Genomic DNA, 144,179 nt, shown 5'->3' with positions numbered 1-144,179 from the left:
TCCCAACCCATGACACTCTCATGGACCACAGGTGACCTTTCCACACTTCAAGGAAGCAATTAACTTTCTACATTGGTCAAAACTCACATGTGTTGTAATACCTGCTGGGCTGTGGCTCTCCAGGACTAAGGCTGGCCATGTGTTGCTGTGTGATTAGTACAGGGAAAGCAAATGCAACTGTTCCGCGGGGTCATTTTTAGAAACACTTTGCAAATCAATGTAACATTCGTCTGCATGCACCATTTATATCCCTACCAAAATGAAACAAACGCTAGGGCAAACGTCAGAGCAGAGATGCTGTTGTGTTATGCCTTTTGAAACACATCTATTTATTCCTTTTTCTCAATTTGCCTGTCCAGCAGTGTCTGCTTGCTGGTCTGTATATCTACCTAAGGGATCGATTGAGGTGTGTGAATCTGTAAAGTTAATACTCCCAGTCACGCTGCTTTTTAACCTTTCAAACAGACCCTTTGCAGTGTAGGCCAGTACTTAAGGTCTCCCAAGATCTTCACCCTGACCCGAGGACATCTGTGAAGTCTCGTTAATGCAGAATTAAATTCAGGGGGTGGAAACCTGTATTACCTGGATTCATTAAGGGATAAGATTATGCGGAATATACAATAATGTGTATGGTAAGTGATATTTTGATATGGTAAGTGATAGCCAGCAGCCATATCACTCTGCAACTCACAACTGGCACAACCCACTGAAGCTAAGCGGGTGTGAGCCTGGTCAGTACCTGGATGGGAGACCTCCTGGGAAAAACCAAGGTTTCTGCTGGAAGAGGTGTTAGTGGGGCCAGCAGGGTGGTGTGGTGAGTGTTCTGGCGCACTCTGGCTGCCGTCACATCATCCAGGTGGGGCTGCACACTGGAGGCGGTGGAGGGGATCCCCATTACCTGTAAAGCGCTTTGAGTGGAGTATCCAGAAAAGCGCTATATAAGTGTAAGCAAATAATAATAATAATAATAATAATAATAATAATAATGATAATAATATTTAACTGTTAAGACATTTCCTGTGTAAGCTTTCAGAAATTTCTGGGGAATACAGCATGTACGTATTTAAGTCCCATCAGGACTGAAGAAACGAGCTTGAGCTGAATTTCAGTGGCACACGTCCAGCCGCAGAATGATACAAGCATTCTTCCTGAAAGGAGGAACATCAGTAGCGTGTGGGCCATGAAACTCCAGAAGATGTGTGCTTGAGAGCACGAGGGAAAACAAAGCAGAGGAATCACTGGTGTGCAGTCATGGCAGGAATGTAACGAACAGTTCTTTCGGGCCCTATGCGCACGACACAATCCGGAGAAGTGAGGAAACACTGGGGAAAAAAGTCGTGCAGGAATACGGGGATGAAAAGAGGGTGGCATGTCCATGCAGTGCTGGTGATCCGGGGAGGAGCAGGAGCAGGAAGCTAAAAGCATAACGGAGCCAGGTGCAACCAGGTCCCGGGCTCTGGCTTTTAAAGGGAAACAGGAAGGAGACTGGAACAAGGGGCAGGTGCGGGGAATAGGGCAAACAAGGAAGAGCTGGAGCGCCCTTAAGGAGGAGGGACTACAATCGTGACAAGGAATACCACTCCAGAAAACACCAACCAGGAAAGCGAAGCCTTAATAAAAATGGGTGTTGTCTCAGTCTTACAAATGTAATTGCTTCTGAAACGCCAGTAAATTGGGTGTAGAGAACTCGGTAAGTGACTGAAAAACAATCTCCCTGTGGCGTATTAATAGCAAAAGCCTCAGAGAAAAAAAGATTTTTAGGTGGCTAAATTTAAGATATCTGAAAGATTCAAGGAAGCAAGTGGTGTCGCTTTAAAACAGAGATGTGCAGGGGGAAGTATCGTTGAAGTAATCCGTTCCTCAGGGGAAACATTGATTGGCTTCCAATTGACCGATGAACACATTCCCAACAATAACTGCTGGTGTCAGTTCGGGGATTAAGGAAGATTAATGCCTCTCTCAGCACAAAGGCACTACCTGGACTCTGAAAGAGATCCAAGTTAAAGCCAACCTTGGCTTCAGGCTCTTGCACTGATAACAGCAGCAGAGAGCTGGCAAAGAAGTGGACACAAACTCCAACAGAAATGCACACGTTTTGGACACTACCAGGCTAGAGACCTTCAGGAAACAATGTAGTGACTTCAGATGTACGATAGTGAGAGTGACATTGAGTCAACAATAGGGTGAATGGAAAGTGGACGGACAGCCATTGTTGGTGGACTGTTTTCTCTCATGGTACACATCAGCATGGCTTGACGATGGCTGGGTCCACTCCCAGTTCTGTGGCAGTTCTGTGGGATTGACTGAACCAAGAACAGCTTCACTGGTCCAGGTATACAGTTTAGGTGTGAACTTTAGGAGAAACACTGGGACGAAGCTGCTTTCCAGTCCTGGTTCTCAAGTTAGTACTTGAATAAAGTCAGAAACCGAGCGATGTGTCTGGGAGTGACTGGCCTTCGAGCAAGCTGAAGCAACTGCAGCAAGCTGAAGAGGAGCAGGAGGGTATGTACCATGCAGATTGGTTCCTGTTTTGTGTTTTTAATGGAAAGCTTGGATGAAATGTTGTTATACTTGCAAGAAACAAATGCTTTGTGGCCTGCTTACAGATTCTTAAGGGACAGCCATCGGCAAAGTATTGAAATAGAATAAAACATATTGAAGAGTTTCAGATTTGAAATCATTCATGCTTGGTGCTTTACAAGCACAGTACAGCTGATTTTTTTAGGATTACATCTTATTTTTCTGGAATGATTGTTGTAGTATAAAAGAGGAGTGTGTCTCTCAGTCTTGATAATACCTGTTGTAGTGTGCAACTCTGAGGAAGAGTGTGTCTCTCAGTCTTGATAATGCCTGTTGTAGTGTGCAATTCTGAGGAGGAGTGAGTCTCTCAGTCTTGATAATGCCTGTTGTAGGGAGTAATTCTGAGGAGGCGTGTATCTCTCAGTCTTGATAATGCCTGTTGTAGTGTGCAACTCTGAGGAACAGGGCGTCTCTCTGTCTCGGAAGATGCCTGTTGTAGTGTACAGCGCTGAGGAGCAGTGTGCCTCTCAGTAAGTAAGTAACCAATTGTATTAAAAGAAGTTATCTTTAACAAATAGCCAATCTTATAAGTGCAGGGAGGTGTGATAGATAACAGAAAAATTATTTAAGGACAGTCCTAGTTTAATTACTTTGAGAAAAATACACAAGCATCTCCGTGTGTTTCGGTCTCATGCGCATGAAATAAAAACTTCTTTTAACTTCTGAGATGGACTCCTGACTGTCTTTTAAGGTGAAGCGGGAAACATTTCCCCAACATAAGAAGTATCCAATATATGTCTTCTGTAGGAAATGATTTGGCTAGATGTTTAATTGACAGTTCTCCAGGAACTGAATCTGAGACATTTGCATTAAGGAAATAAAACATACAGTACAGCACATTAGGTGCGAGAGTACTGGGAGAACAGGGTTGTGTGCACAAGTGTCTCTATGTCTAGACGAATAGTTCAGAATGACTCCTTGGATTTGACACGAGTTTCATGAGCTTTTACATCTCCAAAGTAGTCCTCCCCTGATGCTCAGTCCATTTTATCTTGAGCTGGAGCTAAAAATCAATCAATAAATTACAGAGCGGGCAATAATGAGGAGAGATGAAATTGGTTTCTGTGGTTGGGAAAGAGGTTGGTGATATATCACGTTCCTTCCAGGCCATTTTCACTGGGGGTAGTTCTCAAACAGTCACTGCTTCTCTAGGATAACAGCCCTCTGACAGCCTTGGAAAATGTTACTTTATGATGTTCAAAGATGAAGTGTTACACTGTCTTGTGGTGAACATGTTCAAAGTTGCTTTTCCAACTCACAAGCTAGTTATAGAAGTTGGCAAAAAAAGGTAACTTTTTACAGGATTTGTTAGTCATTTAAAGTGATTGAGTCCGTACATTTTAATTTCACATGCCTTCTTAGCAACAGGGTTATTGTCTCATGGGCTGGGATGCCAGCAACTCATTGATCCAAGGGTCATATCTATCCATTTCTTGGAGGAAGGCAAGATATTGGCTTCAAGAACAACGTGGTAGGATAGTCTGTTCCAGAAACCACTTTGGACGAAAAAGTGCCTCCTGAAGGGATATCGAGGTGAGTCAGATCTGTGTTGGTCTGTTGAGATTGAGAATACAGGCCTGTTGCCAGCAGTCTTGTTTTCTGCCTCCTCGGGTACAATGCCACCCTGCCCTGACATGTGCCGTGTGTTTAACAAGGCACTTCCTGCCGGATTGCATCAGGTGGTGCTAGAGAAACACCGCTTCTTAAAACCATCTTGAAAAGTTTGTGTGTCTGACACACAGCTTCTTTATACATATGACAAGAGACAGAAATACTGGAGAGCGCCCTGAGGTCCTCTATTGCTTCTAAAGGTATGGCTGTTGTCTCTGTGTCACCACTTCAGGGAAGAGAAACTGGTTACTTTTTCGTTAGTTACTATGGGAAATGCTAAGTGCCGATGTAGCAGATTTGTGCAATGCATAGGTTTCAAAAACGACTAAACTGACAGCACGATATTAAGATGGCAGTATTCTTAAACTGGTCTTGCATCTGTTTTGATGGGATAATTGAGTTAAACAGAAGGGATTCAAAAATGAACATGACAGGAAAACTACCAGGATTTTACAAGTGTGGGTTGAGAATTTTCACTGTTAATGATGAAGGGAAACCGGATCCCAGTACTCCTACGGAAATGCCCAGTGGTGTGGTAAAGTGAGACAGTGTTGTAGACGCCTCAGGAGGATGTCCCCCTCGAACTTCCATTCCGGTTCAGTCACTGCGTCCTTGTTTTCTTTGGGAATCTCTAGCTCACAAGATCATTAAAGGATTTCTTCCCTACAGCTTGATAACATAAGCTGACCGTGGACCCCGACACTTGTTTTCTTTATACCTGTCATGGCTACTGAGCTGAAAAACAGCTTTGCCCCCACCTTGTTCTATTTTCTTTCAAAGCTGTGCCCCACAGCATCATGGGAGAATGAAAGGAGTGGTGTGCTTCTACATCAAGATGAAAATCCCGGAGACTGAGATCAGTGGGTTCAACCTACATCTGAGGAGAAAGCCTGTGATGTTACACACAGGGCTGAATCTGCTGGGCTCCTCTGGATACGATCCAGAACGAAGCAAGAAAAGGAGCATCTCGTCCTTGGTTTTTCTCATTTCATCTTCCAAGGTTATTACACTTAATACTGCTATGAAGTCATTTTACAGGCATTTTTGCAGAGTTGCACCAATATTAAAATGCAGACTCATTTTGTTTTCTAGCTTGCCCTTCCAAAGATTAAGTTGGATGGAAGACCTCCTTGTTATATTTCTTTCCACAGTCTCGGTGGAGGCAGTCTAGCCCCTGCACCCCTCCCCTCCAGAAATCAATATCATGGCACATTATCTCAAGAATCTGTCAAGAGACCCATTAAAATTACTCTGCACATTAAATTAATACTCCTCATCGCTCCTGGTTTAAGAAGATCATTATTTGCCATCACGTGCAACAGATCAAAGTAGGCTGACCCTTCAGTGCCTTTTGCCCAGATGGTGGAGCTGAGAATTAAGTACCGAGGTTAACAGCGATTCCTTCCTAAACCGATGCTAGCAGTTAGATTGGTGCAATAAATTCTTCCAGGGCTTAGCTACGGACTCTCATTACCACAGTAGCAAACGCAGTAGTTTTCTCCTGCGCTCTCAAATGCCATCTAAAAGTCATTTGGCTTTTCATAAATCCTGGTGACAAGTCAGCCTTGGCCACTACAATCACATGCTATCAATCTCTGGGAGTTCAGCTCTTCTCAGGAACCACAGTATGCTTTGAGCAACCATTCTGGACTACAGTGGGGCTCATTTTCACAGGCTGTGTCCTTGTCTGCATTTCTTTTTTGCCCCTGTAGGACCCTGGAAACATAAAATCATGGGTAAATGCATTGTGCTGAGATTATTTTCATGGACATTGTATCTAAAAGGGATGTTTGTCTTGCATCACAGAGAAATTACAGCATGACTGTCATTGAAAATGTTAAAGATTAAGAGCCTAGCAGTGTTGCTGGGAGGGTCTGCAGACTGTTTTGTTAGCTTCTGTTCCTCCTGTAATGTGGATCTGGCAGTCTGGTGTTTGGAGGGACTGTAATGGCAGAGGTTCTGCCACTTGAAACAAAAAAACCCTCTTTTACTTGTACTGTAAATAGGCTCAGTGGGTGTCAGGTAGTTAATTATATTATTGATGAAGGGTGTTGGACTATGCAATTAAGGCCTGCTGCACTGTATGGTGTCATCCTCAGGGGATTTTATAAGATCAATCCTGGCAAGTATTAATTACCCTGAGCAGGAGCAGCTTGAAGATGACCATGAAGCTCTGATGGGGGTCAGAGGGGATTTGCTACCTGGAGTTCACGGTGTACCCCGGAGAAACGCAGAGAAAGGGTAGAGGCACGTCGACCATCCCAGCAGCCGAGAAGTATTGGGAAAGGTCATTGATCATCTCTGCTAACCCAGATGAGGCCTCTCCCCTTCATCAACTACTGGACACCTGTCCGAGAAACTCAGGCAGAGAGCTAGGATGTTGAATGGATGATGATGCCACTTACCCTGCAGTCTCTGTTTCAGAGGGAGGACATCTACAGTGCAAGGGGTCCCTAGTCACAACATCCAAGCAACCTGGAACCTGCTGGAAAACTGGAAGTTCTAACCTCCAGCACGTGCCTGACAAATAGCTTTCAGAGGAGAGTGTTCAATCCGGGGGACCATCACTCTGGCCTTGCCTGGTCTTGTGCCAGGCTGATGCTCCTCCTGGTGCTTTGAGATTAAGGGGTTGAAATGTTGTAGGCTGATCTTGGAGGGGCTGTAATCACTGAGGACATGCTATATTTCAGGGTTTGTCAGAGTGGACTTATCCGCTACACCAGCAAAAGGTGAGACCAAAACTTTCTTATACTCTGGATGAGATCTTAATTCAGTATAAAGAGCAGACACATTCATGCCAAAGACTGGTTTGTACTATCTGTCCTCATACAGGCTGGTAATGGTGTGTTTGTAATCAAAATCAAATTATGATCATGTAATCATGCTCTTCTGCATGCTCTTCTTTTTCCTCCAAGGGGAGGAATTACATTCAGTTGCGGTTGTGTCAACCTCACACATCATGTGCACTGCAGACAACCATTGGATTCCCTGTGTTTTTGACCCATCAGGAGTGCCAAGCATGGGTTTTTTAACACTTCCCTAGAAAGAGCAGTAAGTAACCTGCTGCCGGTGGTCTCCCCCCCCCACCCCCCCTCGGACCACACCTACACCATCACCATCTACCTCTTTATGATTTCTTATCTGTTACACATCTCCAGTCATTGTTTACACGTCTGTATTGTTTACATTCAAACTGCCTACATGTTTACTTGCACATTGTCTGCTGTTTGTTTGTATATTGTCTTGAAGCACTGTTTGCACTTTGTTTTGTTTTTTACACTTGTTTTACAATCGAGAGACTTTCTGTAAGTAAGAATTCCATTGTACCAGTACCAGTTACATATGGCAATAAAGTTCAAGTTCAAGTTCAGTCACATTCCTTTGAATAGATCTTTTTTTTTTTTTTTTGCATAAGGTGTTATGCTGTTGTAACCCTTACAGGATTTTGGAAGAACAAGTGACAAAGATTACACAAGGTTCAGAATAAGCTGACAGGAACCTAAGGTATGAACAACACCAGCACAAGAAACCTGACAAATTTGAAAAGATTATTTGGGCCATCTGGGTTGTTGGGTTGCTTTTGAAATTTTTAATGCAGCGTATTTTTCATTTTTTAATTTGGCATCATAGATTGGTATGGTAGTTTTACAGACACATGATAATTCTGATTTATTGTAGTTTTGGATTCCCAAGCCTCCAGTGTATCTCTCGTTCTGGCACTGTGCCTGTTGCCTGATGCATTATTTAGGTTCCCTAAGAAGGAAAGTCCTTCATGGAACATTTATGGAGGACTTGCAGTCCCGACTTTTTCAATCTGCATCCATATCCGCTTCATGAAATCCACCACCACATTCTTCTCAGTCTCTCTCATCTGTTGCTGTGAAGTGTTTTATTCATAACCCCAGTTTAAAATTCATGTCTGGGAAAGTGTTCCTAACTGTGATAACACATTTGAGCTCTTTCTGCCGTTCACTTGAGTCTCAGCGCAGTGCGGATTGAGAGCACAGGAGGATGTCGGAGTAACAGTGATGAAAATTGGACACTTCACAGATACTTTCGGATGAATGGAAGTGGAGTGAAGGATTTGCTTTTCTGAAATTCCGGAACCTCTCCTGCTTGTTCCTGTACCACCTGGGGAGAATGAAAATCTTCTGCACACTTGTTCCTTTAACACGCCCAACTGGCAAACCTATCCAGCCTTGACAAGTTGTGAGCCCCACAGGGCCTGCCAGGAGAGTTACTGAGGACTGCAGGAGAAGTGTGTCTCCTGCTGCTGTCGCTGTAAGGCTGCAGGTGTCCAGAGTCACCATGGACAACTAGTGACCAGGGTCTGATGGTAACTGTTGGCCACTGAGCTCAGTCTGCTGTACAAGTGAATGTCTGCATTAGTTCTGTGTTGGGGTTCCCTGAGGACCTCCAAGATCTGTATACTTTTTTGTGTGTAGTACTGTAAGCACTACAGTGTGGGGAAGACTACAGAAGTAACTTTATTGTGTAACTCCGCACAAGTATGGTTTACTTAGCAGATCAAATATGCAAAAAAAAAATTATTTGGGAGAAGGCAGCAATTTTGGTTATCATGAGGAATATATTAATTAGTCGATTATCATAAAACAATACCGATAACCTTTATTATAATAGGTTTCCGAAAGTGGAGAGCTGAAAAGCAAAATCTCCTTTGCCATTGTAGAGTGGTGTTTGTGAGAAGTGGCAGGTTTGTGAACTGTCAACCTGACTCGTGATCTAAGGGCTCTCCGAGTGTAGGAATGGTCAGACCACAGCGACCTGACAAGTTCGATCTGTTTGTCCTTGGAAGGTAAAGAAGTTCTAGTTTACAGTATACATTTCTCCTTCTAGACTTAGTGACTGGGAATCAGAATTTCTGCATTGTACGGTATCCTTGGTAAATTACGGATGATGGCTGAAAAATCTGACATTTCGCATGCATTTGCTAATGTTAATTAATTTGGTCTGAATGTAGATTTTAAGTATGTTAATCCCTAGAATTCCCTCTGATACTCCTTTTCCCCTATGTGTTCAGGTTACAGTTATTCCCAGACCCGGCAGGAACTCCTCCTAGTTCCTGTAGCACTTAGTGACCTGAGAGGACAACAAACCCCTCAGATGGGACACTGGCTTTCCAGTCAAGTGCAAGCGGTTTCCCAGAACTGCGGTCATCCATGTTTGATGAGGTAGATCCACCTCTCCATTTCGAGATGTGAAAATAAAATGTTTGCTGAAGCGTTTTCAAAATGCGAGGCTAGGCTTTGAACCTTCCAGTCGGGGGATCTAACAACTTTGTGTGTTTGTTATCTATCTTTTCATTGACAAAAACAGGGTGGAGGTATAAAGACTGAAAGTAGGACAGCTCATCTGAAAGATGTCTATTTTCGTTCTTACAAGGTAACCAGAGATTGTGATTTTGAACTTGAGATGTGCAGAGTGGTACCCTCAGGGTGCTCAGTGTTTTTTTTAGTTTTATTTCAGGCCTGTACCCACGGACCACAGCCTCATTAAGAAACAATCCTAGGTGTTCATTGTGGTCCCCTGGTGAATCACAACGACGGCGAAAGATAGGGAAAGATCCGCAGAGTCCAGGTTGCTATTTTCATTCAGCTGACCCACTTCATTCCAAAGCGATTGGCTGTTGCGTCATTCGGCTGTCTGACCACATTAGAGGTGATGTGAGCAGACAGATGCAACAGGAGAGATGGGTACTGACTGGGCTTTGCTTCAGAAACATTTGATCAAGAAGCCAGATTGTCTACTGACTTGGCTCGCAAAGGCCAGGAGATTCCCTTCCATCACGTATCATCTCCTTTCATGCTGGAAGTTGCAATCCTGAAACATGAATGAGAACAGCTCCAAGAATTATGGATTAGATCAAGGGCATATTGAATTGATTCAAACAACATGCAGATGTCTTGACCAGAAATGTGGTCAATACTGGACAGCAATGTCTAAATACTGCACAGAATAAACTGGAGTTTTGCCTTCTTTAAGTACAATTTCTACATGCTCTTCCATCTGTAAATTGAGTGTTTGAGTCCCTGATCGACCTGTCAGAGAGTTCTTTTTTTCTAATGTCTTCAACCTTAAAAGCCTCACACAAATTCAATGGAAATTATACACCCAAGCATCCTGTAGGTAATGAGAATTCGGAGTGATCCGTCTTAGCAGAAAACAGAAACAACTCCCAGTCACCTCAGTCTGGCTTTGTATGCAGTGTTGTTACTTCGTATGATAAGACGTGAGTTCGTTTTTCGTTTGTACAGTATTACATGTGTTTCCCATTCCCTGTCAGAACAATCAGGGATTTGCAAGTTCACAGCAACTGGAATGTAGAAGTGGAGCCAAGTGTAAAGGGTTAATGTCCTGTTCTCGGAGATACAGAATTTTAATCACCTTCAGATTTTCACCTGTCAGCTCATGCACTTCGGCCAAGACACACTGAGTTGTGGTAGCCTATGGGAATTGAGCAAGCCCTTTTCTCTGTTACTGCAGGAAGGAAAACAATTTCTGAGCGCTGTGCTCCTTTAATATTGCATAGCCCTTAATTTTTCAGGACCGACGGATTAAACAAATGTTGGCAGAACGATGTCTGGTCCTCCTGCTTTCCTGCTGTCTCCCTTCTCGTCTCCTCGTCTTCTCGCTGTGCTGGAGGCTGCTGATGCCTTTGTGAGCTGAGCGCTTGGCTCCTTTCCCCGTCATCTCCTTCTCCAGTGGCCTGGCGCCCCCTTGTCATCGAAAAGGCTTGGTTGTGATGCAGGAAGTGTCTCCCTAGAGGCGGTTGCCTAGCAACCGGCTGCTGCTTGATTACGGGCTAAGTCAGACGCGAGGAGCTCCGGGCGAGGGGGTTGAGGTGTGTGTGTATGTCGGGTGGGTTAGGGGGGGCAGTGGGGTGGGTATATCCCTTAAACGAGAGAGGAGTGCTCCATCGGAATGTTATTGTTGCCTAGAGAAAGAGAAGAAATCAGCAGGGGAAACCAGGCAGCCCTGACGCCCCTCCCCCTCTCCCTGTCAAGACACACATCTCCCATTTAATTTACCCAATTCCCTGTAAACAGGCTAAATGTTTTAATCCACTGCTGCATCATGCAATAACGTGTGAGCTCCGAAATGAGATGGCTCTCTCAAGCGCGACGAGCTCGCCACTTGCATTTACACCAGAAACATTTAATGGCAGCCATTTTCTGTGGAGAGCTGAATGCGGGGGGCGTGGAATGAAAACAGTCATAACGAAAAAGGCAATAGGTGCTTACCTCTCGTTCAGTCCCGCAGGACTTTTTTACTTTAAAGTACCAAGACCAGCCATATGCAGTACTGTATGTTTATGTTCCAAAATTAATATCGTTTATGGGCTTCACATGCGTTACAGTATGCTCCTATTCTATTTATGCTCAGCTACTAAGATTTCCCTTCAGTGGTAAAATTCAATATCTACAACGGGCACAGTAAAGACGTTTACTGTACTGTACAGTAAATCTTTCTACGACAGACCAACGGACCACGAGTGCCCCTGTCGGTCAACCAATCACGTACCGCGGTACCCCGCGTCATCTTGCCTCATGATGCGCGACGCCGCAGCCAATTACCTCCGGTACGTGTCTGTACCGCTCACTTTGAATGGCTGCATCTGTAGCTGCGATCCAGGGAAGCCGACGGAAACAAAAGAAACAACAATAAAATCGATTTTACGGACTGAGCTGTTCACTCTCACGGAGCGGAAGCTTGGGCCAATGTGTTTTTCCCACACTGGGGTGTGTTCAGCAGTGGTGCCTTTCCGGTCCCCGTGGCCGAAAAACGAGAGTGTTCGCGTGGAGGGGGGCCTGTTCTTCTGTGTTGTGTGTGTGGAGGGGGGGGGGAGGTTGATGCGACCCCATGATAAAGTCAGAGTGGGAGAGCTGCGTCAGTGTGCGCAGGCTGCACTTGAACACCTGAAGACCAGCCGAAACATTGACTCCTCTGCCCCCTGTTCAGTGTGAACTGTACTTCTGACAGTGTCAAAGTGTCAAAGCAGGCCCAGTATGACCAGAGAGGAGCAAGCTGGCCCAGTGTGCAGTTTCGCTGACTCTGAATCTTTTCAATCTTGAGAACCCCCCCTAGTAGACTTCCTCCTAATCAACGGAGGACACAGGCACGTATTACGGGGAAATGCATGTAAAAGTGAGAGCCAGAAATATTTCTTTGCACAAATGGTGGTGAGAGTTCGGAATGACCTACTTAGCTAAAGGGTTAGTTTTTCAAGAAACATCAACAGTAGATGAGATCGGTTATTTACCAGCAACCAAATGAGTTTGATGGGCTGAGTACTAATGAAAGGCGGCTAATCTATCTAATGTTCTTACTTCTGAACTGTAGGCCAGAGGTTTATAAAGTCTTTATACTATACATACCATTTTTTTTAAAGTAAGAATTAATGTAAATTTGATTCTTTGTGAGCATGTTTTACATAAGCACAAGTTTATGGAGCCACCATAAGTCAGCAATATATATGATGATGATGATTCTGAAATTGAATCAGTGAGAATTTTGTTAAGCTGATATTTCGGTAACATTTTTCTGTAAACCTGGTGAAGGATGTCCAAATATTTATGCTGATTCATCTGTAAGCTTTTTTTGCATTGTATTTTGTGTATGACTTACCAGGGTCCACACCTATTTATGGTTTAGTTCTAAAATTTGAAGGAAATGTGGGCTTACGGTATCCCTGCCTTTGTTGTGCCTTATGCATGCCTGTCCTGTTTCACACACAACTTCACACATCTTGCTGGAGACCTAAAGAGGGACATCAAGTAGTGAGACTGTGACGTGCTGGATCAAGACCATGAAGTACTGCCTTACGGAAGAACGGGTTTCAGCGTGTTTAATAAATCAATCAATCCAATGTTTTCTAAAGAAACTGATAGAGTAGGATAACAGACTTCCAATGGGACTTGAACCCATTTGTGTCCATTGTCAAGCATATTAATAATACTATTATCTCTTAAACTTAACAAAACACATTTGAAGATGAATGAAATAATGATAAATGAGCTTCTATCAGGATGTTTCTGATGCTATGCCATCTTCAAGGACTATAACTCTTTCAGAAACAGGGTTTTTCTCTATAGGTGCTGTTGAATTATGGCTCCTGACCTGGAATGGAGTCATTTTGGATTAGTTACATGTTTGACAGCAGCACCGAATGTGCCACTGTACCATGTGCATCAGATTGCTTATCTCTTTTGCACCTCAATCTTTTTGGAACACTAGAAATGTAACTGTAACTGCAGGCATCTTATACAACCAGCCACTGACCAGTTTCTACACTTTGATTGTGCCAGCCTCCAAGATATTTGTACCTGGTAACAGAAGCAAGGCCACTACACAAAGGCTTGTGGCCAAGTCCTCTCCCACTCCACGGGTCCCTGATAGCTGAAACACAAGCTCTGTCCCTTCCCATCAGCCACTCTGAAAAAGCAGGGCAAACATGACGAACCTCGAAGTTGTCCCCGCAAAATGCTCATCGGAAGGCCGATAAAGATCCAGAATCTGACTTGTGATTCACGCCTTAATGCATCTGCCAACTGTACCACTAGGTGGTGCCGTTTTCTTTAACCCAGCTGGCCTTGCTCATGCTGGAGGCCGACAGTGTAGCCTGTTTGCCTGGGCCCTCACTTTGATCCGCTAACCTGAGGTTGCTCGGGCAGCTCCAAGCGCCTGACCCACACAGCCCAGACAGACCCACTACTCCAAAAGATCAATCGGTCATTGCAGGGGGTGTTGAATTCCATTATGAGTGCCCAAGAGTGATAGCCAGGCTGTACAGCAATGAGCCTCACTGCCCAACAGGTGCACATCTTTGGTGTTGCTGCCCCCGTCTTGTCATTTCCTGTTCAAATGGAAGCTTGCGCTTAGAGGCAAACCCCCCTCCGCCTGCTTCTACAGCTTGGAATCGACCACCCCTGTGCAGCATGAGTCACTGTGAATCAGACTGGGGAAGCAATTTCTCCATAACAAATTCATCAGATCACTCCTAGGAAAAAAATCACAGGTTGCAGCTGAGGGGCTGGTAAAAAATAAGGACAACGTCTTCTCATTGCCATTATTGTGTTTGTGCCAGTGTGCACGCCTGCATGAAGCAAAGTCAGTTATTTATTAGCCTGGATTATGAATGAATTTGAGCCGGGGAATGCCGGCCAGTGAGTGGCTGGCATTCGAGGAGCTTGGAGGGAGGGAGAGAGAGAGAGAGCGAGAGAGAGAGAGAGAGGAAGGGAGAGGGAGTGAGAGAGACACGCAGAGACACGGGGAGGGAGAGAGAGGAGAAACGATTCTTGAGGAATAAAAACCCAGCCTTGAGCGGACCAAACAATGCCCTGCGAAGATTTGACAATGAAGCCGAGGATCCGCTGATGCTGGAGGCACCGAGTGAGTGAGACACCAGATCGGGAGGACCGGGCACGAGAGAAACAGGTGCACATCCCTGTCCATCCCTGTCTTTGGGCGCCAGGATCGCGGTGCTCCAGCAGCTGTGCAGGGAGAGAGCAGCCGAGAGAGATGGAGAAGCGGGCTGGGGATTTCTGATGCCTTTGCTTTGAAAAGCAGGAGGAGGGACGCAGTCAAAGATGCAGCACCAGCGAACCCGAAGGGGATTCAACTGAGCTCCATGTGTTCTAGGCAGACATTCGTGGACGTTCATGGGAAGTGTTGGGCCACCCAAAACACAACTTGACCCACGGCATAAACACCCCCACGACCCCTCCCTCACCTTTCCTCACACTCCGCCACCCCCCAAAAAAAGGATTTTCATTTCCCAGTTTTTCTCCTGCCTCTTCTCGTTTCTGCTATTTTTACTTAGGTGTTGAATGTTGACCCCAGCCCCGCTTTTTCATGGTGTGGGCAGGTTCCCAGCCATGTAGAGTCTCTCCGTACAATTCCGCCTTTTTTTTTTGTTCTTTTCCATAAGGCTGCATGAACCTTTTTTTTACCAAAAATTGCAGCTGAGAAAAAAAGAAAAGCCCGGTCTTTTGTTTTTGGTGTGGGTTTGCGTGGTGGTGAGGAAAGTGGGGGGGGGCGGTGAGGTGAAATTTTACCCAACACCGAAGGATGTCTCTGAAGTACGTTTTTGGTTTGATTCGGAGGATCCTGGCGTGACTGTAAGACGAGGGGGAAGAAAAATGTGAAGGGACCGACCTGCAGCCAGACAGCAAAACTGCCTTTCAGCTCCAGTTCCTGGATGAGGATGGGATGGCTGTATTGAAAAATGTAATTATTCTGGGCATGACAGAACTCAGGATTCAGGCACCCGGCGTGCTGGGCGTAAAACAAAAAGAAACGACATGCTCTTCATGAAGCAAAGCAGGCTGAGAGGAAACCACAAACTGCTTCCCTGAAACCTGCATCTGAAATCTTGTTTCGCCCCAAAGAAGAGTGGGTGAGCTGTTGGAGTTGGTCTGCTGCTGGGAAACAATGTCGGGATTTAAAACAAAACGACACTAGAACACCTCTCAGAATTCAAGAGTGAGGAGGGGTTGGTGTGCGTGTCCGAGGAAAGATGGATTTTTGTATTATTTTAGCTGCACCCCTGTACTGAAAAGAAAAGATCCCCTGTGCTTTGCTCACCAGACTCATAAAAATCCTTGTAAAGGAATCTGTAGATCGCAGCAGGCAAAGCCGGAGCAAGGGAGAGAGAAGGGGGAGACATCTGCTCAGACATCCAAATTCCCAGCACCCATTTGTTGATTTGCTTCTTGAACGCGGAGAGCTGTAAATCTGGACGGCTGGAAAGGTGGGTTGGGGGGGGAACAGGCGAGGGGGGGGGGGTGGGGGCGTGGGAACAGTCTTGGCAAGGTAAAAAAAATCGAAATGGGGGCCTGTAGAATTTTCTCCACACCACAGATGCGATGCGTGGTAAGTAGCATGCATTTCACCTGCCAAACTGGGATTTATGCATGTGAGTTTGTGTGTATATGTGTGTGTCGGGGTGGATACAGGTTCAAAATGTGGCGCTTTCCCCCATCTCTCCCATTGCTTTTAGATGTGTGCAAAAACAGCTGGGGACTGTGGTGTGGGGAGTTTGTTTGATTTCTGTCATGTGTTAGAGCTAGCATGCCTTAAACACCCCAGTCGGGTGAACCCCTGTTAGACCGGGGGGCTGAGATAAAGAGCTGCAGTGTTTTTTTGAAAATAAATCACCCTGGGAAGAGATTTCGGCAGATGCAATTAAGTGACAACACACACACACACACACACACACACACACACACGCACACACACGCACACACACACACACTGAACTGTACGTACATGTAACAGAAAGGCAGTGTTGCATGCTGTATATATGTGCATGGGCTGCTATATATAGATCAGGAGGCACTGGGGTGTGCAGTGTCTGTGCAGTGTGTACGATATGTATAATAGATGACTGGAGGTAGACGTTCTGTGTGCTATAAAGGCAAGGTGAGCCTCTGTTCAAACGGCGAGGATCGCTGCCCATTTATTTTTATTGTGGATGTTGTGCTGGGTTTGCTCTGCTGAGATCCTCCCTGCAGGGGTGGCAACAGATTTCAATCTGTAAAAAAGAAAAGGGACGTGTTGCACACACCCTGACCAGGTGACCTGCTGATTCAGATCGTATCGCTGACGGCTCTTCACCGGCGGAATTATTACTGCACCCTGGTCTACAGCTTTTCTCCTGCTGCTGCTGCTCACGGTGGTTAGCCTCTGACATGCGGCATCGGTGTCAGTTAACCAGCTCGCCGCCGAAGTTTGAGTGCTGCACTTGTTAGGAGCTCTAGAGCAGGGATGTCACAGCTTCTGGAGGACAGGTGCGTCTGCAGGTTTTAATCCCATTTTAGCTCCTGACGAGCTAAATCCGTTAGTCGCTGGCTGAATTGGAAACGGCTTCTCCCAGGTGAGAAAAAGAACCCTGCAGACACACTGGCCCTACTGCATCAGGATTGGACTCCCGGTCTAGGGCCTAGGTGTATGATGAGCTATTTTTTGGGGAAGGATGGCCTGCTGATCTGGTTTCAGATTGTCCTCGTCCCCTTTTTACCCCCCCTTTGCAGTGCAATAGTGTAGCTAAAGTATCTTGACCGTGATCATTGCGGTATGTGGATATTTTCTAAATGCTGATTTTTTCTAATTTGGTGACGTAATAAGAAATACCTGATGTGACTCTGCAGTTAATGGGCTGCTTACTTTCAGCAGACTATTAAACTGGAATATCTACCATCTAGTTAATTGGTCTAGACAATGTTAAATCACCTGAGATAACTGAACCCCCAAATGGAGTACTTGTGAAAGAGGAAATGCCTATTGTGAAAGCAATAGGTGGCTCTGTTAACTTTATCTCAATTTCCTCTCTTTTTATTTGTATTTCTTGATTTGCCGCAATATTCTTTTTGACTTTACTTGAGGACGGACGGGAACATGTGGGTGAAACAATAGTTTTTTGGCAGTGGCAGAATTTGAATTTTATTTTAGGCTCTGTGATGAACTCAAAAAATTCTGTATGTCAAAAAAGGCCCCAAATTCTATTATATATAATATTCTTAATTCTAAGTGTTGTAAATTCCAAATGTTTTGATAAATGAGACTGATTTATAGATGTCTTGAATATTCCTTTATATATTTTGCAGATGAATGATTTAGAGATAATAAATGAATAAGATATTGTATCAAGTGATCTATAAATCATTTAAGGTATCTTAAAATAATTCATTAGAATCATCGGGTGTTCTCAAATAAAGTGCAGTTCATCAGCTGTTAAGAAGGTGTAGTTGGAACGTAGCTACACCTCTACTAAGATGAATGTTGATGCCTAATTACAGTGACTAATGAGCAAGTCTCTCTGATAAATTGAAATCCCATTCCTTGACAGCCATCAGCTCGCAGGGAAGACAAACTGCTACAGTTATTTTTGAAGACACAAATGTTAGTGTTAGTCACCGTTTGAGTTCTGTGAGATTTTCAGGAAGCATGGCCATTTTCTCTTCCAATCACATCAGAAACACTGACTGTAGAATTTAGTTTCAGAGATTGATTCAGCTCTTTATTTTTTGCGAATAAATTGTTCCTGTCGGTGATAGCAGGTGCTCCACATCTGGTCATATCTGTGACAGCTGATAGCTGGAAAGTACTATGGTGGTTTTGTAAGCTTTGGTCTCTCTTTTTGTACATGGTTACAGCTTTTTGCAACTGATAAAAAACATTTTGCACCTGAAATTTTGAAAATAAAGCTGAACACTTTAAGTTGGGGTCATATGGTTTTGCATGAGCCAAGTGCATTCACACATTGTGATCTGTATCTGTGATTGCTTTGACAGAATTGCCTCTAATCTCTTGCCCGATCTGGGGAAACCCAGATTGCTACTGTAAGCAGTAATAGTGCATCACTAGGTGACACTCTTTTCGCTAGCCAAGGATTTTCAAACCAAATACCCCTGGACGGTGAGATATATAATATGATAATAACTAAGGTCCTGATTATTTGCTCATGAAAGATGATACTTTCAATAAAAGTAGTGGTGTTCACCCCAGTGTTCTGACTAAATATGGGGTCTGAACACTCAAATACGTCATGATATGAGTTGCAAATAGACTGTGCTAATTTGTGGTTTGGTTATGTTAAGAGTACCTTGTTTGCTGAGTTACACATTTGAGATTCTAACAGAAGTGGATTTTGCACTTTTCTTCACAGGCTGTGTGCATACCTTCACATTTACATATGGATGCGTGTGTGTGCTGCATGCATTTATGGAAAAGAAGTCTTTTGCAAAATTTTCATGCTGAATATATTCTTTGCTCTTCATCTGAGCCTGGCCAGAAGGAGTAATGGGGACTGCGAGAGACAGTGAGCCAAGTCAAGCCACAGTTGGTCATCTAAATGATCAGAAAAGAGGTCAGGGTAGAAACGAGAGCAGGAGTTTAAATAGGACAGGCAAGGCTGCCAAAGAATAGGGTACTGCATTAGTACAGCCTCTCTTGTGTTAATGATTGCTCTTGTGAGCTTCTGAGTTGCTCAGGCAGCAACATCCTGGCTGTAAGGATGCTTGGTTGGAGCATAGGTAAAGTTCTGTAGAGAAGGTTCTTGCTGGAGTCTGGCTGAGTCATCAGAGACCTGAGACCAGGATATCCCAATTGGCATACACAGCTGGCTGAGCACGGTTAGGATTAAACAGACTAGAGTCAGTCAGAATGGTCGACACCCGCCATTTAACAGAATTCAGGTATTCCTGAGCCATGCTGAGCACCCGTGAACTTGCAGTGTCATCAATAAAAGCTGCATCACTCTCGCGTTTGATATAACAACACCGTGTTTCCACAAGTCAAGATAAAGAATAAATTGCTTTTTTCTACAACAGGAATGTGTTTTAGGACGAAGATCAACCTTCCAAGCCATGTGGTTTAAGGCAGTTCCCAGTAGACCCTCAAGAAAGAACTGCTTGAGTTTGAGTGAACAAGCACAACTCAGCTGGCCTCCTCTCATTGTTCAATTCAATTCAATCCAACTTTATTTGTCATTATACATTATACTTACACGGGTGCATAGTATAGTGAAAGGTTTCTCATTAGTCACTCAGGTGCAGTATATAAATAGAACAGAAGACAAGACAATAGACATTAACACAATAATAGTGTAATAACAATAACGGTGTCATCAAAAACTGTGCAAATACGCAAACTGAGAAAAGTATACAACAGGACAAAAACAGTGCAAAAATAATTCGGGGAACAGTGCAAAAACAATATGGTGAATACGGTAAATATTCCAACTCGTACAGATTTAAATACAATTTCGGTTTACATTCAGTTGTCGTGTATGTAGTGGCGTTGGAGTACAGTCATTGTGGGTACAGGAAGAAGATTTGTAACCTTTAACATTTACTCTTTTTATATGTTCTCATATTGAGACATGGGCTCAAATGAAAGCAGTTTTATCGAAAGGTGTATTTAAAGAACAGAAACGTATAATGAAAGCTGTGTTAGTTCAAGTGAGGGAGCTGCGTCTGCATGCCTAGGCTGCAAAGGAACAAGTCATAGGTTTATTCCAGGCTGAAAAGAGAAGAAAGAAAACACAACGTTTCGGCCTTGGACCCTTCTTCAGGTTTCACTGAAACACGGTGTGTTTTCTTTCTTCTCCTTTCAGCATGGAAGAAACCTATTGTTTATTCCCATGAAAGCTGTGTGATTGTTTAATTTTAAAGGGGAGCTGCAATGCCACAGTATTTTTATATTTCGGGGTTAGAAAGAATCAGAAATGATGAGGGCATTTCAAACTGCAATGAAAGTAAAATGCACACAGTAACGTGTTAAACCTCCAATTTACATCACCAAAGAGATTACATTTCCTGGTATTGCGGTGCCCTATCCTGTGATTCAGAACAAGGCAATAGTACAGTATGTCTGGGGACGTGAAGAAGCCCTATTACATTGTAAACAAGCTGGCTCCTTCAATCCACAAGAAATATTGCTTTCGATTTCGGGATGGTTGTGTTGACAAATACTTCTTACTTGTTAGCTCTGCATATGGATCACATTGGAACATTTCTGCGGTAAAATGTCTGCTGCACAACCTGTGCTTATGCACTAGGACTTTGCGTTACATTAGTCGTTACAGTGACTAGTGAGGAGGAGCCACCTAACGTCACAGTTCGTGGGAACTGTCACTCTCGCATGTGGCGAGACAAACCGTTTGCAACAAAGCGGAGACCATGTGGCACCTTCACAAAGTTCACTATTTTGTGCTTAATTTGGAATTTGTAAAATATTTGTGTCATTTATTTTATTCCATAGACTTGATAACCGAGAAATGGGAACTAAGAAAATGGGACTGCAGTTAATATCTTGTTTGTCTAAAATGTCTTTTATCCTTTGTCTCATAGCAAGATCAACAGTGTTTTAGAGCAGAATAAGCACAAGCTGGGGGCAAATTTCACCGATGTCACTGCAAGTTCAGAGTATCTCAGGAGTAGCTGTTGTATGATAAGCCAAGGGACCTGGCCAACTAAAGTGTGCCCAACCCTTCAGCTGGCAGTCAGCTGGTTGTGCACGCCCACCCTGTAAATCCTGAAGACAGTCACCTAATGACAGGCTTTAAGCTTGACCAGACAATATTTGGACTATAGGGCTCGACCAGTGGTCCAAGCATGGCCTTTTACAGGCTGTGCTATGTACAGTAGGTGCCCAGATGAGAGAACATTCCCAACTCCACATCCTGGTGCCTTTGCTAGCAGAACATATTGTAGCTATCGGAAACTCCAGCCTTGGTCAGATACTGAACAGGCGTGGAAAACCCACACCGGTAACGCAGAAGAACATGCAGGTGTGGGGATGTGTTCAAGGGAGTGTGTGGTACTGATCTGTGGTGACCTGGATTTCCACAAGTGCCACAGGGAGTCAGGTTTGCCTACTTCTCACGCAGTCTATAAAAAGAAAGGTGTCCTCATCTCAATACTTCTATCTCTGTGCTGAATCCAGAAGTGAAATGTTTTGAAATGTTTCCTTGATTTCAAGGCTTTACATGAGTGAACAAAAATGCTAATTGCCCTCTGTCACCATCATTGTTTTTCGAACCTGTCTTTTGTTATGCTTTTGTATTGTTCCAGAACTTACAGTACTTACTACATCCTAGTGCAGTGCAGAAGGAAAGGATGGGGAATACACGTTAATCCACAGTACCCTGTGTTCCTCATCTTACTATACATATAAATGTTTAGAGGTAATACATAACATCTTTCACATCTGTTAAATTAAACATCTTGTTTAGGTTCTCAGAACTAGGCCAATGTGCTGAGTCAGCTTTAGTAGTTTGTGAGAATTCACACACTGCTAAAGCTGACTCAGCTCATTTAGCGAGAATTCTGGCTTGACAACATGATGCTGTGTCAGATGTCTTGGTGCTGTAAAAGAAAGCACAGTCTGTGCGCTAGCACAAGGGGATGGGGTGCCCGGGGATATCAAATGGACGTTGGGAGGTGAGAAGAGTTTTCTGTCTGCTCAGGAGACACCCTTTCATGTTTCTAAAAACGAAGTCTTGCTAAGGTCCCTGCCCTGCAACAGAGAGGTTAAATAAGATTCTACAGATGTGTTGGTTCTGGCACTCGAATCTGCGCATACAGGCAAGAGCTCGTTCTGCGCCCTTCCTTGCCCTACTGAGAGTATAAGATTTTTCCTTTCTGCCAGTCTCAGTAAAGTCTTTCAGATCCTCTAATGTGTGTCATTGGTAACAGGGTCAGACAACATATTCTGAGCCTGCAGCAGCAAGGGAGGAAATAACATATATGCGCTCTGATATGAAATAAAGAGCCTGCAGGCCCCAAAGTGCCGTGCAACCCTTCTGCATTAATGGCCTGCTCTCTGCCTCTGAGACTGTGCTTGAGAAGGAGGCAGGGCGCTGGTGAGCAGGCACAAGATTCTCCACCATCAGCTTCTATTTCATCCCACGAAGAGCAGCAACCTCAAGCCTGCCCTCCAATCTTCGTGAATGAGACAATGAGACCAGAGAGTCCCACACACACCGTGCCTCAAACAGTGGATGCTTGCTGTTTTTTTGTTTTGTTTTTTTCTTTTTTTGCCCTCCCAATTTGGAATGGGCCCACTTCCCCATTTCGCACCTTGTACAGCCTTACGAGAGAGAGAATGCATGGACAAGAGGAGTAGGGGCTTCTCGCTGACCGGACCTTATGCTTCCTGGCACCTCATGCTTCAAGAGACAGCTGCATGACAGCTGGCCAGTTGTGTGCTGCACCTTGGGGCAGTCACTGTCGCCTAAGGGCTCAGCTTGGACCTGGAGCCAGCCATGTCCAGACTGTACTCTCAATAAGCACCAAGGAGCCGCTATCTCTTTTTCCCATGACACTCTCCTCTCAGTAGACTTCTGCTCTGCCGTCTTCCTTTCCCTGTTCACAAGCCGGCTTTGTTTCTGCCACACAGGGGGATTGGCAGCCTTGTTCCAGTGGGGCGTCAGATCTCTCAATGTTTTTTACAAAGACACTGATGTGTGATGTTGAGAGCTTGTTCTTTCCGCAGACCGGATGATACACCATGTGCCTGTTTTATCTGATTTCCTCCTGCCTTGGGGATTGCTGGCATTGAATGAAGACTGGATATCCCACAAGCCTTTGAGTAATGTTGTTTCAGATGTGGAGCCTGCAGAGGGTTTTTCTTCATTCGAAACCCAGCCAGTTTTGAATGTTGGGAGACTGTTTTCAGGCCACGGCTCTCTGGCAGTGACTTGCACCCCCCCCTGACTGCGCTGCCATGTCTAGAAGCTGCCATGCAGAAGGCTCCAAGGACTAGAGCTGTGAATTGTGGCATCTGTGTCTTTTTAGGGTTCAGAATGAATTGTTGAGTTCTCGTGTGGATTTTAATTGTATAACCCTGCAAGTTGTATCACCGAGTGGGTTGTATCACCCTGCAACTCACAACTGGCAACCCAGTGAAGCTAAGCAGGTGTGAGCCTGGTCAGTACCTGGATGGGAGACCTCCTGGGAAAAAGCTAAGGTTGCTGCTGGAAGAGGTGTTAATGGGGCCAGCAGGGGGCGCTCACCCTGCGGTCCATGTGGGTCCTAATGCCCCAGTATAGTGACGGGGACACTATACTGTAAAAAGGTGCCGTCCTTCGGATGAGACGTAAAACCGAGGTCCTGGCTCTCTGTGGTCATTAAAAATCCCAGGGCGTTTCTTGAAAAGAGTAGGGGGTGTAACCCCGCCATCCTGGCCAAATTTCCCATCAGCCTTTATCAATCATGGCCTCCTAACAATCCCCCTCTGTGAATTGGCTTCATTACTCTGCTCTCCTCCCCACTGATAGCTGATGTGTGGTGAGCGTTCTGGCGCACTATGGCTGCCGTTGCATCATCCAGGTGGATGCTGCACACTGGTGGTGGTGGAGGGGATCCCCATTACCTGTAAAGCGCTTTGAGTGGAGTGTCCAGAAAAGCGCTATATACTGTAAGTGTAAGCAATATTATTATTATTATTATTATTATAAAAGGGGCTGCGGGAATGGAGGTGAAGGAAGATTTAGGTGGTGTAGAGAGCTGAAGGTAGCTGTAAGTGCAGGTTTTGAACTGTATAAGGAAGATCTGGTGATCCAGAAAGTTAGACTGGATTCTTTTAAGTCTGTTATAAGCTCGTTTTATTGTTTTTGCTCAGGAGGTCTTTTTGTTAAACAGTTCAATGAAAGCCCGAATATTCCTGGAGACTTAATTTATTATCTGTGCTGGAGTGAGTTCATGTGTGAGTCTTGCACACCCCTACAGAGGTGCCCATGGTTTCACCCACTGCTAGATTTCATGTGTGACCTCTCACACCCCCTACAGAGCTTCTCATGGTTTCACCCACTCCAAGCTCCATGGCTGCCAACAGGAGAGTCTGTGCTCATTGAAAGAGCGGCCCAGTTCTCACTGATGTCCTGGGGAGCCTGCAGGCTCTCAGCCAGTCTCAGGAGCTGCTGTTGTGAGCAGTCGGAGAGAGGCTTGACCCAGCCCTCTCCTGGAAGCACTGCGTGCTGACATTTTGGGAATCCCATGCACACATTTTAGGAATCCCAGGATTTGGAAATATTTTTTCCTCTTTTTGTGTATAAAACATTCTGAGCTCCGGAGAACCAAAGTGTGGCACCCATTTCAAACCAGATGCAATGAGCTGAGGTGATTAATACATTCTGAGTTTAAATACAGGCTCGGATGCACTTGTATGATGAAGTGGGAGGTGGGATAAAATAAAACAAACAATCAGTTTTATCATCCATGACAGAGTAGGACAAATGGATGGGCTATTAGGGTTTAGTTCTACGTTGTCATTAACTAACAGCTGAGTAATGTCTTTTTAATTATTGCAATGCAGCATATAAATCAAAGTTTTCATTGAATTACTATAAAAATGTACCTAACCTTCACTAATTAGTTTGATTGATGAAAGCAAGGGGCCAGGTCTTGCTCAGCACTGGCAGAACCTTGGAGAGGTTGAAAGGGCTTGTGAATTCATCTGATTATAAAGTTATTGAATCATTGTTTTCACACTTCATTTCTTGGTTTAGACACACAAAAAATATTGTAACATGCATCTCAGTTTCCTCCATGAATTTCAGGTCACACACTGTATGTTTCCATATGCTTTCCATATGATTTGTTGGCTCGTTGAGGAAGCAGACGTGCAGTGCAACACGTGACATGAGCTCCACCCCACATGGCTCCTTGGAAGGGCTGCGTGTAGTCTGTGTGGTCAGTCAGCTGTTTGCAGGCATTTGTGTAATGACATCCCATTACCCTCAGTACTGGAGCTCTGTATCATTCTCTCTACAAACTGTTTCCATGCAACATGAGATTATGTGAAGATCGTTAATCGGTTTTCATATGAAATGAGATGGATTCTCCCATGCACCACAAAACTGGCTCATGACTTGTTTCTTGTGCATGGCTTATTGATTCAATTAAGTTTGTGGTAGAGCACAAGTCAAACAGCCAGGCACTCCAGACAGATTTCATATGCTTTACCATTCTGAGGGACTTTTACTCTAATAGCAGCTTCAGATCTGGCCCTAGATGTCTGGTGTGTCTACATCTCTACTCTGGTAGACTTCAGAAGGCTCATTATTGGCATAATTAGACATCTCCCAGCTCTTAGGGAGCTGGTACTTTAAAGACACCTAGAAAACATGCCCTGCAGGACCAGGATTGGGAACCAACGGGTTTGAATCATGAATGAGAAGCCAAACTGAATGAAAACCTGGGTTCACTGGTAGCTGTTCAGAAGGGCAGGTTTTAGTGTTTGAAGTAATTTGATAGTTACTGTGTGGGTTTCATGATATAAGATGAGCAATAAATATGGTCAAATAATCAATGCTAAATATGGATACGGAGAAAATTGATATAAAATGCAAGTAGCATGTGATAGATTCTGTCTTGTGTATAAAAATTAGTCTGGAGATCCTTTCAGTCCTGACTGAGTGACATAAAAAATCAGAGAAGTAGAGAGCTTGGTGATATTGTATCCCTTTTGCTCTGGCTTTCTTGCTGTCTGATTATCTCTGTAGCCTCATTAACTATATTTCTTTCTAGTAAATAGTGCTGATTCGGCTGGAGTGCTATGGGTCTTTTCTGTGCTTTGATTCTTCAAGCAGATGTTGCCATATGGAGGTAAATGCCTTCTCCTTATCAGTAAGTCCTATGGGTAATGGCATCATACTTGTTAGACTGAATTATCTACACTGCAATTTACAGAGGTGTTAATCTCAGCATCTTTAACTTGCTTTCTCCATTTCCTAGACTGAATTATTCTTTTCTTGTACAGGTGTGTACACACATGCATCAGTTAATATTGTTATACAGAATGTATTTCATTACACATGTAAATACCTTTTGCAAACACATCCAGGCTGATTGTGCCTTTGAGATAAGGGGAGATAATTGAGTGTGTGGTATCTGGGGGAAGGGGCTGTGGTTTAACTGGCCATAAACACACAGTTGAACACTCTATTTACTTTTCAGCTTTTCAAAGGTCAGAGCATCCCAAACAGAGAGCCGTGAGAACTAGGGGGAGTTGTGACTACAGTCACTCAGTTAATAACCATCTTTCACTGGTGACTAATTTCAGACAGCATGTGTTCCTGATAGCAGTACAGCAGTGTCAGGGAAGGCAGGTCTGCGGCTGTCTTAAAGATCTCGAAACGCAGGCAGGACATGCAATGCAGTGGCTAGTTTTTCAACCCCTTTGGAACTGAAAACAATACACAAGCCTTGATCTTTTTAAGCAGTGAATGGCTTCTGTTTCTCTCTGCCACTTCCTAAATCACGATGAACCTAACCTGAGCATCTGGTTACCAGTTTGCTGTTGTCCCATCACACAGCTCCCACTGACGTATTTTGCATGTCGGGTAAAGTTCATTAACATCAGGTCTGTGATTCCATGATCTGGAACCCGCGGTTATAACCTGGAGTCACTATCAAGGAATGCCAGTAGCTCATGGGAACAATTTGATTGTTTGAGGCAGGATAAAAAATTGAGCCCTTTGTTCAGTATTACTTATTGTAGAATGTTAAGAGGTAAGGAAGATAAGTATCAGATTTTATACTGTATGAAATCAAAGGCAGTCCGGTGTCATTTTTATTGGACTTTGTTATACCCTAGGTCGCCTTCTGAGGTATGAAATGGAGATTTTGCACAGGGAGGAAAACAGGACAGACTTTTTATTCCCTTTAAGGAAGGTGGGGTTTGAAGGGGGAGAGGATATTCAGTTGTTGAATTAGTCCTCATCAGTGGCATTTCCACACTTAAGAAACATCCCATGGAATCTTGTATTGCTCACAGCATAGGGAACAATTGGAGTTTTGCTTCCCAGTGTCCCCTGTCTTTGCAGAGGACATTGCTTTGGGATCATGGTCCGGAGGGAGGACTGCCCCCTGCTGGTAACTTGATTCCTCTTTGAGATCTCTACCACCTCAGTGCTTTGCTTGTGTTCTGAGACTGGAAAGGTAGTAGCCTTCAGGGAGACGTAGCTGCTGTCTGTATAAATTAAGAGATGTGCTTATACCTACCAGAAAATTCACATGTAGCTGTGGCAGGAGAATGCTGCAATTAAAGAGCAGCTGCTCCTCCCTTCGTCTGTGTGGAGCTGGAGGAGGCTGATACAGTCTTCTAAATGCCTCCCTTAGGTCCGTTTTTCTGTGCAAAGGGAGACGCTAGAGATAAATAGAACATCTCCCCACCTGTGATTTACATATAGGTCAAGGTGAATCGCAGAAAAGCAGAGCACACTCAATCAAATCTCTGCCTCATCCCGTTGACAGAAATAAAACGTTTTGCTGGGGGGCACCTACTGACAGATCATTAAGACATTTTTTAAACTTTTTTTTTTTTGCTGTGGAGTCCACAGTGGGTGATTTCCAAAGAATTCTGCTGCTGCAGCAAAAAAAAAACTACAGGAAAGAAAGATTAAAAGTTTTGCTTCTCCCCTTGATTAAAAATTGAAGAATAATGGAAGGAAACTTTATTGCAGTGCAGTGACATTTTTCTAACAGTTCGGATTCGTGCTCATTAAATGCAGAGCTCGTGTTTAAAGGGGGACTTTTAAAGCTGGAAATATCATGCTGAAAAAACATTCAGTATGCGTTGAGCAATTGTAAATGTCTGCCCTCAAAAAAATGTTACCATGTACTTGGTAGCTTCACTGTGGGTTGAAATGCACTTATCATGGCCAATTCATGATAAGCCCTTATTGTAAAAATAGCATTGCAGTTCACTTTTAAGCTAAGTGACTGTCAGTCTGGAACGGCGCTCGTGGTTCTGGCATGAAAAGGGAAAGTACAGCAATGGAGAGTCTTGACAAGGGCACCACACTGTTCAGGAAGAGGCCCAGGCATCAGGCATGAGCTGGGCTGCCCAGTGGAGACTGAACATAACAGGTTCTGCTGCAAAGGGGCGAGGAACTGCGCCGCGCTGAATGCTAAGCCATTGACAAGAGTGCCTTATGGAAATCAACAGTTCCAGACTGCTAATGAGTCCAGCGTCGCCTGTGATGAAACACAGAGCAAGGCCACAGAATGAATAAGTCATGATATCTTAACAGGTGAAATTGATGGCGGTCCTTATTTCACAAAGCATTGCATGTCCAGTGGAAGTGTGCCTTCATTGTAATGCAGCTCCTTCATTGCTGTGGGAGGAGCAGTACAGTACTGTGGACTACATCAATGAATCTTTCAGGAGTGGAGTCCTCCCTTGTGGTTTTATTAATGCGCTTTTCCCTATGTCTCTACACATGTTCGTCTTTCTCCCATTCACAGATTAAGTGCTTAACACAGATGCACAATATGGGCTGAGCTAAACTTCCCAGGGTTATTAGACTACACTTGCAATATCACCGAGTCAATTGAATCAAAACAGTTTTCACTGAAGCTCTTTTGACATTTTCACTGCATCCTGGTCACTTCTGCAAAATCAGGCTCCCTTTGAGATTATAAGTGCACTTGACACACACTGTGAAAATCTCTCACACAGGCCTCATTGCGGTTTTAGACTCAAGGCATTTGACCAAGATCATCCTATTTTTTATGCTTCACTTAACAAATGTCTGCCCGGAAACAAATTACTTATTGAAAAAGGTTAAATGGTTTGGTAGTAATTCAGCGTGTTACATTAGGTCTTTTTAAATGTGTTACTTTTTAAGAAGAGGGAGTACAAAAATCAAAATGCTTCCTTACAGCCTTGCTTTAAATAATTCTGCTACGTGGCTCTCAAGTGGCCGAACCTGGCTCTCCCAGTCAAATCTCATAGGAATGTCACGGTTAAATCAAGGCTAAAATAAGGGGGAAATTCCTTTGAGAATACCCTTGGGAACAGCAAGCTCCTAATTGTACTGTCTCTGCAGAAGAAGCCGGCGTGACTCAGAATGCCTTACTGTGGTGCAGCGATTTAGAGGGAGAGAGTAGGGGAGCGTGGGCACAATTGTGTTGGTGCAGACAGAATGGCTTTCAGACATCTCTACTCAGCAGAGAGTCAGCAGCCCTACAAAGAGCAGCTCACGGGAGGAGGTTGCTATGGGTGTAAGTAACAGCACAAGTGCACAGTCTCGTCCCTTTGGAATGAGCCTGTTGTTGCTCTTTAAAGAACACCACTCGACTTGACTCATCTCTAACTTCAATCGCGGTGCTTTTTCAAGGTGAGAGCGGCAATGACATGAGTCGCTGTCCAAAGTCCTGAAGTTTGTTTTTCTTCTTACCAGCCCTCCTTAGTTATCTGCTCAGCCTTGCTGAAGATCTGGGAAACCTTGCGAGAGCCTGCAGGGTTATTGCTGTCAACCATGCCAAGACTTTGGTAGCCCTCTAGTAAAGAAAGAGGCCAATAAGTCTCCCAGAAAGCTACTGTATGGCTTGTCTGTTGAAGTCCCAATTTGTATTAGCACCTGAGGTAAAGACATGGAAAATGTCTTAGAAACTAACACCATAATTCTACACAAGGATGTAATTCACAGTGCAAAGAAAGTTCCTGTATTTTTTTTTGATGGATTTAAGAACTGAAAACCCCAACTCTGATCCAAGTGCTGAAGCCCGGCAGCTCTTCATCCATAACTGTTAAGAGTGATTTTTTTTTTCAAACACCCCTACCGTGAAAAAGAGAATGAGTTTTGTTCCCTGAGCGGCTGAGCATTGTGTTTCTCGGCAGAGCTCCCTGACTGGAGCAGAAGAACAAAGCCGAGGTTAGGAAGCAAAATGGAGAGAGCTGAGGAAGGTGAGGATGTAGTGGAGTGGCCATCGTGCTGTGCTGCATGACTGGACTTCATGGTCTGGCAATGCCTTTTGCAAATGAGCTCTCTCTCTCTCTCTCGCTGTCCTCAGCAGACTCACAAGAGCAAGAAATATCTGCCATTCTCCTTCTCTCCTGGTGGCATGCATGGCCATTCAGAGCTGTACCTAGCTTGGCCGCAGGAGAGGCTGTGGCTCACTGCAATGTGTGAGAGCCTGTTTGTTTGGTAGGGCTGGAGGCGCAGAGATGCCGGATGTATTCCCTCTACTTGCGCCAGAACTAATCTTATTACACCACTGAATGACTAACTCCCGTCAGCATGGAAGGAGGCGCCATTTGTGTTGGAGCTCTCTCACCCAGTTCACCAACAATGTCACCGCCCTGTAGGCTCTTCGGCGATCTCAGAAGCTAAGCAAGGCTGGTTCAGATCAGTGCTAGAACAGGAGATCCCCATCACAAATTAGGTTGCCACTGCAAATGGTGTTGGTGGACCAGTAGGGGGCGCTCTTCCTCCTGGAGCAGAATTCCACAAACCAAAGCCCCAGTATGGTGATTGGGAGCACTGTGTAGTTTGAAGTGCTGTACTACAGATGAGATGCTAAACATAGATCCTTACTATCAGGTGATTAAAGATCCCACTAGACTTTGCAAAAGATTAGGGTTGTTGATCCTGGTTAACTCCACTGTGTGCTGGACTAGAATGGCTGTTTTGAGTTGTTGTTGAGAGTAATAGATGAGATGGGCTTCCTCCTATACTGTATATGCTCTGAGATGTACAGTATAAGGATGAGTTATTGTTATTATTGTGATGCATTTTCAGTTTTCACAGCAAGTGCAAAAACACTGGACTGGCAAAATTCCATCCAAAATCTGCCTCCTTCATTACGGGGTTGAAAAGCTGTAATGAAGAGAACGGGGTAGAAATGTGCAAGGTGCAAGCCTTCCTGCTGGATGTGTGACCATCTTCAGTGCCGAGAACTTAAAGATGAATTGTGTAGCGCTGATGTCTGATGGAGTTCGGCATTCCGGCATGTTCTTGCCAGTTAAACAAATTCTACGCCACTAGGAGGTTATTATGCTTGCTAAATACCTGCACGCAATAGAAGTTTACACTTTGTACTTAAGAACAAAGGAAAGAGAGCTTTTAAAACCTTTTAAAAGATTTTATGTTTTTTTTTTCCACGTCCCGTCATGTTGCAAGCGGGCAATAGGAATGGCAGATTTTGGGAAGTGCGTTAGATTCATGCATCCTCTCTGACTCAGCTTCTCTGATTTTCCCCCAAATGACAAGGTAGCAAAGAACTGTCTGTCTCGGATTAGATCAGCGCAGCATTAAAGTGCATTAGCTTGACATGCTGTTCACTTCACATTATCAGCAATGCCTGTGGGAGCCAAAGTGACAGGAGCAGAGGGCTTGAGCTTCCCAGCCACCCTCTGTAGGAGTTGAAAGAATAGAGGGACCTGAAATTTTTGGGAGCTGGGAAAACCCTGAGTTATTCAAAAAAAATCCTCATTCGTTTCTCTTCCCTTAGCAATGTATCTGTTCCCTTCAGTTTGCCCTTCTTATTTTTTTTACGGCTCACCAGTTGTGTTTTCTACTCAGCATCCCTCCTGTTTCGCACGCTTCTTAAGATTCTGAAGGGCTGCCTATGCACAAAACTGCATAACTGTGATGTAACAATTCTCTTTTCACATTCTGACGCAACTGGAACAGCAGCCTCGCTGTCTCAGGACGCTTCTAAAGCCTTCAAATTAACCTGAACGGCTCCCCCCGCAAACCCAGAGCAGAGGCAGGAAACAATTCTCACACTGGGCTGACTCTGGCTTTGTGGACATTCACTCTGCAGGGCCATTAACAAGGTTGATTTGGCTGCCTGAAACATGCTAAGCACTCAGTCTTTGTCAGTACCCTCACTGCCAGAAAGTGAGAACTCAATTTGCTTTTCTGTGCGTTTGCTGTTGGAACAGCACCTTGCTCCTGGTTTTTAAATGTCACCCACACTGGGAATAAGTAATGGCAGAAGTTTTCGATTTATAATCCCTGCCTTAACTGAGCCAGCGATTCTTCATGTGATGTGTGCACCCTCCCCCCATTCACTTCCCATGTTGCACCTTGATTAGATGCTCACTGTAGCTGCTTGTCAATAAGCAGATTGTGTCGTGTAGTCCCATCGATCTCCCACAACTTTTCCTTCCAAGGGGCTCATCAAAGCATCGTTTCTCTTCCTCGCGCTGATCTTGATCTGATAACGAGGGTGAAACAGACAGTGGTAGTCAATTTTCCGTTTTGTTCTCTGCCCCTCAGAGTGTTCTCCTCTGGATTCCAGTTGACATTTAACACTATTCCCCCTCTGAGCTACACCAGGCCTGTGTCATGGCTGTTTCAAATAGCTTTGGCTAATGGCATACGACACCCCAGACCAGATCTGTCTGGGTCCGGTCTACAGAACTTCACCTGCGCTCTGATTGAGGGCTCTTGCTGATATTTCAAGTTTACCACAATATATGTTAAATATGCTCAATCCTTATGTAAGGCTTTGCTAGAAAGCATATATGTGTAATCCCCCAAAATGTATTGCTTTACTAAAACCTGAACTACAGAGTATGTACTACTTACTACTACTTAGTCTACTGCAAGCAACTTACAGGCCCTTTGATTTAGACAATTATTGAAAGAAAACAGGCACGGGTCAAAATTAATACATCAAAAAAGCTCACCAGACTGAACTACATTCAACCTCTCCCTCCCCTCTAAGGGGTCTTACCTAATGATAAAGGATAGTGCAAAGCCTTGACTATCATGAGAAATGACTGGCCGGCTAGGATGGTCTGGTAATCTGACAAGACCATTTACGTTGTGTTTAAGACTGACACATCAATTTGTCCTGATCCTAGATAAGCGTTGAAGGCACTTCAGGCTTCATCAAAGCTCCAGCCTTCTAGACCTGTTACCTGTGTTCCCAGGCTGAATCAGTCTGGCAGTAGAACAAGGCTTTTCAGAATTTAATAATGCATCATGGGATGTTCACTGGCTGCACCCCCCCCACCACTTCACTCCTTCCCCATCGAGAAATCAGTTCCTTCGGGCACCACATGAAATGGCTTGGTCTTGAGGTGGACAACGTGCTCAGACTACATTCCAGACTGAAATGTCTTCCATGTGGAGTTTGCGTGTTATTATGTTATTATGTCTGCATGAGGTTGTTCTGGGTGCTCTGGTTTCCTCCCTCATTCTGTAGTCTCCGAACTGTGTGTATGTGCCCTGCGATGGACTAGTGTCCTGTTTACTCTTCCTTGTCTTGATTACGAATGCAACCAAGACAACAAATAAAAAGAGACCATTTAGCCCTTTTATAATTGGTATCTTATTAGTCTAAGGATTTCTTCCCAATGAAACTGCTATATAAGAACACCTGGGCACTTTGTGCCACACTCCCACCACCCTTTGTGTACAGAACAGTTTGCTAATTTCGGTCCCTCTCTTTGGTTTAACCGTTGATCCGATATAGTTTTCCAAGTTGCTTTCAGCTTTCAGATGTATCAGCAGTCGTGTTTTACCCACTGTATCAGTAAAAAAATGTGGAATCCACACCAGAACCACACTGAGCCAGATTTCATCCTGGTTTCTGTAGCGTCAGTGGAGTCACAGAGCATGTGAGCCCCTCTCTGGGTGACTCCTCTTGCCCTCCGGCGGTACCTCCGCGCTTTCTCACCACACGCTGCTTTGCTTCTCTTCCCCTCTGTGGACCGCAGGCAGAGCCCACTGCAGGGGGTGAAGGCTGCCGCCGGAAACATGGTCCCCCCCAGCCGCCATGACGGGGGCAGAGCGAACGACGAGCACGAGGAGTCCAAGGAGGACCGCGAGGAGAGGATCCTGGCCATGCTGGGGATCGTCGGGACCGTCCTGAACCTGCTGGTGGTCATATTCGTCTACATCTACACCACCATCTGAGCCCAAGAGCCAGGAGCGCGGGGAGAGGAACTGGCAGCTCGTGTGTGTGTGTGTGTGTGTGTGTGTGTGTGTGTGTGTGTGTGTGTGTGTAAGGGAGGCGGGGGGGGGCGCTCACTTCGGTACATCGATTAAACAGTGCCTGAAAAAAAACAAAACAGTCAAACATTTCATCCTCCCAGAAGCGGGGCGAGAGGACAACATTTTCCGGGATTTTCTGTCTGACCAGCCACCACGATCCCGTAACGCACTGTTCCACGGGCTCCCAACAGCGCGCGCTACAGGGTCAATAGGTGGCCTTCGCGTCCGTGTGCTGTAAGCAGGAGTTCCCGCCCGGAGTCCCCTGCCCTTGCCTGCCTGCTCGTCCCCTGCCGAGCCCCACTCTGGATGGGGGCACGCCCGCCTGCCAGCCGACAGCGCAGGGGGCCATGTCTCCAGCGGAGAGCCCCACCCGGGCCGCCCCGGAGTGTCTCTGGGGACTGGGGTTAGCGAAGGAGTGCGGGGGCGTCGTAACGGCCGAGCCCCCAGCACGCGAGGAGAAACTACGGGGGGACCCCTTCGCTTCTCCAGAAGACCCAGGGCAGTCCCGGGAGAGGCCAGGCCTCAGTCTCCTCCCCGTGATTGATATATCATTTTCTACCAATAAGCTTGATCCAGAGAAGACATAATGGACACAATATGTGAATCTTTCTACTGCTGAGTACTTCCATCCAGTGCTGTTTGCATTTCTGCTGTTTCTACGTCTAACAGAATATTGTCACTCTATAAGCATTTATTATTATGATTATGATTATTATTATTATTATTATTATTATTATTATACATCTGAAGTTTCAGGGATTGTAATTTGGCAAGGACATGAGAAAAGAAAAAAAATCCCTCTCTCCATTCTTGGTAAAAGCATCTCTCTCTCCTCTCACAGGCAATTTTCATTTCTGAAATCTGAAATAAACCAGCGAGTGCTGAGGACGCTGGAGACAGGCACGCCAGAAATTGGACTGATAGATTCATTGTTATTCCTCGCAGGGCATGTCAATGGCTTCTGTCTCTGTCAGAAAATGAAAGTGCTGCTCCGTCTGCTGGGGTTGCGGCGGTTGGCTAACGGCACAGCTCTTGCCTCCTTATCAAGCCCAAGCCCTGTTACAGCCTGCCTCCTGGAAAATGTTTTTGGAAATGGGGTTTTGAAAAATGCTGGGAGATTGATTGGCAGTATTGATCCGCCAATGCTGGAGAGCGACAGTTTAATGGTACTAATTAATGGTATCATTCATCTCTCCGGGCCCAGCGGGGTTCAAATGTATAAAATGCATCACACATAGATGCTCTGCAGATTCAACTCCGGACACATGGTCACCCAGCACCACGTCCATGCTGACTGGCTAATGTTGCCTTTGCACTTGCTGGCTTTACCAGGTTCCTATATTGGAGAGAGGATGTTTGCCGATCTCTATTCTCCACAGCTTTAGCAGAGCTTTTAAGCTTTTTTTTTTCTGTAAGAAAAAGTCTGCAAGCTGCAAAGAAAATGTTCTTTTCTGCCTCCAAGAGACACTTCATGGCAGCTCATGGCTTTGATTCCTCATCAGTTCATTTCCTGATACGAAAGAGGATGTAGCACATCGGAGTTGAGATGGATTTACTTTGAAGGGCCAACCCAATCGCTGCTCGCCTTGCTGTAGGATTTAGGTTGGGCCCCAGTGCTTCCAAAACATACTTGAAGATGATCTAAACCTGCCAAGTGTCATGTGTCGATTTGTTTTTGCTGTAACATAAGCCTTACCTTTGTGAAGAAATACAGTAAGAGAAAAGAACAGGTTCTCGGTCCCAGAAAGAAGCACTCTGTGTCTGTGTCTGCTGGGAATCCATTGCTGTTCTGAAATCGTTGGTAAAGCACAAGGCAGGGAGTAGGAACTTAATGTTCATTTTTTTAAACAGTCAAAGCACAGCCTGAAACAGATGTGTAAAGTGGGGTGTGACAGAGAGAGTCTCCGCACGTCTGCTGAGAAGGAGCAGTGTTTCCAATCGCTGTTAAGCAATACCTGGATAAATAAATGTCTAAAGTCTGATATTTGTGACCCATTTTATAATCATTAAACACAATATACTTTCCTTTCGGACAAAATCAGGCTCTTGACTTCAAGGGTAAAAATAAAACTACATAAAATAACTGTGTGTAAAAATAACCACATGTACAGTTCTGACTTAGAGTAAGCCAGCCACACAAATATCAAACATATACATAACAAAGGTTGATATACTCTACTGTATGTGTACAGCAATATAATTTCACTCTACCTGTGTACTAGTAGGATAGTATTTATATACAGTACAGTATGTTACAGTCATCAGTCACCTGAGAGTGTAGAAAAATCTGTAGAAAAAAAGCCAACCATAAACGTCGTGGCAAGTATAGACAAGACATCACGTTTACTCAGTCAAAATTAAAATTTATCATCAGTCAACAATAATTTACCTATGAAGCGGAACTAAACCAAAACTCTGTTAGCGTACTGTACATCGCGCTGAAGACGGACCTACTGTAGAAACCTTTTTGTATTTTCCTGCGGCTGCTCTGTTGTTGCAGATGACTTCACTGACCGTGTGCACATACAGTGGGCGTGAGAAGGTGATTTCACAGCGCACAGCGACAGCGAGCCGGAAATGGAAAATGTCCCGAAGCAAGCAAGGAGCCATCTGTCCTTCTTAGATAGACAAACCAGCTCCGCTCGTGTTTATCTCGCGTGTCCATGAGAAACATCGCCTGATTTAGCAGTACTGTCAAGAGAAGGTCGTGAACTTCAGCGGTGCTGTACAGTACGTCTGTGCTCCCGGAATGGTGAAGATAGTCCGGCTGATGAAACGGGGACTTTCGAGCCACGGGAAGCGAGTTCATAGGGGCTGGTCCACTGGATAATCTAGAATATAATCTGATCTCGGTCGCGTTTCTGGCATTAATTAAACGCGACCTGGCCGTGTTTGTTGTTCTGTAAGAGCGGCTTCAGCGATTGAATGCAACAAGAGCAAAGGCGGGGTGAGGCGAAGGGTGTCGTGGCGGTTTCACATGCGATTTCTGTATTTTCCAGAGAGAGAGCCTGCGGCGTGGCTCTGTCTGTTCACAAGCGGAAGGACAGTGAAACCCTTTCTCTTTCTCTAGCGTTCTGCTTTCTCTCAGCCAAATTGCTCGTCCTGCACAGGCTAGCGATTTTGCGCCTGGGGCATTTTTGTTTAAACACACCTCTCTGACACACACTTTCAGGTAGAGACGACTGAAGCAGAAGAAGTCCTCCGAGCGCCCTGGGAAGATTTATTTTCAGGTATCGTCATGACGAATGTTTTAAAAGATTGTACGCCAGTGCTACCACCTTATGAGGCGTTTCCTTCCTGCCACAGAAGAAACAAAAGAAGTGAAAAACTACTGCAGAAACAACTTTGACCAGTGGCACACAAACCAAAGGCATTTGATAATTAGTCTTTTATTTTGAGGAGAAAGGAAGCCACACTTAAAACAACTTCATTTTGAAGTGATTTCGATCACGTAGGGGAAAGGACTGAGCACCAGCTGCATCATGAACACTGTGTAGTCTGATCAGCTCAGCAGGGCTAGGCCTATGGTAGTACTGGGATGGGAGACCTCCGAGGAAAGCCAGGTTGCTGCTGTGCTGTTGGCGGACCAGTAGGTGGCGGTCTATCCCCTGGTCCAGTATTTCCAAACGGCTGGCCTGGTACCAAGACTGGAGGGCATTCCCTCCATTTTCCAGTTGGAAAGCATATTATTTCATACATGAAACTAGTCTTTCTCACTCTCAGATCGCTCTGGTACAAGTTGACTGACGTTGTGTTGAGACTTTAATTCCTCTCGTTTCAGAAAGAAAAGCCCTGAAGTACCCCTTCGAATCAGCTTGCGGAAAACTGTAACACAAAGGCTTTGTGGATCACGTTTTATACTTTTACTATGTACTGTACACGCCATTGTCAAGGGACAGCCTACTGTACAATCTGCAGGGAATGGGAATGTGAGAATGGGATAGCTGCTCGCGCTTTCCCTTTGTTTTAAACCTTCTAATCCTTTGTCATGAAGAAAATATAGTACGAGGATGGTGCTTCTACAAAGACTGATAGATACAGAGGTCCTGTTACAATTCTCCGACTGTAGTTTTGGACAGCCGGATCAGACGGGGCCAAACTGCCTCCATTGTCCAACAGGAAACACGCGACTTCGATAGCTAGCCTGTGTACACGCCAGCGTGTGCACTACCGGCAGCACGGATGTTCTATCCGTGCGATTCAGGAAAAGCGTTGTATAATTCCGTCCTTGTGGGCCAAACAAACAATAACAGACCTTCTCGTTTTCTTCCCATTTCAGAACTGGATATCAAAGGCGACGAGCGGAAAGCATCCTTTAGCTGTTTTTGGCGGGAGTGGTAAAGAATGGGCTGAGTACCCCGAGCCGTCTTTTAACGACTGATGATCTCTAATGGGATATACCGCAGCCAACTTTAGGCAAAGGGATTATCGCTGTGAAACTGGAAGGAACCTGTTTAGGAAAACGCATGTTGAATTATCAGCATTTTGTATAACTAGGGGAATATCATCTAGTTTGAGGTGCCGTGGATGTGATTTAATTAAATGTGGCGGCCGAAGGCTCCTAATAAGTCGTACGAATTTTGGAATACAGGGCGTAAACAAGTCAGGATACAAGGATATATGTATATAAGTTATATAAGACCAAATTCTAGAAAAAATGTTGTTTTTTTTACATTTATTTTGGCTGTAGCGGAGCTACGGTGCCTCCCTGCTAAAGACAAACGCGTGCGGTACCTTCATAACCAAATTGCAATTCACAAGTTTCTAGCCTGGAAGCAAAGCCAACGCCGATTCACAGTGCAACGTTACTTAGATACGGTCATGCAGCCTGACAGTACTTAGGGTTGCCACAAACATGACACATGGGGGCAGTTAAAATGGGGCTCGTTCGCCCGACAGCAGAGACGCAGACTATCCGTGCCTTAAGGGTTCGAGAAGCCTTCTGTAATGATTGCTTTTACGTCGATTGTTCCAGAATGGAGGAGGTTTTGAGTGTGCTCAAAGCAAGCCCTTCGCGTTTTCCTTCGAGAACAATAGCTACAGTAGCATTAAAATTGCATGGTGATATATTCTGGCTTTATGCAATCTGGGTCGGAAAGACGGCACGGCTTCTGGGGGACTACACTCGCTCCTCTTTACCGTAGCAAAGTGCGAAAACTAGAAACAAGCGTCCAGGATCTTTTCATGCTGACCGGTGAGGCTTCGCTTCTGTGTACAGCTGGGAGACCAATGAAAGCCTATAAATCTGTCAAAACAAATGTATTAATTCGCCATTTCTATCCTGTTTCCGTGTCCGAAATGACTGACGCAGGAAGACGTTAAGTAACACTGCCATGGAGTTTTTTTAACGAATTGTTTCGAATATAAAAATGGATAAGAAAATCGGTAGCAAGGTATGATGTGTGTTGGATGGCTTCTTTTTTGCTTTCTTATATCAGTGATCTCTGTTGTCTCGGTCAGGTCAGAATACAGAGCTCGTCGCTCGTCCTTTGGAATGGAAAGAGACTATGGATGAGGAACAGGGGAGCGTCTCCTACACACTACTACATAACTCCTCATCCAGCTGAGCCGGGCGACGGCACCGGAAGTCTTGAACGGGACAAGACGGGGCCTACAGAGGCCTGCGCCCTGATCCACCTCCCACTCGCCTGCAGCACGGAAAGAAAGCAGATGAATCACTCTGAAGACCCAGCCCACCGCCTCCACCCGCAGGGCTGTAATTCTCTTGACCTCGTTTAGCTAAGGTCCAAGAGCCAGCCACTAACAGCCAGCTAGCTGGGGGACCTTTATTCGTTTATTAGACACCCCGCGATCAATATAAATTAACTGCTTCCCAGCGCCGTCTGGCGGGTTCCAACCAGCCGTGAAACCAAACACGGTTACCCCTCGACCCCAATACTGTCCCCAAAGGGAAACTGGACCCCAACACCTGTCACACACGGGCGTGCGTCGCTTTGTCAGTTCCGACAGTCGCCTGCGAGATGTCGATCGATTCACTGGGGTTCACCCAGTACGTGAAGTTTTTATTTGGACTGCCGTCGTGTCGAGGCCCAGCGCACTGCTTTCCTCTTTGAATTTCGTCGCGCGACACCACACGCACCGCCTTCTTAGACTGTGCTCATGCTTAACTTGCGACTTATGAACCTGGAAGGAGCCGGCAAGGGGAAAAAATCGTATGGAGCAGAGCCTCGGCGTGCCGTAAAGACGAGATTAAAAGCAGTTATTTAAAAAAAAAACTGTTTTTGAAGGCCCTGGTTGAACAGTAAACTAACCCCACTATATTTCTTTTTTATGAGTTTCTTTTTCCATATTTGTCGGCTCAACAGTTCCTCGGTAATGCGCTTTCCCCCAGAGGTCAGTTGTTTAGGACAAGGCGTTTTTTTTTTCCCACAACCGCAGCTGTATTAACTTAATTACACCGCGGGGCGTCTTTTCGTGTCATTGCGGGTCCTGCGGCTCTCTCTCCGTTTACTGCGAGGGCGCTTGGCTCACTTCGCGGGACACGGCTGCCGCGGGAGTCATGCTCCGAAACCATGTGTGAAATTGATGATTTGGCCATTAAAAGAATGGCGTTCTCGCCTTTCAGCCTCTTTAAAAAACAAAACACGACGCGTGTGAAATTGCCACCTGAAACAAATAAAACTCTTTAAATGTGAGTTTTTAAGGCGGCTGGCAGCGGGGTGCACGGAACTGGTGCATAGCATCGCTTTGTTCTGGTTTCAACATTCAGCTTTCGAAATCATAATTACAAGTTTGTTAGTGTTTCTATGGCACTCGGACAGTGCTTCTTTTGATCTCCTAATTAAAACAGATTAGGCCTTTCGTTTAATCTTTGCTGTCTGCCTTGTCTCACACCTGAAGAAGGCTTCACAGCCGAAACGTTGTGTTTTCTTCTCTTTTCAGCAGGGGATAAACCTATGACTTGTTCCTTTGCAGCCTACGCATGCAGACGCAGCTCCCCCACCTGAACTACTTCAGCAAGAAAACAGTCTGCATTAGAGCTTCTGCGAAACTGTCCGAGCAGACTGCTTTTATGGGGTGCAGATTTCAGAATGTAGACGCACTAATCGTCTAACATTTCAAGTATCATAGGAAAACCTTGCTTTTTGCCCTCGACCCCAGGAGTCAAGAGAATTTTATCTTTAGTCGAGATAAAATTCTGCTTTTGGTTTGACGTACAGTATGCTCGGCACTGTCAGCCCACTTGCCAAAATGTAATGTTCAGCACACGTCTCCATTATATTGCGTTTTTTGATGAAAAAAGAAGAAATTAGCTCCTAATATATGTAAAAGAAAACTCATTTTTTTTGTTTATTTCGTTTATACTATCATCCCGAAAGATATGTAGTAGGATAATGAAATCGCAAAGTTGCTACAGCCGATTCCAGCTCGCCCGCCGCTGGGTGCTGGTACAATTGTTTTCTGCAGCTGGAGTTCGGTTCTTTGGTCTGAGATAACTTAGTACCAGCTCAGATACTGTAATGTTGCTTATTTCATCATCACTGCTACAGTTGCTTCGCTTAAACATTAATTTTAACTGGCTACCTCCCTGTTTTAAGTGGGCGTTCGGCTATTCAAGGAATGATTACCTGCCATTTTACTGGAGTGCGGCTGTTTCGACTACAGATCACCTTGAAATCATTCACTGTTTTAAAGAAAGCATACTGTACTGCACCGCGGAAAATAACACCGAAAGCTTTATTCTGTACCGTGCGCAGAGTGTCATTTTCCAGCTTGCGTGGCAAAATCAATTTCATTGTGCGTTTTTGCAAGTAATTGCTCATGAAGGCCTAGTGGTTAACAATTATCCACTCAGCTTTATCGAAGGCTCCGAAGTCCCTCATTAACCGAAAGATTCCAGTTCACCGTTGATCGCGATTAATGTAACACACCTAAATGGCGGCTTTTTTTTCATAAAGCCTAGAAAAACGCTTACAAAGGTTTGCGTAACGCCACATGGCAACCCTTTTAAACAAAAAGAGAAATCAGGAGAAATTCATCGTTGGGTCTTGACCTAAAATTGCTTTCATTATTAGTAAAGCGATTCAGTGTAGTGCAGCATTGATTTTGACATAAATCGCGGTCCCAGACTTGCTCCGTGTCGTATTCATTGGATTTTGTTCAGACAAAGGGAAACCCCGGTTGAGCGACTCTAGGTTACTCGGTTTCTTATGTAGGGGCCTGGCATCTCCTGCTGTTTCTGAAAAATACGCCGTAGCGGAGGAACTGTACGGTACACGTGAGGCTTTAGTGTAGTGTAGCTTCTAGAATCCTGTCCTCGTCCTTAAGCCATCCCGGTGCGCTCCATGAAATCCCGTAGCAGACTGCAGTGTGATAAAGTGCAGCCTCTTGTGAGCGAGTCACGAATCCTGTACATTTCCACAGTCTTTTTTATAATCTTCTAGTATCCTGGAGAAAACCAGGAGGGTCACGGATTCAAATCCCACTGGTGGCTCGCATTGCCCGAGTCTATTCCCTACTGTAGTATTGGATCTTCAAGTTTGCAACATAAAGGCATAACACAGCCATATAGGATGTGTGCCTGCATTGCTCTGGTCTTACACAATTCCCACTAATCCTTACACCTACATAGCGCTGTTCTGGACACTCCACCCAAAGCACTCTACAGGTAATGGGGATCCCCTCCACCACCACCTGGATGATGCGACAGCAGCCATAGTGCGCCAGTACTCCCCCCACACACCAGCTCTCAGTGGGGAGGAAAGCAGAGTGATGAAGCCAGTTCAGAGAGGGGGATTATTAGGAGGCCATGACTGGTTAAGGCAAGGGGGATATTGGCCAGGACACCAGGGTAACACCCCTACTCTTTTCGAGAAACGCTTGGGATTTTTAACAACCTCAGAGAGTCAGGACCTCGGTTTTAGATCTCATCCAAAGGACGGCGCCTTTTTTAACAGTATAGTGTCTCGTCCCTATACTGGAGCATTATGACCCACACAGACCGCAGGGTGAGCGCCCCCTACTGGTCCCACTCACACCACTTCCAGCAGCAGAGGTCTCCCTTCCAAGTACTGACCAGGCTCACATGTGCTTCCCTTCAGTGGGTTGTTAATTGTGAGTTGCAGGGTGATGTGGCTGCTGGCAACAGGTACAGTATGTGCAACAGATCTACAGTTAAATGCTTTAATCCAGGGACAGGAGATGTGGAGTGGGTTTGAAGTGTGAATTGTAAAAAAAACACACGAAAGAAAAAAAAGACAAAACCCGGCGAGACCCGGGCTGGCAGCGGGTTCCTCTGTGCGCCGCTACAGGGCGGCTGTAGTTGTTGCTGCAGAGCGCGGCGGGGTGTGTCTTGGGTGCCTTGGCGCAGCAGGGTGGCACAGCGATCAGGCACCTGGCCCTCCCGCTGAGAAGACTGCGGGTTCAAACAGCTGGTTACAGGCTGCTATTGCACGCACGGGCAAGGCGCTTCACCTGAATTGGCCAAGGAAACTGCCGAGCTCTGCCGATGGGCGCCAGTGTCCCTTGAATTGGATAGAAGCGTTACACCAATAAATTAGTCCTAGTGTCTTGCATTACTAGGAAGGGCCACGGAACGCCCTGTAATGAATCTCTGTCAGGGCTGCGCGTTGATCACGTTTTATGAGGTTGAACTGAGTGTTGAGAAAAGATTTGCAACCGGATCGATGATTTAGTTAAATAATATTTCCGCGCGTGATTCTACCGGTCGTATCGCTTCGGTGAATTCCGGCGAATCCAGGCTCGGCCCCTGGTTTAAAGTAATCTATCTACAAAAACGATTTCCTCTGTTGGAGAGGCTACATCTGAATGAAGCAAAGGGAGGAACTGTTGCCCCCACATCACGCAGGGTAATCTCCCACAGAGTCATTTTCCATGACTCATCAGGATTTTCCTAGAGTGCACGGCTCAGCAGATTCCGCTATGTGACTGCGATGAGGTGGGCCGGCGCAGAAACTGTTATCTTGAGACTAAAGAGCATAAAATATAGCGACAGCCGTGGGGAGGGGGGGTGGTGGTCGCAAGGGAGCGCGCAGCTATGCAGAAGCGAATCGATAGCTGGGCTGTTTCTAATTGGAGCAGAAGCTCGTCAGGGGATTCCCGAGAAGCACAGATCAGTCTTTCCTCTTCGCCTCGGTTGCAGAAGAAACGCGTCCAAATTCAACTTTCTGCGCATCCCAGAGCGACTATTAAAGCCCCCCCGCTCCCTTACGGCGATTTTATTTTTTTTTTGAGGGGGGGAACTGAGCGAGACTCCCGGAATAATTGGCCACCATGAGATGGTAGACCGTTTTCTCTTGATTATAAACAAATAAAATCTCAAATGAAATCAGGAGCCGGTAGCCGACGGCGTGAGCTATCGGAGAGGTCGCCTGGAAAGCGCTCTGGGGTTATCACTAGAGTCTTTCCCCAGCTCTCTTGTAGAGCAAATCTCAACAGCTTCTCAATAAGCACAATTACTTTCTCTTATGTATCCCCGGCTCGCGGGTGTTTGCGGTTTTGTTTTACGGCTTTAGCCATTCTTTCACAGCTTTAGACATGACCTTCTGTTAAAAGCTCAGTCGTTTATGATCTGCGGGCGGCAGAAGCGATCTTCTTGAGAACGGACTCAACAGCCTGTGCTTTGTGGCTGCAGTAACTTTCTGCTTGCCTCCACCGTCCCAACGCACCGAAGCGTGCTTTGACGTGCAAGTGCGATTGTGTCTTTGTGTTTCTTGAACGGTAGCTTGAGGCTCAGCGCGATCGGGATGCCTTGGTTGTTATTTCAGTAATTCGCTTTCAAGAAAACACTTCTTTGAGGTCAGGGGTCGCGGCTTGTGTCGCTCTCTCCAGAACGCGCATTCCAAGCGAGCCCGGGCCAGAATTTACAGGTGCAGTACCAGTTTCCAGCTCGGAGGCGGTCGAGACCCAGTCTCAGAATGACCCGTTGTATTGCAACTGTTCCGGCACCTGGTCTCGACCAGCGTGTCGTACCGCTCTGATGTATTCGTTTACGGCTATCCGATTTGTACAGTAGACACCTGTCAGGTTTGCGATCAGCGTCTGGATGCCTTTTCGACCTGAAGAGCGGAAAGTGAAGGTCAGCGAAGGAATGAGCACCTTCTGTACTGGAATTGGCTAGTCAGTTCGCAAAAATCGACAATTGCAGTTATCAGCCTTCTGGTTCAGCTGCTGTATGAGGCGAAAGTCCGAGCTGAACTATATACCGTTGTGTATTTGTCTGCCCCGTTTAATGCTTTGTGTCGTGTCACTCGCTTGCATGCTACTGTATGCCAACGCCAAGCTCGCCCATATTAATATGGGGATGTTGTGAAGAGTGTCAAAAGAAACATACATACAACATAGAATTCACCGGTAGCAGTAAAAGATGGATTTGACTTTCAGTCTTTCTGTTCTGTGTATGTAAAGTGAGCCTTATGTGGGTAGCATGGATGTTAACAGCGTAGAGGTTTTGAGAAACCGTTATTGATAAATTATGGATCGGATATTTCGAGTGAATATGCCTTCCTGAGCTCGTGAATTCTACAAGATTTTGTTTTCGAGTGTGGAGCAGAATGAAATGCGTCTCTGTGATTTATTTCTGATTTAATCTCATTTTAAATTGAGTTTGATACCTGGAGGCAGGGTGACGCGCCGGTTCATTACAGTGAAGCTCAAGTCTCCTGACTCATTGATTCCCTGATGCCGTTTTAATGAACTGCGAGTTATGGACTGATTTCACGCTTTGCCTTTCATTGATGATGACTGCATCCCTCTAGTGGAGAACTATATACTATAGCAAGCCCAAGCATGATTTGTGCTTGATCATCACCGTCATCTTCATCATTATTCAAAATAAGAATATCTGATCTAGCTTTAACGTTTGCTCCAATAATAAGAACACCACAGCTGTAAGTATTCTAGTATTTCATTTCATTGATCAAGTCCTTCACCAAATAAAAACAGATCAACAGAGACCACCTGTTTCCTGTTGATTACAGTGTGTTTGATGTGAACCAGTATCGTTGTCACATGTTTATGTACTCTATATATAGTACACAAAATAAGAGACGATCCGAACGGAATCTGTCTGAACAAAGAGGAGGTTTCAGTCCTCAGAACTTCGACGCTGAGCAACGCTGGGTCTGGTCAGTACCGGGATGGGAGACCTCAGGAAAAGCCGACTGCCGCTGCAAGCCGTGTTGCTGGATCAGCAGGTGGCGCTCTGCCCTCTTACACCAGATTTTCCTAATCAATACCCCCGATGTGATGACCTGGGACACTGTCAGTTTCTTCGAGTGAGATGCAAAACCAAGGACCCGACTATACGGTCATTATAGATCCCCTGGCACTGTTCATAAGAGTAAGGGTGTCAGTCCTGATGTCCCTTCTCCAGTCGGATCTCCCGTAATTTCCCCCACAAATGAGCTAGTGAAGTAGTTCCCCTTCCCCTACCTGAACTGCTGTTTCCGGGGTCTGCAGACACTGGACGGCTGCCCTGCTGTGCTGCTGTCCCGCAGTGGTGAATAAGGCAGGTCCCTCCTCTAGGTGAAGCTCTTTGACAGCGTTTGTGGTGAGAATTAACATAAGCTCTTGTCAGATTTATTATGAATTAAGTAAACAATTTAACTGCCAATTATGTAAACAACGGAATGACCGTTTAGCTTTGACATCTTTTTCAAAAGAATCAAACAACAGTCTTAGAAAAAGGTGTTCACGGGGTGTGTTGATAAAGCTTCTCAAATCCGTGCGAAGGGGGGTCAGGAGAGAATGTAAATACAGGCGCTTCACAGTCGTTCCCTCTGAAACTCAATAACTGGCCACTGGAGGGCGCGCCAGGACAGCAATTTATCCTCCGCAAATGTGAAATTTCCACCGCAAGCGTCTGCCATGCAGCCCGTAAACACCGGGCCCAGAATTCGTCCACAATACACTGCCTTAGGTGACCATGACATGCGTTTCTTTGATATTTAGGACACAACAACGAATTCGACTGGACATCCAAGTATCTGGGGTACTAAAAGCCACTCGGGTTTATTCTCTGATTTTTCAGCATCACTTATTCAGCGACAAGTCTTTCAGCTTTAATTGTTCAGAAGCAGGGTCTCGGTTTAGTGCAGTGGTCCCCTACTCGCCGAGCCAAGGACTGATGAGCTAATAATTCAGATGTGGCGACGCGGTATTTCTGAGCAAGAATACAGCTATTTGAATGGAAACTCTATAGATTTCGCGATGAGCGTGCGAGCAATCGAGGTAAGACGCATCACAAAACTCGTTGTGGGATTAGTTATGGTAAAGTTAGATCAAAACACTACTGTAGGTACTTAACTAAGAGCTCCAGCGCTATAACTCGCTTCAAGCAGAATCTCTCCGGCTGGAACAGAGGAGGCTTTCAAGTACAGCGACAGGAGAAAAGGACAGTGGCTCACAAGCTTTTGACAGATATTCTTGGTTAAAAAAAAAAGGTGGAGGTGGAGTAAGAACGCAGCAGATGAAGCGAGCAGGTTGTGCCGGCAATAATAACGCGCCGTCACAACATTCAGTCACCAGTCCCACAGGGCTCGGAACAGAGCGCTTTTCCCACGCCTCGCTTTCTTTCAACAGACTTCTGCAGCGCGGAGTTTCGCCGGCCCTGCAGTACAAACGCGTCCCTGTCGGAACACAATTAGAATTGAATGAAGCTGCGGCTGCTTTTCATCGAACCTCACTGCGAACACAGAGGACCTGGCGCAGCGTTAACCCTTTATCCGGAAACCCTCCCCCTCCGGACTGCCATTGGCAGATTCCCGTCTAAAACAGAAGGATTCGGCCCTATTGGGTAAAGTTTTTAAGACCGGCTTTTAAACTCCGTTTATCTCTGCTCTTGCGTTCATAGAATCCCCAAATAAAGGGGCTTTTAAAGGCTTAGGCGCTTAGTTCACACACAAAGCCTGTGTCTGGACTCAACGCGATGGGACAGAGTAACATTTCCATATCGGCACTTGTGACTGTTGATCACTAATAATTCAATTAAACATGCACACCTATAGATAAAAACGCGATCAATGCCGTCTTTTAAAATCTGATTTATACCCAAGTTTGTTGCGCAAGTTTTTGACTGCGGATCCGTGCGTCCCGTTTGGACAATTAGGGACTACTGGGATGTAAAGTTCACTCCACGCGCAGTATAAAAAAAAGAGAATGTTAAGTGGAAGAAGACGAGAGCTGCTTTTGACCTGCGTGGGTCTGGCGCTGCTTGTCGCCCTTTCGCGAGGACAGGACACAGAGACGAGCAGGAGTGTCCCGCGCGTGCCCGTGCAGGAGACGCCGCGGGTCGCGCGGCAGCGCACCTCGGACCGGCCGGGCTCCCTGAACTCTCCGGGGGAGCCGATTGTCGCGCCAAGAGCGAAAACCAAAATCCCCAAAATCAAAGCACCTGCAAAAGTGAGGAGCGAAGCGACGAATTCTACCAAAAAGAATAACAAATTACCTGGGTGAGTACTATTAGTGATAATATTAAGCGTTACTGTAGTGTCTTTTGGTTGAATAAGCGATGTCTCTAAATATTGCATTGGACATTTTTGTTGTGGGTGTTTGAAAGTTGTCAAGTTAAACTGTACATCCACACCACTATATATTGTCTCGAATTATCAGAGTTTTAGCGAGTTTACACGCTGTCTAAACCTGGCACAGCTTTCAAGTTATGCAGCTGTTAGCTCGGCAGCGTTTCACAGGCGATGTAAAAGCTATGCAGGATCTCGGACTTTTTCCTCACTGATATGCAGTAGATACTGTAGTTCAAACGGAACAAATTGAATATTTCAGAATGCCTTTCCACTGTGCATACTGAGAAATGCAGTTCAATATGATGCATTTTCACATTTCCTATGTACTGTAATTGACACATATTGCCTTGGTCGCTATTTGGTACCTCTTCTTTGAAGGTTTTCTTGAATTTTCCTCCTGAAAATATTTCAGTTCCGAACTGAGACAGGCTATAGATAACTCGGTGAAGATTTCGACACTTTTCTTTCTGGAGAAAACAGCGCTGACAAGGAACTCCCGATTAGAGGAGACTCAGGTGGGATTTAAAATAATTAGAGGTTTTGGAAAGTTAATTAGCCGTAGCTTCGAAGAACAGATAAGGCATTTGAGTTCCAGAAGATTCCGTGTGCGATGTTACAGATATCCCCGAACCTGTGCTGTCATCGTCCTTTTTTCTGGGGTGTTTTGATGGTCTCTCGCCCTTTCCCCTGTCCTGTCCAGTCCAGCCCGTCTGTATGGATTTCGTCTGTAACAGACATGTGCACAAGTGTCACCTGAAAAGAAATCCGGTATAAGAATAAGATTCAACACTAGCAGTTATAATAAAAAACGGATTATTTGAGATAACTTGCTATGTAAAACGTTGTCGTGTGCAGAAAGAAAAAGTAGTTTTGTCCAGCTCAATTTCTCACTTTTAGTTTTCATTGTGTACTTGGTTCAATATTTTAAATGCTTATTAGTTTTTCATCAGGTCTTCAACTGTGACGAGAGCACTTTTTGGCGATTAAGTCTTCAGTTTCCCACCTATAAATCACTACTGCCTATGTCCAAATGCGCCAGTAAATACCCTGCTATGAACAATAAATGTGTAACTCTCCAGTTCGCTATTATAAACGGTAAATTATTCTCAATAGATTCTTCTGCTTTAACAAAGAATTCAATATTTAACGGTATACTAACAAATACTCGCCGTTTATTAAGAAAACCAATGGACACCACAACTCTCAGCACGCAGTCAACTTCTTGTGTTGGTTGAAGTTAAACTTGTCAGCTGTTATGAATGGAGGGAATACCGAATAAAGTATTATTGGATTATTGTAATCAAATAAAGATTAAAGACAGTAAAGTACAATTTCAAGAACACGGAGACATGCGATGACTGGGGTACACTTTTGTCACTCTCGCTGTAGAGAAAAATGATAGCAGCAGTCATTGTTGGTTGTGACATTGTTGCGTGTTAGTCATGTTGGCAGACATATTGTAAGGCAAAGAATCTCTTTAATAATATTAGCTTATGATCGTATAAGTCTGTTACACCAGATGTATGACAGTGATTAAGAGACACTAAGTAACAATGTTCACCGTATACCCGATGTATTCGGATTTTACAGTGAAAAACGACGCAGAGGACACAAAATAATGGATTTAGTCTGTTCATAGGACGGACATATTTCGGTGTAGCGCAAGACAGGAAGTAGATTATTGACAAGTTTTGTTGATAATTGTTTATTCGTTTAGTGTTTTTGTTGTTGTAATTTTCTCCATTCGATTCTAGGTGAGTATATAAACCAACGTTGCTCCTGGAACTTGTTTCTGGTCTCTCACAGGGGGCCAAAGAAGACTTTTTACCCACATTTTGTTCCGCGCCATCAATTTCCTTCCTGGGATTTCTTTGCCTCGTGGGGAGTAACGGTTAAGCAGATAGACAGCCGCGATTAATAACAGTTTTCAATTACTGTGTAAATAATACTAGCGTGAAGGGCACCAGGTGGTTTAGCGAGGAACAGTGGTATAGTTTTATATGTAGTATAAAAACATTTGTGGGGGAAAAGCAGTGTCATGTGGATCAAATGTTACTTGTAAAATGAAAGCGAATCTTGAAGTTTGTATTAAAACCTTTAATTAGTTGTGGGTATATGGACCAGACCTCCCATGTAGATGATTAAAGCCCAAACTCTGGGCACGTTTAAGAAATGGCTTGGTGAGATTTTACTTTCACTTTAGCTACTAAACTACCATATGATGAAGATGGGCCAAAGGGTCCCTTTCTTGTGTTCTTACAAAGGAGAAATCCATTTAAACCTGATAACCGGAGCTCTTCACAAAGAGTTGTGGGGGGTCTGGAACAAGCTACCCCACCTAGCAGATTCCTGATGTCTCTTACTATATGTGTCACAGTAGGGTTCATGGCAAAATTAGTCTTGTGTGTTGCATCAACATCTGTGTCAGGTTTTATGTCTTAAACATGCTTGGAATTTTCCAGTACAATTCCACTTGTGATGAATTACCATTTTCTTTTCCTTGTTAATTTTTGTGTGTGCAAGAAACAGTATTTTATCATCTGTATTGTCAAACCTTTTGAGTTGTTTTGCCATTTTTTTTAAAGTGGGTACATGTGCTAAAATATCCCCCTTCCCCAAAGAATGTGTGAATATTTAAACCCATCGAATTTCCTCAAGTTTTCGTTTCCTGTCATTATTTCCCCTGTGGCTATTTAGAGAGGTCAAATAGTTCCTGAAGCTGAGTTTATAATCATGTTCCTCAGTTGGAAGTGAATTTATGGATGTCTAACCTTTATACATTACTCATTTCTACCCAGTGTAAACATCTCTGCTCATAAATTGCATACTGGTTGCTGGTGCCCTAATATCACCCCCTTAAATATACATATCTTTATTTTCTTTCTGGAAGCCTGTGTTTTAATTCGGAGTGAAGACTTTGTTAGTTTGCAGACCTCGTAAAGAAAAGACAGCAAAAGCCGGTGTAGGTGAGGGTTCCGTTATGGCACACAAACGGAATGTATTACTCAAACGTACTGTGTTGTGTGGCAAAGGATAAATACACATCTAAAACTGGGAAACTACCATTTCAGATCCATTGAAGGGAAAGAAAGAGCCACATGGAATTGGCTGATTACAAGTGATCCATAGCTAATCTCTTCCTTCCCTTCCAAAATTCCTGTCGATCTAGGTGATGGTTTAGGATGTGGTAAAGTCATTTTCCTGCATGTGAGACAGTGGGGTATTTGACATGGTGTTGCCCCTGCACCTCCTTTGAAAGGACCATCCACAACCTGAGCAGACCTGTAAGTTAGTTCACTCATGTCCAGGGTATGTGTAGGCACATGGAAACACCCAATTGTTACAGCACCTAATTGCTATAAGGACTGTGATACAGAAAGAAGGCTTTAAGAGATGCACCTTTGGAAATATTTTAAGTTGATCCTGTATCGTCCGAATCACTGAGAAGAAGCTTGTTGAGCAATAATGGGCACTAAAGTTATATTGCACCTTGAAAGCCACTGTATTCTAGGGGCTCCAGTCAGAGGTTAACTGCAATACACAGAGTATCTTTTCCACCCAATATAAGCTTCAGTATACAGTATGTACACACTCATACATTAAATAAAAAGAGAATGGACAGAAAGTTCATGGAAACTCTGGTCCAAACCGTCTTTACAATAACCAGTTTTTGGGTGAGAAATATTTTGAAAGACACAGACAGTTTTTATTAAACACGTAGGCTTTTAAGAATAAAAAAAGCGGATCAGTGTTCTTGTCTATATTGTAGTATTTTGGGGGAGGGTTGGTGTTCTGCACATTTCTATGTGTCCTAGATGCTTAAAAAAGCCGGCAGGTCTGTTGATTGTGAGCTGACAATATCTTGTCGCCATCACAGTAATGCCTTAATGTTTTTACAACAGAGTTGGGAAAAAAGCCCATTTAACAGGGGGTTGTTTGGAAATGAATTGGTATATTTTTTTTACTGACGGCATTATTAGGTTTTAATACCTAAAGTTACCAAGAGCTCTGCCCTCAGCAGCACCCAGAAGTGGAAAAATCTCTTGACAGCTCCAATTACAGTGACGAGCAGCTGGGTTAAAACTCAATCTCCACACTCACATTTGTACTGTTAATGTACTTAGTAACTTAATCCTTTGGCTTTTTCTTCTCATAGCCACGGAATCTGTGGAATCTCTTTCTTTTAAATCATGCACTAGTACCGACAGAGTTTTCTTTGCATAGGACAAGAGAGCAGGAGGTTTCACAAAATGCAGCTTAAAAGTTCTGATCTCTTACCACGGTGTAGAATTCAACATACGTTTGTAAGGAATAAATGAACCTCAGTAAGGCACAAAACATGTAAGAGCTGGTCGCCACAGGACTGGTTTTGGCAGCTTTGTGTATTTTTGACACAAACTGAACATTGAACCTTACAGCAATTTAAAGGGCTCCAAAGTCCAGCTATTGGTCCTGGCTGTGGAACCCAGGCAGTGAGTCCTGCATCGACAGCATTGCCAGGGGGATGTGGGGAAGAATCCTTCACTCCTAAAATAGCTTTCGCTTACCAGGAAAACCTGTTAGGATTCTTGCATCCCACAAACTCTGTGAATGGGACTCACGCATCCGTGTGCACCACATGATGTACCACCTGGAATATCTCAACAGTTGTCCTGGTGACTGAAGGCGATTCATGGTTGCATTTGGTGAGCTCCATCCATCTTCTCCGAGAGGCCCTCCCACGACTGCTGAATCTTAATTGCTGGAGCATGACATGTCGTTTTCTAAACCCTATCTATAGCTTATTGCCATTACTCTGTTTGATGAGATCTTTAAAAAAACAAAACTTAACTCCCCAAGTTAGTACGGTGTCAGCTATATGATAATCTTGTGGGAACTCCTTCTAGTATCTCCCAAAATGGCATCTGTAATGTGGAACCGTAATATGTTTTTTATAGGTGCCTTTTGGTATTGAGGTCTAGTCACCTCTCAAGGGAAGCATATGATATAAGTGAAGAAAGGTCAAGAACTGCGGTTTGACGGCTATTGTAAATCTCCGCTTCGTTCAGAACAAATGACACAGAGAGAGACGGGTCAGTTCAGAGCTTACAAGACCTCTCCCTCAGGTTCCGTTTTCTTTTTTCCCTGTTGGTAAATCCGGCTAGGAACTGAGGCAGAAGGATGGTTTAACGGAGCATGAAAAGAAGGAATGTTGTTTTATTTTCTCTCGACCGGATCTCTCTCTCTCTCTGCATATGGAGAGTACACTGGGGGGGTATATTTTGTTGCCCTTGATTTTGCTTGAAAGACCAGGTCAGTTGGTTTTCCCATCTCGATCGGGGCGTTAATCACTGTCTAGTTTAAGGACCAGTTTCCTTCGGAGGCCTCAGCAGCCAATTTGAACACGTATTGAGATGGCCGAGAGTTCCTGAGCATGTCTCTCCGTCTACAGTAGGTGAAGGGTCAGCGATGACTCCCTGAGAGGTTTCTTCCTGGCAGTTGTACCAGTAATCTTGCATCGTTTTAGATGTTTAAAGCCTTTCACCTTCTCAACACATCAGAGCTCATGTGTGTTATAGAGCTGGAGTGTGATAGATGCCTATTTGCAGGGCGTTTCTCTCTTTTTGCTGTGCTTTTACAAGACAAGACATGTAGTGTAAGCTGTGTGCCTAACACTGGTTACCAGCACGTAGTTGGTCAAAGTGAAATTGAGCAGTACTGACATTATTTAGAAATTGTACAAGGGGGACTTTGAAAGCTTAACAGCCCTCATATACTGTAGTTATAATTCACAGCACGGCGTGGCTACTGATGGAAAAAAGAACAGGAGTACTATGTGATTAAAAAAGGTTGTGCCTGAGCAGAAACAGTAATTAATCCGTTAAGCGTGCATATACACAACGTATATGACAGTCCAAATTATTATAATAAATATAATAATATTATTTGGATTATTACTGATCAGGTTTTATCCATGTTCTTTATTCCACTGATTGGAAATCAGGGTACATCTAGGGTGGTTTTGAAAGATTCATCTGGCTGTAATTAGTGCTGAGTCAGGGGTTGTACCATGCTTTGATAAAAATGGTATATACTGTATAACGTCCATTTCCAATTTTGATTCTACATAATGTTGTTTTTGTGACGTGGAATGAATTTTTAACGAAACCTTGCATGGAATATCTGCGCTTTCTTCATAACATACCAAAACTGTTAAATCTGTCATAAATTGTTTAGTGACAGGATGTCTGAATAATAGTTTGGAAATGCCAGTTTCTAACTGGTGTAAAGCTCTCCATCTTGAGGGTCAGTAATGCTTAGGGGTTTTTTTTCTTATCGTTTTGCATATAGAGATTCCAGTTCATCTGAATGAGGAGGGAAGATGAAGGGGTACTGAGTATTTCAGAGAAGTCTGTTCCTGTCTGGGGCTTAGAGCTGTTGTACAGTAGCTGTTTCTTTGGCCAGAGGTTTTTAAGGACCCACAGAGCACACTTGAACCAATGAACAGTGAAGCCTGTGCCTGTAACTGTTAAAACCCACTCGTCTGACCGTTTCAGAGCAAGGAATGCAGGTCTCTGTTGTCAAGGTATAGGAGCAGTTAATAATCCTTCAGCTCCACAGCACAGCATTGATTCGGGCCTTTTTCGAGAAAGCCATGCTTCAAACGATTGTCTGTTTTCCAGCCCTTAACTGTGCCAGTTAATGTAGGGGGTGGCTGGGGGGGATGTCAGTCCATTGTGTGTAAACAGTGATCCAGTGTTGACTTCCAAAGCCGTTTGTGAAGCTGCTGCTTCCTGCCTCTTGAACTTGGGATTGGCTGGGCGCGGGACAGCGGCGTTGCCTGGCGACGGGGGGAGGAGCACCTGACCCCGGCGCTCGTGAAGCCGGGGCTCTAGCTGGCAGAGGTGGGCGCGGATCGCGGGGCCAAGCCGCGGGACGTCGGTGCCGAGGTGAAAGGAGGGATCTTGGGTGGCACGTAAAACGATCTGCTTCTCTGCCTGCTCGGTCGATCGTCAACCTGGCTGTGTGGCCATAATAATCTAGGCCAGCAACTGGGATTTCAGTGGGTTTAAATAAATTGTATTTCTTTCCTGAGCCTTGACAAGGCACTTAGTGCATGACAGGGTTACAGCGATGGTGAGCGTATGTTGTTGCCCTCAAGTCGTGCAACAGATTAACCTATTGTAGGCGCGATTCCTGGCAGCTGAGCTTTCCGACGTCTCCGGGCTGAGCTTTAGCCCCTTTGACTCGTGATATTTTCCTAAATAATCATGAAGGATGACGTCGGTGTGGGAAGTGCCAGCGAGCGAGCCAGTGAGCTCGGGATCTCCAGGATGAGGAAGGGAACCTCCCGAGTTAAAGAGACACGAGGACGCAGGACATTCGGGTGGGTCTTCACTACAGGCCTGCGAGAGGAGTGCAGATGCATCACGGAGCTCCTATCGCACAACCTCTGATGGCGCAACAGACGTCAGACGAGACACGTTTCAAACACGTTGAGATCTCGATTCTGCTGTTCAGTGACAGTGTTGATCTTGAAAAACGCAAGGAAGCCCCTTCAGTTCAGCGTGCTGAAGCGTTGAAACAGCGCTTGGAGCCATCTTCCATTCCCCCGAAGAGCGCTCTGCTCCGTCGTGCCTGCGCTGCTCAGAAAGCCCCCAGCTCCTGTCAGCAGCCGGACAATAAACCCACGGAAGTGTAACTGATTAGAAAATCCCACCAAACAGGGGAGGGGGGTCTGTTGGCGTTAATCTCCCTAACTGCTGCTTTGAAGTGCGGGCCGTCGTCAAAAGTTTCGTGTCGGGTCGTTAATTGCCTTTTCTCCCAGGAGCCCTGAATTAAAGGTTCTCCCCCAAGCAGGCCTCTCCAAGGGCATTTAATCCGGTTTTGTTTTCCCGTCCCAGAGGTGAAAGGCAGCCGGCCTGTACCCGTGTGGGAAAGCTGGATCTCTTCATGCGTGGGATGTGCGGTGGAGGATAGAGACCTTCTGATGGCCCATCCCATGTGCTGGTGTGGTGGGAGGCGTAGCAAAACGGAATGTAAATTTACCTTCCTGGTCAGTGTGAAATGATCAGTGGCTTCAGCAGGTCCTTTTTTACAAGTTTCCTTTTCCTGGGGACCCACTTTTACAGTAAACCTGATGCTGGATTTGCAATTATGTTATAATTTATTTGGAAAGATTTCTGAGGTTTTGTTCTTCTCAAATGCATCACGTCAAAATCAATTAAAATGACTTACTTCTGCGGGATGTTTCTGCAGTTCTTCACCTGAGACATAACTGTGCTTCTGATTGGATATTATTTTTCTTCACTATAATTGCACACAAATTAAGCTCCATTCAAATGACACGGGTAATCAGTTTGAGTTTTGCTGGGATCCCTTTGAGGATATTTGTTTGGCAGCAGCGTGCAACACAACAACCATCAATAACAAAGAGGTCAAGACACACTATTTCAGGAAACAGAGGCATAATTATTTTACATTGTTAAGAAAGTATGGTTGCACTGTGGATAATCCATTTCTTGTTTCTGTTGCCTTGTGGCACAGAGGTGTCTTCCAGACAGGAGTACTGCCGATTCACAGTGGAAGGTATGCTAGATTCTTTACAACCCCTAACTGATAGAGGGTGTTTAGATTGATCGGATTTAGCCTTTGCTACTTATTTTCACTGTTTTCCCCCATCCTGTTACAATGTGCAGCATCAGTGTTACCCTACCAGCAGATAAAAAGAGTATGTTAAGATGCTGTCATAACAACAGAGTGAAGGAAAATTATTGAATTAGTTTTGTTCACCTTTTTTGTTCAAGGTAGCTAAAAAAAAGCTTAGAAAAGCCTCTCCCGGCCTTTCTTATTTTTTTAAATAATTTTATATATTGGCAGCTAAAGATGTCAAGTTTTGTTTGAAAGGAAGCAGTCAGGAGTTTGGTTCTTGTGTGTCGGATATCTGCTGCAGGATGTCCGCCAGGCCTCTAGCTGCTCTTGTCTGTTCTCGTTTGCGTATTGTTATCTGTTTTAAACAGCATCTTTTTTTTCCCCCCTGCCTTGTAGGCCCAACGTCTGTGGCGCCGCCTGCTGTGCTGGATGGACTGTGGCCCCGAAGACAAAAAAATGCACAAAACGTGAGTGTGCTGCCCCTGAGAAGTCCTTTTGCCTTGCTCCCCTGGGTTTGAGGAGCGCAAGTGAGCTTTCAGTTCCCCTGCCTCGCTGATACTGTATCTTTTCATTTGTGCTTAAGCCATGGGCCTTGTGTTTTGAGCTGCGAACACGGCGGTGTCCATGGCTACCAGCTGATGCCCTTTAAAGATACAACCCCCCCCCTCCCCTTGCTGGTGGAAGAAAAGGAAGGCTAATATGTCAAAAGTGCTCTTTCTTCCTTCGAACTGGGCCCTCAGGAACTCGTGTACGCTACCTGTGCATTCCCATTGCCTGAGCTGTATAGTGGACTCCATAGCAAAGGGGACACCAGTATATAATGACTGCTATGCTGTATGATGTGCGTCACTGGTCTAGAAAGTTCATGGCACCCACCCCTCCTCCGTATCTTCTTCCACCCGTTGTACATCTAGCAGAGTTTGGCCTCCAGATCGCCCCCAGATTCACCTACAGTGTCATAACGTGAACACCCAGGACATGGTGCTGTGCCCCACCTTGCCCCCTTGCTGTGCTCCCTGTAGAAACTGGAAAAAGCATTCTCAATGACTGACAGCCATTTCACTAGAAATGTGCTTGAGTGCATCAGAAACTGCTTGTATTTGCAACGGCCATTGAGGTGCTGCTGGTATCTACGAGCTTTCCAGATGGGATGCTGCAGTTTGCGAAAAACCTTGAACTGAAATTTGAATCCAAAGGTTTCTAATAGGCCATCATCATGGGGAGGGGGAAGTTAAATAGGGTGTATTTTAACAGGAGTGAGAAGGTCAAACAGATTTCTAGTGCAGTGCTGTCTGCGCTGTCTGTGTTCTTACCCAGAGATGCTCTGGGGTACTCTTTGAATTCTGGGCAGGGGGATGGGGGGGCGCGGGAGACAGAAAGGGGATTTTTGGATACGGGGGAGCTGGAGAGAGACCAGGTCTTATCCTTGAGGAGGTTGTGCATCTCTGCGGTGTTGACGCGTCTCTCCCCGCGCGCCTCTCGCAGTGCTGTGGGAATTCTCATCTTCTCGCGACTCCCGAGCGAAAACTCAGCCGGGGCCCGGCTCGCTGGCCGGAGCTGCTTGTCAGATTGTAGGGGGCTTCTCTGTATGCGGCCTTCGTCTGCTTCCAGTCCTCCATTCAGACTTTTCTCTCGCCGTCCCTGTGCCTCCCTCTTCAAATGCCTGGAGCTCAGTGGCCCGCTAAGCCCCCGTGAATGGGGAGGAGGGGGGCCCTGATGTAAAAGCGTCAGTCTTCTCCGCAGAGGCTGATGGGAGCCAGGTCTGTGTCTGCTCTGAGGTCAGGGCCACACTCCACATCTTATTTCTTCGATTTCATGACCCATCCTTTTCAGAAACAGAGCTCTCTTCTAATGTAGTGAAGAGCTCAGATCCTTAATGAAAGGGTAACTTTAGTTGAGATATTATTTGCCATAGAGGCCTTCTGTATTAAAAATGAGCATTTCATTTTTGCATAATGGAATCGTCCAGCTTTCCCCCAACACTTCTTAGCCTTCTGCATGAGTGTCACAAGCTTAATACGGATTTATTTGGTTAACATATTTATTCAGAGCCTGTAGCCCGTACCTGTTTATACAGCTGAGTATTTTACTGGAGCAGTTCAGGTGCAGTACTTTGCTCAAGGGCACAACAGCAGTGTCTCACCTGGGATTTGAACCCGCAACCTTCTAGTTACAAGCCCAGAACACCGACCGCTCCTTCACCCTGCTGAAAACATGGGGTCTGCTTTGCATTTAGTCCTCTTGCATACCTGGGCCAGCTTGTAGCACGGTCTCACCCCTAGCCAAGAGGACTGTATCACAGGCACTGGGAGGAGTTGGCACAAGAGATTTCCCTCACAGAGTGGGGTAGGCGCATGACGAGACACAAAATCACAGCGAAAAGCTCCTAGATAACAACCCTTTACTAACTTTGTTGGGAATAATAAGAAGAATGTAGCCTTTAATAAAAAATACAAAAGAGTTTGGTCCACATTACCCAGAGATGTGGTAGTGTAAAATTCAGTCCCCAATAGCTCAAGTACGAAATTCAACACAAAATGCCGTGTTTTCCCTTTCCTATGGTACTGGCTTCATTTCAGTTTTAACAACAGCCTTAAACTAATCTGTTCTGTTACTTTTATACTTTTTTTTATTCCCACAAAAAATGTTGCTTCAAGCTTCTTGAAAAACTTTGCTAGCACTGAATTAAGACTCCTTAATGACAAATGAAACAATTTTGTTCTTTAAAAAAAAAAATTAAAGATGGGTGCAGAAGACGTTTTTAATGTGTCTTCTGACTTGGACATCTTTGTGATTTTCTTCCAAACCCACGCTTGGTGAATATCAGGTGTTTATTCTGCAGTTCTCTAAGATAATAAATAAGTACTAGACTCTTAGAAGTCAGATTATTTATGTTGAAGAGAAACTCTGGCTGCTTCTAACGTGTGAATGAGAAGGTTTGTGTGTGCAGCTGACAGGTCACTTGAAAATCCATCTGGACGTTTATTTTATGATTTAAATTCTACTGCTATTCTGTAGCCAGTTCCAGTCCTTAAGATTTACAGTCCTGCAACTGTTTTTTCTGTGTTCGCTCAGAGCAAATCTGAGGCCTTCACTGGCAGAATGTTTGCACGTATAGGAATAAACCTGGAAAAAACGAATCAGTTCCTCTCACCTAGGTTCATTTCTGGTTTTGCTTTTTAATCACAGTGCAAAAACTCAAAAGCTGAAAGGTTGCGGTGAAAAGGCTGTACGGTTAGAAACAATATCCAGCATCATCTTTCAGGAGAACCCAATAGAAATCAGATTAATCTGCAGTAATAACAGGGATATTACCCCTTTAACAGGTTCATAAACAGGTTATTAACAGGTTCATTACCCTGCAGTAATGACGGTTATTACCCAACCATTATAATGTCATGGTTATACATGATAACCATGAATTAGGATTTCAATTTACTTTCTTTAAAAATGCCTTTTAATAGAATTTCGAATGAAGAGTGGCTTAAAATTTGTGAATTTCAACGGAGATGTACTAACTCGCATTTATGGAGAGAGTTTTGCTGGAAAAACATTGTTCGATTTTTCATTCATAAGGCTTTTCTGGAAGGAGTTACATGAGGCCCTGGAAACTATATTTGAAAGGAATGTACCCTTTACATTTGAGGCTTTATATTTTGGCAAACTGGATTTTGATTGGAGAGGATCTGACGAATATTTGCTTGGAATCCTTATATCAGCAGGGAAGAAAGCTGTAACAAGAAAGTGGCTTCTCCCAGATTTCCCAACAGTGAATGATTGGATTGAATTAATAAAAGAAATACATATAATGGAAAAAATAACATTTTCCATTACAAATTACAATTACAAATTAAAATTACAAATGAAACAATTTGTCAAATATTGGTCTAGATGGGTTCAGTACATTAAACCTTGGGATTTTGTTGAGATACAAAATAACTGATCTCCTCCCTTTTCATATTCATAAATGTATACATCTTCCTTCTTTTGAATGTATATAGTTTTGTTTAAAAATTATATAATTATAAAATACTTGGGGAACAAACAGGAATAGATAATTTTTGTCTGTGAAGTAAGGCTGAATAATGGTGGGTTATATGTAAACGTTTTTTGTTTTGTTCTCTAAAAGAAATAATAAAAATGCCTTTTAAATTGGACAATTTGATTTTGCATGATCGCCATCCAAGTTTTAAAAACATCTTAAAAATGGGTAAACTCGACTAAAGTCTCAAGTGACAACATATTTTGATCTTTTTAAATGTATACACATAATCTGTTTACGTACGATATGCTTACTATTTTCTCAAGCCTCTGAGCCATTGCAATCCACTGACAGCAGAAAGGTTTTACAGCGCGTCTTGTCCCTCCAGCACTAGCTTTCTCCTTCCACTAGATGTCTCCATCATAGAGCCATCTGAAAACTGGCACCTCTTTTTATTTGTTGACCAGATGCCTTCATCTAGCCTGATTGGCAGATTTCTGTAGATATTCAACATGAAGTGTCAATAATAATAATAATAATAATTGCTTACACTTATATAGCGCTTTTCTGGACACTCCCCTCCACCACCACCAATGTGCAGCATCCACCTGGATGATGCGACGGCAGCCATAGTGCGCCAGAACGCTCACCACACATCAGCTCTCAGTGGGGAGGAGAGCAGAGTAATGTAGCCAATTCATAGAGGGGGAGTATTAGGAGGCCATGATTGGTAAGGGCCAATGGGAAATTTGGCCAGGACACGCGGTTACACCCCTACTCTTTTCGAGAAGCGCCCTGGGATTTTTAATGACCACAGAGAGTCAGGACCTCGGTTTTACGTCTCAACCGAAGGACGGCGCCTGTTTACAGTATAGTGTCCCCGTCACTATACTGGGGCATTAGGTCCCACATGGACCGCAGGGTGAGCGCCCCCTGCTGGCCCCACTAACACCTCTTCCAGCAGCAACCTTAGTTGCAATACAACTTCCAGCAGCAATACAAGGATCGCTCATGTTGGGACAGTAAAATTTAATAATTAACATGGCTAAGGTGCATGCAAACCGGAAGAGCAAAGGAAGGAGTGAAAAGTGGGAACTGCAAGTGTGGCCGCTGAGCAGGAATGTAAACGCCCCTAGGTACTGTATGTATTCCCTGTCTACAGTGAGTAAGTGCACTTAGCAAGCTCAATTACCAGAGTGGGGATTAAAAGCTTGAGTGCAGCACAGTGGAAGAGTTATTGAAGGATGTAGCTGAGAGCTGACGCACCGCAGGAGCTGTCTGAACCGATGAGTCTTGAGCAGGTGCCGAGCGCCCTGCAGGGCGTCTTGTGTCCGTGGGCGGTCCATTCCGGGGAGTGGAGAAGGGACGGGCTCGGGAACTGGGAGAACGGAGGAGCGGACAGGACGAGAGGGGTAGAAGGGAGACAGTGGAGGGAGGAAGGGAAAGGACAAGTCGAGCTGTGGAATTCTGGATAAGGTCGAGGACATGGCTAACAGAGAGTTATAACAGTCTAGGCAGCAGGGCGGACGAGCGGTGTGTTTAATGGTTGGTAAGGAAGAGGTGGGTTCTGCGAGTGTTGCACTTGTTAGTATTGTCGTCACAGGAGGATGTCAGCCCCTTGTTTTTACAAGAGCTCACGTGAACAGTCTGCTGCTGCACGAAGTTACGTCTGCAGTTTCCCACCGAATGCGTCATCCCTCAAAAGACGGACCCCAGAATCTTATCGGTATTTCTGCAGGCCAATAATGCTCCGTGATTTCAGCGGGGCAGTACCTTTTCCCGAAGCCCTGAGCACCGCTCAGTAGCAAGAGTGGCCTGGACACGAATGTCGTGGGACTGTAGCAGGGTGGCACAGCTCTCCGAAGGTCCTGCCTTGTAAGCTTCTGGGACAGGCTCCGGCTTTCCTAGGAAGCCGGGATGGACGATGGCTCAGGCCGAACAAAGAAAAAGAACAAGCACGTCCTGTAGGCATCCATGTCAAGGCATGGCCTTGTGTGACGCCCTGACCAGAAGGCATCGTGGTTGTGGAATAGCCTGTTGGGAAACATGCTGGAGATTCCCCACTCTTTTCATGGGTGGTCATTCTAATCTTTCAGCATTGAAGTTGATATGTGACTGTGTTGAACAGGACGTCACGCTGCATTCATTTACCAGACGTGTAGGCTGCGTGCACGCCGTTAGTACAGCTCTCTGCCAGGAGGAGAGGTGGTGCTGGGCCTGGACATACGTGATGCTGTTTGATTGCGCAAGACAATACATTGGACAGATTCGAGAAGTGGGAATGGAAAATTCCAGTTGAATGGTGCGGATGAGTGGCTAAACAGAAAAGGGAAAGATGGAGGGGAGAAAAAAATAATTTTGGCAGTGTCTGCCATCACCTGCAGAGAGAGGCCTGGAAACTACCACGCTAGCATGTTGTATTGTAATTTTTTACAGGGGGAGCAGAAAAGCGCGTGTCACGTAGGGTTCAAACAAGGGCAGAGCACAGAATATGCTGACACTTCACTGAATAAACTTTGTTTCGTCTTTCATAAACACAGGCCCCAAAATTCTTATAAACTGCTCTCCCAAACGTACTGAAACCAGACACTTTTTTTCCGCAACACCTTCACATCTGTGCAGTATCAGCCTTCTGCTGAAGCATATGCATCAGGCCCTGCATGATGCCAGAGTTCAGTTGTGCTGCCCTGGTTGTGCCTTCTGCTGTGTTTGATTTTGGATTGCTTAGCTAATGCCAATGTCCTTGCACAGGTGGTGAAGAAACAGCGCCTTGTACAGTATATATGTTGTGGCTCTTCATTTGATGGAGATTTATCTGGAATTTTGTCTCTGTTTAAAGTAGATCTGACAGGCAAGCAAAGCAGGAATACAGTTCGTCAGTGTAAATAAATAGGAAGCACAATACAGGTGAGAAGATACAATAGTACAATTTAAATCCATCCTAAAAACAATACAGGAAAGACTGAGAAGGAAACAGTCATGCAGCTGAAATGCATAACTGTACACATCAAAAGCACAATAAAAACCAAATGCAATTAATTGCTGTTGCTGTGTCACAGTAAATGAAAGGCTTTGGTAATGGGAGGCTTAGTTAGCGATGGGTGCACAGTGGTATAGTGGTTAGCACTCTGGCCTCACAAGTCCGGTGTCCTGGTTGCAAGTAGGGGCCTTTCTGTATAGCGTTTACATCCTCAGATTCACATGGGTTTTTGCCAGGTGTTCCTGAATTTTCCCACCTCCCAGAAGACATGACGTTTAGGGCTGATCAAACATCACTTCCAGGTCATATGTACTGTATAGGTCAATAGTGAGGAGCATGAACAAACCCACCAGCCAGGGGTATTGTAGAATGGAAATAGCATGTTGTCCCTCTTGTCCGCAGTTAGTTTATGTATCCGTGCTGAGTTCTCAGTGTCAGCCATGTGCATTTAGTCCAGCCTCTTTTCTTTCTGTATAGGGAGGCTCTGTGACTCTTCAAAATGAGTGGACAGCCAGCTGTGTGTTTTAGCTGGAGTTGTAATGAATCCAGATGTAGGAAACAAATTGACAATACCTTTCCCAGCCGTATTTTGCGTTGGAACTGTGTATTCCTTCAGCTGCACTATCCCAGCCTTGACACAATCCAATTGCCCTTCTGGGATGTTCAAGTGAAATCGGTATTTTACTTTGTCGAAACCTTGATGTATCGTGCAGGATGGTTTCGCGGGATCGTCTGCTGTGAGGGTACAAAGGCCCCATGTTTCTGCGCCAGTATGTGTGCCGAGTGTCGCTCTGCTCTGCCCAACCCGGGATTTGGGGTCTTTCCATTCGCTTAGCGCCAGGAGCCATCAGATCTGTATTGGAGACAAATGCAAGTGAGGCCAACCCGTTGCAGTGTCTCCTGTTTTGAAATCTTCTTGACGAGGGTCTGATCTTGTTTAAAGCTTGAAGGAAAGCAGAGCCCTTCTAAAAACACTACGGCCGTCGGTCACGCGGAGGTGGAAGTCCTGCAGGGCCTGTTCCAGCGGGAGAGCGAGAGAGAGCCGGAGCTTCCAAGTGTTCAGTTTAACATTCCAAACGCCGGATCAGTCGGCTGTATTACTTATACCTGTGTAATCCCTGTGTCTGAGGATTTGCGTCCCGTAAGGTACCTCCCGAATCGTCTGTGTACGCCCGAAGAAGGCTCCATGGCCGAAACGTTCTGTTTTCTTTCTTGTGTTTTCAGCATGGAAAAAAACTTTAACTTGTATTAAATGCTTACCGTATGTGTTATACGCAGTTCAGTTAAGTTGGGTATCTGGGTTGATATCAATGTAGATATATTTAAATAAATGCAAGGCAATCATATTATTCTTCTATGTTTTATTTTGGGATGAAGTTCTGTTTCCTGGGCCACGTATTTGTAAATATTAATTTCCCTCAATGTGGATTTTAGTTCAACATAAACACTGCCAGGTTAAAAAAAATCTGTGAATCAACACGATCTAACACTTGGGGTTAAATCTTTTTTTTTTCCGAAAGAAAGAAGGGATTGCGAGGAAGCATTTCATCTGCGTCTGTAGTATAAAGGCCCGTGCAAAGCCATGCAAATGTACCGTGCCTGGAGCTTTCTTCCTGAAGGGGAAGGTCATAAACTCGTGCAAGCAAGCATCTTTACAGAAGGGCTGGGGAGGGTCCTGCATCAAAAGGCATAGTTTTGAATCGCCGCTGTTTATATTCACCCCGGGGGGTCCAAAGATTGATGGTAATCCTCTGGTGTGGGTAACGCACTGTTGTCTGCGCCAACTGGGCTGTTGGCATTGACCTCCTGGCACTCCACAAGCGCACAAAGACACGGAATTCATGCGGGCAAGAGCGAGGCTGGAAAACTGAAGTGGAAGTGTGCGGGAACCTACTGTGTTGTTGTATCCCAGACTGGGACACACATGATGTTCTATTCCTGTGTCTTGAGAGTTTCTCACCCATGATTGAGTGGCTTGGCAGAGAATTCCTATAAAATACTCTTGTATAGCGCTTTTCTGGACACTTCACATAGCGCTTTACAGGTAATGGGGACTCTCCTCCACCAACACCAGTGTGCAGCCCCACCTGGGGGATGTGACAGCAGCCATAGTGTGCCAGTACTCTCCCCACACACCAGCTCTCAGTTGGAGGAGAACAGTGATGGAGCCAGTTCAGAGATGGGGATTATTAGGAGGCTATGATTGATCAAGGGTCAAGATAATGACAAGTCAGGACTTCAGTTTTGTGTCTCACGTGAAGGACAGTGCCTTTTTTGTAGTATAGTGTCCCCATCACTATACTGGGGCATTAGATACAACACTGACCACAGGGTGAGCGCCTCCTACCAGTCTCTCTAACACCTCTTCCAGAAGCAGCCTCAGCTTTCCCAGGAGGTCTCCCATCCAGGTACTGTCCAGGCTCACACCTGCGGAGCTTCAGTGGGCTGCTGGCTGTGACTTGCAGAGTGATATAACTTCCTACTCTTTAAGACATGGCAGGAATACCACTCCAGTTCCCACGTCACCTTAAAACAGTGGCTTAAAATACAAGTGCTCAAGTACTAAATTGGACGTTAAAGTTGTCTATTGCACTAGTAAGGCCTCGTTTAGAATATTGTGTCCAGGTTTGTTAACCACTCTTCAAAGAAGATACTGCTGCGCTGGAATAGTCCTGAGAAAAGCAACTAGATGGATTTATAGTCTTGAAAAGAGAAGATTATGAGGGGACTTGATACCAGATTAAAAAAATGCTTTTCTGTGTGTTTCAAAACTGCAGTTCTTTGCCTTCTGGCACTCCTACTCTTACAATGTTTAGTAGAGTAAAGTAGAACCCTCTTTTTAGAGAGCTTTAAATGGATTGTTCACATGTGTTTTCTGCAAATGTCTTTCATTTTTCTGGTCAGTGACCCTCTCTGATTTCTTTCCCATGTAGCTCGGTGTTCCCCCCGCTGCGCCAATGGTGGGATCTGCAAGCGCCCCCAGGTGTGCCTTTGTAGAGCCGGGTTCGAGGGCCCCAGGTGTGAACAACCCCGCGACCATCAGAGAACCCCGACTCCAGCAGCAGACGGGGCCTCCGCCACTACCCTTCCCAGAATCCCCAGCATGACCTCTTCTCCCATCGCCGAGCAGGCCAGCACAGGCGCCCAGCCCAAATCCAGCCAGCCACCCCAGAGCTCCAGGAAACAGCGCGTGGTGCACTGGCAGCCTCTAACGTGAGTCCCGCTCAGCTGTCTTATTGCAGAGTCTCACCAAATTAAAATGAGCAGGCTGGATGTCATATTGGACGCCAGGCACCATTCCTAGCACCCAAGCAGGGCAGACCAAACCCTGCTCACAGTTAATGATATTATTTAGTTTGCTTAAGAATGAAATAATGAAGAATTATTAAGCTTGATAATTCAGTCAGGCTCTATACTGGAGATTTTATCCTAACTGAAGGAAATGAATCAGTGTGGTCTGATGTTTTATTTTTTGAGTACGTAATTAATATACAAAACATGACAGACAACACAGGAATGTAACTCAATATTTTACTTGAAAACATCTACAAGGTAGCTATTGAGAATTATTACAATGCTTTATTCGTACTGTGCCACTAGCTGAGCTCCTCACTGCGTAATCGTTTCATGGCAGTGTTCGTCTTGCTGGTGTAATTCTATGTGGTCATGCAATCTGGGCACACTGTACGGCCAGGCTTATGCTGATAATATTCTTTGTGTCTGAAGTCCGAAGATTTGCGGTGGTTCCGGTTGTAGTGTTTGTGGTTAGACTCTGGATGTGACCTGGCATGTTGGACACCTGCAGGCACCCAACCCACACACTCCAGACAGGCGTCAGAGCCACTTGCTGTGCCCTCGCCTCAATGAGTCTGAGCACTACTTGGAATCCTGGGAAGTGACGTTGCCATAACAGTCTTCTTACGCTTGCACAGTCCTGATGATAGCTGCTTTTTTCCATCTGCATATTGAGGCTTCCTAATTTCAGTTCCAGAAACCAGTCTGAAATTATGAATCCTCAATCAAAAAATCCTAAAACGAGAATTTGATCAATTCCCGGGAGAGCGCCATTTAATTTCATTACATGCTGTGAGGTTTTCTTGAAATTGAGGTGGAGAAGGCGCGAGAACCAGAATCAAAACCTGGTTTAAACCTGAGGAATGAGAGGAAAACAGAGCTGCTTTGGAGCCTGATGAGGATCGGGAGTGGGGAGGCGGTTCCACACGAAAGAAACTCAGCTAAGAAAAACCTGTCTTTGGCGGCTTCAAGATGAAAGGACTCAGGGGAGTCTAAAGACCGCTCTGCAGATGAATGCTACCCATTTCTGGTTCCCAGAGATTTACGGCGTCTCTCAGCTGACCGCTGCCCGGCCTTCCGCTGCAGCTTTGATGCTGCTGTCCATCCTGTGCCCATGTGGTCTGCAGGTGCTGGTCAGCGCCAGAGTTGGGAGCTTTCGGCCGTGCTGATGTGGAGCAGGGGCTTGCAGTCTGTGGGACAATCAGAAGCCACTTTAAGTCTGGTCCAGTTACGGAACCATGATCGCTGATCCCCAGGTGATAGAGGTGACCAACATCTTTCCCTGGACAGCCACAGTCCAGAAGGCTTTCATACTGCAGATCACCCTTAAATCAGCAATTTGTAAAATCTTGGAGGTGACTTTTTTATCAATGTGGGAAATGAATTGGTTCAGTTAAGTCAGGAATGGAAAAGCAGGGTCCTAGAGATCTAACTTAGAGTCCATTTCACACATTTCACACATTCTCTAAACGTCTTGACAAAACCAATGTGCTTCACGTGATCAAAGTAGCACTCTCCTCAGTGCTAAGAAATTGACGATTTAAGGATGGACCACAGAACCTGCAGGACTGGGACCAGAGTAGACCCCCTTTGGCTTTTAATTTCAAAAACATGCCAGTTGAGCTCAGAATAAAACATAGCTTCTGTTTTTTTCTTTTTTCCTCTAAAGGAGGTCTTAAGGGAAGGAGCGACAAGCCCCATCTTTCTGTCAGGCTATTACATTCATCCGTTAGTACAGTGTCCTTGATATAGATCATTGTTTGTAGCACCCGTTTCTAGACATTCGGTTGTGGTTTGGAAAGACCTTATGCTAGATCCACCTGTCCTTTCAGCCTCGGCAGAATTATACAAAGTATTGCAAAGTAGCAATATGTGGGAGCTCACAAATATTCAGATTATGAAGAGAACGAATCCCCTCCATCCAAGTGTGCTTGAAGTTTCCTTACCTGTTTACTGCGGTGTTGGGAAAAATACCTAGTGACAACTGAGCTGGAGTAACCTGTTGTTCTCCCCCTCAGTGGTTTCTCTAATTCTTACTCTTGGTCCTGCCCGTCCTGTTTCACTCCAGTTTAGACCGATTGAGATGTGTATACCTCCCGTGTCTAGCTTAAGTTAAGGTTTGGAGTTGGGTTCCGGATAGAGTTCATGCCCTCCTCCATTTGAGAAGGATTGGGGTTAGGAATACCTGGGCTATGAGGGAGTCAGTTTATGTAGAAATGAGTGAGAACAGGTCCAGGCGCCCCTACTACTTTGGGGTATTTTATTACTGTTTCTAGGGTCTGGAGTCAATCCTTTTAGACGATAAAGCTTCTGTCTGCATAGACTCCGTACAACCATCTGTCTTTTTATGACCGTGGGCAGTTCTATAAACATGTATTGCCATATATAATATTATTTACCTTCACTGCCATGCACGTGAGCACTCCCACCCCCTTCCCATGCAGTTTATCACCCGGCATCTGGAAAGGAGTGTTCCAGCTAAGAGGGGAGTCCTAGTGGGCGGGCCTACGCACTCAACTCTTTCATTCTAGAGCCTGGTAAAGCCGAACGACTCCACAAAGGGGAAGAAAGGCCTTGCTCGAAGGATTCATTCAGAAGTGGCAATGGTCATCAATCCTCTGAATGGCCAGTGGTTTTTTTTTTCTTTGCCCGGTTCCCTGGGGTGTTTGATTTCAAGCCTGTTCTCGCGTTCGTTCGCCAATCAATATTGGTATGCTTAAGAAGATTAAACAAAAACAATCGTGCACTGATCTCAGGCCGGGCGCCTTGACTTTCCGGTTGTCTCACATGAGCTGAGTGTAGTTTGTTCACCTGGGAATGCTCGAACAAAAGAGTTTGCAAAAGCAAACTCAGAAGAGAGCTTAGCCCTCCAGGTTCTGAGAAAGTTGATTTTGCACTGTTTGCTTTCCTGCTTACTGCAGTCCTCTTTCTTCCTGGTTTCTTCCCTGACTGACACAGGGGTTTTACGTTCACCATCCCCCAGTCTGGGCTGCGCCGTAGTTCTCAAATAATTTGAGAGCAAAAGACGATACTACATGCAGTCACCAGGTGGCGCTGTTCTCTAAATAAATGTAGATCTAAAGTAAACAGTAACACCTCCGCGCAAAATCCGACGTGTCACTGCAGCAAAGCCTGTAAAATTAATGTTTCTCCATGTACAGGATTAGCAGCATTTCACTCTTTCTGACTTGTCTGTTGCCTCTTGCAGAAACCAGTGATCACTCCAAAAGCATGAACACGATTTCCTCTGGGGAGGGTTTGCACCTGAATGAATCCTGAGTTTTGACAGGTTAATGGATGATTTGCCCCACCTTGCCAGATGTGATTTTCTTGATTCAGGTTGAACAGCTGTGGTTAATAGATTGCTTTGATAGAAATAAAAGTCCATGAATCACGACACATATTCCATTTTTTTCTGATCTGTTAATGAGGCGCGACTTTGAATTATTCTGTTGGTTTTTGCTCTTGTTGTAATGGGATCAGAGTGGGAGAAGCGCTCAATATTGATATGGGCATGCAAAACCACGGCCGACGTTCCTGCCAGGAATTATGGAGCGCTGGCTTACACGCTGTGTGTTTGGCCCCTTGATCCAGTTCACTCGGGCCGCTTGTGGTTTCCTGATGAAAAGACCTGATGAGAAAACCAGATTTTTGTTTTACAACTATTGTAAGAGCTGCTCATTCACAGAAAGCGGTGGGAAAAAAAAGCTCCGAATTGCTCTTCTCTGTTACAAACGTCTTGGATTTTACATTCACATGAATCCAAGGACAGGTTTTGGAATAAACATCTTTCTGCCTTATCCCTGCTTCATACACTATCTGCTCTGATTTTACAAGGTGGTTAGAAGGCTGCACTGAGCTCTCATAACATATTTTCAAGAGAAATAAAGAGGCCAGGCATTATGTGTTAATCTCCATTCTGTACAGTAAACTGAGATGAGGAAACCGGATACAGTGTAATAGACATGCTCTCAGGTGTAGTCTCATGATGGCATGGAACACCATCTTGCCAAGCTGTTCAGGTCTTTTTTTGGTAATATGGCAACAAATATAGCATATCCAACACTTCATCCAAAGCCCTTTAAGAGATATAATCACAACCTGTTCAATCAGGTCCACTGTGGGCCTGTTTTTCTGTCTGGTGTCTTTTATCAGTTCATAGCTCATATTAAAGGAGCTGGCCCGCCTCTCATGTTTCTACAGTAGAGAGCCCGCTCATTGAGAGAGCCCTGAGCCAATTCGTTTCTGTACTGTGTATTTGAGCACTGGGCTTTGGCGACTGGCCTGTCTGACCGCAGGTGAAGTGTACTGTATGCCAGTGCCAGTATAAAGCACGCTTTCCAACCGAGGCAGTGCGCACGCCCCTGGCACGCAGTCATCACAGCGCCATCTGGGTGCCACGCCTCCCGCAAGTTCACTCCTGACAGGAAGGAAGGGCTCGGCCCTTTGTAAACACAGCGCTTACAATAGGCTATTGAATAAGCAGGGCCAAAGCAGGTCCAGGACCTCAGATCAACCTGTTTTCGTCCCTCCAACACTGCTGTTTCCAAAGCTGCTCACAAAACCTAGTTTTGCATTGGGTTACGTATTCCGAAACGCAGGAATGTTGGAACTTGCAATTATTTTAATCTTTATAAAGTATATTGACCACGTCTGAAAGAGCCGTGTCTATGTTTCCTTATTGTGTTTGTTTTACATATTTGCATGCTTTCAGTATTTGCAGCGGCTGCTTTCTGCATGAAGAACATCAGCTCCAGGGCTGAGATGTTTTTTGTTTCCTGTCCGCCTTCCGCAAAAACCTTCCTGCTGCGTGCTGGGGTGGCTTTGGAGAGATGTGGTGCCGGGGCAGTTTTCAGTCCTGCAGTAGGCCATGTGCACTGACTTACAACAGCAGCGGTTCTGACTCTCAGTGTTGCTTCCTCACATTTCCAGAAGAAAGGCAGAAGGTCCCACCAGCCATCTACTGTAGCTGTGCGAAGTTGAGGAATGTAGGAGGGTCACTTACTGACCTCTTATCTAGCTTCGATTGTACACATTATCGCAAAGCTTTTTCATACTTTTATTTATATTATTTATAAAAAAGCTGTTTGCAGGGCTTTTAAGATTTGGCAAAGAGAAAATTATTCTTTATTTGCAACGGTGTTGTCATCGCTGGAGCAATAATAATGCCCTTGTTAGTGACATTGAGGAAGTGCTGCCATTAACACAGTTTATTCAGGCAGCAGAAATTCTGAATTCTGTCTTTGTTCTTTATTCAAAACATTTTGCTTTGGTCACATCTAGTAAAGAAAACAAAGTTTAAGTTGCATTCATCATTAAAGAACACTTACTTGCTGAATGATTACTGTACTGTACACAGTTTCTTAAAGAAACATGCTTGCATTAATTCATAGTACAGTATATAACTCTTTTTTCCAATGTGTGCCAGTACTGTACAGTGTACAGATGTCCACTGAAACTGATAATTGTACCGCCAACAGTTCTAGCTACAGAACACATTTCTGAATACTGACATAAACTACGCCACATGACTCATTTTGCTTTGCAGATGATCGTACTTGCAGTAAAATTGAAATTTGCTGCAGACTTTATGCTAATAGATAGCGGAGGCTTCATTTCTATTTGGGTCACATCCTCAGTGACCATCCGGCCTCGTCTGGGAACAATCTCGATAATTATTTCAAGAAAAGAAGACTCTTTTCTAGCACACAATGTAAAATCCAATTGCACATTGTTAGAAAAGCATGCTTAGTAAATAAATCTATTGATGAGAAAGTCTGAAGGTGCACACCTCATTTTCCTTTCACTGCTGGATATCAGTATTAGGGAGTATTAAGCTGATTTAGCAGATTTTAACAAACCTGGAGATTATGAAGGTGATGGTCAAGAAGGTATAAATTTGCATCCAAAGAAATATTTGCCCTCCCCCACCTGCTATTGAAAAATTAAAAAATATACAGCATAATTATAATACTTTGTTTTATTTGCACAGAGCTTTTCACATGGAAGCTCCCAAAACACAAACAACATTTAAAAAAAATAGTTTTAGTTTATTCTGTATACTTGAATTTGGTGCTTTTACTGTAGTCCTGTCATAAGTGCCTGCAACTATATCACCCTGCAGCTCACAACTGGCAGGTTGCTGCTGGAAGGGGTGTTAGTGGGACCAGTAGGGCACGCTCATCCTGTGATCTGTGTGGGTCCTAATGCCCCAGTATAGTGATGGAGACTCTATACTGTAAAACATGGCACAGTCCTTTGACACGTAAATGCGAAATCCTGACCCTTCGTGGTCATTAACAACCCCAGGGCGTTTCTCAAAAAGAGTAGGAGTGTAACCCCGGCGTCCTGGCCAAATCTCCCCCTGGACTTTACCAATCATGGCCTCCTAATAATCCCCATCCCTGAACTGGCTTCATCACTCTGCTCTCCTCCCCACTGAGAGCTGGTGTGTGGGGAGAGGACTGGTGCACTATGGCTGCCGTCGCATCATCCAGGTGGGGCTGCACACTGGTGGGGGTGGAGGGGATCCCCATTACCTGTAAAGCGCTTCGAGTGGAGTGTCCAAAAAGGGGCTGCATAAGTGTAAGGATGATTATGAAAACTGACTTTTCTCTTTTTTTATGTTCTTTTTGTTGGCTATTAACAGTAACAATTAAAAGAAGTAGTCGATTGACAGCATGCCCGTAATTCAAATTGAGACCCGTCTGATGGCATTTGCAATCGGAGGATGGAAAATGTTCAAAGCGAATCCCTGCCGTTTCTGTTCCGGCTGTGTGGATCTCCTTTTCGTGGAGCTCTGAGCATGAAAATGCCACCGGAAGGACGCGGTCAGTGTTGCGCAACTCGGCGGCCGGCCTCTAGGTTTGCGGCATCGGCCCTGCTGCCGCTCTTCGAGAGTCTTTCTCCGGGGAATGTCATCCCGCTGTATTTCAAGAGAGGAAAGTTGGAAAAAAATAGAGACCGAAACAAAACACTGCTTAAAAAAATTCAGACCTGAAGTCATTTCCTTGTAAGACGCTTTGCCAATAATTTAGGAGTCAAAAGGCTCTTGAGCATATTTCTTCTGAATGTAATATAAATACACGACCTCAGGCTTAATTAGGCACAATTTACAGATTGCATCGCGTAGTATTCCCAAGACTGCTAGCAGTGCTGGCTGTCTTCCCTGTCTTCCCTTTCTCCGGATAACAGACCCATGGTTGCCTTGCAAACGCGAAGACACAAAACAAGCTTTTATTTGAGAAACGGTTACTCAGGGAGGAATTCTTGGGCCAGTTTTCTTGTCAGCGTGCCGACCCCTTTGGGATAATACAATTTTGCAGTTTGCAGAACAGTTTAGTGGTAATATTGCTGGGGGAGCACCTACAGGAGGTTAGATTCACGGATCATGTGTGTAACAGACAGCAGAATGGTGACCACTGGTAAGTTTCTGGAGCTTAAGTGTGCCCTAGAGTAGCAGTGTAAAATGAATGAATAATCATCCGTTACACTTATATAGAGCTTTTCTGGACACTCCACTCGAAGCACAGAGAGGCAGGACTTTGGTTTTACATCTCATCTGTAGGACGGCGCCTTTTTACAGTATAGTGTCCCCTTCACCATACTGAGGTATTAGGACCCACACAGACCTCAGGGTGAGCGCCCCCTACTGGCCCCCCTCTAACACCTCTTCCAGCAGCAACCTTAGCTCTCCCAGGAGGACTCTCATCCAGGTACTGACCAGGCTCACACCTGCTGAGCTCCAGTAGGCTGCCAGCTGTGAGTTGCAGGGTGATATAGCTGCTGGCGATATGAAAATGAAGCCAGGACAGTCACCTTCATCGCATCCCTTGTTTGAACAGTGCTGATCTATATATGCTGCATCTGTAACTCAATAACAAGCACAACTAGATAGATTGTGTCGGGCCTGGTAGACTAAAACTTAGACCATATGTATACCAGGGGTGCAGAAATACTGTCGAACACTTTTAACAATTTTGCAATTTTGGAGGAAACATTTGAGTAAGGCAGGCCTTGGCACAGTGGACAATACAGCTAGTCAGAAAACATAGGAGGCGTGAATTAGTTGAGCAAAAACTGGAAACAAAGCATGTAATTAGTCCAGTTAAGGTTCTTGTTCTTTTCTGAACTGTCTGAGAGCTGGTGGCTGCTGAAGCTTAAGTTCCACGTGAGTTTCACAGAACACAGCTCGCCAATTTCTACACTTGAGCAGTGCAGTTCAAGCACATCTGTGAGGCAGAGCTTTCATCCACGTCATAAGGAACATTTGACCACAACTACCCCCTCCCCTTCCACAGGCACACACAACATGGCTCTGAGCAGAAATACAGAAACGACCAGGTTAGAGCTAGCCTTGTGTTGTCTTTCCCCGTGCAGGCTCAAGGAGGCCGAGTTGGTGCTGCTGAAGAAGTCTCTGGGGGCCGGCGGCCAGGCTGACAAGATGACTGCGCTTTTGTCCAAGCACGTGGAGGCCGAGCGTGGCAAGCTGCTGTCCGGCACCCTGTCGGGAGACAAGGGAGGCAGGGTGAAAGCCATCCAGACCCAGCGGGGGGAGTATACCATCTACCGGACCACAGTACCAGGTGAACAGCCAGGCTAGCCAGGTGTCTATGTCACGGATGTCTGAAAAAGGGACGAACTGCGGAATGCCAGGAGAGCGAAAATAGACCCTATGCGTAGCGGCGAGACAGGGGTTAGCCCGGGCTCAGCAGTTCAGGAGTCGAATAGAAACCAATGCCCTCAGGCAGCAGACGTGGGGCGACCTGGTGCTAGGCTGGTCTCAGGACATCCGAACGTCAATGCTGAGCCAAGCAGAATAAGTGATCCGGAAATATATAGCCCCAGAGAGAGAGACACCAGAAGAACCGCAAAACACAGGAAACCAGGGACAGGACAGAGCAGGAGCGCCCTCTGGCTGCAGAGGGCATGACACTCTAGGGCTCCGATCTCCAGAGCACTTGGTCAAAAGTGCTACGTTTGCTGCCCCTTGTCCGGCCAGTAAAAACGTCAGGGTGCCAAGCTAGATGGAGCTGACGTGGATCGTAAATTAAAGGAGAAATCAAATCATTTCTTTCTGGTTGTTGTTGTCTCCACTTAATCCAGTTTGGAAAATCTGCTTGAACCCTATTTGGAGTGCTAAAACAATGTGGAACAAATTTTGAAGCTGGGGCCAAGGGCCTGAAAGTTATCCGTTACGCAGCTCCGTCGGACGTATAATGGCTTACACCGCCCTGGAAAAGTCTCATTCCTTAGGTCTCTGTTTCCTCGGTTCTTTTGAGATCCCGTGGGATTGAATTACACAGATGTTTAAAAATGCTCTATCTGTTAGTGGTGAGGAGTATGAAAAGGTGCCCAGCTGAAATCTTTTTGATTGGATTAGGAAGACATTCAAAAACATGTGACAATTAAACCAGCATAGAATCTTTCAGGATGTTCATTCAGAGCCCCTTTTTTGCAGTTCAGATACTGAACTCAGGTATTGCAGTGTGAGGAGTTTAGTTATATTTCCTTCTGAAAATAAAAGAATATGCAAACAACTTAGGCGGGCAACAGATTACATCCAAAAATGCTGCCCATTCTATTAGGCCAGAATATTAGGGAGTCCCAGTCCAATCTACTGACTCGGTGGGGATTCAAAGTAGCTTCCATTTTCCCATGGGCAATTACAGTGGAACTCGCACTTCACTCCTACAAACCTTTAACTCTCATCCCATGCAGAATGCTCAAGCTGTTCCTACTTGCTGAGTCCCAGCTGGTTATGTGATGGGAGTTCCTCATAGTTTGGCCAGTTGAAATCCAGAAACAGCTCAGCTTGAACAGTGCTCTGTTCAAGAGTGCAGGCTCAGTGCAAAGTCCCTTCTTGTTCCTCAGCAGTTCAGTTTGTGTCTTGAGTGCAGGCCATGCTTTTAAAATGGCACTGGTGCTCTTATGGCAATATGTTGTTTTTGCACCCTGGCCCATTTTCATTTTCAGTTCTTCCTGAAGCCTTTGGAGTTCAAGATAAGGTTATCTGAGTGTGGGTTCTGTCAGGGGGTTTTGACAATGTCCCTTCTCCACGGAGCCTGGCTATGATATGCTATTGTAACCTAATCCTGTCATTGTTTTATTTGGCTTGCTCTCTGCGGCCTAATTATTAGCAGCTTGATGGATGTTGTTTTGCTAATAAAGACCCCCAAATCATTTTCCCACAAGACCTCATAGCATCATGCTGAAATATTCTTTCATGCTTGCAAGTCTAAACAAAAGGAACTTTTCAAGGTAAGGTTTACTCTAAAAACAAGCTTGTCTGCCTTTTCATTTGAGATTTCAGTTTGTTTGGTTTCTCCCTAACGGGAGTGGACAAGTTTCTGTCAACGGGGAAAACAGCGCGCGGTTGAGTATATCTTAACATTCCCACCCGTCACATAAAGCATTTAGTGCTCACAGCTGCGTCGCTTGCACACTAGACAACATTACAAGTGTGCATCAGGGAAATTGCACTGAAGTTGCCTTATGTTTTCTATGGATGGCGAGTTGGTGCTTTCTTCTTACAAACTTCTCTCTTAAGCTTTTCTTTTGCTATTGATGTTTGAATGTCAGATGGAAAGCGCCCAGCCATGTCTCCAAGCGAACAGATTTTCTGCTGTTTCTGGAGGGGTGTGGGGAGGAGAAGCTGGTTGAGGTTTTTGATTCTTTAATATGCAGCGATTTTTGTGGTTTCAATTGGTTTTTGCGAGTTGGGTCACTTCAACGGGCCCATAAGATAGGAGTACTTTATTGGCCATATACAATTTCTTGCATTAGGAATTTGTCTTTTCACATACCCCAGCCTGCTCTCCATGAGACACACAGACAGGGAGAGAAGCTTGGGGTCAGAGCGCAGGGTCAGCCATTTATACAGCACCTCTGGAGCAGCTGGGGTTAAGGGCCTTGCTCAGGGGCCCAACAGAGTAGGATTCCTCTGCCAGCCGTGGGATTTGAACCAGCAACCTTCCAGCCACAGGCTGCCACTGCTCCACCACAGGCAGCTTTGTTTCCTCCCTGGCACATCAAAACACTTCTTTTCAATTGCCATGGAAACTCTCCCGATGAAACAATGCCCGCACCCAGAGCCCCACCTGTGCCACCTCCTGGACCTCATCATCATCGCTGAGGCCTCCTAGCTTGGTCCGAACAGATGGTTAAAGGTTGCGAGATCCATTCTGTAAACTGGCAGACTCACAAACTGATGTTGCAGAATGACACTGAAGGCGAGTGACCCATCATTTCCAGCCCAGTTCTGTGTGCAGAAGTGCAGAGTGTGTCTCACTACTTGCTACTCTATCATAGTCCACAATGAACGCTTCATGACTGCTCTCCTGACATGACTTGAATGTGTATGGTTATACAGTATCATCTGTTTAACCATGATGAACGAAGCTCTCCAGAGGTGGAACAGTGAGGTGCGAGGAGCAGTGACTGAGAGACCATCCAACTTTCTATCATGGTGAAGACACGGAGACAAAAGTTTGTGGTTGTTCAAAGGCTCGGGGCTAAAAAATAAGTTTCCCCCACACTTATATCAAAGTGCATTAAGCTGGTAATTCTCACATTTACTCTGCGAGCTGACTTATCCTGGTGTAAGAGGACAATAGGCACTGTACAAATGAGAATGTGTTGCAGTACACAGTGCTTCCCTGTAGGAGTCAGTGGGAACTGTGGAGATACTTGTAGTGTAATGTAGTCAGCAGCTGAATCACCTCGCAGGTCACAACTGGCAACCCACTGAAGCTGTGAGCTGGCAAGTAGACCTCCTGGGAAAGCTAAGGTCGCTGCTGGAAGAGGTATTAGTGGGATCAGTAGGGTCCTGATGTCCCAGTATAGTGATGGGGACGCTATACTGTAAAAAAGGCAATGTCCTTTAGATGAGACGTTTGCAACTGAGTGCGTGGGTGCAGCTCGTGAATTGGACTTTCTGCTCTGGCTTTTCGGGTTAAAATCTTTTTTTGACCTCTTTCCTAGGCCTGTTGCCAGGGCCACCAGAAAATGACCTAGGTTTAATTTTAATGGGGTTACAAGCTTTATGGTCAGACAGTTTCCCAAGGCAAACAAGTAAATATGCCAAAAAGTGGCCCTGTGTATCTTGTGTTTACTAGAGCTCAGAGATTCATGGTGTTTTTGTTAGATGTATCGTGCCATTGTTTGAGGAGAGTGGTGTCTGGCTATCGATGGAGCATAGCCCCCTGTTGGTAATTAAAACAATAAGCATATCTGGCAGACATGTGCAAGAGCCCCGGGCCTGCCTGACGTCACTCGCAGGCTGAGGTTTGGAAAGATGGCGACAGTGTTCTTTTCTCTGGAACCCCATAAGGGAGAGCCTGGAAAAAAAATGGAATTTTAAATGCACATGACTCACCCTTCAAAAGGTGAGAGGTGCGTTTTTTTCGAATGCAAGAATGCAGACAGTTGAGCCGAATGGGCATTTTACCCTTAACTGCTCACAAAGTGTGCCCTACTCACTGTTGAAAAAGCATATTGATGCTGAGAGGCACGTCATTTTTTTTTAAAAAAATCCCTTTTTCTAAAGAGCCCTTTAATGATCACTGTAAAAGTGTTTTTGTCTGCTTTCTTGAAGTCTTAATGTACAGTTCAATCAATCAGATCAGTGTAACCACAAGATGTGCATCTACTGAAATAAAGGTAATAGCAGAAGGAGTGATTCATTCTTTTGTAAAGTGTGCTGTGCCTCTAAACTGACAGGTGCATGCTTACAGCAGCTTGGCAATTAGGTAGCCTGATCTCATCAGGCAAGGCTGGTCCTGCTCAGTACTGTAAAACCGGATTTCTGCTAGGATTGGCAATGGTGGACGGACAGATGGTTTGCTTCCCTTTGGACCATAATGTCCCAACCTATGGTATACGGTGTGGACCCTATGCTGTAAGGTGTTGGTCATTTGGATGACGTGTTATTAAGGATTAGGGGTGTTAACTCCACTGTCCCGGTTAAATTTCATTCTCAGCATGGCCTCCCTAAAGTTCCCTCTTGATTCCATGGGTGCAGTACTCCGAGCCTCCCAGGAGCTTGCTGCACTTCAACAGTGGATGAAGGAGGTCCCTTCCTACAGTAGATGCAAAGTGCCTTAGGATCCTCTGGGATGAAAGGAGTTATTAAAATGCCGGGGATGATTGAACGTTGGGTGTCAGCTTGCCCTTTGGGGTTGGGAGTGCTCCAGGCTTTGGGGACTGGGACATGAGGTTCTGCATGTGAGAGAGGCCATGTGATGCCATTGTCTCTCAGACTGTGGCTGGCAGAACATTGCATCTCAAGAACAGTGCTAGGGTAAAGTAGGCTGGCGAGGCACAGTGAGCTGCAAAGATGATCAGAGTGCAAGACCTGCAGGAGGTGAGACTTAGACAGGTTTCTGAATGGTTGCAGGAAACCATTGAGGGCAGTATCGGCTCTGCGTGCCTTTAATGCCTTTGCCCAGAATGAAGTTCTGATAACTGAAGGACTGCAGGTGCAGGTCAGCTGTGTTATAACCTCTCTAAGCCCAGGCTGCATGGAAGAATATCTCCGTACACCTCCTGCAGCGCTGGACCCACCGGCCTCCACACAAGGGGACCTTGCTCTGGGGTTTGAGCCGGTCAGAGAGCTTGATCAGCCACGTATGACGGGGATTGTGCTTCTTACATCACAAATGGTTGCTTTCAGCAGACAGTTCTTACAGGAGGCTTCCCCCCTGTGCAGATACGACAACTTCACATGAAGCGGTTTCCTGTTTGTTTTGGACTTTTCTTCCGTGGTGGAAAATGCAAAATCCTTTCTGTAAACCTGGATTCAAACCACAAATTGAAAAAAAACAAACAAAAATGATATAGTTATTTGCTATGTTCAAGAAAGTTTCTGTGAGATTTATCTTTGTTCTTTCTTTGTATTCGTATTTGGATGACACCCTTCTGGTACTGTATAAGGTGTGCCAGGAGGGTCCTGAGAACAGACGATTTGTAAAAGAATTTCAGTTTTGTGTCTGTTCTTGTACAGGAGGGAAGAAACTGCAAGCTTAAGTGGCTTATCAGAGTGGAGCTATTTTGTCCCTGGGTGTCTGCTTATATGCTCAAAGCCCCTGAGTTTGGAAGCCTGATTCTAGTCTTTGGTCCTCACTGATACCTCCGTGCATTTCACAGCTCCACTGTTACAAGTTCTGGCTGATGTAAAAGAAAAACCAAACTGTGCTGCAGCACCGTGGAGAGACTCCGTAGTGTAGTGTTGCAGGCGGGCTGCAGTCAAGAGTTAACTGCGCTGTGTGATGGATTGGATCCCTTATAAACATTGTGTTTGGAGACCAGCCCAGAGCACGCTTCTTACACTGCTTCCAATTAAGTGGACAGCCATTCGTTTCCAAGCAGGATTGTGAACCTTTTTCCTTTTTTTGTTTGCCTCTCCTTTTTTTTTTAAGGGGGGGGGTAATGAACTTTGGGAAAAGGGGGGGAGCATCAGGTTTTTTTTGGCCAAGCAGAGTGTTTCAGGGTGAGAACGTAAAAGAGTTAAGAGAGCGGAGCCGAGAGTAGCATCGCCTTCTGGGCTTGCCTTTTCCTTTTTTTTTTCCTCCCTCCTTCCACTCCTGCGTTCCTCTCTCCTCTCTCCTCGGGGGATGAAACTCTAACGCACAGACATGGTCCTGCTCGGGCTGCTGCCTCTCCTTTACTTCTCGGTTGTGTTTCCCCACCCAGCGGACGCCCAGAGCGCAGGAGGCGAGAGGATAAAGGTCCTCTTCACCCCCACCATCTGCAAAGTCCGCTGCACCCAGGGCCACTGCACCAATTTCTGCGAACGGGGTAACATCACCACCCTGTACAGCACCAACCACGGCCGGCCAGAACCAGGATCGGGCTTCCGAGTCTGTGAGTTCTATCACCTTTTTTCCCGCCTCTCTCTCTCGCTTTCTTTGTGCAGCATCAAAATCCACAAATTCCAGAATCTCCGCTGTCTCGCATCAGTTCAAACCTGCGTGTTCGGGCGATTTCTGTAGCGCTTTCTCCCAGCTGCCTCGAGTTAAGCCGCACGGGGGAATCGCATCTGAAAAGATGTGAGCGAATTCCCCCCCCTGCCCTCTTCCAGGAGTCGTAGTCCGCGGTCCTGCACAAGGCGTTCCAGCTGGGCTTTTAGTTTTTCCTGGAAGTTATGTTGGCTCTCGGTAAAGGCTTATGGGCAAGAGGTGGAAAACCACAAGGCTGGCAGACTTTTGTTTCAAAACTCCTGTTTCGTGTTTCTCCCCATTATCCAGAGATCATTAAGAAGCTGTCTTTTCAAAGTAGCGGGTGTCTCTTTTTTTTTTTAAGAGTGCAGGGCATATGGCTTTTGAATTATAGGCAGCAGATGGATGTGCAGTTGTGCTTGTTTCAACAATAGACGTCTCGTTGCAAACCTTTATCTGCTTCAGAGACTGAATTTTTCAAGTGGCTGCCGGCAGGAAGGTGTAAGTTCAGAACCATCGGTCTGTTTCTGCACAAGACTGCTCAGTCCAGCAGGGAAGAGGGCTGTGAGATGCTTCAGGCAGAGACTGGATCCTGAATCACAGTAGGAATGAGCAAACCAGCTACAGTATGTGTTAAACAGTAAACCAGGACATTTTTGCTCCTTCTGAGAACTATTTGCTAAAAAGCACATGCTGCCTCGCGCCGTTTTGTTTAAGACCCTACATGAAACTCACACATCTTACTTTGAGGATGGTGTGACCCAAACATCTAAAGTTTATTTGTCTACCTGCCCTGTGGTTGTATTCCTAGAATTATTGTTTAGATTTCAAATGCTGGTTGTGGATAAAGTAGGCTCCTTTAAAGGAGGACCATTGAACTGTAAAGGAGGGAACTAACTGTTAATTCAGGAATTCAGTCTCTAAGAAGCCTGTGGCATGTTTTTAAAATACCTTCTTTTCATCTGCTTTGTCCTTACTCATTTGGACTTTTTCACTGCGCCGTACTGTAATGACGTTTGCCAAGCTTTCCCCATTGTCGTTAATCCTGTCATGTTATTTTCTTGAAAGTGTTAATCATGGCACATCTACCCAAAGTAGAGAGGAGTTAAGATGTCAGGGGCCTCATAATATGTCTTGTCTTATTTTCCTGTGCCTGGGAAAGGATGTACCAGTGGCATATCAAGGTAGCACAGCTCCAACAGGAATGGACAGCGCCTGTAACTTGATTAGTAACACACTCGCGGGCGAAATCAAAATCACCCAAAGAATTTGACCTTGCGGTTATCCATTCTGAATACCCGTTTCTCCGCTTGGATTAAAAATGGATTAGTGGCTTTTATCTGGCGGTCTGAAACACAAAAGATCGCCTTACAACTTCATTGTGGACATGCCAGTGACTAAATTTGCTTGTTGGGCTCTCAGTAGTCAGATTGACCTTGAGAACATGTGAAAATGAGTTCTGTAGTGCCAGAATTAAATATAGTGCAGAAACTCAGAAGAGATTAATCTTGGAACAAATGTCTTTTTTATCACCCAAGTTTGGGGGTAGAACAACAAAGACGAAACAATTGAGCAATGTGTTGGCGTACTGTTTGTATTTGCGTTTTCTGAAGGTGTCATGTTGGCGGGTTCAAAGTTCCGAACGGTTTAACTTGAGATTGTCCGGCTGTGCACTTTGGCGAGACATCTCAGCAGTTTGCTGGGGCAAGAAAGATGCGTTTGAATTTAGTGCAAGATAGGAATCACAGTAGTAGCTGTCAATGAGAAGTTGTTTTCTCTGTATTATTTTTAAAGATCATCACACCGTACAAACACCAATTTGCACAACATGCTTTTAATCGTTGGCAACTATATTCCTGTGCTCTTTTTGACACACTGTATGCCTGTGAAATTCCTCGTGCTAAAACAGTAGCTTCTCTGTTTCTGTTCAAAGCCTCTTTCCCCTCCTCTTTGCCCATTTTTTACATCGGTCTGCACTCACTTGTTACTGCAAGTGCCTTCTTTAACACTTGATCTTCGCTTGCTAAATATAGCTGGGAGTCACGTTTCCAGAAAAGGAGGCTCAGAGCCAGAGCAACATTTAGGCATACAGTTGGAATGTTACTGTGCAACAGTAATGACTTATAATTGGTCAATTTGCACTTCGTTTTCTTCTCAATTAGCAGCGCACGTCACTGTCATTTAGCATAAGCGGTAGTAATTTTCAGCCTGTTTTAATGTGATTTATGGTGGTGAATGTTTAATGAGATTGCACTACCTCTCGCAGGGCACATGCGCAGTAAAACAGTCCATGTTTCAGCAGTTGTGTTTGAGTGTGTGGCAGGTTTAGAAGGGTTAAAAAACACACTTTTTTATTTAATTTCATCAAGCTGTTCAAGCCTTTGCCAAAATGACTGATTACATGTGGATAGGAAGCTAAGTGCATGTGTCTTTCATTTTCAGCGATTTTTTTTTCTGAAGCACAACTGTTTTCAGCCAAGCCTCTCGACACATGCCCAGAGAATGTGTGAAATTACACTCCCCAAGTATAATCACCACTCTCTGTCTTTGCCTTCTCCTGATGCTCAGGGTTCGAAAATGGGTTTGCATGATTTACTTTCTCAGTGTTTAGTGCTTGGTTGTCTGCTTTCCTGAGCAGAATGTACATACAAGACCAGGGATTGCATATAACTGAAGCCTAAAGCCTAGATAGGCAGAGTTCATTTCAAGGAGATTAAAGGAAAGAAAACATATGTTTGGATCTCTTTTTTATATAGGCCCTTGTATTTCATAGTAAATTCAACTATAGGCTGTGCTTTGTTTTTGAGACCCCAGTAGGATTATAACATGATGCACATTCAAGATCTTGGTTAGGAGGCTAGTAAATCCTTGATCTCTGTTAATATCAGCCCAGTGCACACTTTATTGGCACCTGCCTTTATCAAGAGCAGTCAGCGTGAGGTTTACAGTGCTGTAAACCGAACCTCCGATGGCAGACAGGAGTTTGTATGGGAGTGGGAGACGGAGGTTGATTCCGGAGGTTTGGGGATCTTTGTAACTGTGCAGTACAAGTAACGCAAGGTCACGAAAGGACGTCCTGGCTCCTATAGCTGTGCCCACCTGTGGAGGATCGAAGGAGGTCGTGCAGCGTTCGAGCCTCCCAGGTGCATGTGACATTGCTTTTTTTGCCTCCTCCCTCCCCAAAAAGGACTAAAACTTTTAAGGATTAAGAATGCATCAATTCAGAAAACTTTACTTTGGGGTCTTTATCTTAAGTTTCAGTTCAAGCACTAACACTTTGAATCCTGGCTCTAGTAGTTCACTGTAGCAGGGTGGTGTGTGAAACAGTAACTATGGGCTTGAACCTCTTACCAGGTGTTAATGCAGGTCTGTATCCTGATTACTTAGCTGTATTACTTGGCGGGTTAGCCTGCCATGCACTGTGGACCTTCCTTCTTTGAAAGAGAAACAACTGCATTAACAGTGTAATGCCTGCTTGATGCTAATAATTATTTAATTGTTATCTTAACCAGACAGATCTAAATGTGTCCAGGTCTAAAGCAGCTTTCTGCCCCTTCCTCAAATTGGAATAATTCTTCTCGAAGAGGCTAGGTAGATTAAGTACCTTAATCTGCTATAGATCAATGAAGGTCTTCAGACAAAAATAATCAGACTTCCCTGGCACGGCTAAGGTTTGGAAATGGAGTTTCCCTGGCATTTCTGGATCGACAGGAAGCCAAAACATTGGTCCTGAAAAGCCCCTTCAACAGAAAACCCATCCAAGCTCTCCCAGAGGAAGGGCAGAGCCACTAAAAATGATTGATCCATGTAGATCTTGGACGACTTTCAGCTCCAGTCCACAAAGACAGATGAGCTCGAGAAAAGGTTAAGATGTTTAATGAGGGCAATTGTAAAGGCTGCTCCTCATAGAATTGGAAGTCATATCCTAACCTCCACGGTCTTGTAAATAATTCCCGTGTTGCACTTTTGAGACATGCATCCTTAATTTGTTCCACAAACACATTATGCTCTGGGCAGACAAATGAGCCCCCTGGCCATCTCGGCCTTCTCAATTGCTTTTCCTTTGTGAGGATAAAATAACCTGCAAATCTCCTGCAGCTCACAGTCTGTGCTTTATTGTGCTTGTACTGTGATTTCCTTCAATTCCCTGCATTTTATAAGGCTTGTTCCTGACAGTGTTGGACAACGATTTCCTAAACTGAATCACGTGGCTGAGACAGTCAATCAAATCCGGGATTAAACCATTCAGTTATGTCTACCTTCAGGCTAAATTACAGAGAGTTTAGCTTTTTCACTGGGATTTTTGTCTTATCTTAAATAACCATAAAGAGGTAAAAAGCAGCTTTGTGCACTAAGCTTATTGTCCGGCTCTCTGGTTTAGTATTTCTGCATTTTCACTTTGGTTTAGAAGATTGAATGTTGGTGATGCCCAGTCCTGGTTCCTGAAGGATTACAATCCTGAGCGATTTGTAGTCAAACGTGTGCACCGCTGACACACCTATGTGCCAAAGTCGCAACTCTTCCAACTGGAGGAGGAGCACATCTCTTGCTGAGGTCAGTACAAGCTCACAGGTGCTCTGCAGGTCACAGGAGTCATTTATATGCTGAAAAACAAGACAACACTGTTGAACTGAAGCCCACTCTGGACCAGGGGAGCTCTGCCAATCGTGTGTCACGAGTGGGAAATCCTGCTCATAGCTGCCAATTGGTATGATTAAGGTCCAAACATCTGAGCCCAAGTCAACAAGTACTTTGAACAAGCGCCTTTCCTAGTAGAGCCATTCCTGGAGGTTTTTATGGGCATTTTTCCATATTTGGATTTTGAAAAACCTGGGTACTGTGGTCGAGTGAAGAATTGATGAAAGAAAAAAAAATTGATTCAACCACTACTAGTATGATCCATAGCTGATGTTCCTCGTCTTTCTCCGTGGATTTCTAATGAAATTTCTGTAGAATTGTACATTTGTATTCATTGTGCACGTATATGTGCACTCCTGTCCTGTAAAGACCTGGTTTTTGATCCTGTTTGCAAACAAGTGACGGTGCAAAGGTTCAGATGCTATGGAAGTATTTCCAGGGAAGTGCACTGTACTGCTAGATGAAAACCCGTATTTGTCTGTGTATTTCTATACTATATTCGGATACACAGATTCATACAAGTTGATATATACATGAAGGTCTATAAAATGTAAAGTAGAAATTCATCGTTGTCTAATATTGTCCACCTTTTCTTTAACTGTATCTTCTTGTTTGTGGTCCTCCTTGTCTGTGCTTTAATTTGGATCCTTTCATTGCTGCAGTTTGAAGAAATTGAAATTAAGTCATGATAAGGCTCCATTTACACAGTGAGCCATCTACTGTATACTGCATCCTGTCCTCTGCCATTCTCTGTGCAAGGTATGGATTAAAGATACAAGATCCAAGGATTCTCACCATAGGGGATATCTTTTGGGAAGCCAGAGTAAGCCTCACATGGAGGTAGATGTTTATTGAGGCAGCAGTAAGGGTTATTTGTTTTTGTACTGCTTGTTTTCTTTGTATTTCCTCTGTATAGTTTACTGAAGGGTTAAAGCTTAGGAAAATCCCTGGGTTGTAGCATTCGGAGAAGCCGCAGAGCCCTTGCGCAGAATTCCCATCGGAAAACTGGCTTGTGACCCACACACAGAAACACACAGATTTAGCCTTTTTTTTTGCCTGCTTTCTTTTAGGAAAGAAAACAAAAAAGTATGCGCGTTGCTGTCCAGTATTGGCAAAGCAAGTTCCCTTTACTGACCCCCCTGCCGTGAGACAGAGGAAGATAAATTGCAGCCCCCCCCCGGGCTGCCCACTCTGAAAAATTGAGCTGAAGAAAGTAAATGAGATCAGATTTTCCAATTATTAGTTTTAATTTTGTGTGTGTGTGTTAGGGGAGAAAGGGGGTGAAGGGGTGGGGGATTGATTTTGAGAGGCTGGAAAATTCGATTCAGTAATGGAAAAAATCAATCTCAACAGTCACGTGGTCTGTTGTACTGTACATTTTAACGTATGCTTATTGCCAGTTGTTCTTTCTATTTACAACAGCAGAACCGTGTGCGTACTTGTAACTGTATGCACAGTGCCAGTTGTAACAGACAGTAGGGGCTGTTTCTGTTCTTTTACGTCTCGACAGACAAAAGGCACTTTCCCTGAGTTTCCTGTCCGATGAGGGTACGCAGATCAGATCGACTGGTCGGGATGCGAGAGGTGCTGGGAAGACTGGTGTAGACAGATTTTATACAGATGTGTCAGCCGAATCAGTAAACAGTAATTGTCTGTTTGGTGGTTCTGTTAGATTTCTCAGGCCTTGCTTAAGACCAAACCGGAATGAAAAACTGGATTGTAATCTGTGTTGATGTGTTCTGCTCGGCATGTGATCAAATGCATCATGCCAAGAAATAAAGAATTTCTTGGAAATACACCTTCTGTTACAGCCGAAAGGCTAACAACTGAGGTTAGTGTGCTGGTGTGCACCTCCGATTTCCAGGCACCCTATTCTTCCCACTGATAACTGATAGGTTGTATTTAACCCTGGCATTCAGTAAGAATGACATCATATTTAAAAAAATGAGCTGTGAATTCTTCATTGAGAACATAATAACAGAGAGCGACGAACGTTTTGAGATTCCGTCTCGTCCCATGCTCCATTTTCTTCCTTCCGTTGTCGCGCTCTGTCCCATGAAGTCCCCTGATGCACTGCTGGGGTAGTCTCCATGCCAAAATGCTCAGCCCTTATCTTGTGCAATAGATCTGGCAATAAACCTCTTTCCTCCCGTGTGACACACTTCTTTCATTCAGATTTCTTGTTTCATGTGTTTTCTTACAGGTCAGGTCAGTACGATCTCTTTTTAACCTCGTGTTTTCGGTTTTGCTTCAGTGACAACATGGATTTTACAGCCGCCCCCTCCCACCCCCCACCCCAGCCTATACCCGCCTTAGTCGTCTCCAAATTGTGAATGTGAATGTGTACTGTAGATGAGAACCATGTGTTTTACCTTTGGCATCAGGCCTTAAAAGGTGCACATGTAGAGCTTTATTTTCTCAAATTTATCTCCTTGATACTGTAGGTTTCCCCGTTTTACTATGACTTCAGAAAAGAAGAATCTGGGGCCCTGGGGGATTTTTTTCATTAGGTGATTTAATCCCCTTTTTGTGATCTTTTGCAGTTCTCTGCCCTCTGCTGTGCCAGAACGGAGGGGTGTGCATACAAAAGGACCGCTGCCTCTGTCCCCCAACCTTCACGGGAAAGTTCTGCCACATCCCTGTTCGCTCCTCCACCAATGAAATTGGGAAGCTGCCCCCAGCCGCTGCCCTCTCGTCCAATCAGCAGAGGCTGACTGAGTCAGAGTACACTCTCCCCCTGCAAAACCACCAATCGCTGCAAAGTGGTGAGCATCTTCACTGTTCGTGGAGATATTTTTAGTTATCAGCATGTTTTGGTATTGAATTACCACCTTTTTCTTATTGTGGTTACTGCTAAATAAATTATGAGGAAAAGTGTATGAGGAAAAATTCCTTACAGTTAAGGAAAAAACACTGGTGGCCAGGACTCACTTAAGGGTTGCGCAGTGATCATAAACCCATTGATTGGGCACTTTGTGCTACAAAACTGTATCTTTCAATAATTTCCCTACCTGGTTGACACACATTCAATTTTAAGGTATCTCTAAAATGCATTTTTTTTAGAATGCAGCAGAAGCAAAACAAATAAGTATCTAGATGTTACAGAGGAGGAGATGGTGTAAAATATTTATTAAACTATCAGCTTTCCAGGTAAATTTACTCCCTTCCTCTTACAAAGGCTAAATGCTACCATATTCCTTCTCTACAGCTCATATGATGCATCTTTTCTGGTATCATTAACCATATGTTTGCCTTGTAGTAGATCATTTGTGGATTGCTCTCTTGTACTAAATGCTGATGCCCCTTTGAAAGTAAACGTTTGGCCCCCTTCAGAAAAAGAGAGCAGCTACCAACCTCCCGGTCTCTGTCAAGAAGGACGCAGCTGAAAAAAGAAGGGGGCAGCTTTACACACATGTGAAATTATAACTTTAGATGAGCACTTTAAGCTTGTAGCCTGCTGCTGTGTTTCCTGTTGTCTTCAAGACTCCCCTCGATCCACGCACCACAAGCAAAATCTTTATCTGTATGATCAAAAACAAAGATAGTCCTTTTATGCTTAAAATGGACCTCTGTTGAGTAGCAAAACTTTTTGACCTCTAGTATGCAGATAAGAGACTTTTTGAACAAAGTGCCAAAAATGTGGGTGTCTGGACTTTCAGAGTTTCAAGTGACAGGCTGCACCCAGTTTTTGATTTGGGGGTATTGGCATAAACAATTGCTTACTGTCCCAGAGAATTTGGTCTGCGCTCCCCTCTCAGACACAAGAATGGTCAAGGAAACGTCTGTATACATTTTGTGTACTTGTAAAAAAAATAGCAATGCAGTGGAAGAGAAGTCCTTTTTACTTTTTAAAGCAAAATCTAAATAATTGTTGTTCTTAAAATCACTCCTTCGTTTAGCCTGATGAGCCCTCAGTTACTGTCATAAGAATTCAAACACAGGCTCTTTAAGATGCTGGCTCCTTACAAAGGGTAATAAAAAGGTCCCCAGATTATTTAAATATAGACAGGGTATGGACCATGACTGCGATTATACAAGTACTTAGTCTACCGCCAGTGTTCTCTGAAGGGAATGTGTAAGCACAGCCAAATGTTAATGGCAGTAAAATATCTAAACAGCTTGTCAAGCTATTGGTCATCGAATAAACACCAGAGTTTATGATGTTTACTTCCAACTTCTAAATGTCACCAGCAATGCACATTATATTAAGTAAATTGTAATCTGACTCTTTTTTGTAGCTAGAGAAGGACATCAAGCTGAATTTTCCTTTACAGCTTCTGACTTACTACATCCCTAGCCCTGTCATATTAAAATGAGCAGCCCTAAATGACTTTCATTATGTGTGCAACACTTGGCAGAAAACAAATCATATGCTAACCCAACATTAAGCTGTTGATTTGCCTTTTGCCTAAAAAGTGTTTCCCTCTCGAGAGAATGATATTTTCTGAACTATAAATTCCCTAAATCCTGTGTGGTTTTTAAAATGAAATGACGCATGAATGGAATTTGATTTGCAGTACACTTCCTTTTAGCCCCATTAGGGCACACATGAGCTGTGGCTTTAGGTATTTCATCATAAATAAGGTTCTTGCTACAGCAATATGTCATGTTGTGCTTAGACAATGATTGTGCTATAGAAGATAATCTGTTAGATTCTTCCCTTTGGGGGTTGTGTGATGAATGTTATCTTTTCCCTCCCTTGAAACAGATGCTTGCTGTCTGGGACAGCAGTGAATAGAGGTTAGGGCTCTGGATACTCAGCTCTCAACAGAGTCTGAGTTGTGAACATGGTATTTTGCACTTCACCTCAATTTCTCCAGGTCGTGCAGCTATAAAAAGAGGTACCAGCATCACTGGGGATAGCGCTGTAGTGGTCCTGCATCCCGCCCATGGAGAAGTCATGAACTCCCAGTTCACTGTGGGTTGCAGAAACTTTACATGGCAACCTGATGTGCCTCAAGGCTCAAATATCACTATTGTAGAGAACCTGAAGGTCATGCAGGTCTTGCGTGTGTTTTTAATCCAAACAGTGAAGCTTGCAGGTAATTTCAAAAAGCCACTTCCCATGGCTTTGCACAAAGGGAACCATTGTTCCTTCATGCAGCGGCCCAAACAAGGGGGAACTATTACTCTGTCACACCGAACCGGCTAGACGGTGTGAAATATTTAAGGAGGTCAATAATGGAGTGAATGAGAGGGTCATAAATTTTGGGAAACAACCTGGACAGGGGTTCCAAAGGGCCTGAGCTCATACTCAGTTAGCAGTGTAGAGGTTTTTAAAGACGGGAGGCACACAATATCTGATGTGGGGCTCATACCAGAAAAATAAGTGGGAAAAGCTTATTACATGTTAATTCTTGAACAGACAGGACCCGAGATGAGGACTTTTTCACAAGCACTGGTGCTTCAAAAACAACAAAGCTTTGTTCCTGTGAATAATAGAATGTGATTTAGGCTACAGACAAGTGGGGTTAATTTGAGTCATCCTGCTTATTTAGTTGTTTAAATATCAATTCATTTCTTGTATTGATCTGTTTCTTGAAGAATCCTAGATGTTCAGCTTCAGCTACATATCAGGATAGTTAGGTTTTGTATTCGTGTAGAGAAGTGCATTTTATTTTTATTTTTTTAATCACTTCCCCGTTAATACCCAGCTGTGTCCGTATATGTTAGTTTGGGAATTTTTCTACATATGAAAAAGTTTTTTGGACATATATATCTAACACGTGTCTAAAACTATAGCGTCTGACACACAGGACCATGTTATATGGCTTCAGTGCCAAGACGAGGGGACATGAAAAAGGAGAACAGTTTTGAGTGACTGAGAAATGTCTTGATGAAAGGTCTCCAGATCCAGTCTGTCCTGACACTGTGTTCTGAGTTATTGTGAATGTTTTATCTTTGGACTGGAAAATGAAACCAGACAAGATGTCGTGAAGGAAAGGGCTTTGTTCCCTGATGTTTGCAGGATGAAACAGACTTTTCACTTGGCCACAAAGGCCAGTTTTTGTGGTGTCATGAAATCACTCGTTGGACATCTGCTAAGATTCCCCACAAATGTCAAACGCTGACAGCGAGAGACGAGAGCAGGCTTTCCAGGAGCTCAGCTGTCGTGCCTCTTCCAGATGACATCCTAGCACTCAAAACCCCTCTTCACTGCTTTACGCTCATGTGGTGCAGTCCATCGAGGACACATGAACTCATGGTCACACGCTTAACAGGAACAGCGCTGGCTCAGAAAAAGACCGCCACAGTTCCACAATTATTTGTTCAATTGAATTTTTTTTTTCTTTCAAGATTGATTTAGCCCCATGCAGATGTTGTGGTCCCATTCGCTGCAGCTGCTGGCTGCTCTTTAGGGAAAGCCACCTGCCAAAAACGTTGGCCACAATTTGGAAACGAGAGAAAGAGACTGCTTTTCTTAATAACACTGTTATGAATGTCTTACTCATTTACTACTCATTTTTCATCAGTTTTCTGGTTACGGTCGACTTTTAATTTTATTTTTTAGAGCGGGACGTTTGGTGTGGCTTGCTTTCAGACGGAGGACCAAATGCTAGCAAGATCTTTTCCATCGAGCTTGTTTCAGCAAACCCCCGCCGATCTCAGTCTCTAAATTTCAGGCACACGGAGCAAAACTCTCACCCAGCTGGGAAGCAGCTGTAACTGTTACGTTCTTGCACTTATCAGTCATTATCAAGGATCATAAATGATCCACTGCGGGATGAAACCTAGCAAGTTGAAGTACATAGTTTAACAAAGAGTTGGATGAGATTCTGGAAGAGCCCAGTGGTCTCCTCTGGCTTATAAAATCAGGCTTCAAGGTGGTCACGCCGATGGTAATTGTTGTCGTTGTAAGGAGGTTCATCCCTGGTGAAGGTCCGTGTCCAACACCCTCCGGAAGCCAGCGTCAAAATCCACCAGGTGCTGAGGGTGAGGGGAGTTCAGGAGGAGGCTGAGGAGCAGCAGGCTGATACCGGCGTGGGGACAGGGGGCTTGTCGGGCAGGAGACACAGCTTGCTTCCAGGCGAGAGAGCAGAGGCGCCCCCTCCGCGGGTCCAAGCCCAGACGGTACGCGGGGACCCCAGCTACACCGAGTCTTCGGGGTTCAAGTACTGCTTCGGGGAGGTGCGCAACGGTCAGGTAAGGAGCGTCCAGTCCAGTGCAGTCTCCCACTGCCCTCCGATTTCTCCAGGGTCCGTCAAGTCCCCTTTGAAACGTCCGCATTGTACTGAACTCTCCCGAGTCCAAACTCTGTGGGGGCGGGGTCTCTACAAAGTGAACGGGGGCTGATGCTGCTGGTTCTTCTCCACTGTCTCAGCTGCTCCTGTGTTTCTGGTGGCCGTGAGCCTACATTACAAGTTAAAGGAGAAACCGATAGCCCCCTGCTGGTACACTCAACCTGTGAGGGCAACAGAGGATATCAATTTCATCCTCAGGAGGAGTTTTAAGAAAGCGCTGGCTGCTTTTCCCTCATGCTCATCAGTTGTCTTTACACAGGACCCTTCTGAAACAGCTGTCATTCTGTGAGCACCCCACGTACACATAATTTATTGTGGGGTCAAAAAAAGGGCGCTTGATTGCGCCACTAGTCATCCGCACCCTCACAGCACATGCTTCGCTCTCTATCGTGGCCCTGCGGATTTTCCTTTTCAAAACAGGGATTTAATTTTGATCTTTCCAGCTTGTTAATTATCACTCCGAGAGTGGCTTGGCCGAGCTGAGGAGCTCAGCATCGCTGGATGCCGGCCCGGCAGGAATACCACAGTCATGCTTTTGCCAAGACTTAAAAAGATTAGTTTGTATCGTCTTACTCTTTCCTGTTACCTCATTTCTTCCCTGTTTACTATCCTTTTGTGCTTTTTCTGGATCGAACTCTTGTCTTTACTGTGTAGATCTGCCTCTGCCTTTTCCAGTCAACGGCTTCAAACTAAAATCCCATCAGGAAAGGCTTCGGCAAGCTTACTGTGAGGAGCTACAGTGGGGAGGGACATTCCAAGCTAAGCTAGAGCAACGCACTGGCCAAGAGAAGTGTTGTTGCCTTTAACTCCTTAGATCACACTCTGGAGGAGCATTGTCTGCTGAATTCCTCATCTTCATGGATCACAGCACACATTCTGCCATGTTTCCTACACAGCGGGGTGCTGTGTTGTATTCTAATCTCACCGCCCTGAAAGAAAGTGAACATGGTTTTATTTGTTCCTTTTTGGTCCTCAGTGTAGCTCCCCTCTCCCTGGCCTGAGGTCCCAGGAGACATGCTGCCGGGGTGCAGGACTGGCGTGGGGGATTACAGAGTGTATACTCTGTTCCACCCTTTCAGGTAGGTAACCTTTCCCTCTCCTCCTCCCGCACAGCCCCGTTGTAATGACACACACTCTCCTGACTGCACTTCCTGGGGTCGTTGTGTCTTGGGATATAGTCTCTTTAAATGGCCAAACTGCTTTTTTATTCAAGAACAGCTTTGGATGACTGCCAGGAAATGCTGTGAATGAGAGAGAGGCGAATGAGCAAAAAAAAAACCGCTTTTCCCCAATCGAAAAGTAATCCTTCCTAATGAATCTGAGGACCTCACCCCTAATGTTTTAGTGGAACGGTCTCGGGAAATAGCCAAGAGTTTCAAAAAGTGTTTTCTCTTCCACATAACTGCAACTGTAAGAAAAAGAAACTGAAAACACCTTTTTTTGATCGTGTGTTTTCCTGTCAGTCACAGCAGAACGCACCTCTGCCTTGTTCAATTGCTTTTTCATTTTCTCTTTTTTTAACTGGAGAACTGTGGAATGGTGCTGTCTGTTGCTCCTTTGCACAAGCAGACCACAGCAGTCACTAGAAGAAGCCTTTTTACATTCACATCCCTCAATGGAAAACGTTTGTGACCTCCAGGCTGGGCTTACCCTCTTAACGGGGTCCAGCCTGGGGAAATAAAGAGCCGCTAGCACAGCAGTGACCGGACTGGACTGACCCTATTTCACAGGGTCCAATCTGGTGAGCAGGGCGAGGAAGGCAAGAACAAGACAAGAACTGAGTGCGTGAAGAAGTGTGTGCGTGCCTGCCCAGGTGAAAGTGCGTGACGGGACGGGGAAAGAAAACGAGCAGAAAAAGAACACCTTATGTGGATGCAATCCCCTTGGGGACTGTCGGAGTAAACTTCCCCTTCCGGGGCGGCCCTGCTCGTCCCCTTGGGGGGTGTCCAGTGTGCCTTTATAGGACCCGCCCAGCTGTGGCTCATCATCTAGAAGCCAGCACAGCTGGAACTACAAAGGCAGGGCGTCGCCCTTTTACCAGATCTCTGCCTCCACACTGGACACACCCCCCACCATAGTGCTACTCATATTAAGTGCCCTTCCAGTCTAGAATGAAATTATTCAGCCACCGATGGGGAGTACTGTCTTTAGATCCTTTGATCTGCTGCTCTGAGCTGTTTTGTTATTTTGTGCTAATGGTTTTATTTCTGCAACACCCCTGACCACGCCACTGCTTGACTGACCCCACTCAGTCAAGGCCCAAGCTTTCAGTGTGGATGAAGGAGCTTCCTCTTGTTTGACGTCCGGTCATCAGCTTATCCGTTTGTTTGCTGGACATTTTCACAGAGGAGTAACTCTTCTGACTGATCTCAATCAAGGTGAAACCTCAGACATGTGAATCTGGCTTCAAAGAAATATGAGCAAGTTGGCATGTTTGATTAAAGACCGATTGAAAGTTTAATTCTGAATGGCTATAACGGATTGCAGAAACAAGCTATTTCATTTTTTTTTCTTCTCCCGAGGCTTAATGCTTGAACAGGTCAGGCTCCTTTTAAGGAACAGAAGTGTGCGGGCTCCAGACTGGGTTTTGGTCCAGAATTGGACGCCGAGATCCTGGGCCCCACTGCCACACTTTCTGCTATGAATAGCCAGTCATGTCAGGCGAATAAAACCAGAGAAGCCATTTAAAAAAAACTCTTAATTTCTTAACAAATTCCAGTGCAAAACATATCTGTTTCTAAATATAAATTCTGAGCAATTTAATGCACTGGGCCCGATGGAGTTTTTGGCTGCTGGAACTCCAGGTTCTTCCATATTTGTCTATTGTTTGCAGAAGGCCCTTTCCTGTTACTTCCAAGCCTTGACAGCAGTTTTAAAAAACGCTCCATTTTTTCTCCCTACAAAAGCAAATAGGACTTATTTCCAGGATCTGTAAAAGAACACTTAACTTGACTGAATGATCTAAACATCCCTTTATTCATTAACGTTTTATTAAGCAATCCAAATCCCAAGTTTACCACTAAAGAATAAATAATATACTGAAAAATAAAAAGTATATACTGTATTTCCAGCTGTGCAGGAATTGGCACTGCAGTTTGATGTCCTATTCATTCTGAGTGATAGTACAGAAATGCATTACTGGTGTAGAGGTACAGTATTTTAGTTTCTTAACTCATTCCCCAATCTTCTTTCTTTTGAAACATGGAGCCAAAAATCATTTTTTATTTCATACCAACCAGTCTCCCTCACATTTCAGAACGTCAACTTGTTAAACAGTTTTGCCAAGACAGTGAACTTGTCGCTCGGTGCTTTTACCCAGCATTTACAAGCCCAGTACTACAGTCACACATTTTTCGGAGCAGTTCCAAACGTACACCCGCCAGCTCAGTGCCATGACAACACAGAGATAACACGTGAAAACAAATCGTAAGGTAAAACAATGACTGCTCTGTTAAAAATCAAAATAAATCTACAATAATAAACAAGTGATGCTGTATGTGGTAATTGCATAACTTAGATTGCTTGGAAGAAGTGACCTTATTATTCATTGTTTCCCAGGGGTCAGGCATTACTCTGTGGAAAGCGATCAGAGAAAACGAGAGAGAGCATGCAACAAACAACAGATCTTTTAAAGCTCTGTAACTTGAGGGTAGAACGTTACTCCCATTTGTTCCTCTTATCCAAGCAGTTTTGCTCCATCCTGTTTATGTGCTTTTGTGTGGGCTCTCTTCAGAAAGGCCTATGTAATGAGCTGTTTAATGGAGTGTTTCAGGAAGTTAATATAAAGACAACAGATTTTTCTGTTTATCCTCTCAACAGCTGACAGATCCCAGCCAGAGCCCCTGAACAGCTTTGTTGCTTTAGTTTATGCTTCTCCCTTTGTTTTTATTTTAAAATTTGAAAAAAACCATGCACGGCCTTAAATCTGTCGATATCTATAATTGAAATCTGGTCCGTTTTGCAGAGAAAACGGATGCCGGTTCTTGATAAGATAAGTCATCGCTCCACAGCCCCTCTTACAAATACAGTGGGCTGAAATGCTTGGTAAATCCATTTGTTTTTGTAAATGCAGGGCCCTGATTGATTTGAATGATCACTTCCACGCAAAACAGTACTTCCATGCATGAAATGGCATGCTTCCTCCAGTTATAAATAGCCAAACGGCTGCATTTTTCCCGAAGCAATTCCTCAAACTGTGAAGAAGCCCGAGCTCCAGACTTACAGTGCCTTGCGAAAGTATTCGGCCCCCTTGAACTTTTCAACCTTTTGCCACATTTCAGGCTTCAAACATAAAGATATAAATTTTTTATTTTATGTGAAGAATCACCAACAAGTGGGACACAATTGTGAAGTGGAACGAAATCTTTTGGATTTTTGAAACTTTTTTAACTAATAAAAAAATGAAAAGTGGGGCGTGCAAAATTATTCGGCCCCTTTACTTTCAGTGCAGCAAACTCACTCCAGAAGTTCAGCGAGGATCTCTGAATGATCCAATGTTGTCCTAAATGACTGATGGTGATAAATAGAATCCACCTGTGTGTAATCAAGTCTCTGTATAAATGCACCTGCTCTGTGATAGTCTCAAGGTTCTGTTGAAAGCGCAGAGAGCATCATGAAGACCAAGGAACACACCAGGCAGGTCCGTAATACTGTTGTGGAGAAGTTTAAAGCCGGATTTGGATACAAAAAGATTTCCCATGCTTCAAACATCCCAAGGAGCACTGTGCAAGCGATCATCTTGAAATGGAAGGAGTATCAGACCACTGCAAATCTACCAAGACCTGGCCGTCCCTCTAAACTTTCAGCTCAGACAAGGAGAAGACTGATCAGAGATGCAGCCAAGAGGCCCATGATCACTCTGGATGAACTGCAGAGAACTACAGCTGAGGTGGGAGAGTCTGTCCATAGGACAACAATCAGTCTTACACTGCACAAATCTGGCCTTTATGGAAGAGTGGCAAGAAGAAAGCCATTTCTCAAAGATATCCATAAAAAGTCTCGTCTAAAGTTTGCCACAAGCCACCTGGGAGACACCCCAAACATGTGGAAGAAGGTGCTCTGGTCAGATGAAACCAAAATCGAACTTTTTGCCCACAATGCAAAACGATATGTTTGGCGTAAAAGCAACACAGCTCATCACCCTCAACACACCATCCCCACTGTCAAACATGGTGGTGGCAGCATCATGGTTTGGGCCTGCTTTTCTTCAGCAGGGACAGGGAAGATGGTTAAAATTGAGGGGAAGATGGATGCAGCCAAATACAGGACCATTCTGGATGAAAACCTGTTGGAGTCTGCAAAAGACCTGAAACTGGGACGGAGATTTATCTTCCAACAAGACAATGATCCCAAACATACAGCAAAATCTACAAAGGAATGGTTCACAAATAAACGTATCCAGGTGTTTGAATGGCCAAGTCAAAGTCCAGACCTGAATCCAATCGAGAATCTGTGGAAAGAGCTGAAAACTGCTGTTCACAAACGCTCTCCATCCAACCTCACTGAGCTCGAGCTGTTTTGCAAGGAAGAATGGGCAAGAATTTCAGTCTCTCGATGTGCAAAACTGATAGAGACATACCCCAAGCGACTTGCAGCTGTAATCGCAGCAAAAGGTGGCTCTACAAAGTATTAACGCAAGGGGGCCGAATAATTTTGCACGCCCCACTTTTCATTTTTTTATTAGTTAAAAAAGTTTCAAAAATCCAATAGATTTCGTTCCACTTCACAATTGTGTCCCACTTGTTGGTGATTCTTCACATAAAATAAAAAATGTATATCTTTATGTTTGAAGCCTGAAATGTGGCAAAAGGTTGAAAAGTTCAAGGGGGCCGAATACTTTCGCAAGACACTGTATGTATGTGTTAGAGTGTGCTCCATTTTTTGCTCTGTGGTTGGCCCCAGCTGAAGTATCTCTAGCTCCAGTGTGCAGGGATCTGTCAAAACCCTCTGTGTGCTTTATAGTTAATTTGAGGAAGTCTCTTCTTGACCACTTGGTGTGCTTTACTCATGTCACACAACATACCAGAACACAGTTCTAACCTCCCCTTAGAGAGATGGTAAGGGCAACATCTGTTGGGCTCGGCAGATCACGACTACTGCTTTGACTCATATGTTCTTGTCTTTTGCGGAAAAGGCAAAGTTCTGGGGAGTCTATGTGCAAAATGGTTTTAAGCAATTGAAAGCAAAGTGAAAAAGTGCTGAAGTTAATTAACAAGCCGCTCAGCCCAGCTTACACAAACCTTTGAAATCCCGGCTGCAGGATAATTTCCTCTTCTGCCTGAGCTTCATATCCGAGTGGGTCTCCGTCCAGTCTGCCACTGGGCCCTGCGCTGGCAGTCAGTCAAGGGCAGAATGTAAAGTGAAAAGCTCTTCATCCGGGCCTGATGGCAACTTTAATGGTTAGTGAGGCAGGCTTTGGTGATTTACTGTATACACTTTTACATTATAGGCCTCAACTCACTTAATTACTGCCTCTCTTTTATGAGCCGGTGCCAGTGTCTCTTTGTAGTTTTTCCCCAGCTGCTGTGCCGGGCTGCGTCTGATGCCCGGCGCTGGAGCTCTGCCTCTACAAAGAAGCCGATCTCGGGTCATAAAGTGTCACCTGCAACCGTTACAAGACCATTTCAAAGGCACTGGAGAAGAAAGGCCACTGAGCCTGAGATCCCCTGCAGTTCAATTAGCGAAGCCGCCGCTGAACAACATCGCTGTGTAAAACAAATAATAAGTCTGGATGGTTGGCTTTTTTATGAGTCACAGACAGTGTTGCTGTTTTTCTCGTTCCGAATTGAAAGGGTTATTTAAAACGCTGCAATATGCTTTTCACGGGGAGTGGCTTGTGAGGGTCTTGGTTGCTGATCATCGGTGTTGCCTGCACAGTTGCGACAGAAGCCTTCTGAATGGGGGCTCTGGAAAGGCAGCGCTAGCAAGTAAGCAGGCCCGTTTCAAAACCAGTTGACCTCCGAGGAAAATGTTGGTGCCGGATTTAGGTGTCGTTCATGAGTATGGTTCCTTCTAGATAGGGAGATGGTGCTGGGCTCTGGAAGCACAATCTCATGCTTTCTGGGCACACTCCCTCTGCATGGCTTGATACCCCGTCTTCCATGTGGCTGCGTCCACTTGTGATGCATTGCAGTAGGTGAACTTAAATAGTAAATCACTCAGCATAATCAGCATGGTGTTTCACGAGAACGGAGAGAAGGGTTGATCTGTTAACTCTGTAAATGAAAGCCCATCTTCGAGAGCTTCCTCGCTCTTCACATCGCCCTTCACGAGATCTGGAATCACGAGGAGAAAACAACAAAACAGCCTGGATGACCTCTGACCTTCTGACACAGGCCTTGTCGTGATTCACACAGACCACATAAAGAGGGACCATGACACAGAGGCCTTTTCCACCTTCGCTAGGCCTGCTCACAGGCCTGTTCTCCTCATCCATGTTGTGGACCAGGACTTCTGGGGAATCAGGCCATTTTGGCAAGGTCCTGCAATGGCCTCCTGCTCTCTCTGAAGTCATTTAAGTGGCAACAGACACATCAACTGGCCTCACACAGGTGCATGGGCAGTTTTCTTACCCCTATTATTAAGGTAAATGAACTGCCTTAGTCTTTTTTTTTTGTCTGAACACTCTCTTTCATGTGTTTGGGTTTCCCTGGGAAAGCAACAGCTGACCTCTGATCCTTTGCCTTGAAGTGGCTGAGCTATGAATCTCCTGCTCCTGGGCTAGTACGTCTGGCCACTGCAGGGGTGCTTTTTTATGCATTGCACTTAAACTAATCCTTTAAAACACTCAAAAATGTCGCAATCCAGAGTGAAAGAAACAGGACATCAGCAAGCTGATCTCTCAGGTGAGTCTTCAGGTTTTCGTTAATACCGCTTTGGGTTGCTTCTTCTTATGTTCCCGTTTCCTGCTTTGCTGTGGCATTTTTGAAAATGAAATGGAATTGTATTTTCATCCCAGTCAAATAAAAGAAGAACTTTTTCCTCAGCCATTCCTATTTCCACACCTTAATCACTGCAGTTAGTTCCCTTGTCTGGAGATCACCGGGCACGTGTGTGAATGCTGGTGTGATTGTGCACGGTCCTCTCCCACACCGGCTCACGTTTGGTGCAGATTTGGTCTAAACCTGCATGTCGTCTGCCCTTAGGTTCTGGTGGCAGCGGAGACCGAAGTTGTCCACAGGGATTTGAAAGGAGGAACGGGACCCAGTGTGTTGGTAAGTCCCTGGTTTTTCTTTGTCACTGTCTCTCACTTGAGGCACTTAAGTGATCTCTGGATTACAGCTCATGAGGTTGCCTGCACTCGCTATTTTTCGTACTTCTTTCACACCTGCGGTAACTTAATTTTTTGCCACAGCTGGAAGCCAGGAAGCCTGTGGCAGGTGGGACTCAGCGATGGGCTCCTTTTCAAAGCGTTGTGTGCAACATTGTTTCTTGTCGAGCATATAGAGTCAGGATACGATCAGCAGCGCAATGCTATGGAAAAGACACACTAGACAGAGGCTCACAGCTACTGAGGCAGGACGCTGTGCACTCAGACTGGCAGGCGTGACAGATGTTTAAAGTTTGCTCTTCGAGAGTGAGGATGGTTTGGAAGATGAGGAACAATGGAGATCACAATTACTGTACATTAAGTCACTGGAGAACAGTGTGGCCTTGATGTTCACAGGTGACACAACAAGTAAGGATCTAGGCTGAACATCACTAGGAAACACATTTGGTCACAGAACAGGAGGTTCTGCTTTAATCTGTTGATATTGGTACGGAAATATGGGTTAATTGCAAACACTAAGAGTACATTTTGTTTATTGTAGTGGTTGATACAGTAAGACAGGACATTGGAATGGTAGGAACTGATATGGACCTAGTGCAGCAGTTGCTGTGGATATACTGGAGCTCCCAGGAGCGTTTAATAACCATGATTAGTTTTATGAGATGACGCCTTCATGTTTTCATTAAACCTTAATACATTTACAGTATGTTAAGCTAGGAGACATCCTCAGAGTGGTACAGCGTGATTGCACTGAAACCTATAATGTGTCTGGAAAAATAAAACCATAAAGCTCAAAAAGAAGGCTTTTAAATTACACCAAACTTTCCTAAACTAGGGGAAGCATTATCACAGCATTAATACCTGATAGGATGATGATCCCAAGAGAAACTTCAGTCATAGCTGGTTGATGCGGTGACTGGTGTTCGTACATGTTTGAACTATTTCCTTTTCCCTTTTTATTTAGTATATTGTCTTTGGGGACTTTGAGGTGTGAAGGTGTCAAATTCTGTTCTGTGGATGCATTGCCTCTGCTTGACTTAAGCCAGAATGCCTTTAAAAAAGTGGACTGCCTCATCAAGAAACTATTCCAGGCCCATCTCAATTTCCTGAGCCAAGAATGAAATGCCTTCCAATATCCCAATCCAAGGCAAAGACCGGTCGAAGGAATCCAGAGACGTCTGCTGTCAGTGCGGAAACGCTGTTAATGCCACAGTTATTCACCAGCCTCCTATGAACGTAAAGGATAACAGTAGAATCTGGAAACAGCATTGGATTTCACTGAGATTAACCACACAAACCCATTTCTCCTTGTCTCAGATCCACCAGATAAGAGTAACCAGACGGGATTTCTTTTACTGTGTGTGACTTCTCTAAAATGTCTTCCGTAACATTATCTCTAGACTCGCCTGTACCTAAAAATGTTCTTCTAAATTGTGTGTTGCACCGTGAGAGGCCCAAATCTCGCCTCCCTTAGTTTTAGAGTAATCTAAAGCGACAGGGAGCTAAGGCCATAAAGGTGCTGTATTAAGAGGCATAACTGTACACAGAGAGTTGTGGAGGGTGTGTTGTCGCAAGGATATTGACCCATCAAACGTGGCTGGATGAGATTTTTGGATCAAATGAACCAGTCGGTTCTCATGTTCTTATGTCAAACAAAACAGATACAGATCCCTGAGACAGTTGAAGAGAGACCCTTCTCTGTTCTTCTGAGTCATGCAGAACTGAATTTACACAAATAAATTGAGATGAAGCAACATTCATGAAAAACTAAGATATGTGGCAAGATACCATATTTAATTGCTTTTATGGGAGGGAGAATAGCTATAAAACCCGAAATAGTTCTGGACAGATGCATTCCAGAAACGATGTAGGTTTTGATAAGAATGGCTCACAGAAACCATCTGTTTCTACATTTCCCGGGATTGCTCAGAAAATCCCTGCACTTACAGTATTCCCAAGGCTTTTTCCCAGGAGGAAGTGGCACTTGGAACAGACACAATGTCAATAAGAAGGCAACCCAAGAGCACAGCTTTTGTGAACTCCCAGCCTGCGTGCAGCTGCTCTGCAGGCCGTGTTTATGGTCAGAGCCGTCAGCACTCTGAGGGGAGGCCAGCGAACTGGGAAGCTCAGAACACGTGAAGCGAGTGTCAGGACAAGGGGACAACCCTTTTCCCATCAGAAGGAGAGCTATCAGTTCTGCTTACTGGGAGTCAAGCAGTGAGTGTACGTACATCACTGTGTGGGGCTCTCCTACACATACAGTAAAATTACCCCCGAACATAACTGGGCGTAAGAGAATCTTTTTAAATCTGCGGGCAAAATGCATTTCACTATAACTTTGACAGATCACGTCTACTTATAGCCTGAGAGTGCTAGGAGTGAAATGAAGTTATAAAAAGCGAAAGAATGTGATTGCCTGACTTTGTTTTGGTTTATTTTAGAATCTCGTAGACTGCAGTCAATTACAATCTGTACGTATAAGAATATTAGGAAAATAGCATATACATGTTTGAGGACTTTGTGTACTGAAGAAAGTGAAAACTGTGAAATAGCCCAGGAACCTGAAATAAGTGGAAAGGCAGGAGCAGTGTTTTGCACCTCAGCTAGATATTTTGCAAGGCCGTGTCATGTCCCGTGCAGATTTCGAACTGTGCCCTGTTACTGAACAGATGCAGGATCTCACCGATCGTTTACGCAGCCCTGTCTGTCCGCAGCCTGGGGAAGATGAGCCTGAAGGCAGAGCGGGCTCTGCAGCTCATTTTACAGCCCCAGACGTCAACACCTGCCTCTCGCCACATTCATCATTTTCACTGGTTCCTTTGCTTGGAAATTGAACTTCCAGTCCGTCACGATCGGGAAAGGATTACACATCTTTACACATCTGATTTCTCACCTTTTTCTTTCCTTTATGAAAACGTTTTGCAAGATCCAGTCTTTTGTGCTATCTGCTATGCTGTTAAGGGAGGAGTGCGGCTCATTAACCGGAATGTTGCGGGTTTGATTCCTGGGAGGGGAACTACAGCTGAATCTTTGAGCAGGATGCCTCAATAAAATTAGTTATGATTTTACCCAGCTTTATAATTGGGAAGAATTGTATGTGGCCTGTGATGAAATCGTAAAGTATTAATGGTTTTCAGTGAGCTATTTAATAATAACTTTTTTGTATCTGCTAAGCATAATATATAAACAGCCTAGACTACATACAGTACTGTGCCGTTTAAATAAAAAGGCCCTATATCAGTTCTTATTTACTAAAAATCAAATACACTCACTGGTGAAATATTAGGAACTGCCTGTCCCCACACACACATTTCCCCAAATTTGTTGGACCTCTATAAAAACTTGAAAAGGGCACCTACTGACTTCAGTTCAGTCCAGCCCCCCCTCTTCTTGCAGGAGGGCTGTCTGTTGAGTTTGGGAGGAGGGCTAGTGGTGTGTGGGACTGAACGGCACCTCTGCTGGGTTGACGGGTTTTCCACGGGTGAGACGTGGGGATTGTTCTGGCCAGTTCAGGTGATGGAAGACCCTCCCCTGTTCCTCAAGTCTGAACACGTTTCATGCCGCAGTGAAAGGCGTTTATTCCTGGGATTGGAGGGTTCCCACAATTTCGGCCCATGAGGGATGAGCGTGGCTCAGCCGTGAGACCTGAAGACGAGCCGCATGCCTGAACTACGTCAAAATGCGGGCTGAAGCTCAACCGCTCCTCCCTGCTTCAGTCAAATGTCCATTTGTGCTCTTATTCCTTTGACGCCATCGTGGATGTCTAGTCTAGCTGGGAATCCTGGATTGTGTGGAAGACTTCAGGCCTATGCTGACTGGCTAGGACATGACAGAGCTGTTTTCCCCCCTGTGTAGATATTAATGAGTGTTCGCAGCCTGGGTTCTGTGTGAACGGAGACTGTGTGAACACTAGAGGGAGCTACAGCTGTGTCTGCAAGCAGGGCTATATATTGGATGCCTCTCACGGAATCTGTATCTGTAAGTAAAGGGGCAATTAAGCCAAAAGGCCGCATGCGCTCTGATGCTCCTCTGAGAACGCTTGCGCCTGGAGTAAGGTGTGAGAAAGTGAAACAGAACTTTGCCAAAATTGTTTTCTTCATTCTGTTTTTTTTTTCTGTTCTACGGGAGAACGTGTATCCGAACCTTGCTGTCGGATGCTGACTTGGTAGAAGTGACCCCTTAGAAAAGACCAGGGGGAACTATCCTTCAGCTGAACACAGTCCCTCTGCCTTTTGAGCCTCAGAGCTGATTGTGTCTCAGCCTTGTAATGTCTGTATCTGCCAGTCAGCACGAGAGGACAAGGAAATGGGTGCAGATTCTGCAAAACTAAAGTTCTGTGATGCTTTTCTCGTTGCTTATTCTACTCTGTGCTTTCGGAAACCGAGGCCGTGCTTTGGAAATGCTGCTGATGCTTTAACGCCTGTGAAGCTCTGTGTGTTTTTCCTGAAGCTTTCTGCTTTGCTGCTGAAGCTCGCTTTCTCTCTGATAGAGAGACACGTCCCCATCCCTCCGGATTGTCAGCGTCTTGTCTCAGACTGCACTGTACCCTTCCTTCTCAGGGCGCCTGGAAACAAAGTGGTCAGCTTTTAAACCACACACAGGGTGCTGAGGGCCGTTTTTAAATCTCCACTTAATTCTCTTCCTTCGGCTTTTCAGATTCATTTTGCCATGGGTTTTCATCTCAATTCTGTGTTGTAATGCATTGCCATACTATTTCTTTATGCTCTTTCCCATGTCTCTCTTGCACGGACATAAGATACTCGGCATTCAGCAATCAAACGGAGCACACTGCAGTAATGCAGGTCCAGTTCTGAGCTAAGCACAGCTTTACAGCGGGGCTATTCATCTCCATCGTCCAGCATCCAGCATGTCTGTTTTGTTTTGTTTTGTTTTTTTTATATGTTGTAGAGCTATTAAGAATGGTTAAACCTGAACTGGATCAAATCAAGGCTTTCTCCACCCTGAAGAGCTGTTTATAGCTAAAGGCAACATAGAAAACCTATGGGAAACCCGCATTTAAGAAGAACCCCCTTCCTTGGATAGGGTTTAGCATTAGCAAAGAATTGAAGCAAAAAGAGTAAAGATGATCAAAACAGTTGTCCAACTTTTAAGCATTTAAAAATAGTGTGCTGTTGATCAAATTAGATCTTATTTACTTTAAAAAAGAGAATTTCCGAGGTGATTTAACCAGTACGAGTTCTTTGCTCTGCAAGAAGAGTGTGTTTTCGGGGTGTGGGGGGATCGTTTAATTATCCATTAGATAAGGCGTGTGGGGGCCCAGTCAGTCTGATTGAAACAGTAATTAGCAGGTGAAAGGTAATTACCATTCCTGTACTTGACTGGACGTGTAAGTCTCTCATGCCAGACTGCAGTAATGTGCAGTAATGTTGCTAGTTAGTCTGCATTGTCCACCCCTGCTCAGAGTCCCTGTAGTTAAGCACTCTTAACTTCACCTACATAAGTAAGTGGGTGATAGGCAGGCACTCAATTAACAGAGCAAACACTGGCAGATGATATGAATTCAAGCTCCTTTTTTATAGCCCCACAAAGCTGTTTGCTTCCAGTTTTATGAGCGAGAAGCTTAGGTACAGTACTTGTGTGGTAATTGAGTCCACCACCTGCCTGTCCAATTCAGCGCAGGCAGTTTGCACACTTAATTAAAGACATGTTGACCAGCCTGACTGGGTGGGGTATGACACTGGGGCTTGACAACTGTGTCCACCTGGTAATTACAGTATGTGTCTCTTGTGAGGAAGAGAGAAAGCTTTGCAGGTCAAAAGATAACATTCTGCCCCTCATCTGTGGCTATAGCACAGAGCAAGGTTAGTATCGAGCTTCATGAGAATGAAATAGTGTATCAGAGAAAGCTCTTCAAAAGAAGGTGTTGAGGTTTAGCTGAGTGAGCTCAGTAGTTGAACGAGGCAGCTATGACTTAACACCAGCGCAAGCTACAGAACGAGCAGTGCAGCAGGCGAAGAGCGAGGTGTTATGGCTGAAAGAGAAGAAAGGGGAAACGAGCTGCAAGCATGGCTTCAGAAACATCAGAAGGAATAACCCGTGTGCTCCCATAGCCCAGAAAGTGATCTCCGAGGACAAGGGCCAGTGCTACCGTCTCTTGACGTCGGGCATCTGCTCCCTGCCCATCCTGAGGAACATCACCAAGCAGATCTGCTGCTGCAGTCGGGTGGGCAAGGGCTGGGGCAGGAGCTGTGAGAGGTGTCCACCCTTCGGCTCAGGTGAGATGAGTACTGTTAAAATTACTTTAACTGGGGGTCTTTAGGATCCTTATCTGACATCATCAGGAAATGTTAAACCTCAGTCCCCGTATTCATTACATGCTTCTGCCTTCAGATGAGGATAATACTAAACTTGAGATTTTATCAAAGACTCTTCAGCACTTTCGTCCGACCACTTTGCCATCAGGTATTTCTAGATTACTGAGAAAGTTCCGAATTTTTGCACAGTAAGTTACTGCTGTTTTGTTCCTTGACGTCCCTTACTGGCAATCTGAATGAGAAGTTTGAATAGAAATCCCAGTGATCCTTCATGTCTGAGTGTGACTGAACCGTGAAATATTTTTCCTCCGCAGCGGATTTTAAGGAGATATGCCCAGCAGGGCCTGGCTACCACTACTCGGCCTCCACAGTTAAGCTCAACCCCAGGCTTGTGAATCTACAAGGTGGGGGGGCTTCCCTCGACTCCCAGATCATAGCTGAGCTGCAGTTCGGTGGTGTCCCCACCGCACAGCCCACAAGAGGCCCCACACGTGAGTCCCAGAATTCACCATCCAGCATGCCTGGGGTTCTAGAGCCTGACTGCAGGAAAACAGACCGCCCTGAGATAAGAGATGGCTTTGCAGCATCACAGCCATTGCAGAATGGAGCACACACAGACACATTCGTATCTCACAGCTCAGTGTTCATCTGCATCAGGCCCTGCAGGAATCAGGTCACTCAGAAAGCCGTTTTGGGTGGGGGAATGCACTATATCTCAATGCAATAGGTTTCTGTGCAATGAAATTTGTCTTTAATATATCTTTAATTTCTCCATTTTTTTGCCTCTCTTTCGTACCCACGTGGCATCACCTGGCAGCGGATCCCAGGGAGCTGCAGGGTCCTTGCAAATGAAAGAACTTTAGTATTTGACTTAATTAGTCAAAGTTCCAATTTGTTATGTACTGTAGCAGTTGGTGTTTAAAGACGTTTGCAAAACCTTTATTACCTTTATTACATTGACATTAGTTATCCTTCTAATACATAAAATGCCTAAAGAATAACATAAACACACACAAAATGAAACTGCTGTCGGAGACTTTCTAGGTCCCTGCACTCAAATTTAAAGGAAGTGAAGAATATGCAGGAATGTATTCAGAATGCAAGGGATTTTAACAGTCTAACTGCCGATGTCAGATATTCTCATGCGTGCTCCAGTCCAACCTACAGCCCTCGTGTCTGTCAGCCAGTGTCGTCTGGGTCTCGTGCCTTCACAGCCCCAGTCCCACCACGGACAAGCCCCCCGAGAGACGACAGGCGTCCGCTCCAGCCCGTGAGGCCTCTCCCCGCCCCTGTCCCGACCAGGCCAGGTACCTGTCTGACTGCTGGGGTTCCCCCTGTTCCTCCTGCTGTGAAACTGAATGTGGTGGCATGGCAAGGTTGCTTTTCATAACCTCTGGTCTCCAAGCAGTCTTTCTTTGAGGGAATGAAAGTAATTGCCATGTGTCATAATGGAGGAGCACCTTAATCTTTAAGAATGAACACATATATGGCTTTTTAAATCTAGAGAGTGTGGCCCATGCTGTCCTGTCTAGTTGTATTGTATTGTATTGTTGTGGGTTCTCCAGGTGTTTGTGCCCTGTGTCAGCAAACTGTCTTGGCGCAGAGCAATTATGAAGAGGATGGTAGGAGCTCTCTCGGAACAGGCGGTGGAAAACCAGGTTTATACACGTTTGTTATCACTGCTGTTGTAGTTGGCTCAGAGGTTTACATCTGGTTTTGAATGAATGAATTATGTCTGTCAGACGTAAGCTGAATATTTGAGGTGAGCTCAAAACAGAGCAGACACAAGCACGGCAGAAGCTCAGGGCCCCGATGCAGAGGCACATGGAGAACTTGAGTCTTGATGACATTGGGTGCAAAACTGCTGTGGGTATTCCACTGTTTGAGGATGGATTCGGTTGCATTCTTGTTTGCACAGTGTCTCCAGAGTTCTGCACAAATGTGAGCTGCTGCTGTGTGAAGAGTGGAGCTCTCCCTGGCCTCTTTATCCAGCCCTATAATCCCCCCTTTCATTTCCATGGGAAATGAGTGCTTCGTCATAAACCCCTGGAAGATGTGTTTACCTTCCCAGGAAAACACACTCATGCATAGCAGCAGAAAATCTCAGCCGATCTCAACCGCAGACAACAAAGTGAACCTTTTTAATGCTCTTTGAGAGAAAGAGGAGAATGAGGGAGTGGGCCACAGGAGACTTGAGGGGGTCGATTCTGCTGAGAATGGGCAATGCGATGCCCCCAACAATGAATGCTTTGTTCTTTGGCTCAGGATGGGGGCATACTCCTCCTCTTTCCTCTTTGTGGGCTTCTCTTTGTGTGAAAGGACTTAAGTGTTAGCTTTTACAGGTTCAAACACTGGGAAGAACAGGCCTTTAGATGCCCTTCAGGAGTAGGCAGATAAATCTCAGGGTGCTGGACTTTCGTCTAGGCACACAAAGAGATGTGAGGGCTCATATCGGTGGCGGTTTCACTTCAGACGAACGCCTCTGGAGCAAGTGGAAGGACTCGGCCCCCCTCCAGCTCTCATTCCTTCGGCGAAGATGCCAGACGAACTGGTCTCTCTGTTTGGTCTTTTTTATGCTGTTCCGCTAGAGCAGCTTGCTACTGTAAAAGATCAAAGAGGATTTTATTTTGACTGAATTTCATGTTTGAGTGAGGACCGGTGGTGGCCGAGACACACTCACAAGATAAGCTGGCGAAGCAGAGAAGCATTTTTTAAGCATTCCAGAGACCAAGCTGTTGTAGAATAAAGGCTTGTTTATCATGGAGTGCAACACTGAATCGGTGAGAACGTTTCAAATGTCACCAACAAAACTCCCGTTCACACCAAATGAGGCTCCTGTGTAAGTGGTGATGCTTCATGCTCAGACATTTGTAGACAAATGGTGCACATTCTGACACTTTCCTCATTACTTCATCAAACATCAAGACATGTCTTGACCCACCAGCAGATGACGCACTGTAAAATATTGTAAAGCGTGATCTTTATTTCTGACAAAATTCCCTTTCAAAAGATAATAGATAAATGTGGATATACTGTAGATAAATTTACCATTCCTGTACTTTAAAAAAACACTGATGGTTTAGATTAAGTTAAATAAGAATTTAAATTCGATTAAGGCAGTAACATCTGTGGAAAGTTAGATTTCATAGTTTGGGATCCGTGTTTTTCATGTTTTTATTCAGTGTCATTTTTAATGTATTTAAACTAATGTGTTACTGCTTTGCTTTCCCAGTTAAAAACTGTTCAAGCGCTTTACTATTTTGAGACTTTGAACCTCCCTTCTGCACCCTAGACCTTAATGTGTTGCTAACAGATGATAGCCTACAGGCCTTCAACTTTATTTTTGCTTCCTAGAAACTGTTTAGTGTCTTGCTAGGCTCTTTTTTTTCCTGTACTCTGTCTCTTTCTCCATTAGTTTTCCTCCTTTGTGTGAGGGAAGATTTGGAAGGGATGTTGAAAGGGGGTTGAAAATGATGTATTTTTCCTTTTCATAAATTATTCTCAGACAAAACACCATACCAACAATTTGCATATTCTATAACATTACTTATTTGATGCCTTATGTATTTTTCTTGGTTTAAAAACAATAAGAATTCCTGTAAAAAAAACTGTTCAGGCGAACAGCATTGTATGCAGCACTAATCCCAGAGCCCTGGGCATTGGGCTCCTGCAGTTTATCAATTCAGACTTGCACATGTGTCCTGTATTTAATCCAGTAGATTGAACAAGACATCCCCAGAAAGGAGGCATTTTGAAGTATGTAGTAATTGCAGGTGTACTGCTTTAAATTCTTACATTTAGTAAGAATTAAAAAATGAAAATATACTAAAACCCAGAGGTCAATGAACAACATTTCCTAAAATGGGATCTGGTGTAGGCTGATTGCCTTTACTGTTTAAAGAGAGGCAAACAATCGGAGATAAGAACACTACACACAGGAGCTCTGGCAGTCCTGTAACCTTCTGCAGAAGTGCAGAAGCCTGTTGAGAGGCTGAGACAGGTGGGGATATTTCCTCATGTAGGCTGATGCATACTTCTTGATAACGTCCTGAACTCTCGTGACTTAAAGCTGTCAACTGACAAGAAAGAAGACAGATTCGACATTACTCAGGTTCCTCAGAACCCCCTCCCCCATATTTTTTTAAAAAGGTTTCTTACGGGGAGTCATAAGTTATGTAATATATCAAAAAAACATACCATACATTTTAAGTTGAATGTTTTTTTCAGATCAGTGTGTCTGCATATATATCTATAATATTCTGTATATTTACAGTACATCAATCATACTTACATCACCAGACAATTGAATTTGTTCATATTTGCCCTTTACTTGAGAACATCATTGCAACTTTTGTCACAGACGTTATGTCCTGGACAGTACTAGCAAAGAAGCCAAACCTCCAACATTAGCACACATTTTTATACATTTTCTTTTTATTTTGCAAAAGTTTTACAGTGCCGTTCAGTTCATGGGTAACGGTACAGTAACAGCTCAGCGACTTGAACCATATGGCAGAAGTCTGTTTTCACTTCCAGCAACTGTAGTAAAACTTCTGCATTTCACAGCTGTCAAGAAAAAGAGGCCTTGTGCCAAGTGATCTTTTGCTCCTCGTAAAAGACGTATTGATGCTCTTATAATGAACTCCTCGAGAGGAGCAACTCCTGGTCACATCGGCGAGCTCAGATGCACTTGTTAAGGGTGTTGCCGAGTTGTCCGAATCTGGAAGGACCTGTTGTGCTGACAGCGGGTTTCCTCTTAAACGGTGAAAGCAGAACCTTCACAGCAGGATCTGATCAAATACACATGCCCTCCAGCCACCTCTTGCTGTCCACCTGCCTTGTGTGCACGGTTGTTCATCTGATCTCCGTCTGACTAGCTTGCGTGCTAAACCATTCCTATAGGATTTTTCCAGTTGGCAGTCCTGCATTTTGTCACTGAGCACAGATCTTGTGCTGCACAGCTGTAACTAACATAGCCTTATGCCAGCCACTGAAATGCAGATAGCTAAGCCAGCTGGGAAAAATTTGAAGGTACTGCATTATTAGGAGCCCAAATAGAGACCATGAGCACTCTGCCGAAACTGAAAAGAACAGCAGTATTTCTCTTGCTCCCAATCTAAAAACCTTTAGGTCTTAATTTGAATTTTTAATATCCAGTAACAGCTAAGAAATCCTTTTTTTATATCTGTAAGTCTTTTTTTAAGTTCTGTGAGGCTGCGTATGAAGCACAAAATGTTTTCATGCACAGAGATCTTGCAGGTTGTGTAAACTAAAAAGAAAAATTCTCAGCAAATGAAAATAAAGGCATCTGAGACATCGAGGGTGCTGTTTTTACTTAATTGTGCTTTGGTTTGCTGAATCCTTGGCACGTGAAGGAGTTTTCTTCCTAATTATCTCCTACCGGAGGGGTGGGACTTTTCATTTTTGTCTTCTGATCTTTCACATGGGCGATATCTATCTCCTGCCTCTCCTGCATCCAGGGCTGCGTGTGTGTGAGGTCAGCCCTCTGATCTGTGGCCCAGGGCGCTGCATGGACCAGCTGGGAGGAGGGTACTCCTGCATCTGCAATCCAGGGTACCAGCTGAATGCCCAGCAGACAAGATGCCAGGGTAAGGGAACACATTCGGGGGATATAGGCAATAAATGCTCTATTCTGCCATTTTTTTTTAAATAATTAGTAGAAGCCAAACTATGTTGTTTGGTGAGTAAGTGTGAGATATCAATTAGGTGATATGGGTGGTAAGATCATAAATGAGTTTAGATTCAATTCCACCTTGTTTTTCTTTTCACCACTGGCCTCTTTTCGGGCTGCTAGGAGCTGACTAACCCTTCCTTTCCTCGAAGGGTCTCAGTATGCATCAACAGTAGGTCTGGCCAGTTTGTTCAAGCACCCACAGCCCTTAGTGTGCAAAAGTGCCTCCTGTTTGCAATTCCAGATGTAAGATGCTTACATGTTAGCTTTGCAGTCAGTGCAAATTACAGTAAATGCGTTGATTCCTAACTGAACTATTTGATTGGAAACATAGACATTAATTATACATATTATTATTATTCTGTAGTATATAAACCAAACAAAACAGGTGTCAAGAGCCATAGGAGATCCATACTTTTCTAATGAAGGATATATTTACATCATTAATAAATCACTTAATAGTGATCTCTGTTTTTGAAGTGTATGTGAATTGGTTAATTGATCCTTAATTGCTTAATTGGTCCTGTTTAATTGGGTTAAGTTGGGGAAGTAGACATTACGGGGAGCTGAGGCTGGCGCCGTGCGGGCGTGGCAGCCCCAGGGCCGGCCAGGCTGGCGTGACGCTGGTGTGACACTGGCGTGACGCCGGCGCTCCTGTATTGCAGACGTGGACGAGTGCCGAAGGAGTCCGCCGCCCTGTGGCGGTGGCCGCTGTGAGAACTCCGAGGGGGGTTACCGGTGCACCTGCCCCGTGGGATACAGGCCGGGACCACAGGGGAGGAGCTGCGCAGGTTTGTGGCAGAGCCCGCAGGAATGGTCCACTCCCCTCGCCTGGCTCTTTCAGGCCCTGTCAGTTGGAGGATCCAGGTACCCCCTAGCTGCTTCCTGAAGAAGGCCAGGGAATCCCCCTCAGCCCTTTGTTTAAAAATGTGCCTCCTGTTTTCCATCCAAAATGCTGTTCCTCTTCCACTTTTGTACTGAACTACTCAAGTCGTCTTTTAGGATTTTACAGATTCGTATGAAGTTTTTTCTCAGAACAGCTCTGTGTGTCTGTAGCACAAATGCGGACATATCACCTTTTCATGAGAACAGTTTACACGTGAGAGGAGACCCTTCTCCCCTCTAGCCCATTTAGTAGTTTGTTTTAATCCTCCAGCTGAATCGAGAAAGAAGCCTGGGCTTCAGCTTCAGCAGCATGGCTGGGCGGCTTGTTCCATACTCCCACCCCACTTTGGGTAAAGACGTACCCCCCCCCCCCATCCCCAGTTTTAAAAGCATTACCGTGCATTTCCACTATTTAATCATCCACTCATTTCAGTAGTAAAAAGACTAAGTGTTAATTCTGTTCTGACTTGGTGCTAAGTCAAGTGCTAGAGAAGAACACAGAGTATTTGGAGCCTATCTCTTGGCAGTATCCAGACTGCACACTAGGAGGATGAATGGAAGCAGGGAGGTGTGAAATTTGAGAGGATCTAATAAACACATTGCCATTTCAGATGTGGATGAATGCGCCCAGACACCCCGGCTGTGCTCCGGGGGCCGTTGTGAAAACACCCCTGGCAGCTACCGCTGTGTCTGCCCCCCCGGCTACAGACTGGGCGCTCAGGGAACACACTGCCTTGGTAAGAGCACTGTCACTGGCTGGTACTGATGTTGAGCTGATGTTCGGCGCTCACTCCAGTGGTCGAGCCAATCGTGGGGAAAAAAAACGGGTTTAGAGCATTGTTACAGTATGTAGAAGCTGTGTGCTTTTTTTATTTGAAGCGATTATAGTCCAGGACATCCTGAGGGAAAACTCACCTTAGTAGCGTGAGAAAACGCTGTAGTATCGTACTGTGCCAAGCTGTGATGGGCTAACATGTGACACCTCTCCCCCAGAGCTCGGATATGCAGCCGGCTGTGTGGTTTGCTGTACCAGCTGCTGCTTATCTTAAATCTCACCTTGCAGAGTCTGTCCTCTGGTGATAAAACAGCCATATATCCATTGCTGGTATGGGCCGTGATTAACTGTTAAGGTAGATCTCGTGAAACCGGGCTCTGTGTGTCTCCTCCACAGACGTGGACGAGTGCCGGCAGACCCCCAGCCCCTGTGCCAACGGGCGCTGTGACAACACCCCTGGCAGCTACAGGTGTTCCTGCGCCAGCGGGTTCAAGCTCCACGGCAACCAGTGTGTCGGTAAGGCCGGGATCCCGCCGTGCTGCGTCTTCAGAAACAACATCTGCAGCTTTTTCAAATACTTTCAAATACTAAGTGAGCAGTGTCTCCATCTCATTTGTTCTGGGTGTCCTCTTGTTCTGCCCCAGTTCCACGCTGGAAGAAAGTGTTCTGCCACTGACCTGTGTGAGTGATATTAGTGACCAGCAGTAACTGTACTATTTTGGTTATACTCTGCTTGTCCAAAGCAGGGCCAGGTAGATTTCCTGTTAAAACAGTCCTTGTTGGAGGAATTGCTCAATTTAGAAAAGAGTCTCGTCTTCATCTACCAATAGCTTTGCGGAGATAGCTGCTGTTTTGCACTGTTTAGTTGAAAAGAAAGAACAACCACATTTCTCTTGAAGTTGTTGTTTTTTTCACTGATATATCTTGTTCTTTTTCAGACATCAATGAGTGTGAGAATCCCTTGGTTTGCCCTGGTCAGGAGTGTGTTAACTCTGCAGGCTCCTTCCAGTGCGTCTCCTGCAGACCAGGATACAGACTGCAGAGTGGCAGGTGTACAGGTACTGTACATTTCCCGTCACGCTCTTGTTAGTAAACTCCTCCAAATCCTTGCCCCTTGCCTTATAATATACATTCTTTTTATATTGGAAAGGATTTGTATAAGGGCTGCGATCAAGACTGTTTCTGCAATCATGATCCCCCTATCTGGTTAAAAAGGGAACATTTTGTTTTTCTCTGGTTGAACTGACAAGAGTCCAAAGTAACCCACCCCGTCTGTCAGAAACAGCTGTGTGCAAAGCCTTTTCCCCCTTCACTTTGGAAAAGAAATTGTGCCAAATAAATTCCTGAACTATGAAGCCGGTTTGTGAGGAATTCCAGAAATTCCTGGGTACAAACTGGTACAGAAAGCAGTCTCCATGGTTGTTGAAACGCTGGCCAGTGACATGGGGGTTCAAGCAGGTACGGGCGGAGCAGTGGCTCTGTGGCTAAGGATCTGCTCCTGTGGCTGGCAGGTTGCCGGTTCAAATCCCATGGCCAGCAGAGGAATCCTACTCCGTTGGGCCCCTGAGCAAGGCCCTTAACCCCAGCTGCTCCAGGGGCACTGTACAATGGCTGACCCTGTGCTCTGACCCCAAGCTTCTCTCCCTGTCTGTGTATCTGTGTCTCATGGAGAGCAAGCTGGGGTATGCGAAAAGACGAATTCATAATGCAAGAAATTGTACAGGGCTAATAAAGAAACATTACATTATTGTTGTCAAGCCGGGCTCCGTGTGTCTCCTCCACAGACGTGGACGAGTGCCGGCAGACCCCCAGCCCCTGTGCCAACGGGCGCTGTGACAACACCCCTGGCAGCTACAGGTGTTCCTGCGCCAGCGGGTTCAAGCTCCATGGCAACCAGTGTGTCGGTAAGGCCGGGATCCCGCCATGCTTTTGGGGACTTTCCCTGTGTTTCCCAGCGGTTCAGAGATGGAAGTATTTCCTTACTGCTTGCGCTGAAAGTCCAGTTTCTTTCTCTCATTGTTCATTTGGAAATTTGACTTGCGCTTTGCACAAAACAGTCCAGGCAGGTAATTGTAAGAAAACGTGATATGTTTTAAGAAAACTTACTTATTTTATTATGTTTTATTGTGTGCACCAGTCCAGACTTGCCTTGATTCCTTCTGTGAAATATAATAATAATTGCTTACACTTATATAGTGCTTTTCTGGACACTCCACTCAAAGCGCTTTACAGGAAATGGGGATTATTAGGAGGCATTGATTGGTAAAGGCCAATGGGAAATTTGGCCAGGACACCGGGGTTACACCCCTACTCTTTTCGAGAAACGCCCTGGGATTTTTAATGACCACAGAGAGTCAGGACCTCGGTTTTACGTCTCATCTGAAGGACGGCGCCTGTTTACAGTATAGTGTCCCCGTCACTATACTGGGGCATTAGGACACATGTGGATCGCAGGGTGAGCGCCCCCTGCTGGCCCCACTAACAGCTCTTCCAGCAGCAACCTTAGTTTTTCCCAGGAGGTCTCCCATCCAGGTACTGACCAGGCTCACACCTGCTGACCTTCAGTGGGCTGCCAGTTCTGAGTTGCAGAGTGATATGGCTGCTGATAATGTAGCCTTGACTTTTTAGTTATTTGCACCTCACACTCTTTTTTTTTCACTGTTTTTGCTTTTCCCCCCTTTTTTCAGATGTCGATGAGTGTGAGAACCCACTGGTCTGTCCTGGGCAGGAATGTGTTAACTCTGTGGGATCCTACCAGTGTCTTCCTTGTAGGCCAGGATACACCCTGCAGACTGGCAGGTGTACAGGTAATTGAGCCTAAGAACAGCCACAGGTGAGAAGAGGCCATTCAGCTGTTGTAGCCCATTAAGTAGTTAGTAGCTAATTGTGGCCCAGTAGCCTGTTCCATACTCCCACAACCCTTTGTGTAAAGCACCCCCACTTCTTGGCTTTAAATGCTCTTCCATTTGTCCCTACTAGGTGGCAAGAGAATAACTCTCTCGTGCTTGTCTTCCAATTTTCCTTGTTTTTGCATTTTCATCTCCATCTCCATATTACTCATATTCACCAACGATGGGGTCAGGAACCACATCTCCGCCTCCGATCCACATGCGCTTCTTTAACAGGGCGTAGGTGTGCTCCACAGGGTTCTGAAACACTGGCAGCCCGGTCCCGTGCAGCAGGACCACATGCACTCCGGGATGTGACGGGGGGTAACAGTGTATGAGGTTGAATGTTCAGCCTGTTCCACCAGATTGCAGCAGGATTGAGATCTGGGGTTTGTTCTCACCAGGGAATAATCAGCGTGTTTATTTGACTGGATCTGAAATTGACTTCTGCGGGCAGAAAGAACAGTTGATTTTCAGCACTGTCCGTAAACTTTCTAAAGCTTTCACACATTCATACGCGACTCATTTTGTCGTGGATTGTCAGGAGTTTAGTGCAAAAGTTCCCAGAAACAATTGAACAAAAAAAATTTGACCAGACACAGCACATCTGGGGATTCAGGCAGCTCCCCATGGTGTTTTCTTGCTAGACCAGGCTCTGTGTGTCTCATCCACAGACGTGGACGAGTGCCGGCAGACCCCCAGCCCCTGTGCCAACGGGCGCTGTGACAACACCCCTGGCAGCTACAGGTGTTCCTGCGCCAGCGGGTTCAAGCTCCGTGGCAACGAGTGTGTCGGTAAGGCCGGGATCCCGCCACACCTGTAGAATTAATTCAGAACATAAGGTTACAAATGAGAGGGGATCATACAGCCCAGTTAGCCCATTTGGCAATTAGGAACCAATTGATCCAAGAATGAAATTGAGCTGCTTCTCAAAAGAAACCAGGGTTATCAGCTTCAACAACATGGCAGAGTGACTTATTCCACGGTTTATTCCACAATCGTTTGGGTAAGGAACTGCCCATTCAGAAAACCAGGTTTTGAACTTCCGTAAGGTTTCCACTTGTTTCTGTGTCCCAGTGTTTATTCTGAAGAATTTCCCTGTTCTGGGCCTCGTCAGTGCCCGTGTTAAGGGATTAAATGCCGTACATGGATCAGCCTCATAGTATACTCTGTTTAAGACCAAAGAGATTTTGCTCCTTCAATTCAGATCTGTGCGATTCAAAATACCGCTCTGCTTGATGCGTTCTGCTTTCTTTTCTGGTCCATCCTGGCCTGGTCTGTGGCATTCAAAAAAACAAAAGAAATTGAATTTGACCGTAGAATCCTCCATTTTGTCTGCAGAGCAGCTGAAAAAGTGCTGTTTTACCCCTTTTATCTGCATTAAACAGCTCCTGTTTTTGCACGTTGGCCATTGAAGTTGTGCCTGGTTGTTTTTCTTTTTTCTTTTTCAGACGTCAATGAGTGTGAGAACCCCTTGATTTGTCCCGGGCAGGAGTGTGTTAACTCCGCAGGCTCCTTCCAGTGTATTCCTTGTCGACAAGGGTACAGACTGCAGAATGGCAGGTGTACAGGTAATTCTTCAAAGCATGAGTCTTATTCTAAGAACAAATTCCAGTGCTGAAAGTGCCCATTGCTTTCGGGTTTGTTTTAATACAAGACTGTGGTCAAGCTCTGTACAGTGCCACTGTCATTTGCTGAAGGGTAAATACATTATAGTATAGGGTGATTCATATTATTTAATTCCCCCAGGCTTTCATTCACTTAATTAGAGATTTATTAGAGTGGAAAACATTATTTTCACATTGCAGTGTTTAACAATCATTAGATTACTAATCATGCAAATGCATTATTATTAAATTAAATTGAATTTTTTTTAAATAAATTTAAAAACTTTTATTTCGTCTGTCAGCCTATCATTGCTCACATTACACACACATATAAATGCATGATATTTAGGACAAATATATCAGAAATATGAGTGTTTAGGTTATGTATGCTATTGCAGTCCAAGACTGTTCCTCCTATAAAAGTAACTGGCTGTGTTCTGTCTTACATGACACTTTTACAGTGTGCACAGCACTAAATGGAAGAGGAAATCTGTGTGGTTTGTGTTTGAGAGCCTCTATTAGGTGTTATAGCCCTAGAAATAAATGACATCATAGAGAGTCATTTCTAGAAATAAAAACATCGTAGAGAGCTCTCTGCTGTGGTCTACTATGTTATGAAAAACATTACACAAGACAGAAGCTAAATGTTGGTTGGCAGCCTACAGTACATTCTGTCAGGCTTCTAAAACACAGTTGCCAGCATTCGGACAAACAGCAACCTGCTGGGAATGAATGAGTCAGCCTGTTTGTAGCATCCCCCCCCCCAGTTCCTAACCACAACTGCACTGTGTTTACTCGAGTTGTTTTGGCAACCTTTTCGATGAGAAAACAAAATCGGTCAGTCCTATCTAGGATAAGATACGCACAAGAGCATTTTGCGAAAACAAAGTCAAACAGAATGGGAAACGCAGCTGGGGAAGAATCTACCATCTGCAGCTGAGAATGAAGGGCTCTGGTCAGGATTATTCAGTTAACAAATGAAATGCCGCTGCTGATGATCCACAATGAAGCCACGGGCCAAAATATGACTGTAAGGATATTGGTAGAGTGTGGTCCTTATGGGTTGATGCAGTACACGAATATGTAAATAGTGTATATATAGAGAGTAGTAGATTGAGGGGCAGTTGACTAGGCAGTTACAGAGTTAGTGTAGTACGAGTTATAGAGCACTGTGTTAATAAAGTGTTCGTTCATCATTAAGAAGGTGTGTGATTAATGACCGCCGTTAAGAACACAAATAGAGAACATAACAATGACGAGTGTTAAGGAAGCATAGTGGTTAATTACAATTACACAATAATTACAGGACCACAATGCTATGGTCCTGGGTTCAGTTCCAGCTTGGAGCATCTGTCTGTGTGGAGTTTACATGATCTCAAGCTTCCTCCCTTCTCCTGAAGACAGATTCGGTTTAGTTGGCTACTGTAAATTGTCTGATTTATGGAGGACAGGCTCTAGGGCAATTCCTGCTTGTAGAGAGTGTTCCCAGTTCAACCTTTTTGAAGTTCTCATGTTGGATGGACACTCTCAGAGGTCAGACATGCATGCTTCCTGCTGAGATGAATTCTGAGATTTCAATCTGTTTGAAAATCGACAGTACAGGAGGAACACGCAGGGCAGTTCCACGCAACCCTTCCCACATCAGAACCTCAGCTGATCTTGCTAAAAGAATGTGATGGGACCGGGCCACAATTTCACATACATGCCCATGTCATGTGCTTACCACATTGTTGTGTTCCTAATATTTTGGCCCGGGGGCTGTATTTAATAAATTGTTATACCACTGCAAAGACATTGCTGGGAGGTTTCGGGATTTGTGGGGATTTGGTCTGTAGGCTCTAACGCGATCTCTGACCTGTGGTGTAGTCCTTATCCACACTTCACGATGAGAAGAGTCAGACCTCTGTCTGGACGACAGGCTTTTAGTGCAGAATTCACAGGGGCAGATGCTCTCATATATGCACTCAGGCCAGTGTTCTGCTGTCAGGGTTGATTTAGGGCTCCATGTCAGATGATCATTAAGGTATTCTAGTTAAGCAGATGAACAAATTTAGCTGTAAGGGTTGACTTCAGGTTTTCCTCAGAAAATAGCAAGAGCTCTTCAATATCAAGACCCCCAAGAAGAATTTTCCTGTTTTTATGCTCTTCTCAATATTCATTGTGTAATTCCAAAACCTTGTATGTGAATAAGTACAGTTTTATCTGCCTGTGAAAGAGCAACAATACTTATTTAAGAGCTCAATGAGCTAGGCTATGAGGACTGGTTGCAGGAACTTAATCTTTTAGCTCTCAGCCAAAGATAACCAAGTAGAGAACACAGAGTCCTTCCAGACTAAAACAACTAATTACATTAAAAAAATAAATAGGATATGAATCAGGAAGTACTTGAAATTCAAATCAGTTGACTGGAAGCACTGCTGTAACCAGAAACGTGTTAAATGTCAGTTGTGCAGTGATACTGAACACCTAGAAGCCAAGTTTACAAATGCTGGGGTGCTGGGATTGTTTAAAGCTAAGCCTCAGGCTTTGATAATGTTTGGGCCTGGTGGGTCCTGATGAGCTGAAGAGTCTGCCCTTTCAAATTATTATTATTATTATTATTAATAATAATAATAATAATAATAATAATAATAAAAACCACAACAATCAGGGACTCCCCTCCACCACCACCAGTGTGTAGCCCCCACCTGGATGATGTGCTGGCAGCCTGAGTGCACCAGTACACTCCCCACACACCAGCTCTCAGTGGAGAGGAGAACAGAGTGATGAAGCTAATTCAGCGAGGGGGATTGTTAGGAGGCCATGATTGGTAAGGGCCAATAGGAAATTTGGCCAGGACGCCGGGGTTACACCCCTGCTCTTTTTGAGAAAACATCCTGGGATTTCAATGACCTTGGAGGGTTGGGATCTCTGAGATTTTACATCTCATCCAAAAGACTTCTTTTTTTAATAATAATAATGTTTCTTTATTAGCCCTATACAATTTCTTGTATTAGGAATTTGTCTTTTCGCATACCCCAGCTTTTCTCCATGAGACACAGACAGGGAGAGAAGCTTGGGGTCAGAGTGCAGGGTCAGCCAATGTACAGCACCCCTGGAACAGTTGGGGTTAAGAGCCTTGCTCAGGGGCCCAACAGAGTAGGATTCCTCTGCCAGCTATGGGATTTGAACTGGCAACCTTCCAGCCACAGGCACAGATCCTTAGCCACAGAGCCACTGCTCTGCCCTATGCTGCCTTTACAGTATAGTATAAATATTCCTTAAAGTTCTCAAGTTCTTCTGAACAGCAGCCTTCCTCACCAGATCCTATCTGACACCTTTTTAACTAAGAAAGGCAGAAGGTGCTCCTAAGTCCGCAGACACTGTTATTGTTCTCATGTTGAGAGAAGGGCAGTCAGAGGTCCATTCTCCTGTCTTTAAAGTTGGGCCACTACTCCAAGGCTGATAGGAAGCTTCCAAAGCGACTAGCACTTCTTCAGCGAATCTGGCCTCTGTTTGTACAGTTGAAAGCACATTTCGTTTTTTCTGCTCAGAGGTATTTGGCAGAATTCTTGACAGATGCCTCCGGTTATTTGTGCAAACCTCATAAATCTGAGAAAGTCCTGGGCAAAGAGAGAGAGAACCAAGGTGTTTTCCATTAAAAGAAGAGTGTTAATGTGATAGAACAGGCTGGGTGTCAGCAGCAGGAGGCGAGAACGATGAACTCACGTACAGTAAAGGGGGCAGTTCAGTGGTGAGCAGTCAGCACAGATGCCACAGGCAAGCCTCAGATCCCTTTTATCAGAACCTGGCAAAAAAATTGAGCAAGTTGTCTCTCCGTTGGTACTCTGCTTTGAGGAATTGAAGATTGAAAAGCATGATCTGCGCTGAATGTTTTAAGAATGCTCTTACCGATCCACCCCCGAGCTACGGTATATGTTAAAGCCCTCTTTCTTATTTCATCTCTTCGAAGTCTTCTGATGATTTTTAAAGTCAAGTGCAGAGCTATAGAGAGCATTACACTTCGAGACGTGCAGAAAAGCATTTCCAGTTGAAAAGAGCTACAGTAATGAAACCCGCCTAAATATTTACTAGAATGATGATTTAACACACAACGAGTTTGAAGATGATAAGAAATGGTCTGTCTTTCTCCTTGTGTCTTTTGTTACACATGTCCCTGAAGGTGAAGTCGTTGGATCCTCTGTGACCTCCAACAATAAGTGCAAAAAGCAGTTGAACACTAGAAATTATAATGTACGAGGAAAAATCTGACTGCTCATGGTTACGTCCTTCGGATGAGACGTAAAACCGAGGTCCTGACTCTCTGTGGTCATTAAAAATCCCAGGGCGTTTCTCGAAAAAGAGTAGGGGTGTAACCCCGGCGTCCTGGCCAAATTTCCCATTGGCCTTAACCAATCATGGCCTCCTAATAATAATAATCCCCATCTATGAATTGGCTTCATTACTCTCTGCTCTCCTCCCCACTAATAGCTGATGTGTGGTGAGCGTTCTGGCGCACTATGGCTGCCGTCGCATCATCCAGGTGGATGCTGCACATTGGTGGTGGTGGAGGGGAGACCCCATTACCTGTAAAGCGCTTTGAGTGGAGTGTCCAGAAAAGCGCTATATAAGTGTAAGCAATTATTATTATTATTATTATTACATTCTTCATCTCAGTTTTCCTGGCTTGTTGGCAGTAACCTGAAGAAAATGTCCTTCTCAAGTGCGTAATATTGCCACTACTATTTAAGAATGGTGAGAACAGAAAGACATTCTACAGAAGAATGTTTTCAGAAGTATAAATGGTTCAGCCAGCTTGCTGCAGGCTCCATGTGTCACGCCCTCTGCAGCCAGAGGGCGCTCCTTCTCTGTCCTGTCCCTAGTTTCCGGTCTGCTGTCCTTCCTGTCCCTCTCTTTCCCTCGGGCGATATATTTCCGGGTCTTGCACTCTGTCCTCGCTCAGCATTGACGTTCGGATGTCCTGAGACCCGCCTAGCACTAGGGCGCCCCACGTCCGCTCCCTGAGGGCATAGGTTTCTATACGGCATTCCTGAACTCTTTGCACTATGAGCCCGGGCCTTTTTCCCGTCTCGCCGCTACGCATATGGGTCTTTTTCCGCTCTCCTGCTCCCCACGGTTAGTCCCTTTGGACGTCCGTGACACCATGTGGCACAAACTGCTCGTTAGTTTCTTTCGCTCTGCCGGACAGTTACTGTACTGTCAGCTTTGAGCCCCTGGCAGTGCGTGTGTCTGTTCCCAGATGTGGATGAGTGCGCGAGCCCCGTGACCTGTGGTCCTGGCAGCCGCTGCGTGAACACGGAGGGCTCGTACCGCTGCGACTGCCGGCCTGGCTTCCGCCCCGACAGCAGCGGCCGCCTCTGCAAAGGTGAGTTCTGTCCCCCCCGCCCAGCTCGTCCGGGGAATAGCGACCCGTTCTGCACATGTGCTTTTATTTTTTTGCTGATTAATCCAAAGATCTCGTCCTGCTGTCCCTGGGAGGTTCCCAGGGAATCTTCCTCATCCCTTTGGTGAAAGATGTGCCTTCTTTTCTGATCAATAAATGCAGCCCTTATCCTAGGTGCACTTATGTCTCTGGGTTACTGTTGATCCTGAAGTAGTTCTCTGTGTTAATTTAAAGTTGTCAATTCCTTCCACAATTTTAAATACCAGTTGCTTTGTAGTCTTTCCCGCTGAAGACTAAAGAGATGACGTTCCTTTAATGTCTTTGTCTTAGGCACTCCTATATATGTGAGATGCTCTTCTTTCAATTGAGTCCACAGCTGCAAAGTTTTTAACACAGCCCCCAGTATGTAACGTTAGTGAAGACAAGCTCATTGATGAGCCACACTTGTGATAGGTTTGTCCAAGAACGTTTACACATATTTTTCATTTTCCACTATATTGGCATTGCCATGCCTTCTCTGTGCATTTCAGTACTGGACTATGAAAATACCATGATTCACCATGGTATTCCTTTATTTGAACTGTGCAGCACTGTACCCATGCTTTCAGGTTCACTGCTTTGATTGCTACTGAATGCAGGGGAATAACAAGGAAAATACCATACAAATTTACCGTAGCAAACCTGTAAAAGGACAAACGTAGCACCGGCAAAATGCCAGCAGAGTTAGTAGTGTGATGAGGAGATGCAGGACAGAATAAATTAAGATTGTTTGAGCGTTTCTGAGACGTTCATGTTCGGTGCCATGCCGCTGTGCTTGCAGACATCAACGAGTGCCTGGAAGGAGAGTATTGCTTTCCTCAAGGAGAATGCTTGAACACTGAAGGCTCGTATCAGTGCCTGTGCTCTGAGGGATACAAGACCACTCCAGAAGGGAGTTCCTGTGTCGGTAAGGATCTTGGAAAAGCTCACGGGTTTGTCCACCCCTGATATTGAAGTCACAGCAGCTGTGGATAATGGAGAGATGAACATCATTCCAGAATCTGAAAGAGGAACTGCAGTTCCAATTTCTCAGACTGGTTATTAAATCTCGGTAACAAAATAAATTAATTGACGGTATAGAAAAAATGTACAAATTCCAAATTAAGCACAAAATCGTGAACTTTGTTAAACTAGAGGAAGTCGCAAAACCCCTGGTCTCACCACGGGCAAGAGTTAGAGAGAACTATGACGTTAGGCGGCCCTTCCTGCTCACTAGTCCCTGTAATGACTCATGAACTGCGATGTACGAGCGGACAAGTACAGGTTGTGCAGAAGACATTTCACTGCAGAAATGTTCCAATGTGATCTGTATGCAGAGTTAACAAGTAAGTGGTATTTGCTGGCAAAACCGTCTCGAAGTCGAGAGCAATAATTATTTTGGATTAAAGGAGATGTACTCACTAGCCTGCTTGTTTACAATATCATAGGGCCACAACCCAGCACTGGAAGTATTTGTTGCCTCGTTCTGAATCGCTACGCATAGCTGCAAATGTAGTCTATTCTGTGATGTAAGTTGGAGGTTTGACAACTTTCACTGTACATTAGACTTTTATTGTGGTTTGAAATGCTCTCAAATCATCAAAGCTGATTTTACCTAACGCCAAAATGTAAAAACAGCGTTGCAGCTCCCCTTTAAAAGTAATTCAGCGCTGGAGGCAAACTGGTTTTGCTTCAGAGTTTAGCTCCGTGCCTCTTCCAGGACGAGCCGTAGCACCCTCTCGTCTCCCGTCACGGGAGCAGGCTTCTCTGACGTGACGCCCGTGTTTTATCCCGTGGCCAGACGTGGACGAGTGCGCCAGGCCGGGGCTGTGCCAGGACGGCCGCTGCACCAACACGGAGGGCTCGTTTGAGTGCCAGTGCCTCACCGGCTTCACCACGAACCCGGAGCGGACCGCCTGCCTCGGTAAAGGACACTCCAGCAGGAGACCGGGGAAGGCCAAGAGTTATTGATTTGCGGAAAGGTCACATCGTCTGTAGATATGAGCTGCGTTACTTCATTTGCCTCAAAGTATTGGAATTCTAAAAATTCTCATACCAGAGAATGAAACAATGAACATCTTTGTCTTTTCCTTCATCTTCTTTCTATGACCGTCATTGATACTGTTGGTACAGTCTTGGTGTTACTTGATGTGTTCGTGCAGGCGGGGTGAAGAGCACACAGGGATGATCACAACCGTCTTTCCGTCGAGCGCGGGGTTTCTCTTGTCCCGATGGCTTCACTGCTCGTTGCGGCTGCGGCTGGCAGGCAGTGTCGGGGGCTGACCGCTCGTCTTTCTCTTTGCGCCCAGACGTGGACGAGTGCGCCGAATCGAGGGGCGCGGTGTGCAGAAACCAGCGCTGTGAGAACACCATCGGCTCCTTCCACTGCATCACCATCTGCGAGCCGGGGTACAGGGTCACGGCCAGCGGGGACTGCGTGGGTGAGTGCGCCCAGCCGCGGGCCCAGCCATGTGGAAACACAGCAGCCGTGTTGTTACGGTACCACCATCCCGCCACCAGGGGGCTCCAAACCCACAGGCACCTACTTCAGCTACTCAGAGAAGACTTAGACCTTGTTAACCAATCCCAGCACTTCTTCATCACCACACCTCCCCTCCCCAGCCTACTTGAGCTCTGCTCTCTGGCTCATCCCTGCTCAGTATTAGGTTTTCACCTGCAAACTCCACTTCCTGTTTTCCCATGAGACAGCCCTTTTGGCCTAACAACTTTAGCCCTGTTTTGTGACCACGAGTTTTTGGATTCTCCTTCAGTTACCTGTGCTCTAGGACCTTCTGGTTTTTTACTGCTTTTGGTCTTTGACTTTGGATTTCCCTGTTTGATCCTGTTGGCAGTCTTTGAGTTCCCTGGATCCGCACAGGGTCCGTCCCTAACAGTAACGTAACACATGTGACCTGTGTGATCCTACTTCTGGAACCTTGTTGATCCAGGACAATTGCACGCACCCCTGCTTACAAGGACCAATAAAACCTGATCTGCTCGGGGTGGGGCGAAGAAGCATCACAAAGTGCTTCTTAAATATATAGTAGGAGCCACTTCATCCATCACTGAAGTGCAGCAATCCTTCAGCATCTGCAGCCCCACTACACAGCAGATCAGGGGGACAGGTGAGAAATCAAGGGCAAAACACGTGGGGCCCAGACCAAGTAAGACATCATGTAATCATTGAATCATGACCAAATACCCAGGATCTGAATTGAATGGCTCATCTCGAAGGACAGCACCCGCTACAGAATAGTAACTCCAATCACCACACTAGGGCCAGGACAGAGGTTTGTACCACCTGCTGCTCAGTAGTTTCCCAGTACTGAGGCCCGGCCTTGCTTGGCCTCTCAGATCTGATGTAATCAGGCTGCAAGGAGCCAAGACTCCTCTCAAGTTGGATAATAGTATGAAACATTGCTGGGAGCAATGAAGAAATTGTTGATGCTCAGAACACACAAATCGTGCAACTCTTGAGTGTGTCTAAAGTGTCTTAGGACTTTTGCACTGCAGTTTAGATTTTTACATCCCAGGGAATATCAGGGTGAGAAAGAAGAGATATAAAGGAGGCTCATTCTTGTGAAAAGCCTTTGTCAGCAGAGTAGAAAGAAAGAGCAGCAGTGAATGCACCTTCAGGTTAAAGAGCCGTTCCTCTAGTCTTCTTCGCCTGCTGCACGCCTGTGGACTGCGCTGGAGAAGAGGGGGGGGCGCCGCGCCCGTTATCGGCTGTCCCGCAGAGAGCCGACAGCCACAGGGGGCTCACAAGCAGAGCTGGAATGCGGAGAGGCCTCTATCACAGCTGTGCTTGGACACGTGTCAGAGTGGCGGGGTTTTTCCACTCCAAGAGGGAGGAGGATTTTTTGTTGTTGTCAAAAACAGTACCGCGACCCCCCCCCTTCCCCCTCCCCCTCCAGCACCCAGCCAAGAAACGCATCTGCGTCCCATCGGGTTCTTCTTCATCTCCGTGGCAACGGAACACATGGCGGATAGTCTGAGCTTGTGTGCTAGGAACCCTCCACCACACTCTCAGGTTGCGCGGGACACGGTTAGAGAGACGCGCAGCGCAGAAATAATGGAATTGCTGTCTGCCTTTCCCTCGGTGCCTCTGCTCCTTCTGGAACAAATATCAAGCTGGTACCTTTGCAATTTATGTTCCACAGGAGCTCGTTCAGAAAGGGCAGTATCTTTCCTTGAATTTAATACTCATTTTGGAGTTTTCACCTGCCACTCCTTCCTTCACCACTCGAAAGTGGCCAGTGAACAGAACAGTGCTTTCTTTCCCATGTGATATATGTGATATGTAAATAAAGAGACCAAAGTGAAGGGTGGTAGCGTCCAGCCTCCTCTGTCATGCGTCTGTCTTGCAGACATCAACGAGTGTGCCAACAACACCATCTGCGGAGAGCACGCCTTCTGTCAGAACCTGATGGGCTCGTACCAGTGCATGTGTGACCCGGGTTACGAGACGGCAGAAGATGGGAGGAGATGCATGGGTACTTGTCCCAGGGGTGCCAGCCTGAGGGGTTTAGCCCACAATGTTCTCTACCCAAAAGAAAATGTGGGGCACAAGAGGGCATGTGAGATTTCTTCACGTCTCATTTGAACTTCAGCAGCTTGAGGCAGTGGGGTTACTGGGTCCTGGAAACAGTGGTCTGATGCAGCCATTTCCTGCAGGCTGTGGTGATGCGTGAGGCTGTTGCCTCAGGACTCCACTGTTCTGGTCCTGGTCTTCTACCTGCCCTCCAACACGCTGGGTTTGACTGGACACTACACACTCTCCCTTCCCTGTATTTATCCCTCTGAGGAAGGAAGCTCTTCCTTGGAACTCTTCACCTGCCAGTGAGCTCAGTGGCCTTGGCCCCTTTTGCCCCCACAGCTGGTTCTGATTATGGGCCCACACAGAAGAAACCTGAAATGGGTCATTTCAATCACTGCTACACATGTGCTATATACTTCTTAAACAGACACGCAATCCTTGATTCTGGCTCCCAGGTGGAAGCATCTGTGACCTTCAGAGACACTGTTTTCACATCATTTCAGACAGTAAGCAGGCTCTGTTATATATGTTTTCTCAAATGAACCACTGGTACTCCTTCAGTAGGGGGCTGCTTTGTGCCACTTAACATGACCTTTAACTGTGAGGTACACAGCGGACACACGGCACCTATTTCAGTGTGAATTGTTCCCCTGATGGCAGTGATCTGCACCCTCTGCTTGGCAGTGAAAACGGACTGCTCCTGCTTTCACATGTGGAAGAATTGTCTGTCCCCTATAAAAGGTCCTACCTGCGAATAGTTTTATGGGGAGCTCTGCTTCACCCTTAACACTTACTAAAAAACCATTCCTTTCGTTATCCCAGTTAACCTTAGGTCTGAGCTGTAGACAGTCCGTTGTGCACCTGTGTGTTTCCGGGCCGGTCTTGGATCCTGTGTAGCCCGGGCCCCGATGACCCCGTCTTCTCTTCCCAGACGTGAACGAGTGTGAGAGCATGCCGGGCGTCTGTGGGGCCGCCCGCTGCGAGAACGTGGAGGGCACTTTCCTGTGCAACTGCCGCAACGAGCAGGACGAGTACGACCCGCAGACCAGACAGTGTGTGAGCAGGCCCGCAGCAGGTACCCGCGCCGCTACAAGCACGGCCGCCAGAAGACGAGAGGGATCCGGGGTGACATTAAGCAGTCCACCCCCCAAAAAAATAGAAAACCCAAGACGCCATCTGGCCATTGCCCGAGTACCTGGAAAAGTTTGCAGCGGAGGTTTGCAGCTGTTTCTTGAGCTGCCAGACCGAGACAGGCTGCTTTTTTTAAACAATTGAAAATAATGTTCGAGAGAGGTTTTTTTTTTTCCTGTGCCCGCCCATTTTTTTATGCTGGTGTATGGCGTATGGCTCTGCATTTTCTGCATCCTTTATCTTAGATGCTCCAGAGTTAACAGCGTAACTTTCTGCGCAGTTCCTTTAATATTTTTGGCTTCGGGTCAGTTAAAAGGGCCAACACTGCCCCCTAAAGTTCAGTAAAAGAATGAGAAACCTGGTATTTTGTTGCCTGTTCTAGATTTCAGAGTCACACATCATTACCATGTTTACCATATAAAAAGCCCGTGTAGATTCTTATGGCGGCATCACTTTGCTCATTTATCAGTGAGACTGATTCGGCTATAAACCCAAAATGCGTTTCTGTTTTCTGGGGGAGTTAGTGGGTTGATTTTTGCAGACTCTGGCTACTTTTTCAATTCCAGAAAAGGGGGAATTATGGTTCTTTTTTTTTTCCACAATGAGGACAGCCGGGACTTAAACAGAGAATGTCCCGAGTGGGATGGCTTCCCCTTATTACGAGTCGGATACTTTAGGCTGCTGCCATGTTTTAATATCTGCTGGCTGGCTGGTCTTTTGCAGCCTTCTCCGCTGTTGCTCTGCTTCAGCCCTGTCTTGGTTCTGTTCCCCTCAGAGCCCCGAGTGATACCCATCAATGCCGGGGGGGCGTCAGTACCGGACTCCAGGCCGCAGCGCAGCGACGCGCAGGAGTGCTACTACAACACCGGAGACACGCGAATGTGCAGCACGCTGTCACGCAACACCACGCACCAGGAGTGCTGCTGCACCATCGGGGAGGGCTGGGGGCTGGGGTGCAGTTTTACACCCTGCCCGGCGCCTGGCACAGGTACCCGTGCGTGGGGCAGAGCCTGCTGGCCTATCCATCTCCACGGCGCACAGTTTTTTTTTTTTAGTTTTTTTTTAAATAAAAAATAAATACAAAAAAGGAGAAACAGACGCACTTCACAGCCAGAGGAATTCACAATTATAAAAGCAGAAATTTAAGCTTTTGACATATTTCCATTGTATGTCTTGCCTTTTGATTCTTTCAATTTCTAATAGAATTTAAATAAAAAGGGAATTCTACATTCAAAGCATCAATAGAGAGAGCAGTATTAGACCATTTACGTTTGTGGATGAAGTATTTCGCCAAAATTATTAATAGATTAATAATAAAAACATATCTTTTATCCAAAAGTTCCACAGCACACATGGGGTAGGAGTGTGTCTGACATCAGCGTCCCATGTGGAGTGCAGAAACTCCCCGTATTCACACAGCTGACCTTAAACCACTTGGATCCATTGTCTTCTCTTACTGGGCCATAAAGGCCTGGAGCTGCACGTCTTAAATCAAAACTGTAGCAAACATGGAAGCTTAGGCTATGTGGTCCAATGTACATATTGAGTGTAAAAAACACCCAGGAGCAATTGGTGCTGCTTTGATGTTTCATCTCTGATGGAAGGCGGAATTCTCTTCTTGTTTACCAGAGGAATACCGGGCTCTGTGTCCACGTGGGCAGGGATATGTGACAACAGGGCTGGGGTCCTTCAGTTACCAAGGTAAGGAAGGACTCTGTAAGGACAGATACATTACAAAGGTTGGATTGCGCCACTAATCTTTTAATACCTCTGCAGAATGATGGGATACGGTGTCAGTTCATCCAGATTACTTTATAGGTGATCACAACAAATTACAAAAAAACAGTAAGTAAATTCTGTAGATCTAAATGTTGCATAATTGATTGTTTTAGGTAACTTGTATTTTTCACAGAGCTTATTTGCAGTTCTATAGATATGCAGTAAATCTCGTCTTGAAATTTCTAAAAACACTGTGAAGGTTAACTGATTTTTTCGTCACCTACACCTTTCCTAGCGCGACAAAAAAAGTCAAACAGCAGATTTTCCAAAACCGTATTTATAGTCTGTTTATTCCAGTTCATTCTCGACAGCGATCAAAAAGTTTACAATGAAAATCAGTTGCAAACGTCCCAGGTTTGAGGTCTCTGGAGGCAGCATGTGTTTCTGTCCTGATGCTCATAGATCTCCATGTTCTCCTCCGCAGATGTGGATGAGTGCAAGATCTTTCATCCGGAGATCTGCAAAAATGGTGTGTGCTCTAACAACATCCCTGGGTTCAACTGCTACTGCTTCTCCGGCTACTACTATGATTCAACCTTACTGGAGTGCATTGGTAAGCGAGCTGGGAGTTGCTACCCAGAAGTTCTGTTTTCGGGAGGTAGCCAGGCCAGGACGACGAGCTCAGAACCCCCTTTGCCTTGTGGGTCATGCCAAGAAGCTGCTGCAAGGACACCTACAGCAGTGTGAGGGGGAAGCGAAGCAGTGACTGCTGGGAAAGAAGCACGATTGGCCATTAATTCATATTTTATTTTAATAATTGGGCGATTAATAATTAACTTAAAAGTTAACAGACTAACAGATAATAGCTCTGATATAGTGTTACATCAGTAATGTGGCTGTCTTGCTTGGAGGTTGTCTTAACAATCTCTCCCACACTTTTGTTTCTGAACTGCATTAAATTAATTTGACGAGGACCCCTACTATAACTTCCTTTGTGTCTCCTATTCTCTGTCCTCAATGTGTCTACACTTAATTTACACTTGCCACTTGTCTCTTGTAACTTAATTTAGCCAGTGGCTCTATCACCGTGCAGCTCACAGCTCACAGCTGGCAGCCCACTGAAGCTCAGCAGGTGTGAGCCTGGCCAGTACCTGGATGGGAGACTCCTGGGAAAGCTGAGGTTGCTGCTGGAAGAGGTGTTAGTGGGGCCAGCAGGGGGCGCTCACCCTGTGGTCTGTGTGCGTCCTAATGCCCCAGTATAGTGACGGGGACACTATACTGTAAAAAAAAATGCCATCCTTTGGATGAGCTATTAAATCAAGGTCCTGACTCTCTGACTCCCCATTGTCTCTGTGGTAATTAAATATTCCCAGGGCAGTTCTTGAAAAAAGTAGGGGTTTTACCCCAGTGTCCTTGGCCAAATTTCCCTTTGGCCTCCTAATAATCCCCCTCTCTGAACTGGCTTCATCACTCTGCTCTCCTCCCCACTTGTAGCTGATGTGTGGGGAGAGTACTGGTGCACTGTGGCAGGGGAGTCCCCATTATCTGTAAAGCACTTTGAGTGGAGTGTTCAGGAAAGCACTATATAAGGGTAAGGATTAATTGGTAGTAGTATTTCCCACTATCACTGTTGATCATCCTAGGATTGGGATAGTCAGGGCCTTTAATCCCACAAGTGGTTAAAAAAGCAGAGTGGGAGTGTGCCGTCGCTATCACAAGATGTGAGAATGGGGTTGTTCGCAGCAGAGACAGGTGAGACAGTCGCTGAGACATGGGTAGGCAGGAGTCCTGGGCTGTTCGGAGCTGGAGCGGTGAAGGCAAATGACAGCGTCACGTCCCTCTGTCTCACCCTCTCAGATAACAACGAGTGTGACAACGAGGAGGCCTGCAAAGACGGGCAGTGCATCAACACCGAGGGCTCGTACTACTGCACCTGCCAGGCCCCGCTGGTCCTGGACGACACCCAGATGAGCTGCATCAACACCACCAGCGAAGACCTCGGTACAACACACAGAGGGGATGAAAGGACAGGCCCCCAGGAGAGTGGTGGCAGGCTGACATGCCCACCATTCACTAGGACAGTGTGGGCAGCCCTCACACCTAGACTGTAGCATGTCACCTCGAGGATTTTCAACTTCTAGTTTCGCTCTGCATGCACAAAAACCCTTACAAAACTTGAAACCTTTAAAGTGAAGCCGATTAGTTGAATAGCTTATTTTTTATTACCTGTCAATTCAAGGCGGCCTTGAGTCGCTTGATTTTGCGCCACAGTGGCAGAGATTTGTCAACCTTATTACTTTCAGAAGGTGAAGCACGGGTTTTGGAGATTGCTTCGTTTGTTGCACTCGTTTGGGGTCGTTACCCAGGTTAGCACAAGCCAGTTTACTTTTTGAAGTAATGTTGAGATTGAAAGGGTTTTGTGGCAAAGGTCATTGAGAAGCAGGCTCGTGAAGGAGACAGTGAGCTGTGACATGAGGGAATCAAGGTATCCAGTGAGGAAGAATGAACTCTCTCCCAGCCTCTCTGTACATGGAGTGTTCCCGACTTCTGAATGGTACTGCATCCACAAGGAAGCACTGAAATGTTTTATAGCTGTGAGCAGATTATACAATAACCTGCACCCAAGCTCGATTACCCTAGCAGTGTCCATCTTTCTTTCTCCAGATGAGAACCTTGCGTACTGCTGGCAGGAGCTGACCCTAGACCTGGTCTGCCAGCGGCCTCTCCCGGAGAGACAGGTGACCTTCACGGAGTGCTGCTGTCTGTATGGGGAGGCCTGGGGCCTGAAGTGTGCTCTCTGTCCCGGCCGGGACACGGGTGAGTCCTGCGGTCACTGACGACGAGCAGTGCTGTCGAACCTTTTCTGGCTGTCAGAAATGGAAGGCCTAGGTGGGCAAGGTGAAAAGGGAAAATCTATAAGGAGAAGATAAGATAAGATCACTTTATTTATGTCTTTTCGCAGACCCCAGCTTGCTCTCCATGAGACACACAGACAGGGAGAGAAGCTGGGGGTCAGAGCGCAGGGTCGGCCATTTATACGGCGCCCCTGGAGCAGTTGGGGTGAAGGGCCTCGCTCAGGGGTCTGGTCAATTTAGCTGGATTTGAAATTCACGCCAAAAATTAATCTGATTTTTCACCTTTAACGTTCAGTGACTTGTGCTGTGTTGTGAAATACTGTAGCTGTACCTTTTAGGCCAGAAGCTATATCACCCTGCAACTCACAGCTGGAAGCCCACTGAAGCTCAGCAGGTGTGAGCCTGGCCACCTGGATGGGAGACCTCCTGGGAAAGCTAAGGCTGCTGCTGGAAAAGGTTTTCATGTGACCAGTAGGGGGTGCTCACCCTGCGGTCTGTGTGGCCATAATGACCCAATATGGTTGTGCTGACACTATACTGTGAAAAAAAATGCTGTCCTTTGGATGATACATACTATAAAACCAAGATCCTGACTCTCAGTGGTCATCAAAAATCCCAGGGGGTTTCTCAAAAAGAGTAGGGGTATTACCCTCTGTGTGCAGACCAAATTTCCCCCTGGCCTTTACCCATCATGACCTCCTAATAATCCCCCTCTCTGAATTAGCTTCATCACTCTGCTCTCCTCCCACTGAGAGCTGGTGTGTGGGGAGAGGACTGGTGCACTCTGGCTGCCGTTGCATCATGCAGGTGGGGCTGCACACTGGTGGTGGCAGTGGGATTCCCCTTTACCTTTGTGGCGCTTTGAGTGGAGTGTCCAGAAAAGCGCGATATAAGTGTATGGAATTATTATTGTACAAATTCTTCTTTCTCCAGAGGCCTATGAGACGATGTGCAACACTCTGAGACCCCCAGCCTATGGCCCTTCTTTCGGGGGGCGGTACAGGCCCATGCTCGGTGGGGATTATGGGGCGCCTTATGGGCCGAATATCTTTGCTGAGCCCCCTCCCAGGCCTGGGGGCCCTGACTTCCTGATTCCCGGGTATGAGGACTACTCTCCTTTGGCAGACAGAGGAACAAGCTCCAGGAGAAGACCTCCATATGGACTTCGAGAGGGCCCCTACGGCCGCCGAGGGTAGAGTCACTGTATTCATAACCCGCGTGAGCGCTAACGTGCCTGCCATTTCACAGAACCGGCAAAGGCAAAGAATCAAACCACTCGCAGAGCCGAGGTTCTTTGCTGTTCTGCAGATGGTTTACATGCATACACGAGTTTAGCAAAATTATGATCCCAAAGTTTGGAAGACCCTTAAATCTCCAGAACAGCAAAGAATATTTAAAGAAATAATAATGAACTCACACGTTGGAGGAGAAACACGTTTTTGAGACGTAGCTGCTGTGTCTTTGCAGCCCGAATCCCCGCTATGAAATAGGGGAGTACGAGCCGCAGTATGTGCCCCCAGAACCGGACCCCGAATCTCGATATGGGATCCCCAACCCCCTGTCAGAGCCTGCGTATGAGCTGCTCCCCCGGCAGGGAGTGGGCTCTCTCCCTGCCGCTCCCCCCTTTGACCAGGGCGAACCCGGACCCCCAGAGCCTTGGCTTCGCTACAGGCCCCGGGAGGGGCCCCCATTTCCAGAACGGGGTGCTGCAGGAGGGACCCGCCGAGAGCTCTATGACAGTAAGGGCATTCTGTGCTTGGACTGATTTTCACCACCGTGGTCCACTTTATTATTTCCATGTTTCTCCATGGGGGCGGCAACATCTATGAAATTGTACAGCTGCTGTACCTGTTCTGCTGAGCGATTTCTGAGACTGTGGTTAAGTGTTTGCCCAGGAGAGGGCGCACTCTTCTCTTATCTTCCTGAGAATTGCCTGCTGACGCTCAGGGACGTTTCGGTTCCATCTCTCAGGCCGGTATGAGCCCCACGAAGGCTTCCAGGCAGAGGAGTGCGGGATCCTGCATGGCTGTGACAACGGCAGGTGTATCCGCGTGTCCGAAGGCTACACCTGCGACTGCTATGATGGCTACCAGCTGGACATGACAAACATGGCCTGCATAGGTATGTCAGCCGTTCCTTCCTCTCCTCTAAATCCCTGCTGCCCTCCTGCAGAAAAAACAGCAAAAAACTCTCAGTTCAAAAATAATGAAGTTAAAATGAAATACACCGTAGTGTGGGCAATAAACATACACAAGAGTGATAACCGAATTTTATTCCATCTATTAATTATACTAGGCAAAATGGCATAGTTTCATTATCCATCAAAAGCCTACAGGAAAATGTCCTGGGTAACACAGAGTTAAGATGGGCCAAAGGCCAGGCAATTCAGGGTGGGGACAGCCACACAAATACACTCATATAACATGCACACAAACCCCTGTCCTCCCCCCGAGTCCCAGGAGTTAGCAATGTCCCTGATAAAAGTTTCCTGTAAGAGTTTATCCGTCTCGCACGTCGCCTGGGAGGAATTCTGGCCCACTCCTCCTAACCAAACTGCTTCAGCTCGGTGGTGTTTGAGGGCAAAGCTCTCTTTAGGTCCCACCACAGCATCTCTATGGGGATGAGGTCTGGACTTTGACTTGGCCATTCCAAAACTCTGAGTGTTCTCCTTTTCAGCCGTGCATAAATAGATGTACTGGCGTGTTTTGGATCACTGTCCTCTTCCATGATCCGATTTTGGCTAGCTTTAGCTGTTGGACAGATGGTCTCACATTTTCCTCTGGAATGTGCTGGTGTATGGCTGTAATATAGCATAACACCCACCTTACAGTCTAAAGAAAAATACTGTTAAACTACAGAATTTCAGTTTAATTGGGAAAACCTGACTCTAAACCCTGTGGAACAGAACAAACGGCAAATCCTTTCATAAGATTCCTCCGTGGCCTGATTTTGTTCGCTACCATGTGGTAACACTGAATAGCAGACAAATTGTGAATAAATGTAACTGCAAGTTTGCGTTTAATGGCACCTCGTTCCTCTGACATCATATGACAAGTGGCGTCTGTCGTGCTTAGAGTTGATCCGCAAGATTTTAATATGAGATCCTAACATTTTGTCGTTATATTTACCAGATATTCATCTGGTGACCAGTCAATATTTACTTTATTTTAGAGTATGTGAAAAATATAACAGGTATCCTCTTCAGCCTGTGTTAAGAAGTGGAAAGGGCTCAACCAAAAAATAAGATAAGATCACTTTATTGGCCATATACAATTTCTTGTATGAGGAATTTGTCTTTTCGCAGACCCCAGCTTGCTCTCCATGAGACACGCAGACAGGGAGAGAAGCTGGGGGTCAGAGCGCAGGGTCAGCCATTTATACGGCGCCCCTGGGGCAGTGGGGGTTAAGGGCCTTGCTCAGGGGCCCAATGGAGTAGGATTCCTCTGCCGGCCGCGGGATACGAACCGGCAACCTTCCAGCCACAGAGCCACCGCCCCACCCCGCGTGCGGACCGCCGGCGTGTGCGACCAGAGGGTGACGAGGGCCTGCTTGTTTTGCAGACGTGAACGAGTGCGAGGAGGAGGGGGACCCCGGCACTCTGTGTGTGAACGGCCAGTGTGTGAACACGGACGGCTCTTACGAGTGCGTGTGCCTCCGGGGGTTCGTCATGTCCAGACAGCCCCACTACTGCGTCCCCTCTCTGCCCCTGCAGTGAGCCGGGCGGCGGCGCCGTTGAGCCCTCTCGCTGCCCGCCCCTGCAGTGAGCCGGGCTGCGCTTCTGCCGATTTCCCCCTTCTGTTGTTTTTTTTCCCCCTTTCCTTTTCAGATGTTCGAGGGCTTTTTAAAAAAAAAACTGTAAACGCAAATAACCGCAACGTCATGAAGCGATCTTTTTTTTACTGTCTGCAAAAGTCCGGTGGACGTGAAAAGCGCAGCCTTACTTTAAAAACGAGGCTTCAGGCTGCACAGTGCCCCTGAGAATGTGTGAACAGTAAAGGGGATCGGTTGCCAAGGCTGTGACCACGTGGCCAGCCTGGCCTGGACACCCAGCATGCTCTGACCAAACTATGGCTGCCAGTTTGCCTTGACTTCACCTCACAGATGAGCTTCTCTGGACCATCTCTCTGCCCGTGAGCACCCGTGACTGTTAAGGGAGGACTTAGCACTACGTCATAAAGATTTAAGCAATAACACTTACCAGCCATTTCCTCGTTAGCACTGATATCTCGTGTGCTTGTTAGGTTCTTTACCCAAAGGGTGGTGGGAGTGTGGAACTAGCTACCCAGCCATGTTGCTGAAGCTGCTGCCCTGGCTTCTCTCAAGGAGCAACTGAAATTCTTGGATCAGGTAGCTGGGCCAAAGGGTCTCCTCTTGTTTGTAACCGTTCTCACGCTCTTTAGGAGCTTTTAAATGTTCAGGAACGTCCAGGGTTCAGGGTGGCAGCGGGCTGGGGAGGCCGCGTCCACGCTGGTCCTGCCCTCCCGGCGCTGAGCGCAGCGCGATAAACCCCCCGCCCCCCCTCGCTAGCTTTCTTCCTTTCAGTTCGATTATTTCAAGTGGATTCTCAATACTGCAACATCACTCCAGGATGAGGCCTGGGAAGTCAAGTACTGTCTCTCCAGGCTGTCAGATGTGACACAACAAAGCATATAACTCCTAGTAAGGATGCTGATAGTGAAAGGTTTGTGATAACAGTGATCAATAGCCCTTTAACCAAATCCTTTAGCTAACCTATGCCCAGCTGCTGAAGAGCTGAATTATTCTCACGGGAAGGCATTATTTGTCAAACTGCTGCTTGTTAAGTTCTCAGCTTGGTGACTGAGAGCCGCGCGGACTCGGGACACCAGCAGAGAAAGGGATCCTGCAGAGTTAGAGCTGAAAACACGGGCGAATAGCACTGATGCTCTCCCTGCACCTGGAGGACCACTGTGCCTTCTGGTTGCCATTTGATCTGAGCTGTTTAGTTCGACTTAAATCGGATCACTTATTGACTTAATTGGTCACCACTGTTTTCAGGTCTTTGACCACTACGGATTGAGTGGGAATGCCAGCAGGCTAGTGATTCTTCAGAGCCCTACGTGTCCCTGCTGTGTGGGAGGAGTTGACCCTATGACTGAGCGTTCACCAGGACCCTTTGAGACAGCGGGGGGTTGTAAAACGAACCTCCAATTTCAAAAAATGTGAAAATTACACATTATACCTCAGATGAGCTTAATTGTGGTGTTCAGTGACTGTGTGGGATGAACCTGTAATTCAGATCTGTTGCACTTCGTGCCCATCATTGATCTGACCATCTGAACAGCTGATGACTTTCACCGGTTCATTCAGGATAGTCATTCCAAATGCAGTTTTATGAACCATTAACAGAATCTGAACACTGTGGTATTAGATGAGAACTTCAACAAAGTAATCAAAGTGAATATTTTAAAATATGCTTTATGGATTTTGTTGTTATTCCCCTGCTGGGTAATTAAGCCAACGTAATTCAGGATAAATCTTTTGTTTTGGGACAATTATAAATTCCCCTGTCTCTGTCCTGATGCAGGTGAAGTCATGTGGTCATACTGTGGACTTTAGGATGGAGATCCAGCTGTCTTACCTTGTACTCTGAACAAGAACAGTGCTTTAATACTGAAGAGGTCAACTAGGATATTGAAAAGGGTTGTTTTATCGAAACTGAAGTCGCACCACACAGCAGTAAAGCAGTTGTTTTTGTGATTGAGTGTGATTAGTGATGTTAATCAGGGAAATTAGAGTTTATAGTTTTTTGTTCCTAAATCCACCTAAATCTACATAACAAGCAAAAATGTTGAAAATTAGTGCAAAGGCAGTGGTTTTTGTTACAACTCTTAGGAGGGGGCCTGATCATTTTTTAAAGCAATGTTTTCTCATAATGAGATGCTTAGCTACTGCACCCCACTTTCTGCCAAGAGAGCTGTTAATTGTTATAGTCAACATACTTTAGTTAAAAAAAAACATTTAAAACCCAAATAATCACAAATGGAAATTCCTAAAAAAGTAAGAAGGTATGGCCATTTCAGTAGGAAAAGCTAGATCACTATAGATTTATGTGTTTTATATCCTATTGTATATTAATTTATACTCTGTGCAAAGTTAAGCTCTTTTTTACTTTAAAAAAGCTATTATAATATTACTGTAACTGTTAAAGAGCACATGCGACCGTGATTTTAAAATGCTGTTCTGTAAGAAAAACCCGCCAAGATTTCCGGGAACTACTCCACTATATTCACTTCTCGTCCATAAAAAGCCTGTTGATTTTTAATCGTCTTAGAACGAACGTGCTTGCAAAGAAATCTCGCTGTAACTAATAAAACAAGTCTAACGGGTCTTTCATTTTGGCGGAATAAACTTGGAAAAGTGAAATACGTCTAAATATATAAAGTATGTAACGGAAAGAATTGGGTTTGAAGTGCTTTCTAATGCTCACTTTGTATTATTTAAATCTCTTTTAGTATAAAAATATTGGTGATAATCAGTTCTCAACCTGCATTAAGAGATGGAAATGGGTTTTAAAATTACTATTCACCTTTTCAGTTTATGACGAATGTCTCGTCTTCAACTGTATGTTTATGTCATTGGTCAGTTTTTTTTTCACGTAGATTAACAGATGAAAACCTAAAAATGATTCTCAGCACATAAACTTGTATAACACTGTGCACTGTACTTGCGGAGGACTGAACTATTGTATTAAGCTGCAGTCCGCGGTCTTTGGGGAAAAAATCAAATGCTGTTTTTTGTCATTTGGTTTTGATCTTGACTGAAGTTTAGTGTTTTCTTGTTCATGTATAAAACGTTGTTTTTTTTTAATGTCTTTGCACACATTCCAATTCTGAATAGCAACGCTGTACATTTGTATTTCGGAAGAAAATAAAATAAATTGTATACCTGATAACAGAGCAGTTCAATTTTACACGGTCTGAAATAAGTAAACACCCGAAAAAGAAGATTCGGAAGACCCGACTTTCCTGACTCGTTATTTTACGCATGCAAAATGACCGACATTTCCTTTCCGGCAAAGGGTTTTGCTGTATCAAAGCCGGGGGGTCATTCCTGCTGTACCCGTGCGGAGAGCCGCGCCGGAGCCGCTCTCACGTGCTTAGCGCGCAGCAAAGGAGCTCTGCTCTCCTCTACCTGGACGTTCAGTTCTCTGAGTCCTGCGAGTTTAACTGAATCCAGGTGTTAATCCTTTTTATAGGCCAATCCCCACAACCATAACCAGCCAATCCGATTAAAATGGTCCCCATCAAACTCCGTTCTTAATTTGTTCTGGCGGATTGCACCGTGCAGCGGAATATCGGCTTTTTAGCTTCCCCGGATCTGCGCACCTACAGTACTCGCGGGCACTGCCCGGCGGGTGCACGCCAGCTTGCTGGGTCTGTATCGCGCAAGCCCGAGAGATACTGGCCTGCGTAACTTCCACGAACACCACGCGTGCAAGTTAAATTAAAGCGTTACAACCCACCGC

General features: G+C 45.2%; 1 protein-coding gene and 1 long non-coding RNA gene across 6 annotated transcripts; both read left to right on the top strand.

Annotated features, from left to right (window-relative positions):
- Positions 1-14,180: 14,180 nt before the first annotated feature.
- LOC148672186 (uncharacterized) lies at positions 14,181-36,435 on the top strand. Its single transcript, XR_015935697.1, has 2 exons — positions 14,181-15,961; positions 34,177-36,435. It is a non-coding gene; the product is annotated as an uncharacterized LOC148672186 (long non-coding RNA).
- Positions 36,436-47,969: 11,534 nt separating this feature from the next.
- Positions 47,970-143,606, top strand: ltbp4 (latent transforming growth factor beta binding protein 4). 5 transcript variants are annotated; one of them, XM_088627671.1, is made up of 37 exons: positions 47,972-48,885; positions 57,985-58,055; positions 67,484-67,763; positions 76,224-76,429; positions 82,536-82,706; positions 89,962-90,183; positions 94,278-94,561; positions 95,636-95,738; positions 102,804-102,872; positions 106,784-106,906; positions 109,000-109,164; positions 109,518-109,694; positions 110,418-110,510; positions 114,684-114,812; positions 115,561-115,686; positions 116,392-116,517; positions 116,952-117,071; positions 117,494-117,613; positions 118,340-118,459; positions 119,243-119,362; positions 120,118-120,237; positions 120,895-121,014; positions 126,290-126,415; positions 127,254-127,379; positions 128,253-128,375; positions 128,761-128,892; positions 130,819-130,944; positions 131,920-132,063; positions 132,895-133,107; positions 133,749-133,820; positions 134,323-134,451; positions 135,696-135,839; positions 136,503-136,655; positions 137,627-137,885; positions 138,161-138,432; positions 138,665-138,814; positions 140,254-143,606. In XM_088627671.1, the coding sequence occupies exons 1-37, from the start codon at positions 48,593-48,595 to the stop codon at positions 140,406-140,408; spliced, it is 5,682 nt and encodes a 1,893-aa protein (XP_088483797.1). In that variant the 5' UTR covers positions 47,972-48,592; the 3' UTR covers positions 140,409-143,606. The 5 variants fall into 5 exon arrangements, with proteins under 5 accessions (XP_088483799.1, XP_088483798.1, XP_088483801.1 ...); XM_088627673.1 differs by lacking the exon at positions 130,819-130,944 and having other exon boundaries at positions 47,970-48,885; XM_088627672.1 differs by lacking the exon at positions 106,784-106,906 and having other exon boundaries at positions 47,971-48,885.
- The last annotated feature ends 573 nt before the right edge of the window (positions 143,607-144,179 follow it).

Source organism: Lepisosteus platostomus, chromosome 4 (assembly GCF_059453375.1).
Source record: "Lepisosteus platostomus isolate fLepPlt1 chromosome 4, fLepPlt1.hap1, whole genome shotgun sequence".
Taxonomy (NCBI): Eukaryota; Metazoa; Chordata; class Actinopteri; order Semionotiformes; family Lepisosteidae; genus Lepisosteus; species Lepisosteus platostomus.
Note: the sequence above shows the minus strand (reverse complement) of the source record. Positions and strands in the feature narration are given on the sequence as shown.

Excerpts from the sequence above, each read along its gene's own strand:
- ltbp4 (XM_088627671.1), top strand. The coding sequence starts at position 48,593 with ATGTTAAGTGGAAGAAGACGAGAGCTGCTTTTGACCTGCGTGGGTCTG. Across the intron at positions 48,886-57,984 it reads AAGAATAACAAATTACCTGG|GCCCAACGTCTGTGGCGCCG; the intron begins GTGAGTACTATT and ends CCTGCCTTGTAG. Across the intron at positions 110,511-114,683 it reads CCCTGTCCCGACCAGGCCAG|GGCTGCGTGTGTGTGAGGTC; the intron begins GTACCTGTCTGA and ends TCCTGCATCCAG.